This window comes from Impatiens glandulifera, chromosome 1 (assembly GCF_907164915.1).
Source record: "Impatiens glandulifera chromosome 1, dImpGla2.1, whole genome shotgun sequence".
NCBI lineage: Eukaryota > Viridiplantae > Streptophyta > Magnoliopsida > Ericales > Balsaminaceae > Impatiens > Impatiens glandulifera.
The window spans coordinates 160055972-160200150 of NC_061862.1; the positions used below are offsets into that span (position 1 = coordinate 160055972).

The 144179-nt window shown below is 31.4% G+C and overlaps 10 protein-coding genes, 2 long non-coding RNA genes and 1 pseudogene across 17 annotated transcripts; 3 read left to right on the forward strand and 10 right to left on the reverse strand.

The window, feature by feature from the left end:
- Positions 1 to 6946: 6946 nt before the first annotated feature.
- Positions 6947 to 8120, forward strand: LOC124918684 (prostatic spermine-binding protein-like). The gene is made up of 3 exons (XM_047458722.1): positions 6947 to 7073; positions 7421 to 7476; positions 7563 to 8120. The coding sequence occupies exons 1-3, from the start codon at positions 7023 to 7025 to the stop codon at positions 7864 to 7866; spliced, it is 411 nt and encodes a 136-aa protein (XP_047314678.1). The 5' UTR covers positions 6947 to 7022; the 3' UTR covers positions 7867 to 8120.
- Positions 8121 to 8267: 147 nt separating this feature from the next.
- On the reverse strand, positions 8268 to 9641 carry LOC124918683 (calcineurin subunit B type 1-like). Of its 2 annotated transcripts, XM_047458721.1 has the most exons (7): positions 9623 to 9641; positions 9380 to 9502; positions 9183 to 9307; positions 9014 to 9110; positions 8814 to 8923; positions 8664 to 8738; positions 8268 to 8499 (listed from the first exon to the last, which is right to left on the reverse strand). In XM_047458721.1, exons 2-7 carry the CDS (start codon positions 9447 to 9449, stop codon positions 8449 to 8451), a joined length of 528 nt encoding a protein of 175 aa, XP_047314677.1. In that variant the 5' UTR covers positions 9450 to 9502; positions 9623 to 9641; the 3' UTR covers positions 8268 to 8448. The 2 variants fall into 2 exon arrangements, with proteins under 2 accessions (XP_047314677.1, XP_047314676.1); XM_047458720.1 differs by lacking the exon at positions 9623 to 9641 and having other exon boundaries at positions 9380 to 9552.
- Positions 9642 to 16144: 6503 nt separating this feature from the next.
- On the forward strand, positions 16145 to 16865 carry LOC124918685 (VQ motif-containing protein 11). Its single transcript, XM_047458723.1, has one exon. It carries the CDS (start codon positions 16235 to 16237, stop codon positions 16700 to 16702), a length of 468 nt encoding a protein of 155 aa, XP_047314679.1. The 5' UTR covers positions 16145 to 16234; the 3' UTR covers positions 16703 to 16865.
- A 1048-nt stretch (positions 16866 to 17913) lies between these two features.
- On the reverse strand, positions 17914 to 27587 carry LOC124913527 (protein REDUCED CHLOROPLAST COVERAGE 3-like). Its single transcript, XM_047454030.1, has 23 exons — positions 27506 to 27587; positions 27372 to 27433; positions 27200 to 27292; positions 27044 to 27116; positions 24776 to 25123; positions 24651 to 24703; positions 24437 to 24568; positions 24190 to 24231; positions 23569 to 24102; positions 23249 to 23400; positions 22540 to 23017; positions 22308 to 22370; positions 22100 to 22201; positions 21613 to 21912; positions 21444 to 21536; positions 21259 to 21360; positions 21058 to 21162; positions 20830 to 20963; positions 20533 to 20716; positions 20306 to 20437; positions 20115 to 20227; positions 19739 to 19817; positions 17914 to 19642 (listed from the first exon to the last, which is right to left on the reverse strand). The coding sequence occupies exons 1-23, from the start codon at positions 27585 to 27587 to the stop codon at positions 18092 to 18094; spliced, it is 5007 nt and encodes a 1668-aa protein (XP_047309986.1). The 3' UTR covers positions 17914 to 18091.
- Positions 27588 to 45335: 17748 nt separating this feature from the next.
- LOC124920479 (haloalkane dehalogenase) lies at positions 45336 to 48840 on the reverse strand. Of its 2 annotated transcripts, XM_047460975.1 has the most exons (11): positions 48521 to 48839; positions 48069 to 48144; positions 47917 to 47999; positions 47743 to 47836; positions 47580 to 47656; positions 47311 to 47438; positions 47089 to 47160; positions 46537 to 46607; positions 45957 to 46032; positions 45694 to 45837; positions 45336 to 45600 (listed from the first exon to the last, which is right to left on the reverse strand). In XM_047460975.1, exons 1-11 carry the CDS (start codon positions 48806 to 48808, stop codon positions 45561 to 45563), a joined length of 1149 nt encoding a protein of 382 aa, XP_047316931.1. In that variant the 5' UTR covers positions 48809 to 48839; the 3' UTR covers positions 45336 to 45560. The 2 variants fall into 2 exon arrangements, with proteins under 2 accessions (XP_047316931.1, XP_047316932.1); XM_047460976.1 differs by lacking the exon at positions 47089 to 47160 and having other exon boundaries at positions 48521 to 48840.
- A 1046-nt stretch (positions 48841 to 49886) lies between these two features.
- LOC124913543 (E3 ubiquitin-protein ligase RSL1-like) lies at positions 49887 to 52005 on the reverse strand. Its single transcript, XM_047454031.1, has 2 exons — positions 51416 to 52005; positions 49887 to 50073 (listed from the first exon to the last, which is right to left on the reverse strand). The coding sequence occupies exons 1-2, from the start codon at positions 52003 to 52005 to the stop codon at positions 49887 to 49889; spliced, it is 777 nt and encodes a 258-aa protein (XP_047309987.1).
- Positions 52006 to 64737: 12732 nt separating this feature from the next.
- Positions 64738 to 65190, reverse strand: LOC124913559 (cell division protein ZipA-like). The gene has a single exon (XM_047454032.1). The coding sequence runs from the start codon at positions 65188 to 65190 to the stop codon at positions 64738 to 64740; it is 453 nt and encodes a 150-aa protein (XP_047309988.1).
- A 14349-nt stretch (positions 65191 to 79539) lies between these two features.
- LOC124918687 (uncharacterized oxidoreductase At4g09670-like) lies at positions 79540 to 80830 on the reverse strand. 2 transcript variants are annotated; one of them, XM_047458725.1, is made up of 3 exons: positions 80419 to 80830; positions 80179 to 80324; positions 79540 to 79667 (listed from the first exon to the last, which is right to left on the reverse strand). In XM_047458725.1, the coding sequence occupies exons 1-2, from the start codon at positions 80737 to 80739 to the stop codon at positions 80319 to 80321; spliced, it is 327 nt and encodes a 108-aa protein (XP_047314681.1). In that variant the 5' UTR covers positions 80740 to 80830; the 3' UTR covers positions 79540 to 79667; positions 80179 to 80318. The 2 variants fall into 2 exon arrangements, with proteins under 2 accessions (XP_047314681.1, XP_047314682.1); XM_047458726.1 differs by having other exon boundaries at positions 79646 to 79667; positions 80189 to 80324.
- Positions 80831 to 118208: 37378 nt separating this feature from the next.
- Positions 118209 to 120127, reverse strand: LOC124918688. The gene is made up of 5 exons (XR_007097505.1): positions 119961 to 120127; positions 119115 to 119187; positions 118823 to 119020; positions 118579 to 118734; positions 118209 to 118282 (listed from the first exon to the last, which is right to left on the reverse strand). It is a non-coding gene; the product is annotated as an uncharacterized LOC124918688 (long non-coding RNA).
- Positions 120128 to 123664: 3537 nt separating this feature from the next.
- LOC124920480 lies at positions 123665 to 126335 on the forward strand. Of its 2 annotated transcripts, XR_007097641.1 has the most exons (3): positions 123665 to 123810; positions 124007 to 126183; positions 126317 to 126335. It is a non-coding gene; the product is annotated as an uncharacterized LOC124920480 (long non-coding RNA). The 2 variants fall into 2 exon arrangements; XR_007097640.1 differs by lacking the exon at positions 126317 to 126335 and having other exon boundaries at positions 124007 to 126242.
- Positions 126336 to 126351: 16 nt separating this feature from the next.
- Positions 126352 to 128850, reverse strand: LOC124913575 (annotated as a pseudogene).
- Positions 128851 to 133318: 4468 nt separating this feature from the next.
- LOC124918689 (zinc finger BED domain-containing protein DAYSLEEPER-like) lies at positions 133319 to 135717 on the reverse strand. Of its 2 annotated transcripts, none has more exons than XM_047458728.1 (2): positions 135576 to 135717; positions 133319 to 135485 (listed from the first exon to the last, which is right to left on the reverse strand). In XM_047458728.1, exon 2 carries the CDS (start codon positions 135475 to 135477, stop codon positions 133465 to 133467), a length of 2013 nt encoding a protein of 670 aa, XP_047314684.1. In that variant the 5' UTR covers positions 135478 to 135485; positions 135576 to 135717; the 3' UTR covers positions 133319 to 133464. The 2 variants fall into 2 exon arrangements, with proteins under 2 accessions (XP_047314684.1, XP_047314683.1); XM_047458727.1 differs by having other exon boundaries at positions 133319 to 135488.
- A 6982-nt stretch (positions 135718 to 142699) lies between these two features.
- On the reverse strand, positions 142700 to 144052 carry LOC124913591. The gene is made up of 5 exons (XM_047454033.1): positions 143893 to 144052; positions 143718 to 143844; positions 143530 to 143629; positions 142955 to 143031; positions 142700 to 142853 (listed from the first exon to the last, which is right to left on the reverse strand). Exons 1-5 carry the CDS (start codon positions 144050 to 144052, stop codon positions 142700 to 142702), a joined length of 618 nt encoding a protein of 205 aa, XP_047309989.1.
- Between the last annotated feature and the right edge of the window lie 127 nt (positions 144053 to 144179).

Here is a 144179-nt window from a genome sequence, read left to right on the forward strand (position 1 = left end):
AGAAGATGACCTGACTATGTTTGTGTGGTATACAAGGCAATAATTGTATTGTGTTAAATTAAATCTATGCAGATTGAACAAAACCGGAAAGAAAAGTTATCTGGTAGTTTGAGCAAGCCCGGTATTTTGCAATGAGGCGATTCCGGTCTTATCTCCAATTTTGCACTCTACCAAATCGGTATTTTATAACTTCGACTTTTACTTAAGACACGTCCGATATTTTAGAAGATTAGTTTATATTAAACGAACCTCCCTCTGTTCGCCCATCCTCATCCTCCTCACCATCAACTTTGTCTATTTCTTCCACTATCAAACCCAAAAAGTTAAATATAAAAAATTTAATAGATATATCAAATAGTTAGTAAAGAATCACATTTTTACCTTTTGCCTCCTTTGTTTTTTTTCGGACATCCCATCAAATAAAATGTTTCAGGTAACCATAAACTCTCTTTCAATGTACTCAAGATAACATACTTTGTTGAGTCGAAAAAACTTGGAGAGAAGATCACTAAATTCGGTTTTGGAATATCTTTCTTCTCTAAAAACACTTTCACCATGGCTAACGTGAAACTAAAAAAATTATAGTCAACTTCAACTTTGTCTTCATTTTCTTTCTTTTTAACAAATTAATTATCTTCATCATATGCATAATAATAATGAGAAGATGACCTAGCTATATTTGTGCGGTATACAAGGGCGAGAATTATATTGTGTTAAATTAAATCTATGCAGATTGAAGAAAATTGGAAATAAAAGTTATCTGGCAGTTTAAGCAAGCCCGATATTTTGCAAAGAGGCGATTCCGGTCTTATCTCCAATTCGACACTCTACCAAATCGATATTTTATAACTTCGGTTATTACTTAAGACGCGTCCGATATTTTAGAAGATCGGTTTTATATTGAACGAACCTCCCTCTATTCGCTCATCCTCATCCTCCTCACCATCAACTTTGTCTATTTCTTCCTCTATCAAATCACAAAAAGTTAAAAATAAAAAAATTAATAGATATATCAAACAGTTAGAAAAAATTCACCTTTTTACCCTATGCCTCATTTGTTTCTTTTCGGGCAGCCCATCAAATAAAATGTTCCAGGTATTCATAAACTCTCTTTCAATATAGTCATGACAACATACTTTGTTGAGTTGAAGAAACTTGGAGAGAAGATCACTAAATTCGGTTTTGGAATATCTTTCTTCTCTAAGAAACACTTCCATCATGGTTAACTTGAAACTAAGAAGAGTATATTCAACTTCAACTTTGTCATCATTTTCTTTCTTTTTAACAAATTTATTATCTTCATCATATGCAGAATAATAATGAGAAGATGACCTGGCTATGTTTGTGCGGTATACAAGGGCGAGAATTGTATTGTGTTAAATTAAATCTATGCAGATTGAAGAAAAACCGGAAAGAAAAGTTATCTAGTAGTTTGAGCAAGCCCGATATTTTGCAAAGAGGCGATCCTGGTCTTATCTCCAATTCGGCACTCTACCAAATCGATATTTTATAACTTCGGCTATTACTTAAGACGCGTCCTGTATTTTAGATGATCAGTTTTATATTGAACGAACCTCACTCTGTTCGCCCATCCTCATCCTCCTCAACATTAACTTTGTCTATTTCTTCCTCTATCAAACCCCACAAAGTTAAGTATAAAAAAATTAATAGATTTATCAAATAGTTAGAAAAAAATTACCTTTTTACCTTATGCCACATTTGTTTCTTTTTGGGCAGCCCATCAAATAAAATGTTCCAGATATCCATATACTCTTTTTCAATATAGTCATTATAACATACTTTGTTGAGTCGAAGAAATTTGGAGAGAAAATCACTAAATTTGGCTTTGGAATATCTTTCTTCTGAAAAAACACTACCACCTTGGCTAACTTGAAACTAAGAAGAGTATAGTCAACTTCAACTTTGTCATCATATTCTTTCTTTTTAACAAATTCATCATCTTTATCATATGCATAATTATAAGAAGAAAATGACCTGACTATGTTTAAGCGGTATACACGGGCGATAATTGTATTGTGTAAAATTAAATTTTTATAAATTAAATAAAATCCGAAAGAAAAACTATCTGGTAGTTTGAGCAAGCCCAGTATTTTGCAAAGAGACGATTCCGGTCTTATCTCCAATTCGACACTCTACCAAATCGGTATTTTATAACTTTAGCTTTTTACTTAAGACGCATTTGGTATTTTAGAAGATCAGTTTTATATTGAACGAACCTCCCTCTGTTCGTCCATCCTCATCCTCCTCACCATCAACTTTGTCAATTTCTTTCTCTATCAAATCCCAAAAAGTTAAAAATAAAAAAAAATAATAGATAAATCAAATAGTTAGAAAAAAAATCACATTTTTACCATATGCCACCTTTGTTTCTTTTCAGGCAGCCCATCAAATAAAATGTTTCAGGTATCCATAAACTCTCTTTAAATATAGTCATGATAACATACTTTGTTGAGTCGAAGAAACTTGGAGAGAATATCACTAAATTCGCTTTGGAATATCTTTCTTCTCTAAGAAACACTTCCACCATGACTAACTTGAAACTAAGAAAAATATAGTCAAATTCAACTTTGTCATCATTTTCTTTCTTTTTAACAAATTCATCATCTTCATCATACGCATAATAATAACGAGAAGATGACCTGGTTATATTTGTGTGGTATACAAGGGCGAGAATTGTATTGTGTTAAATTAAATCTATGCAGATTGAAAAAAACCGGAAAGAAAAGCTATCTGGTAGTTTGAGCAAGCCGATATTTTGCAAAGAGGCGATTATGGTCTTATCTCCAATTCGACACTCTACCAAATCGGTATTTTATAACTTCAACTGTTACTTAAGACATGTCCGGTATTTTAGAAAATCTGTTTTACATTGAACGAACCTCTCTCTGTTCGCCCATCCTTATCCTCTTCACCATCAACTTTGTTTAGTTTTTACTCTATCAAACCCAAAAAAGTTAAATATAAAAAATTAATAGATAAATCAAATAGTTAGAAAAAATCACATTTTTACCATATGCCTCCTTTGTTTTTTTCGGAAGGCCCATCAAATAAAATGTTTCAGGTATTCATAAACTCTCTTTCAATATATTCATGATAACATACTTTGTTGAGTCGAAGAAACTTAGAAAGAAGATCACTAAATTCGATTTTGGAATATTTTTCATCTTAAAGAAACACTTAACCATGACTAATTTGAAACTAAGAAGAGTATAGTCAACTTCAACTTTGTCATCATTTTCTTTCTTTTTAACAAATTCATCATTTTTATCATATGCATAATAATAATGAGAAGTTGACCTAACTATGTTTGTGCAGTATACAAGGACGAGAATTGTATTGTGTTAAATTAAATCTATGTAGATTGAAGAAAACCAGAAAGAAAAGCTATCTGGTAGTTTGAGCAAGCCATATATTTTGCAAAGATGCGATTCCGGTCTTATCTCAAATTCGGTACTCTACCAAATCGATATTTTATAACTTCGGCTTTACTTAAGACGCGTCCGGTATTTTAGAAGATCGGTTTTATATTAAACGAACCTCCCTCTGTTCGCCCATCCTCATCCTCCTCACCATCAACTTTGTCTATTTTTTCCTCTATCAAACCCAAAAAAGTTAAATATAAAAAATTAATAGATAAATCAAATAGTTAGAAAAAAATAACCTTTTTACCCTATGCCTTATTTGTTTTTTTTCGGGCAGCTCATCAAATAAAATGTTCCAGGTATCCATAAACTCTCTTTCAATATAGTCATGATAACATACTTTGTTGAGTCGAAGAAACTTGGAGAGAAGAGCACTAAATTCGGCTTTGGAATATCTTTCTTTTCTAAGAAACACTTCCACCATGACTAACTTGAAACTAAGAAGAGTATAGTCAACTTCAACTTTGTCATCATTTTCTTTATTTTTAACAAATTCATCATCTTCATCATATGCATAATAATAATGAGAAGATGATCTGGCTATATTTGTTCGATATATAAGGGCGAGAATTGTATTGTGTTAAATTAAATCTATGCAGATTGAAGAAAACCAAATGAAAAACTATTTGGTAGTTTGAGCAAGCCCGATATTTTGCAAAGAGGCGATTGCGGTTTTATCTCCAATTCGGCACTCTACCAAATCGAAATTTTATAACTTCGGCTTTTACTTAAGACGCGTTCGGTATTTTAGAAGATCGGTTTTATATTGAACGAACCTCCCTCTGTTCGCCCATCTTCATCCTCCTCACCATCAACTTTGTCTATTTCTTCCTTCTATCAAACCCAAAAAAGTTAAATATAAAAAAATTAATAAATATATCAAATAGTTAAAAAAAAATCACATTTTTTACCCTATGCCTCCTTTGTTTCTTTACGGACAACCCATCAAATAAAATGTTCCAGATATCCATAAACTCTCTTTCAATATAGTTATGATAACATACTTTGTTGAGTCGAAGAAACTTGGAGAGAAAATCACTAAATTCGGCTTTGAAATATCTTTCTTCTCTAAGAAACACTTCCACCATGGCTAATTTGAAACTAAGAAGAGTATAGTCAACTTCAACTTTATCATCATTTTCTTTCTTTTTAACAAATTCATCATCTTTATCATATGCATAACAATATTGAGAAGATGACCTAACTATGTTTGTACAATATACAAGGGCGAGAATTGTATTGTGTTAAATTAAATCTATGCAGATTGAAGAAAACCGGAAAGAAAAGCTATCTGGTAGTTTGAGCAAACCCGATATTTTGTAAAGAGATGATTCCGGTCTTATCTCCAATTCGGCACTCTACCAAATCGATATTTTATAACTTCGTCTTTTACTTAAGACGCGTCCAATATTTTAGAAGATCGGTTTTATATTGAACGAACCTCCCTCTATTCGCCCATCCTCATCCTCCTCACCATCAACTTTGTCTATTTCTTCTTCTATAAAACCCCAAAAAATTAAATATAAAAAAATAATAAATATATCAAATAATTAGAAAAAAATCACCATTTTACCCTATGCCTCCTTTGTTTTTTTCGGGTAGCCCATCAATTAAAATGTTCCAGGTATCCATTAATTCTCTTTCAATATAGTCATGATAACATACTTTGTTAAGTCAAAGAAACTTGGAGAGAAGATCACTAAATTCGGCTTTGGAATATCTTTCTTCTCTAAAAACACTCCCACCATGGCTAACTTGAAACTAAGAAGAGTATAATCAACTTTAACTTTGTCATTATTTTTTCTTTCTTTTTAACAAATTCATCATCTTCATCATATGCATAATAATAATGAGAAGATGACCTGGCTATGTTTGTGCGGTATACAATGGCGAGAATTGTATTGTGTTAAATTAAATCTATGCAGATCGAAGAAACCAGAAAGAAAAACTATCTGTTAGTTTGAGCATGCCATTATTTTGCAAAGATCATAATATAAAAAGGCGCATCCGGTAATTTGTGCTCTTTCGGTTTTATATCAAGATTAGTATTTTATTAAGAGGCGCTCCCGGTAGTTGATCCAAACCGACTTTTGGATAAACATATCCGGTATTTTATCAATTCGGCTTAATAATAAACGTATCCGGTATTTTATCATTTCGGCTCTACACAAGGCGCCTCCGATTTTTACTAAATTCGGCATTTTGGATAAGCATTTTATTGTATCTGATCAACCTTAGTTCCTGAATAAGCATTCGGGAACTAAGGTTGATCAGATACAGGAAATTTCCGAGTAAGATTGATTATATATATATATATATAAGCGCATTCATCAATAATTATTTTAACTTTATATTTCTTCTTCTTTTTTATGTTTTTTTCTTCTTATATTAACATTAATTATTAATTATTTTTAAATTATTTGATCCCAATGATTGAATACAACAATGACCAGTTGAAGCGATGACGCACACTGCTTTAAACCCTTTTAACAATAAAAATCATTCAACATAAAAATAAATTAATTAATAATCAAGAATGAAATAATAATAACAACTCATTCATCAAACACTAAAAGAATAATAATCAAATATTAGATAAAACAATGTTTCTTACTATTACTAAAAGTCTTGAATAAAAATTAAATAAAAAATTATTAATTTCATTTTTGTTAATATTAAATTAAATAAGAAAAAAATTATTAAAAAAATATTACAATAAAGATAAAATTCATAAATAAATTGTTAAATATTTTTTCAAAAATGAGAATTTAAGAATTATGATAAATAAAAATTGATAAATATAAATGAAGATAAATAAAAAAGAGAAACTAATATAAAAAATTTAAGAATGAAATAAATTACTTAATTTAATTAATGAAAAAAAATATATTAATATTTAATTAATAAATATATAAATTTAATTATAAAAATTAACTATGATTATTAAAAAGACCAAATAAGCTAATTTTTAATAATACTTAAGTTTAAATGATATTTTACAAGTACTAAGTAAACTTTTTTTCCCTAAATTATACCTAATATATACTTTTTGAAAATTAAATTTAACATGGTTATTTAGTAAGTTATTCCAAAATATGTTTTTAGTATATATACATAATTATGAAAATTAAATATATTATTTAATATTGGCTTTTTAAAGAACCTTTAATTAAGTAATTTTATTATTATCATTCCTCTTTTATATGATATTAATTATTTTATTATTTATGTCTAATCATATATGGAATTATCTTTAGTTTGACTTACCATATTAAATATGTTTATTTTAAACCCCTTTAGTTACTATAACATTAAAATTGAACTTACTAAAATTTAAAGCATCAATTTACTAAAATTTAAATTTCTTATTAGCTCTATGAGACAATTTGTGTAAATTTAGTAGTTAAATTGAGTTAGAATTAAGTTCATTAAACAAATGAAATATGTTCATAAGTCCAATGGTATATTTGAATTGTTCTTAGCCGACAATGGAAAAACAATCGCAATAATTTACAAACTTATCCAAGAACCCTAATTCCTATTCTTCTTCTTCTTCCTAAGCATTCTCTAGTTTTAGAAATGGAATCACGTGCCGATGAATTAGCAGATGAGAAGCAGCGTTTGTTTCTGGTATGATCTTTACTCTTGTTCTTTCAATTCAAATAAAATGACTTCATATTGGCATCGATCTGTTTGATGCCGTCCATTATTAGCATATGTTATGACTTGAATGGTAGAAATCTGTGTATCTTAGTTCTTTGATTTGATTCAAGTAAAATTGACCTATTATGCATATATCCTTCAACTGTAACTTTGTCTATTATAAATTATTTGTTTGTAGGAAGTTCTTAATACTCTGATCCACCTGAATTCAACATTGTTTGTTTGGTTGTTTTACTGTAAAAGAACTGATCTTTGATAAACCCTGAAAGACTTTTGCATGTTTCTTGAAGTTGAGTTCTTTTTGTTAATTTCAGATGGGATCGACATATGAGGATGACATAGTCTTAGATGTTATGGAACCAGGGACAAGGTAATTTTACTATGATGATTCTGAATTTATGGTTCATTTTGGTTTATCAGAAAATTAGGGAATACTATTATTGTTTTTCATCACAGTTTCGCTATTGATGAGCTTCATAGAGTGACAAACACAGAGTCTGAAAACAACTATGGGCGTGAATATGACGAAGATGGTGATGAAGATGAAGACAGCGAAGATGAAGACAGCGAGGATGATGAAGACGATGATGATGAGGATGAAGACGACGATGATGATGAAGATGATGAGGATGAGGAAGATAATGATACGTCTGAAGATGAGGATGACTCTGACGACGAGTCTGAAATCCATGATCATGATGGCCCAAGTGATGATGATGATGACGATGATGAAAATCAACCACCCTATAAAAGGAATTGATGAAGAACATCAATTAATCCATCATGTTCAATTCTTTTGAGACCATTTTTTAAAATTCCATCATGTTCAATTCTTTTGAGACCATTTTTAAAAGATTTCTTGATAGAGGTGTTAGATCAATTAGTAGAATTTCATGAAGATTTTTATGATTTATTTTCATTTTTTTTAGTTCCAAATCTTTTGTTTCTGAGAAATACTTTATGAACACGTTAAGTACAAGTTTTTCATGGAAATCTATATCTTTTCTATTTGCTGTTATTTATATAAACAAACTGAACTGATTTCATTTTTTATGCTTCTTCTCAGCATTGTATAATCAATATCCAATTTATATGTTTTTTCACTTTCTTTTCGTAATCTGTCTTCAATATTACTTCAAAATACAATGGATTTTTAGCTGGTGAAAATAACTGTCCCAAGATGGCTAATGAGCCCTTTTTATGATATTGTGATTAAGAAGTGAAAGACTGAAAATGAGTTCCATTTTCTTTCAACAAAACATTTTGGGAAGTGATAAAATATACACAAGTCTGTCTGTCTGAATCAAAATGAGAAAAGGAAAGAGAACTGCAATGTGCTTCATCAGTCGACTGGAACTTCAACTTCCATTTTCAGGCCTGGTTTTCCAAGAATCTGAAAACAAAAACAGCCAAATTTCATGTTCGATTTCCACTAAAAACCCTTAAGTGGTGGGTAATCATGACTGAAAAGAGAGTCGTGCTAGCTTCTTCCAAAGAATAAAACGAAGATCTTGTAACACTGTGTAAAAAGATAATAGAATTTGTAATTATAGAGACCTTAATAAAGTCATTCAACATGAGTATAGACTCCTTTGTATAACCAGCTTCCTCTATAACTTGCTTCAACACTTCCTGCAAATCAATCATAATAATCTCATCATATTTTTATCAGAATTTATTTATTTATTTACAAAAAAATCAATTAACCTCTCTCTGTTTATCAGACATAAAAGGTCCACTAAGATCTTGAAGAACTTGTAAAATATCATTGAAGCTCAACTTTCCATTACAGTCTGAATCATACACCTTGAAGATAACTGACACCACAATAACAACAACATGAATAATTAACCAATCAAAAAAAAATTAAGTATTATATTTTGATTCAAATTCCAAACAAAACATACATTCAATTCTCTGATGAATAGTAGCTTTAGCACTAAAGGCAGACAAGAAACCAATGAAATCTTTGAAATTCAGACCATCCACCATTTTCAACAACCTCTGTGTATATATAATAATATCATCAAAAAGGCTGATATATGTAAATCAAATTCATAGGCTGTTGCATCATACCTGAGAAAGTGGGTTCATTGCGAATTCAGGAACTGATAAGAACTCATCAGCAGATATAAATCCCTTGGCGTTTCGATCAAGTTGACAAAATCTCTTGTACAAGGAAACAATTTCTTGTTGGGTAACTGTTCATCATCAACAAATTAAAACATAAATTAGAAATTAGATCAATTCAGAATCTGTAAAGATGGGCTCACATAGATTATTGCAGTGCTCTTGAACATCTTCGATATCATACTGAGTCAACATGGATGAAGCGTTGCCCATGAGAAGAAAGAGAGAAGGTCGATCAACCAATCAAGATCCAGAAAAGACTGTTTCTTTTGATAAGAAAATGGTTTAGAATCAGACAAAAAGATCGGATAAAGAAGATAGATATGATTTGAGAGATGGGAAATCAAAAAAAGTATATATATATAAAGATTGAATTATTGTCTTACTCAACCACACCTAGTCGTCATCGAATCATGCAGAAGACATTGCAAAAACTTGTTTATAATTGATCGAAATGACGAAGATGTCTATGTCTATGTATCCTTTTGGATTGGAATTCTAATTTGTTTATAATTGAGTTTAGGATTTATCTATTAGGTCGTCTGTAACTTAGATCAAAATATAAATTTGTTTGTTTGAATTTTAATTTAGACAATAGATATATAATATTTAACTTATATTTTAAAATTTTATCTCAATTAAATGTTGGTTCAAATTAAATATTTGATTTAAAGAATTTATGAATAATTTTTCAAGATAATTAAATTTTACTCATTCAATTTAATAAAAATTAAAATTTTAAATATATTTTATTTAATAGACTCCCTAAATAAAATAATTATTTTAGATAAATGATTGTATTTATAAATTTAAAATAATTAAATATAAATTAAATAAATATTTTTGTAAATAATTAAACTTAGAATTTAATTAAATTAAATAGTAATTTTAGATTACTTGTAACTGTTTAAATTCTAAAATAATTAAAAATTAAGCCCTAAAATATATAAAATATATAAAATAGACCGAATATAAATTGTCCTATATGTCTATTAATTAATTTAGTGTAATTTTGTAGATTAAAATAAAGTTAAAAAGACGAACGAATAATCAGTTTCAAACAAGTCATTAAAATTAAAATGTAGTGTGCACTAGGGGTGTAAATGAGCTGAGCCGCTCGATCAAAACTCGATTCGAGTTCGATCAAAATCGAATTCGAACCGAGCTCGAGCCAACTCGTTTAAGATTCGAGCCGAATTCGAATTTAGGTAAGACTCGTTTGATGACTCGTCGAGCTTTTACGAGCATAATCATATAATTTTTTTATTATATTTTAATTTTTAATCAAAATTTGAAACACCTATAAAAGTATTTATGGACTTATTACTTATGATACCGATATCAAAATTATTGGTACGTAAAATATAGGAGATTTTCAATATTTTGGTATATCAAGATATACTATAATAATATTTATAATTTAAAAAATACATTATATAATACTTATAAGGAAATAAATAGATTTAATATTAATTTAATTATAAAAACATAATTTTTGAAAATCAAATAAAAAAATATAATTATATTATAATATTATTTAAAATATACCATCTCAGTATATTATATTTTATAAGATATAAAATTATTTTTATTTCACGATAAAGTAATTCATTTTTCAAAATAAACCTAATAACGAAAAGACTCACTTATTTACAATCTAAGTCTAATATGTTTTCAATAATCTATTTTGTAAAAAGAATCAAAACTTCTCATTGATACTTCTTCAACAAACTTATATCTCATTTTGAAGCCTTAAATCTTGCTCCGTAAAATTCTAAATCTTGTTCACTTATTTTTTTTAAAATAAGAAATTAATATATAAATATATTTAAATTCGAATCTTTCGAGCCTTTCGAGCCGAACTCGAGCCTATGATCATATGATCGAGACGAATTCGAGCTTAATATTAAAAGTTCGATCGAGTTCGAGTTCGAGCCGAGCCAATAAAAAACGAGTCAAGCCGAACTCATGTCAGGGCTAGTTCGAGCTCGGCTCGGCTCGTTTACACCCCTATTGTGCACTAGTGCATTCGAAACCAACCAAGAAAGTTGTAGCAGGTCAGTCGACCATGGAATAAGCATCTGACCAACATCCAATATATGCCAGCTCACTGCGTTGCACTCTACAACGAAACTAAAGCAGTGCGCTTCCGCATCTCAACGGATCAACAAACGAAAAGGCTAACGTCCAACACGTGGGACACACATCGCTGACGGAACGCAGACCGCGCTTTCGAGCGTCCACGCCAAAGAACAAAACGACGTTGTTTTATCATGTGTCGTCTTCTTTCTCGCGACAGCCAGATAAGAACATTCTTGATGTTTGATTTTAAAAAAAAAATCAAACTTCGCGAATATTGGGCTAAACAACGAAAATCAAACAGGCAAATGATCACGATAACCTAGTGATCGTTTCGCCTATCAACCTAGATCGCATCATGACCTAAAGGGATATAAATCGTCTAAACAAGACAAAAGTCATAAATGATTTTTATCCTGAATTCGATCCACTTGATCAACCAATCAACCTTAGATTACTATAAATAACTTTCACTGACCAAGACGAAGAGTAAGAACTAAGTCTCAACACAAAAATCAACTTCCATTCAAACTTTCAAATTTCATTTTTTTTTTAAAATCTTGTACAAAGCTTCAAAGCACGGTTCTGATTCATCCAAAAGTTTTAGAAGTGTTTAACAATTTTATACAACTTACTGTAAATTTTCATTCACGACAAAAGTTGAAATTTTTACATTGTAGTTGGAGTGTTTTTCAACATGACTTAATTTTTTTTATTTCTTGGTTTGAAAATGATACTAAGATCATTTATAAACTATCTATGAAATTAAAATTAAATGAATCCAGCTAAGTCAGAAAAACACAATTTTATATTTTAAAATTCTGAAATCGAGTTTTCAGTTCTTGAATTTTAACTCAAGAACATTGACTTAAAAAAGTTCCTAATGCATTTTAAACTATGTTAGTAACATTTCTGGATTGAGTCTAAAAGAAAACAAGACTTGCTTATATAAAATAAAATCAAAAATCAAAACAAAGCTTGAAATTTCGAATTTCAAATTAGTAACATTTTTTTGGATGAATTCAATTCTAAAACACCTAATGAAGCTATTGGAATCATAAAATCCTCAACTAAAACCTCCAAACTCAAAATCCCAATTTTTTACCGATTCCAATTCGAGCTCCATTGGTCGAATGATACATTGAGACTATGGTAAATGTGCTCTACATGGGAAGACGAAGCTCCTCATGTCCTCAGAAGGGTGGACGAATCTCAAAACCTGCACAATGCCCCTGCCGAAGGTTGAAGACAAAGTAGAACTCGGCCAAAACTCACCCTCAGCGCACGAGTTAGCCCACACCTCGCATGTTCAACCCGCGCGCGTCTCGACTGCCCTTGACAAGCGGTTGAACCGCGTTGATCCCGACCCAATTCGTGTCTGATCCGGCCCAGCGCGCTCTCGAACCGGCCTCTGCGAACTGGCGGTCCACCAGCTGTCTGACCCATAGGGATGGCAATGGGGCGGTTCGGGGCGGGGAATGCATTTACCATTCCCGCACCATTTTTCTTTCGGGGATTTTTTTAATACTATCCCCGCCCCGTTCGGTTTTTTTCGGTTTCGGGGAATCCCCGCGGGGCACCGTTAATAAAATATATATTTTTTAAATAATAAAATATCCAATAAAATTATATAAATGGATTTTTTAATATAATATATATTGTAATATGTTAATATTTTAAATTATTATAAAGAAGTAAACTTACTATTTTTATAAAATATAGTGAATAAATAAATATATTGATGATTTAACTATATTTATAGTGTTCGGGGCATAATCGGGGGTGAGATCGGGGCGGATCGGGGAAGATCGGGTTGGGGGACACAAATACCATCCCCGCCCCATTCTCGTTCGGTTTCGGGGAAAAACCATCCCAAACGGGGCAATTCGGTTCGGTTTTCACGGGGCGGTTTCAAATTGCCATCCTTACTGACCCAATTCAGCCCAAGGGCTTGTTTGTTTCCAGCATTTGGCTTTTGAGTGTTTTTTAACATTTTGAATCCTTAAACTATTTTTAAAAATTTAAAAAAATAGAAAACGATTTAAAAATATTATTATAATATTTTCTTAAATTATTTGGGTCTGTTTGGAATTATTTTTTAAATTATAATACCTTTATTTGATATTTTCAGGTATTATTTTTCATAATTTTCGACACTAATCACATGTATCAATTTTGTTTAATATTTAAAATTTTAAAAATGTATCTAAATTATGAAAAATAATTGGATAAATAAAAATGTAAGTATCAAATTTGTAAATAAAAAGCCAAAAAGGAAATAAGACGACTCTTTCTTGAGTCATATCATAAACAAATCTTCCCATTCACAACGATCATGAGATTTTCCAAAATGGGGTCTGTGGGCCGGAAATCTTCTAAAAAATGACTAAAATAAACTTTCTCTATAAACTCCACCTGAGACTGAGGGCCAATGTATTTGGGAACCTATGGGGAAAGACACTTATGTGATTGATTACCAATAATCAGCAAAACCGGAAAAAGAAGAAAGAGTCGTCTCATTTCCTTACTTCTTTGTTCTTTATCATTCATGAACTTTAAGACTAGTTAGGAACGCCGCGTAACATTATCTTCAACTAACCTCCAACTATTAGATTCACAGTTGTTGGTGCTTGTCGGGGTTGCCCCGCCCGAGTTCAAGCACCCGGTCAAGTCAAACTAAGTGGCAAAGGTCGAGAAAGTACCATATACCATTTGAAGTGAAGTAAAAAGAAAGTCTTAAAGACAGTCACTTTTGGAAGGCCCATAATCATTGATTTATTTAAGAGGGGCGAGAGAATTCAGGTGGCTTAGTGTGCAAAAGAAAAAAATGAGTAAAGAAGAAAACTATGAAGACGCGATAAAATTGGTAGTTAGGGTTTCCGTAATATCTCCAAAAATATATTAAGATAAATATCCTCAAAACATGCTCTGATACCACTTGTTAAAAAACGATTTAATCTAAACACACGATAAAAGAAGATATAAAGATAAATTGATAAAGAATAATAAAGAACACAAGATTTAACGAGGTTCGGCCAACAATGCCTACATCCTCGGGGAGTCGTCCATTTTATTGATTTTCCATGGAATAATGGTCCAAGTAACCTTATGTTACAATGTCTCTATTTATAGGAGTACATTAAAAGTCACAAAGACTAAACTACTACTTCTAAGCCCAATAAAGGCTTAAAGCCCAATTATAATATATAAACTCTAATTAAATATGAGCCTAAAACCCAACAAACGAAACTTTGTTTTGACATGACCCTTGGTTCGAGGATCATCCTATTATTCATAATAGTGTATTCTCTCTTAATAAGACGAAAATGTAAACTGACTACTGTCCAACAAGTCAAAAACGGAAAATGAAATAACCTTCGAGGGGAATTTCAGAAGGTACGAGGATCTTCAATACTCTATCTTCCTATCACTTTAATAATTGTGAGAATTCTCGAGTTTGAAGTGTTGAAAATGAAGGCAAGTTTGACTTGGGATTATCATGCAATATTGTTCGCGATAGAAGAGGTGGTTTCATGGTTCCAATTTAGTGTGGTTCATGAAAGTTATTCCTAAACACCAATTCATTTTGTGGTTGACATTCTGTGAAAAAATTAACACGCACGATCGAATTAAGAAGTATATGAATATTCTGGATCCCAGCTGCCTCTTTGTATAGGAAATGAGGAGACCATTGACCATCTCATTGGGGACTACCCATTTGCTTCTTTGTTTTGTGATAAGTTCTCAACATCAATGAGTCTTCTTAACTTTCTAATAGAATGGACTGATATCAAGAAAATGACAATTATCAAGACAAAGGATAATGACTTTAGTTCAAATGTCTTCAAGTGCTTCTTTGCAAACATTGTTGATCATATTTGGATGGAGAGAAATGTAAGAGTATTTTCAAGAGTTCGAAATGATGTAAAGTTTGTTTGGAATAAAATTATCTTTGATGGAAACTCACTCATTCAGACGTGGAGGCAAATTTCCATTTGTGAAAAAAATTGGTTCATTTGTCAAAGATGGAGCATTGCATATGAAAAAGTCACACTTATTTATGATTTCAAGACGCTTTAAACTTCGTTGTTTATGTCATTCACTTTTGTTCTCATTATGGTTGTTTTTTCTATACTCATCTTGTTGGTTCATTCATTTTTGGCAAAAACTTATTCTGCTTGAATCTTAAACTCTTGTAATCATTTATCATTTTCGGGTCTTTTAATTTAATGGCATTATGTCGTTTTCTAAAAAAATATTTTGTTTTGAAACGTTGTTATCTTATTATCTACATGACAATTATAAATAAATAAAAATCATTTCACTAATTTAATTAGCTACTTGAATTTCAATTAATTTAATTTAAAGGTTGACTATCGATTATCTGAAATTCGATTATCTGAAATTCGATAGTTTAAAGGTTGACCATCGATTATCTGAAATTCGATAGTTAAAACATTAGATTCACTGAAATTCGATAATTAAATTAGTAACATGCATCTTTTATTTATTTATAAATGACACGTTGACGACATTTGAAGCCGTGAAAATAAAATCTAGTTTTTGTATAAATTTAAAAAAAAAAAATCCCAAATTTTAAATTATAATTGTCCCAATAATAAATCCAAATTTAACCATTCAACCATAAATTTATTATGGTTATGAATTTGAATATTTATTACAATTAAGAATTTGAAAAAAAAGAAATTGGTAGAAAAATTAATTGAACATGTAAATTCGAATTACTCTGTCTCTTAGCTACACATCAGTCACCACCTCTGACCTCCATATAATAATAAAGCACAATAACCCGGAAATGGAATCCAACCAAACATTACAAAGAAACACAGACAACACTCTCAATCTCTCTCTATATCTCTCTCAATCTCTCTCTATCTCTCTCACAAACAGAAACTTTCATGGCTTCTCATTCGAACCCAAAACAATACGACCCATCAAACACAACTTACGTCCAAGCCGATCCTTCCAATTTCCGAGCCGTCGTCCAACGTCTGACCGGAGCTCCACCCGACCCATTCGCTCGCAAGCTTCCAGTCACCATACCCACCCGCTCACATGGGAAAACCACCATGATTAATGCTACGGAAACTGGGCGGCGGCTACACGAGCGCCGGCAAAGAGGAAGGAATCTAGAGATCAAACTCGGGTCGGGTCTTCCTCCGGCAATGTTTATGGTTATGGCTTCGCCGGTTTCTCCGTTGGATGTTATGGGTATGCAGTCGCCGGCGGAAGAAGAGGAGAGATCAGCCATTGCAGAGAGAGGGTTTTATTTACACCCGAGTCCACTCAGTAATACTCGGAGCTCCGAACCCGAATTACTCACCTTGTTTCCCTTACGCTCGCCCCGAGACGACGACCCGAATTAGACTTGAATGCCTGGTTTGTTCTTGATTATGAGAAGACATTATTATTATTAACTCAAAACAACAATGCATAATTAAATGTATTAATTGTTCCTTGTTTGTTTCATTTTTCTATCTTTCTTCTTGTAGTCGCCCCCCATATATGCAATTTCTATCATTCTTAGCTTAATAATTTAAATGTATGTTTTCATTCCAATTTTCATATCATCTTTTATCTAGGGGGTGTATAAAAAATCAAAAATTTAATAACCGAATCATAGATAGCATGGTTGAATTCTTTTTTTAGCGGTAATAATTATATATTTATATTAGTTATTTTTGTAAAATTAGATATATTATAATATATCTAATCATATATATTAATTATTTTTAAATTTTAAATTATAATTTTTATAAAATTGTTAAAATAAGTAAATTATAATTTATATAAAATTAAAAAAAAAAAAAAACTGAAATAAATTTAATACTTAAATAAAAAATTAAATTACCGGTCTTGGTTAAACCTTGTTAACAGGTCAAAACCAGTAGAACAGAACCTATAAAATCGATACCAATACTGTCTTTTATTTAGTTTATAAAATAAAAGACAAAAACAAAATTATATATAACTGTAACAGGTTGAACACCCTAATCTTATTAAAATAGATCAAATATCCCAACTTGTTTGTTAATTGTCAAGTGAGTTAGGGTAAAATGATAAAGAATTTTGGTCATTAATAACAAACATAAGAATGAAAGAGAAATAAAAAGAAAAGAAAATAACATCTTATATCATTACACCTACAAGGCTAAAAGTTTTGGTCGCATGACATTAATTAATGTGCACACTAAAAAAAATAAGATGAATTAAAAAAAAGTAGGTAACGTAATTATTAAACTTTAATTAAAAATAATATATTTAAAAAAAAGAAGAAGTGGTGGGGTGACGGTGGTTGTCAGGGCGACGGCTGAGCGGCGGCCGGTCCGTGAGAAGCAATAAATTAGTACTGAGTATTGGCAGCAACATTAATATATTACCTTTCTTAAGCGGCAATGCAATGCAAAAGTAATGCAATTCTCTGCCATTTTTTTTGAATTCAAATATCTTATTATAAATGCTATCACCCTTTATTTCTTCTTTTTTTTTTTTTCAAAATCATTTTTCAATTTTGAATCTAACATGATATATATTATTATAATTATGGCAAAATATGAATTGATTGAAGCAAGAGTAATAATGGGAATGTCACATGTGTTCTCAAATTATTGATCAAGCAAGCAAGATATCATCCATCATAAAGTTCATAACCAAAAAAAAAAAAACCCATCGGAATTCAGAACAGAACATACTCACCTGGCCGGTTTTATTGCGATTCGTGGTGTTCTTCTTCTTCATCATCATCATCATCATCGTCATCCCCGGACAAACATAGTAAAGGGTTGTTCCTGTTTGGTTTTAAAATGTTGTTGCCGGTTTCTTCTCCTCCTCCCCTTCTTCACAACAACGAACTCTTCACCATTCTCTTCAGCATTCGCATTCGATGTTTTAGTCTTCTCTAACTCTTCTTCATTCCCATGCACGATTTTTATGATCGCCCTGTCATTCGCAACTTCATCTTTCCCCTTCCCAACAACAGGGCCTTCCTTTGCAGTATCATTCACATTGTGATGAACCGACTTCACTATAAAGCTTAGCAGTATCTGCCGTGACAGCTCAGCTTTCTCAGCATCAGATGTCTGTTTCCTCACTTTATTGATTTCCTCTGGTATAGGATTGTCCACAGGTGGAGTTGTCGCTTTTCTAGGCACGAATTCTGGTGCATTGGGATCAAGTTCTTTCATAGCTCCTTGTTTCATTATGAAAGGTTGACTCGTCCTATAGTAAAAAGGGGCGAAACTGTATGAGGTTAACGGACTGAAAGGGGCGAAACTGTTTGAGGTTAACGGACTGAAAGGGGCGAAACTGTTTGAGGTTAACGGACTGAAAGGGGCGAAACTGTATGAGGTTAACGGACTGAAAGGGGCGAAACTGTTTGAGGTTAACGGACTGAAAGGGGCGAAACTGTTTGAGGTTAACGGACTGAAAGGGGCGAAACTGTTTGAGGTTAACGGACTGAAAGGGGCGAAACTGTTTGAGGTTAACGGACTGAAAGGGGCGAAACTGTTTGAGGTTAACGGACTGAAAGGGGCGAAAATGTTTGAGGTTAACGGACTGAAAGGGGCGAAAATGTTTGAGGTTAACGGTCTGAAAGGCTGAGCTGAGGCTGAGAGCTTGCTCTTGTTGGTTTTTGATTGTTTATCTTCGTTGCTTGAAGTACAAGAAACGTGTTCAATTTCCACCACAGAGTTCACCTCTTCTACTGCCTTTATTTCGTTACTTGCAGTGTCGTTGGTTTCGTTCTTTTCTACTATTTGATCGATTAAAGGCTTTGTTATGGTTCCAGGGGGTGCCACTGCTACCTCTTTGTTCTTTTCTACTATTTGATCGATTAAAGGCTTTGGTATGGTTCCAGGGGGTGCCACTGCTACCTCTTTGTATGAAACGGATTTTGAAGCATTAATAGCACGAAAACTTGTTGCCTGGTTAGGAGATGGTTTAGAAGACGTCAATTGAGGAACCTTTGCCAGTTTCTTTTGTTCGTTTCTGTAGCTCCAGGCTCCCGAATTAGAGAATTCGTAATTGTTGGCGTTAATTTTAGCAAGATTAGGTTTTCTTCGGCCAGGCTTTGTTCTTGATTTGGCCTCTTGCCATCCTTCATCCGAGGTTATTTCTTCTGTAGCTTCTTCTACAACAACAAGGTCGCGTTTGGCTCGGCTATTAGTTTCAGATTCTTTGAGATGAACTGATGATGATTCTGGCTTATCCTCTGTTTCTTTGGTACTATTATCTTGGAACACACTACTGTTGTCAACAATAGAATTATCATGATCTGCAATTTGCAATTTCTCGCTAACCTGTGGAACCTAAAATACAGCATTACGAAGAAAGAAGAGTGTTTCAAGTTTTCAAATGTTTTCTTTAAACTTCGTTCATCGAAAAAGAAGAAATTATAATAGTACCTTCATGCGTCTTTTCCTGTGTGAATCACCTCCCTTTGGATGCTGGCATGGGCTAATATAGTCCAAGAGATCAGAGACACTGCAAATGGAGGGTTCAAGCGGGTTCAGAAAAATACAGAAAGTTTTTAATCAAGTAAAAAAGTAATAGCACCACATTTTATGATGCATACAAATCTATATTTGTAATGTTTGCCAAAAAGCACAAGAATGTAGAATATAATATAGATCACGATCCAAAGTATAATCTATATAAACCAAAAAAAATCACTGTAATCTAGATAATTATCCAAAATAAAATCTTCTACCAAACGGAAAATAAATCACTTTTAATTTTAAAATTTGGCAGATTGTGACAAAATACAAAAAATTCCAATACCTAAGGTGACCCTTGCTTGCAATAGATGAATCTGGTTTTGGAGTGCCATTCCGTGCTGCTTCCTGCTGTTCAAAGGCTTTAGATTCAAAATACTCGAGCCATGCGTTCGCATCCTAAATAAATAACATCAATTTAGTATCTTAATGATTAACAAATCGATGACAACAAATCCTAATAGATGATAGGCAAACCTTTGTACGCTGATCTTCTGGTCCTACTTTTACTAAAAGAATCCGTAGTGTAGTTTGTTCATGTTGAACACTGAGGGAAAATGCGTCCATTAACGAGAGTGCAATAGCAATGGCATGATAACTAGCAGCAGTCTGTCGCATGAAGGAATGAGATAACATTATCATCAGCTACAAACAATTGCAAAAACTGAACCAAGTATAATTTATTCCTGAAATGGGTTACAGACCTGTATGTGATCTTCTCCCAGTAACTTTTTATTGCATTTAAGGGCTTCCTGCAAGTATCTTAGTGCAACATGATAATTTCCTATACCCTCTTCCATCATAGCCACATTTATGTAAGTTGCAGCTGTGTTTGGATGGGATAACCCACATGTGAAATGGAGGAGGTACAAAGCACGATTGACATATCTGCCAAAGATGAAATACAAGGAAATTAAATCGTTACAATGTTGATTTTTCGAATTCTAGCCCACTTCGTTGACAGATTTGCATCGAAATTATTTAATGTATTATTGACTTACTTTAAGGACAGCTGAATTTGCTGGACACGATAATAAAAGACAGAAAGATCCCCATAGCTTTTAATGGTATCAGAATGATCGAGGCCAAGCTCCCTTTCGTTGATGTCCAGAGCCCTTTGTTGGTATATCATTGCCTAAACAGTAATAATTTTTTTTGTAAAACATAGATGTAAAAACAGATAAATCACTTGAAATTAACTGGCTCATGAAAAGAAGAGCAGTTGTTACCTGATTATAGTCACATGTGTGGTAAAGTACCACAGCCAAAAGACTGTATGCACTAGCAGTTATTCGATGGTAGGGACCACATACTGCTATCATCTTGGCCAATGCCTTTAATCAAATAAAAATCGACTAATTTAAAACTTTGTGCTTGTTTGTTAATGGTACTGAACAAAAAAAATTGTTAGTGAGGAATGAAGTACGAACCTTGGTTCCAAAGTTGGCAGCATCTACTAGCTTTCCTTTATCTAATGCGAACTTCGAGGACTCTAATAAAGTACGGCCATCTGCTGATGAACATCCTACATACTGCATATCCATACAAATTAATGTAAGGATTTTTTATGGGCAAATCATATAACGAGAAAGAGAAAGAGATAGAGAAGGCATACTTTATGTGTGGGAAGCATGGCAATGATATCAGATTTCTTGAAAGGATTTTGGATCTCCATATCATAATCTCTAGAAATAATCTCTAGTCCAACCTAGACAAGAAAATTATCATGTCAAAGTCCAGCCAAATTAGCATCTACAACAATAAATAAAAAATAAAAATGTTACCTTATTGCAAATCCCGCGCAGAACTGAAATATTCCTCAAATTCTGAAATTCATCAGTCAAAGTCCAGCCAAATTTCTTTTCTAGAAAGGATTTTAACCACTGAAGTTTTAGATTGTGGTCAGTATCATCTTCCGCACTTGCACCAAGCAAGAAATTCAAGGATGAAGCTATAGCTTCAGGTAGGTAGTCCACACTTTGAATAGAAGCAACAACAGCTTTAAGCACATGCTTGAAAGCTCGAGTAACCATCTCATGAATGCAAAGTGACCGAATGTGAGGTAGTTTTTCTGCAAGTTCAGCCTGTTTGGCCAATAATACCAGTGATATATTTATATTATTGGCAGTGAATATTAACAAATATAAAATTCAAACAAGAACATTTAATGAAAAACGGTGTTTCCAAAAAAACACAAACTAAAATGAAAGGGTTAAGAGAGGCATGATGGAGCCGCACAGTAACAAATGAGAATTCTGTTTTTTTTCTTACCACATGACCCAAAGAGCGCATATGTAGTCCTCTTAAATGCATGAAATCTGTCAAACTACGCCCATCTACAGGGGAGAGCTCCAGAGAACTGAAATCTGCTACCTACAGAAACATAAGATTTAGTTTTTAGGTCATTAAAACACTTACTTGAAGTATATCAAATTAGCAAAGAGCAATTATTATCCTACATAAGGAACAATAATAGTACCAGCTTAGGCAATGCAATATTGTCATAATACTCTTGCACCATAATCATCAGTTTATCCACCGACTGCAAGAAGAGGAAAAAGATTATTTTAAAGCATAAATGTTGCCTAAAAAGAAAAGAAAAAATGCACGAGGAAAGATTATTCCTAAACAAAGAATATGAACATTGGATTATGCCTTGGTTTTTCCTAGAAGAAATAAGTTATGAATTAGAAGCAAACTCTCTTACATACCTTTAGGTGAAAATCAGTCCCTGATTCCTTCAAACGCAAGGAAGCTTCTTCAGAAATTATATTCTTCAACCCATATTTGCTTTCAAATTCACCATTACTATAGCTGCTTCCATCATCAGTGTTACAGGATCTGGAATCATTTTCTTCATTATCATTTGTGTCAGTAACAATGTCTGATTCCTTTTCCCTTTTCTTGAGGCTTTTAAATTGCTTTCCAAGTCCTTTAACATTCAGTTTATCATCATCAGAGCTTTTACGACTCCCTGTTGGTGTTTCTTGTTTCTTCAGATGCTGCATCCAACAGGACCCAAGTTCCCATCTAATGGGAATTTCAGGAGCTGCTGATACATCAGTTAGCTTGATCAAGCTATCCGTGATTACTTGACGGACAAGAGATTTTGAAATCTCCTTGTTATCTAGATTAGACTGAGCTGGTAGAGCTTCATCATTACGTGGCCCATGAAGTAAAATCCTCAAGCTGCAACAATTATCTTCGATAAATACATTGCTACAATAACTTCCTATAAAATATAATTCATATAACTTCCTATGTTATCAAATCTTCCGATAAGGGTGTAGCTATAGCACCCACAAATAAAAGGAAAATTACGAAGGTGCTAACTTGTTTTTCTTTCTTTATGAAACTGTTTGCACCATCAACTTTGTTATTGCATTTCGTTAGAAGCAAGAAAGAATGGCAGACTCAAACCTATTTACGTTAAGTGCATTGGCTCCTCCATCTGGTTGATCATCAATTCTAAAATCTTGTGCCATGGATTTTTCCTCGATCAAATCACAAACCTTTACGGTTGCTGTGTATCCACAGTGTCTCACAAGTACAGTGCTGAATGAGGAAGTATCCTGCAAAAGTTAATGATGTTAGCTCAGGTGTCTTAATAGTTGACTACTCAAACAGTAACGCCAATTTTCTTAGGTTTTCTGAAGCATGTCAGTTTTACGTTTTGAATTATTAACTGGTAGTGGTTTACTAATTGAAGTGCACTACAAAGACAGGATAAAGTTAATTACTTGAACTACTACACTCTCATCTGCAGTTATCCCTTTAAGTAAATTCCTTTGAGCAACTTCCTTTGCCGAAATGTTGGATAATCCACCGTTCATGACTTTGACATCAGGTTTAAAGCAAGCACTTGTAGAATCTCGTGTGACTGTAATAATCAAGTCTCCAATACGATTTTCCAGCAAATCCGAACATGGAGCAGCATTTGACATAATGTTCGTGTTTTTACTGGAATCAATTATTTGATTAATGACTGACACAGCTTTAAAAATTGATACATCAACGAAAAGGCTGTGAAGTAAAAATGCCTTCCGATCTCTGATCAACCTCTCTTCCTCAGTTTTACAAGGCATCCTTTTCAATATAGAAAACTCCATTGCCCATGGCCTATTATCGTGTTCGCCATATCTTCCTTGCCCCCCACCATTGCCACCCCAATTCTCATCTTCTACAGGAAGTGGTATGAATTTAGATGAAGAATCTGCAACTGTTGGCTGCACAAGCCATGTGTTGGCCCGAAAACCACAAGGAAGGTTGCCAAACTGAAAGTGTCATCAACATATAAAGCATGTTAGTCACTTTTTCTCAACATGGTGACATTCAAAAGTGCAATATGAGCAAAATCTGACCTTATTACGCTCTAGAAAAGCCTTCATCAATGATTCATATGCCTGGATATATACATTAAAGTTACCAGCTGTTACTTCAAGTAAAAATTTCATTCAAGAATTGGATTTATGTAGTTTTTTTAATCACACTTCTACCTACTTCCATAGTGTACTTACTAAAGGAATACAATTCAATCCGTTGTTCTATTCATTTCAAAATGTAAACTATATATACAAGATTATAACATTGAGATCCACTAATACTTACCTTAGCGAAAGCTTGGCTGCGCTGCTGCAGAAGATCAACAAGAGAGTAGCATTGAAGATACTGATTTCCCAAAGTGTAAAATCCTTTAACTGAAGCAACCACTTGTATTATCTTCCCGTTGCAGATCTTTATCTGCAAAATTTAGTAAATGATGAGGATCGCTGTGTAAACTGTGTTAAGAAGAAAATGCCATTGTTTCTAAAAGAATATATACCTGCATTTCAAAATAATCACCATCTCGCTCGTTCCTTTCTAGCCTCTTCAAATCTAAAAATACACACGAGGAAGTTACAGAAGTGCTACGAAGGTAGACGATACAAAAGAAAAGGAGAAACTCACGCAAAATCGGAGAGGCAAGATGAGAGAAAGAGAAGAAGTCGTAGAAATCAGAGAGCTTAGGAGAATTATGAATGGCGTCCATCTTGTAACCCTCGGTGACGACGAGGGGCGTCGGAAACTCAGACAACGCTCCTTTGGATGGAGGAGTCGGCGGTTTAGCGCCGCCGGCGACGGCCTGGTGGTTCGCCGGATTCTTCTTCTTCTTCGACCGGCCATCGGAAAACTTGGGCTTATTGAACCGGTTGGTGCAAGCAACTATATCCAACAGCCTCCGTACATGGGCTACAACTTGGGCCTCTTCAGTATAGTCCTCTGAAAATTTAGTAGTGGCATTTATGTAATTTAATACTATTAATAGGGGTAAATGATAATAGACTGTCTAATTTGAAAAATTCAATATTTATTTTTGTTTATTTCCTGAACTTATATCAAATGTTTATTTTCCCCCCTTTAATTTTTTATATTCTCAAATTAATTCCTAAACTATTAAATATTGACTAGTTTGTTAATATTTTGATGAGTAGATATTTTAAGAAATAAAATTTTGTAGTGGCATTTATGTTATTTAACTCTATTAATAGAGGCCAAATGATAATAGTATGTCTAATTGGAAATTTTTTTATTATTTTATTTAATTCCTGAGCTTATACAATGCTCAATTTAATTCTTAAACTATTAAAAGTTGCTCAAATAAGTATTCACTAATTTCATTAATATTTTAATAAGTAGATATTTTAAAAGAAATATAATTGAGATTAAATACATATAGAAAATGTATAAGATGCATGATTTAATAAAGTTTACCAACATTTTCAATTTTTTTTAATTAAGTTTTCAACCCACTGACAACATAAACTGGCCTCACAAAAAATTAGAGCATCTCTAACCCACAAATTTATTTTCAAACTTAAAATGCAGTAACTCACAAACTTATTTTCAAAAATCAAAATGCAGTAACAGTTATATTAAATAATAATTAATCTCAAACTCAAAAACTCATTTTCAAACTTAAAAAAAAGATTATCAGGTTATTCCTTTTTATATCAACTTTTTAACTTTTTTTAATACTACTTTTATATTTATCAATTTTACAAATTGAACATTAATATATTTTTTCATTCAATTAAAAAAATTATGATAAGATTAATTATAAATTAATAATTTATACACATAAAAAAGCAAATTAAACATGCATAAAAAATTAATCAAAACAAATATTATTAAAAAAAAAATTAAATATTATTAAATAAACACAAACTATATTACATAAAACAAACAAAAATATTAATAAAAAAATATATACAATAAAAACAAAATAATTAAACAAAATAAATAAATTATATATACTACATATATAAAATACACCTATACTAATAGTTAGAGGACTAAATTTTAATTTTATTTTTTTAGTTTTTGAATAGTGTAAACACAAATTTGAGTTTTGTACAGAGTGAAAATGTTGAAAAATACCTCACATTCGGTCTGTTTCCTGTTCCTCTCGTATAGGAAAGGACAAAAAGGTAATTTATTTATTTTTTTAAAAATAATTTTGTGAGAGGGAACAAAGGGAGGAGTATGATGAATGTGGTGACAAAAATCTCGGCTGCATTTTGGGAATGAGTTTGGGTGTAAATTGAAGTGAAAAAACCTATTTTAAAGATGAGTTTGTTTGGGTGTGGATTGAGATAGTATTAGGCAAAGCCAGTCTCGATGTTTGGGATGTCCCAGCCTAAAAAAACGTAATTTTTGATTGTTAAAAAAATAATAAAAAAATAAGTTTTTGTGAGGTTTGAACTCATGACAAAATAATAATTTTATGTTTTTTTTCCAAATCACTAGACAAGACCTATCTATGTTTAAAAAATTATAAAAATTTATTATTTATTTTATTTAATGAGCTGTACTGGGGAGTGAGCTGCCCTAGCCCGGGGACTTGCTGGGCTTACCCCAGGGTCGGCCCTGGTATTAGGGCTCATTAAAAAAACATTTATAATCTACAAAATTAAATAAATGATTCTAATTATAATTTTAACAAAAATTAAAATATCTATTATATAAAAAATTCAAAATATATAAAAAATTTATTAATATAATTTAGAGAAAACATATTAATTAATTAATAATAAAAATGAAAATTTTGGGACTATAAGGGAGGGCTATGCACTTAATAGGTTGTCTTAACTTCTGACAGACTTGCACTTAAATGATATCGATTTAAATAGAGTGTTTTTAATTAGATCCAAAAAGAAATCTAGTTAGGTAAAGTACCTTCAAGAATTCTGAATAAACATGGTTTGAATGAAGCAATCTCCAAGTCATCAGTCAAGTTATGTCCTTTTACCTAAGAGAAATGGTTTATATTAAGTAAAAATAAAATAGTAATTAAAGGGTTAGAAAGTAATATGTATTTAGATTATCACTTACCTTATGAGATAAAGAATAATTAGTGAGATGACTTGTGTCTACATTGTCTGCTATGCGCCTCTTCAGATCAACTATCTTATCAGATTCAATGCCCTAATACATAGTTTCATTTCATATACCATTAATAAATCTATAACTCATGAATAAATCTGATGATGATGATGATAATTACCTTGAGAATAAGTTGAGTGTCATAAGGAGTGATAATGGTTATGTCAACAACACTGGGAACAACTGCAAAATAAAGGAAAACCCATCATCAGATTCATTCATAGATCCATACATGCATTCTAAGATTGTAATTACCTTTGGCTTCTTTCTTCTTCTTATGAGAATCTGAAGAGGACTTGGGTTTATTGGACTTGCCTTTGCCGGATTTTGGAGCCATATCTTTCTGGGTTAACTAAGAGACTGATTTATGAATCAAGAAATGAAAATGAGATACATGCAAAGACTAGTAACCAAAGAAAGAAGATTTCAGATTTCAGATTGATGAATCTAAGCCCCCCACACAAGAACAAAGTACATGCAAGAAGCTAGTAACCAAAGAAAGGCCTTGTAACTGTGAAAATGAAGAAGGAAGAAGAAGGGTTTGAAATGATAAGAGTTGTTTCTGGGTTTAGCCCATTGTGATGGGGGGGGGGGGGGGATTTATGAGCAAGCTTTACCTCTCCTCTCTTCACCTCATTTTGAATCCAACTCTCAAATCTCTCTCTTGTCAATTTGGTTTTGGGAGGTCGTCTGAAAATTAGACAAATGGATTGGGACCGAAAATCAAAAACGCAGAATAGGGCAGAGCAGTGTTAAAGAGTCGTCGTTTGCATTCGTGCCATGTGCCGTTTTCTTTGCCCAGTGTTTATCGAGCTTAAGCTTAGTTTGATTCACCTTATTAGTTTGTGACATTGTTTATTTGTAAACAAGTTTGATAATATTCAGTTTATATTAATTGATATTAATTCTTACTTTTTATTTATAATAATATTTAATATTGTATTTATGATATTAATCACTTTAACTTTTTTAATATATTTTTTTTATAATTCATTACTTAATTATATATTTATAAGTTTAATATTTTTTTTATTAATTTAATTTTAAATATTAATAAATTATTTAAATTAAAAGAAAGTATATGAATTTATTAGTTTTTATAAGTTTTCATTAATATATAGTTTTTTTAAATATTTATTGATATTGCATTTATGATGTGTTTATCTAAAAACAATTATAATTAATTATTTGTAAAAATAAAATAATATTATATTATTTTAAATAATTACAAAAATAAAGAGATATATAAATTTATATTTGTATTGAGATTTTTGTAATTTTTTGTTTTGTGCATAAAGGAGAGATAAGAACGTAAATATTTTAATTTAAATTTTATTAATATAATAATTTTAGATGATTAATTAATAATTAAATAAAATTATAGAAAAAATAAAAAATAAGAGAAAAAATTACTGAGATAAATTAGAAAAGTAAAAAATAAATGAGAGAGAAGAAGGAGGATGAATAAATAAAAAGTGATTAAAGAGAATAATATTGAGATTATAAATTTAAACTTAAAAATGATGAATGATAAAGAGAAAATTACATTTTAAAAACCAAAATATGTTTGATTAAAACTTTAATAATCTTATTAGGTAAAATTATTATGGTAACATATTATTACACAAATTAAGTCTAAATAGTCTTTTTGTCATTTCTTTCTTGGATTCTTTCTTATTTTAAATATGATCACAAACTTTATCAATATATATATTTATTGATGTTAACTCCTCTGGTTTTAAAGTACTCCATCAATTATATGAAAATTGGTTTCATAGTCTTTTTGTCATTTCCTTGAGAACTTGGATTTATTGGATTTGTCTTTGCCTGACTTTGGAGCCATTATTTTCCGATCTCTTTCTGGGTTAGCTAAGAGATTGATATTTGAATCAAACTAACTAGCTAATTAATTAGTTAGTTGGAAATGGAAATGAGATACATGCATAGGTCCATCATAAATCATCAAAAAGAAGATTGCAGATTGATGAATGTAAGCACACAAACAAGAACATAGTACATGAAAACGATGAAAAGGGTGCTCATGCAACAACTCATGTAAGGGTTTTAAAGATAAAGGTTATTTCTGGGTTTACACCAATATCATCTAAGGGATTTGTGAGCAATTTTGACCTCTTCCTTCTTCGTTTGCCTTTTGATTCCTTTTCTCGTGAACTCTCTCTTGTCAATTTGTTTGGGTTCCGAAAAACTAAACACAGAGCAGAGCTGGCTTGAGCTGGCCTGAGCTGGCCAGACCGTTTGCTTTCGTGCCAAGTGCCATTTTCTTAGCCCCAGTGTTTATTAAGCTAAGCTTTGTTTGATTCACCTTAATAGTGCATGCATATTATTTATTTTCATATAAATTTTGATAATATTCAGTTTGTTTTAATCCATAAAGTTGTGTAATTTGATTAAACTTAAACGTTCAATTTATTTATTTCTTAATTTTTTTTATATTTGTAATAATATTAATAATTAATATTATATATATATATATAATGTTATATATATATTTTATAATGTTAATATTTAATTTTTTTTATAAATTATTAATGATGTATAACTCACTGGTTAGTTATATATTTAGAAGCTTCATATTTTTGTTAACTTATTTTAAATATTAATAATTTTTTAAATAAAAAAGCATGTTAAAATAAATTATATGAATATATAACTTTTTTACTATTAATATTATAAAGTTAGTATTTTTTTAAATTTTCCTTCATATTTTATTTATGATGTGTTATCTAAACATGAGTGAAGCTTTTGAAACGACCACATGTATTATCAATTGTCTTCCTACTTCGACATTACATCAACGTTCATATTCGAGACTATATTTAACTCTTTTCCTGACTATGATTTTTTGAAGACATTTGGGTGTTCTTGTTATCCACTCACACGACCGTGCTGTCAACACAAACTCAATTTTCATACTACTGAATGTAGTTTCCTTGGTTACAGCTAATTTCACAAAGGCTATAAGTGTCTTCACATTCCGTCTGGATGAATATTTATCTCTCGATATGTCACTTTTGACGAACTCACTTTTCCTTTAAAAGAAAGGACATTATGCACTTATCTAAACTACCTGAAGATAATGAGACATCTCTTACAACAACTATACTTAATTAATCAATATCACCTCTATTATCTCATATCACTTCATCGTCTCCGTTATCACCCTCTTGACCTCCACAACATCACCAAACACTATATTATCTTCTTCTATTGTTATTACCGTTCTTTCATCACAACCAATTATCACAACAATTAATGCACCTAAATCTTCTACTCATCAAATGATCACACACAATAAAACACAATATATGTCATCATCAGCTCTCACTGCTACTTCTTCCGCTACTACACCTACATGTTTTATCAAAGTTAATAAGGATCCGCAATGACGTTTTGCCATTACAAATGAATATATCTCTCTTATTCAGATAAAATATGGTCTCTTATTCCTCATACATGATCCCATAATCTTGTTGGATGTAAATGGGTTTTTAACTTTTCAAACTCAAGCATAATGTCGATGGGTCTATTGATCGACATAAAGTAAGTCTGGTGACTAAAGGATTCTATCAATAACAATGTATTGATTATGAAGAGACATTTAATCATATGGCAAAACCCACTACTATTTGTGTTATTCTTTCTTTGGCAATATCTTATCAATGGTAAATTCATCAACTTGATATTAGTAATACATTTCTTCATGAGTCTCAACAAGAAGAAGTTTAATTACATGGCACAACCACTCGGTTTTGTCCATCCAGAGTTTCCTAATCATATATGCAAACTTCATAAAGAAATCTACGATTTTAAACAGTTTCCTCGTGCTTGGTATGCTACTCTTCGGACTGCTATACTATCTCTTGATTTCATAGAATCAAAATCTGACACGGTTCTCTTTACGTATCATGCACCTCAAATAACCGCATACTTTTTAGTATATGTTGACGATATTATTCTCACAAGCAACTATAAATCTTTTCTAACAAAAATTATACTTCAATTAAATAAATTATTCACTGTTAAAGATTTAGATCAATTTCATTACTTTTTTTGGATGAAAGTCACTCGTACCAAAGATGGTTTATTTCTTTGTCAATTAAAGTATATTAACGATATTTTATCATGAGAAATGAGGTGTTCTCTTATTTGTTCTAATTAACATTGTTTATGTTAATTATCTTATTTGCCCTTTTTAATCAACGGTTTTACGTTAATTAATTTTTGACGGATTTTGAAAAGACAAGATTTTCCCTAATTGACGTTTTCTACGTCAATCACTTCTTGACGGTTTTTAATTTATCAAGATATTTCTTAATTGATGATTATTTTATCAATCAAATCTTGATATTTTTAGTTTGTCAAGATATTTCTTAATTGAAGATTGTTTTGTCAATTAAAATTTGATAATTTTGTATTTGTCAAGATATTTTTTAATTGTCAATTGTTTTGTCAATCAAATATTGATGATTTTGGTTTATTTGTCAAGATATTTCTTAATTGACAATTGTTTTATCAATTAAATCTTGATGATTTTGCGTTTGTCAAGATATTTCATAATTGATTATTGTTGTGTCAATTAATTAATCTTAATGATTTTAGTTTGTCACGATAGTTCTTGATTGTCGATTTTTATGTCAATCAAATCTTGATGGTTTCGATTTTGTCAAGATATTTCTTAATTCACGATTGTTTTGTCAATCAAAACTTAATGATTTTAGTTTTGTTAAGATATTTTTAATTGACGATTGTTGTGTGAATCAAATCTTGATATTTTTAGTTTTTTTAAGATATTTCTTAATTGACGATTGTTATGTGAATCAAATCTCGATTGTTTTCAGTTTGTCAATATATTTTTTAATTAATGATTATTATGTTAGTCAAATATTGACCGTCTTCTTAACGAGTTAAAATTCTTTTCATAACGTTTTGTATCATCCACTTTGAAGTACTCCATCAATTATATGAAAATTGGTTGCATATTCATTTCTCCCTAATTCAGTTGTCTTTTCATTTCTCTCCCTAATTCATTTTAATCCTAAAACAAGCCTGAGGACTTGGATTTATTGGACTTTGGATTTATTGGAATTGAATTTATTGGACTTGTCTTTGCCTGACTTTGGATCCATTATTTTCTGATCTCTTTCTAGGTTAGCTAAGAGATTGATATTTGAATCAAACTAACTAACTAGCTAGTTAACTAGTTAGGTGGAAATGGAAATGAGATACATGCATAGGTCCATCATAAATCAACAAAAAGAAGATCGCAGATTGATCAATGTAAGCACAAAAACAAGAACATAGTACATGAAAACGATGAAAAGGGTGTTGATGCAAGAGCTCATGTAAGAGTTTTAAAGGATAAAGGTTATTTCTGGGTTTACCCCAATATCATCTAAGGGATTTGTGAGCAATTTTGACCTCTTCCTACTTCGTTTGCCTTTTGATTCCTTTTCTCGTGAACTCTCTCTTGTCAATTTGTTTTTGGGAGGTGGTATTAAAGTTAGACAAATTGATTGGGTCCGAAAAACTAAACACAGAGCAGAGCTGGCTTGAGCTGGCTAGAGGTGGCCAGACCGTTTGCTTTCGTGCCAAGTGCCATTTTCTTAGCCCCAGTGTTTATTGAGCTGAGCTTTGTTTGATTCACCTTAATAGCTCATGCATATTATTTATTTTCATGTAAATTTTGATAATATTCAGTTTGTTTTAATCCATAAAGTTGTGTAATTTGATTAACTTAAACGTTCAATTTATTTATTTCTTAACTTTTTTATATTTGTAATAATATTAATAATTAATATTATATATATATATATATTTTTTTTATAATGTTAATAATTTTAATTTTTTTATAAATTATTAATGATGTATAACTCACTAATTAGTTATATATTTAGAAGTTTCATATTTTTGTTAACTTATTTTAAATATTAATAATTTTTTAAATAAAAAAGCATGTTAAAATAAATTATATGAATATATAACTTTTTTATTATTAATATTATAAAGTTGGTATTTTATTTTATTTATTTTTTGTTAATTTTCTTTAATATTTTCTTTATGACGTGTTATATAAACATGATTGAAGCTTTTGAAACGACCACCTATATTATCATTTCTCTTCTTACTCCGACATTACATCAACGTTCACATTCGAGACTATATTTAACTATTCTCGTGACTATGATTTTTTGAAGACATTTGAGTGTTATTGTTATCCACTCACACGACCGTACAATCAACACAAACTCGATTTTCATACTACTGAATGCAGTTTTCTTGGTTACAACTCATCTCACAAAGGTTATAAGTGTCTTCACATTCCGTCTAGCAGAATATTTATCTCTCGACATGTCAATTTTGACGAACTCACTTTTCCTTTTAAAAGAAATGACATTATGCACTTATCTAAACCACCTGAAGATAATGCGACATTTCTTCCAACAACTATACTTAATTCATCAATACAACCTCTATTATCTCATATCACTCATCATCTCCATTATCACCCTCTTCGACCTCCACAACATCACCAAAAACTATATCATCTTCTTCTACTACTATTACCGTTTTTTCAGCACAACCAATTATCACAAGAGTTAATGCACCTAAATCTTCTACTCATCAGATAATCACACGCAATAAAGCACAATTTATGTCCTCATCAGCTCTCACTGTTACTTCTTCCGCTACTACATCTACATGTTTTACCAAAGCTAATAAGGATCTGCAATGACGTTTTGCTATTACTAATGAATATATGCACTTATTCAGAATAAAACATGGTCTCTTATTCCTCGTACACCATCCCATAATCTTGTTGAATGTAAATGAGTTTTCAAACTAAAACATATGACGGGTCTATTGATCAACATAAAGTACGTCTTGTGGCTAAAGGATTCCATCAACAATAAGATATTGATTATGAAGAGATATTCAGTCATGTGGCAAAACTCACTACTATTTGTGTTATTCTTTCTTTGGCAATATCTTATCAATGGTTCATTCATCAATTTGATATTAGTAATATATTTCTTCATGGGTCTCTACAAGAAGAAGTTTACATTACACAACCACCCGGTTTGTCCATTCATATTTTCCTAATTATATATGAAAACATCATAAAGCAATCTACGATCTTAAATAATTTTCTCGTGCTTGGTATGCTACTCTTTGGACTGCTATACTATCTCTTGATTTTATAGAATTAAAATCTGACACGGTTCTCTTCACGTATCATGCACCTTAAATAACCGCATACTTTTTAGTATATGTTGACGATATTATTCTCACAAACAACTATAAATTGTTTCTAATAAAAATTATACTTCAATTAAATAAACTATTCCCTATTAAATATTTAGGTCATTTTCATTACTTTTTTGGGATGAAAGTCACTCGTATCAAAGATGGTTTATTTCTTTGTCAATCAAAGTATATTGACGATATTCTCACTCTGGATGATATGCTTCAAGAAAAGCCATTACACACTCCCGTCTCTGCTGGCTCCTCTCTTTCTAAACATGATAGTGATTATTTATCTGATCCATTTCTCTATCGAAGTATTGTAGGGGCTATATAATATCTTACACTCACTCGTCTTGAGTTAGTCTTTGATGTCAATCGAGCTTGTCAATTCATGCAAACTCCACCTCTTCTCATTGGGGAGCGATAAAGCGTATTCTTCGATATCTTTGTCATACTCCTCACCATGGGATCTTTCTTCGTCCAATTTTACAATTCACTCTTACCGGCTACTCTCTAATGCTAACTGGTTGGATGTCTTGATGATCGTCGTTCAACAACTGAATTTTGTATTTTTCTAGGTGACAACCGCATTTCTTGGAATTCTAAGAAACAACAAGTAGTTGCTCGCTCTAATACTGAATCTGAATATCGTGTTCTTGCTTATACAACTACTAATCTTTGTTGGATTAAATCTCTACTTAGCGAACTTCGAGTTTCACTTTCATTTTCTCCAGTTCTATGGTGTGATAATATTGGTGTCGCATTCTTATGAACAAAACGAGTATTTAATGCTCGCACAAAATATATTAAAATCGATTTTCACTATGTTTGAGAAAAAGTTGCTCGTAAACAACTACTCATCTAGTACATTCATACTGAAGATCAAGTGGCTGATATATTTATCAAAGGTCTTGCTTCTCATCGATTTGCTCTTTTACGTAGTAAGTTCACAGTTTGTGCCTCACCTTTTTGCTTGAAGGGGGATGATGAAATATTAAACAAATGAGAGAAATTATTGATTTATCTCCTATTAATTAGGCTTATATATTAATTAATTCTTAAGTTTTTTTTATTAGTTATATCTTTTATTACTATTATAAATAGATAAATTATTGTAATATTACTCATTAAATAAATAATATTATATCAATTTTAAGAACCTTTCAAGAACTTAATTAAATAATTCTGAAGATTGAATTTATCGATTTCGTAACTGAAAAATAACAAACTAATAAAGTTAGTTTTTAATCCAATAACAATTTTAACATTAATTTTTTAAGTATTTTTAAAATATTAAAAGAAATCAATTAAAATTTAATTTTAAAATTAATTTACAAATAAAATATTTAAAAGGAATTTGTTAGTATTTTTTTATATAATAACTTTAATTTGAAAAGTAATTTAACATATTAAATATAAGTTAGTTTTTGATAATAATTTATAAATGTTTATTAAGATAAATAATGGTTTTCTTAAGTTTTATTTAAATATATATACATTTTTAAATCATTTTTTTTTATTGATTTTTAAAGATTAATTGTATGTACAACTATTTATTAGAATATTAAGAGGAGCCAATCTGGTCTTTTAAAATAATATTTTTTTTTTGTGTTTCAAAAATTATTTAAAAACGTAATATATTTTATTTTGATTTTTTTTTAAAATTATTTAAGGCATTAAATGTTAAAAAAGTTAAACTAAAATAGAACAAACAAACAGGCCTGTACAAGATTTGAACCGAATCTGTTTACTTGCTAAATTGGATATTTTTTTCCTTTTCAAATTTGACAACACTAGCTAATTTCTTAAAAATTTTAATATAATTCACTGTTTGTTTATATAATTATTAAAAAAAATGGTAAAACTTACTTTTATCCATTGCATTATTCAAAATTTTCTTGTTATCTTTTTAAACCACAACAATTGTTTTGAAGTCGCCCTAACCCTAAATTCTGGGTCCGTCCGCATACATCAAAACCATATATTGCAAGTTTTCAGTTTACATTTTGAAGCATCAACATTCAACTACTCATCATTTAGAATTTATCTACAATTTATTTAGATTTGAAAAATTAACGGAACTTGAACCGAAAGCTCAAAGTTTGGCCAGAAAAATGGATTTGTCTTAATTCAAATTAGATTTCTAGAAAGTCCATTTACTCCATTAGGGCTTAGGTTATTTGTTTTTAATTAACATTATCTTATTTACCCTTTTAATCAACAGTTTTACGTCAATCACTTCTTGACGGTTTTTAATTTATCAAGATATTTCCTAATTGATGATTGTTTTATCAATCAAATCTTGATATTTTTGGTTTGTCAATATATTTCTTAAATGAAGATTGTTTTGTCAATTAAAATTTGATGATTTTGTATTTGTCAAGATATTTTTTAATTGTCGATTGTTTTGTCAATCAAATATTGATGATTTTGGTTTGTCAATATATTTCTTTATTGACGATTGTTTGTTAATTAAATCTTGAATATTTTGCGTTTGTCAAGATATTTCACAATTGATGATTTTTGTGTCAATCAAATATTAATGATTTTAGTTTGTCACGAAATTTCTTAATTGACGATTTTATGTCAATCAAATTTTGTTGGTTTCGGTTTTGTCAAGATATTTCTTAATTGACGATTGTTTCGTCAATCAAAACTTTATGATTTAAGTTTTGTCAAGATATTTTTAATTGACGATTTGTTGTGTTAATCAAATCTTGATATTTTTTAGTTTTTGTAAATAAACAATTATTTAGAATTTTTAATTTCTCAAAGGAGTTTGATCAAAATATTTAACTTTGATGATGATTTTTTTGTAGGCCTTCCGAACCCTATCTCTTTGAATGTTTACTTCACTTCTATTTTTTAGAGAATGTTTTGCAACTTTTGGCTTTGAATAAAATTTGATTGAGTCAGGACATATTTGATAGAATCGGTACATTTGAGAACCCTGTGGTCGACTCAATTAGTTTTTATCGAAATGAACATCAAATGGTGATTTCAATATCTCAACCTTGATGAGTCGATTTAGAAATCGGAGTGTACACTAGTAAAAAAATGGTAAATAACTGGCAAACTTGGCGATTGGGGTTTAGAAAAATCGCAACTACTGTTAATAATGGCGATTGGAATTAAATTCAATCGCAACTACCCATATTAAGGCCCATATTAAGACGATTGGTCCTTTAACCCATGGCTATTAGATAGAATGATAAAAAATTTAAATTTCTTTTTCAAGTAAAAAGAACACAAATATAACAGATCTTGTTGTTTTTTCAAAACAAGAAAGTAAATATGTAAACATGAATATGTTATGGATCTTGATAAATGAATGATACTATTGATCTTATCTGAAAGGATAAGACCAGATCTGGCGTCGCTTTGTGGATGGGATGAAAGGAGGGTGACCGGTGTTCTTCCTCTCCATCATCAGATGGGATCAGATGGGCGGTTGGCAAGAGAGGGAGAGGGTAGAGTTATGTGGGCGGGTAGGGGTCTCCTCCCCTCTCATCCAAACGCAGAGGCCCCTAATTTATTTCCGATGTTACAAATAGGCCTCTAACTTCTTTGTTTGTTTAATTTTAACCCAAAACCAAACTGGGCTTGTTTTGGCGTTGGGCTTGAGGGCCTAATGGGTCTGGCCTGCTGGGTTTCAACTTCTAACCCGTTTAAATCTTAGGTCCAACCATTTGGCCTCTTAAGCATGTTTGGTTTGGGTCAAATGACTTAGGTCTTGATTGTTTTTTTATTATATATTTTTCAAAAGTAACCTAGAATTATTATTATTATTATTATTATTATATATATTTTTAGTTTAAATTGGGCTATGTAAAAAAGTGGTGTCTACACACGCGTCTCTTCGTCTTCCCCTTCACCACAAAACTAGCGCGCCTCTCTTGAAACTATTACGCCTCCCATCTCTTCTTCTTTCAAATTTATGATTTTGATTGAACTCTATACTCCTCCGCAAAACTAGCACGTCTCTTCCTCTTCCTCTTCTCCTTTCCTTCACCACATGCAATTTCCGTTCTCCGTTTGACTATCATTCTTCAATCTCAATTGAAAGTTTAAGTTGTGTTAAATTGCCTAAACGAAATGAAGAAGAGTAAGACAATGAAAAAAAGTTTTCTAACAATGTTAAAAGGTAACAAACGAAAATGTTTTGAATAGTGAAAATGTATAAACAAATGTCAATCCTTTTAATGTTTTGAATACTGCAAATGTATAAGCAAATGACATTATAAACAAATGTCATTTCTCTTGATGTTTTGAATATTGCAAATGTATAAACAAATGTTATTCATCTTCATGTTTTGAATACTGAAAATATTTAAACAAATGTCATTTATCTTAATCATGTTTTGAATACTGTAAATGTATAAACAAATGTCATTCATCTTAATCATGTTTTGAATACTGTAAATGTATAAACAAATGTCATTCCTCTTAATGTTTAGAATACTACAAATTACAAATGTATAAATAAATATCATTCCTCTTAATGTTTTGAATACTGCAAATGTATAAACAAATGTCATTCTCTAAATTAAATTGTCATGTTTATTAAATTGCATTTTCATGTGCCTTAAACTAAATTGTCATGTTCCTAAAACTAAATTGTCATGTTTATTAAACGATGTTGTCATTTTGTATAAAACTAAATTGTCATGTTTTTGTGTGTAATTTTTTTTTGTCTCCATGTGAAAGTTCTCATTTTTACTTGGATATATACAATCGAAATAAACAAGAAATTAAATCAATTGACAATAGGACAGTCCTAGAGGGTATTACCTTTGAGGACAAATAGGACCAAGTTCCGAAGATACTTAAGAAGCTTATGAATTTTTTTCACTTCTTAGAGTCTCTCCCATGGCTCATATGTTCTCCACATACAAGTTGAAGGTGTTTATAATGTCATGACAAGATAATACGAACTACAACGATTGTTGAGTGTATCTCATGCGACATATACAGACTTGCATGGGCAAAGCGAATAATTGGGAGTGTGACGTCACCTTTGTAAATGCAAAGAAAAAGCTTCATATGTTTATTGCTTCATATGAGTTATTCCTTCTTTGTTAATCCATTCTACCATAACACTTGAATTAAATTGGAATGTCATGTTTATTAAACTGAAATGTCGTGTTTATAAACTGAAATTTCATTTTTATTTAACTGAAATGTTATGTTTATTAAACTAAAATGTCATGTTTATTTAACTAAAATATCATTTTTATTAAACTAGAATGTCATGTTTATTAAACCGAAATGTCATGTTTATTAAACTGGAATGTCATTTTATTAAATTGAAATGTCATGTTTATTAAACTGAAATGTCGTGTTTATTAAACTGGAATGACATGTTTATTTAACTGAAATATTATGTTTATTAAACTAGATAGTCATGTTTATTAAACTGAAATGTCATGTTTACTAAACTGGAATGTTATGTTTATTAAACTGAAATGTCATATTTAATAAACTGAAATGTCATGTTTCTTAACCTGAAATGTCATATTTCTTAATCTGAAATGTCATGTTTATTAACCTAAAATGTAATATTTATTAAACTAAAATGTCATATCATATTTTTCAAGCTGAAATGTCATTCTCTTAACTTGAAATGTCATGTTTATTAAACTGGAATCGCATGTTTATTAATCTGAAATGTCATGTTTATTAAAATTAAATATAATGTTTTTTTAAACTGAAATGTCATTTTATTAACATGAAATATCATGTTTCTTAAACTGGAATGTTATGTTTATTAACATGAAATGTCATGTTTATTAACCTGAAAAAACAAAAGTGATGTGAATGAAAGTTGAGTCGAGACTAGATCATTCCATTGTTGAATTGATATTGAATTCTGCACTATTGCGGTTATTGTCATCGAATTTGCCAAAAACAAAATAACGACAATTCAGTTATAAGCACACATCATGATAATGTAGTATAAACAATACGACAATGTAGTTGTTTACAATGTAGTATAAACAACATGACAATGTAATATAAACAAAATGTCAATACAATATTCACAATTTTACGATGTATTTTATACAACGTGATAATATAAAATAAACAACATAACAATACAAAATAAACATCATGAAAATCCAATTTGAAAAATATGACAATGAATTATAAACAATATGACAATCTATAAACTAACCTTATTTCGAGCCCTTACCGCCGATTTGTTCATAACTTTTTTAATGACAAATTGTTTTCGTTTTGTTGGTAGTTGACCTCGAGCCCTTACTCTCACGGGAGAGTGAATCATTTTTTTTATTGGTGTAAAAGATGTTGGTACATGAGTTGTCAGTGTAGAAGTTGATGTTGTCGAATTTGTCATAATTTTTTCCCTCATGTCTTTTAACACTTCAGCAAAAATAGAAGTATTATCTTCAACATTTGTTTTAAGAACATGACAAAGCTGTATTGAAAACATGGAAACGATGTTTTGAGAACATGACAACGCTATATTGAGAACATAACTATGATGTTTTGAGAATATGACATGTTTTGAAATTTTATTAACTTAATTTAAAATATTAATAAATAATTTAAATTAAAAAACAATTATTAAATTTTTTTATATGAATATATTAATTTTTATAAGTTTTTATTAATATATATATATTTTTAAATTTAATTAAAATACTACATAAAAAATAAGAAAGAAAATAACTAAAAAATTTAATTAGTATATTATATTTTTATGTTATAATTTTTTTATTGCCTAATTTTTTGTTAATTAATTGTAAAGGTTTATAAAATTTAATATTTTTAATATCCTTATTCTTTGTAATAACTTATTAGTTGTGAAATCTGTAAAGATATAATTTTTTTGCTAATATTTTTAAGATCTCTTTGCTTATGATGAAATTCCTTGTTTCGGGTCAAAACAATATCACTCGATAATTGACTGCAATCTTTTTTATTCGTGAGATCTCACCAGAGCACCCATATTTAAGTTAAGTAAATTAGTGGAAATTGAAAATAAAACGTTCAACAGTCTCGTTATGAACAAACTATTATCGATATGGAGAATGCCTACGATGGTTATCGATTTGACTTTCCATCTTTTATTGACTTTTGAGGTCGAGTCTACCGGAGTGATATATTTAACTTCCATGAACGTGATTTTGTAATAATTATATTTTTATTTTGTGTTATCTAAAGAAATTATAATTAATCATTTATAATAATAAAATAATATTATCTTAAATAATAAATACAAATAAGGTGAAGAGTTTAATTTGTTTGTATAAATGTGTTTGTATAAAATTAGAAGAATAATAAATATATATGTTTTATTATTATAATAATTTATATAAATAATTAATTTAATAAATTTATATAATTAATTGGTGATGAAATAAAATTATATAAAGAAAGTTATTGAGGGAAATGAGAAAAGAAAAAAAATGAAAGAGAAAGAGAGTAAATAAAATAAATAAATAAAGTGATTTAGAGAAAAAAAAGAAATATTGAAATTATAAGTATAAATGTTAAGGTTGAGATTTAAACCCAAAATGTGTGATACATTTTTCACGATATCTTATTAGTTAAAAATAGAGTAATATATTATTGTACAAATGCAAATAATTTCAGTATTTCAGAATTAAACTAAGCTTAATAGTCAGTTGATACAATGACAGATAATTAAAATATTGTTTTAGATAAGTTTATCTTCCCATTCATTTTTTTTCTTTCATTTGTTTGTTACATCCTATGCTATTTTCAATTCTTTATACATGTTTAGCTTTTATGCTATTTTCAATTCTTTATACATGTTTAGCTTTTAAATAATGGGATGTCATGCAATATACTATCAAATAAAAACACAATGTACTAATGGAAGGAAGATGACATTAAATCTATTCGAATAACATATTTTAGTAATATTGTAAATGTAGAAACGGCCAATTTATCCTGTTAAGTAAATAAATTTCATTTAGTCAGTGGCGGACATGGGGTCGGGCCTCCCAACCTGAAAAGATTTTTTTATTTTTAATATAACAATTAGGTCCCACATTTTTCTCTCTTCTGTATGGCTCATCTCTAATCTCTCATCCTCTCTATTCTCTCATCTATTTTCCTCTCTGCCCTAATTCTTATCTATGTGATCTCTAATCTCTCTAATTTTTATTCCTTAATTCCTTCAGACTCTAGCGGACAACAATCTCCCTTTCTTCTCCAGACACTAGCGGCGGCAGTAGACAAGAAATTCAACAATTTAGTAATTGTGCTTGTTAATACTTTTATGTAATTACCGAGTAAAATTTTAATTAAAAAATGCATTTATTTGATCGTAAAAAATGCTACGTTACTATGTATTTGCCCCCGAGAAAACATTTTTGGGTCCGCCATTGCATTTAGTATTTAGACGTAGATAGAAAGTTGGAAAAGAACTTGTTAAAATTTCAAATAGGTACAATTACAAATCTTTTAGTATTTAGACGTGCATAATGCATTAGATAGAAAGTTGGAAGAAAACTTGTTAAAATTTCAAATAAGTACAATTACAAATCTTCTTATGTCATATACTATGTTTTTTTCTTTCCAAAATGGTTAAATTCTGCTGATGATGGGATTAACTATACTATGTGGGTATGTGAATCACAAGAGAAACTCTCTAAAAAACAAATCTCTAAAAATCGTAGGTCAAAAGGTCTCTTGGCCTTTCCAATGATTAGAGTACTATGTTGATTTTTCATCTTGATTCTCTAATGATTTTTTTTAGTTTAGGAGGGTGCCTTGTTTTATTTTCACAACTCAGATTTGAGTTGCTGTTGAATTTTGTTTGATATAGATCAAATTTTTTATCCCGAATTTTTGTGATTCGAATAATTCTCCCAATATTCGGTGAATCGTTTGTTGCTCATATATTCCGATTGTGTTGGTGATGTTTTTCAAGTCAGTCACATATTTAGCAATAAATGAGATAAATGTACCAGATCTGAGTTGTTTTTCATTTTTTCAATAAAGAGTCACCGAATAAGATCTTTCAGTCAGAGACCCTCTTACATGTATCCTCCCATTAATTATACGGATTTCTCACTTTTTGACCATATACGTAGATGATTAATTATCACTTGACATGATTTTTCCAGCGTTGTTTATCAACCCTCGGTCAACGACAAAGTTCAATTTCGCTAAGAATATTTTTTAAGATTCTTCCGACACTGTTTGATTGGTTGTTCGACTTTCTATATATCCCTCATTGCTACGGATTTTTGGAGTCACCCTTAAGAAATTACAAGATTGTTCGATCTTCATCATTATAATTTTAATTATTGCAAATATGTCATATAATTTAACACATATTTTTATTTAGTTGTTTGAATTTTTTTATCATTATTATGCAATTTCATTTTCGATATATAACTCTTTGTTTGAATTAATGAAAATTAATTTCTTTTCAAAAAAAATATTTATACGAAATCTCTTATAAAAAGAAAGTTAGAGTGACTCACTACTATAAACTTACTTCTCGCCTCACTTAATGGAGAACCGCATCGTATCGCCAGCTTTCGCTCGCTAAAGAGGACAAATTGACCAATTTAGTGAAAACCCTTGTGCAAGTTATAATTCAACCAGAGTTTGACGGTGGTTTCATTTTGACTGGTTCACTAGATTTTAAGACTAATGTCATCTACCATGCAACCATTCAAGGGGTGTTAACTCGGTTCCCTGGAATGAAGTGTGAAAAGCCAAAATCCCTTATAGGATTTTTTTTTTGCGTGGAAGCAATACACGAGGAAATTTTAACTACCGTCAAACTTAAAAAGAAGGGGATGTAATTGACTACTAAGTGTTGTCTTTGTAAGAAAAACGAGGAAACTATTGATCACATTCTTCTCCGTTACAATTTTTCCAGAGACATGTTGGTCTTTTTACACAACATTCATTGGGATGTGCCACCTAACGTGGCTGACTTATGAGAAAATGGATAAGGTGGTGAGCAAATGTTCCTCGTTATGTGGTGGACAATTTAAAGAGAAAAATAAAAAAAAGCATTTCAAGAGAAAAATTTTAGAGTTGAAAGAATTAAAGACTTTTATGCTACATGCGTTTGTTTCTTTTTGAAAAAAGAATTTTGTACATGTTGATAATTTTTTGATCTTATTGACATTTAACCTTATTTTTCTCCTTTTATTTTGTTTTTGATTTTATATGTCATTAAACATATCTTGTGTTATTTTAATAAAAAGTTCACATTTTTTAAAATAAATCATATTTTGCTCTTTGAAGGAAAGTTAGCATAGCCATACAATGTCATCCCACACAATCCTGACTTCATGTTCTTAATGAAAAGTGATCTTGAAACATTTAATCTCTTATGTAGGACTTTATTTTACTTAGTGGTTAAGTATAAAAATAGCAAAATCTTTAAAATATTTCTTACAATACAATCATGTAAAATGAATTCTTCCGGTACAAACATCGAAAAAAAAAAAAGACATAAAACTCAACTCAAAAATATTGACATATCAAGCTTCTTCCACAAAGAAGGTGTCTTTATTAAGAAACAAAAGTAACAATCATTGCAATATTTTGTACAACATTTTTTCAAGTTTGAACTTTGACCCACTCCAATATAATTCACTCTAAAAATCCTTTTTGGGTGTAAATTGCTCATTATTTAAAGGAAGTTAGCCAAGTGCTTGACATTCCCCCACATAACAAGTGTTTGCATAACTAGGGATTATGTTCATGGATACTACTCTTAGCAAATTGATAAATATTATGATGATTCTAACTGGCTACCTACCTAATCTATAAACTACTATTGGTCATATAAGCTCAATGAAGATAAACAATAGGTTCATGATTCTTTAAGCTCAAATCAACCTAGACAAGTAAATTTGTCTCCACATATTGACAACACTTCAGGGACAAATTGTACACAACATGTTCTTCAGGGGAATAACTATATAAATTATGGGATTCTGATTTCTGATCCCCTAATGAAAAAAGAAAGAAGAAATACCATAACCAAAAGGCTTTGATTGTTTGTCCAGGGCTGCTGCTTCTAGAAGAACATTCTCAAAGCATCCACAACTTTCTCTGGCCTGTTACAAGTAAAAATGATTAGGAATTTGCACCAGATCAATATGGTATCTGTCATTTGAATATATATATTGCAGAGAGATTGTTCCTTTTACCAGTCTTCCTGTGGCATATGGCCAGCACCTTCAATCAGCTTAAGCTTAATGTTCTTAGGATTTCCTTTCTGAAATTCTTCAGCCACTGAGTTTGGCAAATACTTGTCTGCTATCCCCCAGATAACTAATATTGGCTTGTCCCATCTTTACCAATCAGCCAGATTACTAAGTTAACAGCAATTTAAACGAATTTGGCAGTAACTGGAAAGGTAACATTGAACCTTTAGATTAATAAATTATCCTGCTTTATAATATTATTATACCTTTCAGACATGAACCCCTTTGCTATTTGGCTCGAGATACCTTTGAAATTGGCTTTTTTTGCAGATTCAAGCAGTGCTAAAGACATTAAGGAATAAATGATGAGCTTTTTATCATCTTGATATATAGCTTGCAAATCTAGGGAGATATTGACTTGGAAAGTTTGATATTCTCTAAACCTCTAGTATCCATGTGAAATATCATATCCCCAAGAATTATGAAATATATGCAGAAAGACCTTGAAAATTCATTTCATTAATTGAAGCAAATATACTCCATCTTTTTTACTTTATTATTTCACACTAATTACATTTATTTAGAGGAAAAATAATCAATGTTTTCTGAATGATGACTGGAGCTTCAGCCAAGGAGAATTATCAGATCCAGATCACTTTCACTAACCCATGAAATGTAATTTTTTCTATGATGCTATAATTATTATTATACATTAGGAAAAAAATATTTTTGCTTTCATTGAGAGAATACAAATTCATGAACAATAGAGCTTGAAAGCCCCCAATTTAAGGTTGGTGCAGGAAACAAGATATTCACCAAGCATTAGAAGTAGATGGTATGACATACCAAATCCAGGTGCACTGCGTTGCAAGTATGGTAATCTGTAAACATCAGCCTTTTCCAGCTTCAGAACATAGCTGTCAAGAATAAAGATATAATCGTGCCATTAGGTTGCTGCTTTCTGTAAATGTGCCAATTATTTCCTATGCTATTGACAAACAAACAATTTAATCACAGCTAAGTAATGATATAGAACCTGAGTAAAATCCTACAGAATTCCCTTTATCCAGTAACAACAGAATATATATATATTAGTTGGGGAATTTGTCAGCTGTATGAAGCCAGAAGACAGGATATACTTTTAAAATGTTGGCATACTATTTGTTTATGATTCTGCCTGTTTAGAAGGATAAAGTATAAAACCGTCCTGTAACTTTCCAGGTGAGCAAATATTTATCATCTATATATTTGGATTAACACCAGATGCTGATAAATCTTTAACCGTCCATTTATTTGTTGGAATATTATAACCAAGAATTGGAAGAATATGTTCAGATTCGTTTCACATGCACATAATGCATAGATCTTCAGAGAAGAGGTGCAGTTTAGGATACATACGGGCTACCTGCCTCGATAAAGCGTTCAGCCATTATAGCGTTCTGACAAGTAAATTCACCAAAAAGTGGAATTCTGTGGAAAACAGCAAAGAAAACAGTCAAGGGCAAGAACGGAACAAGCCCCTTCAATTCAGATTGTGAGTTGTGGATTGAAAGGACATCTCGGGTAAGATAAAGAAGACAAAATACTTGTCTTATTTTGAGGAGTAGTCAGAAAATAAACCTTAGCTGTTTAAATAGTCCAGGAACTGGAGAAGAATCTGTTAATGGACTGTTTAAAATTGCTAGTTTTTGTATCCTACTAGGATTCTTCAGTGCCCAGGTTAAACCATAAGAACCTACAAGGAATCCCTACAGAGAAACATGACAAGTCTAGTTTATGTATACATGTACATTTACTTTCAGGTTTAGTTGATCTTATCAAAACTTAAAACCAGATCATAAATACCCAAAATGAGAATAAACAAACTCGATGTTATAGAATTTACCAACCTGAACTACAAGGGAAAATGGTGATGTGATCTCCAAAGTGTCTAGCAAGCCATCAAATGCAGTATGGAACTCCTCTTCTGTGACACGAGAAATTCTATATTTGATATATTCAACCCATCGCCCAGAATATATAAGCTGAAACATTTAGGTTCTAAAGACAAACCAGTATAGTTAAAGCCATATCCTGGCTGTGGCATATCACTGAAGCCAAAACCTATCCAATCAGGTGCATAGCAATGATATCCAGAATCTGCCATCTAAGAAATAAAACATTGTAAATCATCCATTCATTCGTTCACCTCTCTACTCTCCTAGTATTTATATGATAGAATGGAACCTGAGACATGACAACTCGGTAGCTGAAAGATTGAGTCGGAGCACCATGAAGTAAAACAACAGTACCACGCCTGTTTCCAGATCCTACAATACCATGATCTTGCTGTTAAGAATAATGTAAACAAATAATTCATTTCTCAGGCAGTTAGACACCTGTTTCTCTCACAAACCACCTAAGTTTCCCAGATCTAATAGTAGAGCCAAAGTCCCTTCCCTTGTCTTCTATTCTCTACAACAAACAACAACTATGAATTCTCTGATTGCAAATCAAATCTATCACAATCGAAAAAAACAAACAACAACTATGAATTCTCTGATTGCAAATCAAATCTATCACAACCGAAAAAAACAAATAGTTAATTCATGAACCAAACACAGGAAGTTACGAACATAGTAGCTACTAGCTATGAGATTATGTTTATAAGCTGACGATCTTCTATACCACAATTCATGGTGAGAAGTGGACACCACAGTTTTATACTTGTACCGATTTTCTAGTCTGATTTTACTTAGCTAAGAAAACAAGAGCTCCGCCAGAATTACACTACTAGTTACTAGTGAATGAAACGAATAAAAGTTGATAAGAATTGAACGAGAAATCATACATAAAGCATTTGTCCGACGTTTCCATCTTCGGCGGGAGATTCCGGGAGTTGGATGGCATTCCTACTGGAGGGATTATCGGTGACGAAGCCGAAGGGATTGAATGATGGCTTGTCTTCGTCGTCGTCTTCCGAAGCTCTTACAATTACAGAGTCCGATCTTCTTCTTCTTCTCCAACATCTGCAATTAATAGCGGCGAGATCGTTGATGGAAGTTTTATTATCCTTACCGAAGGAATTGGCTAGGAAGTTGAGAGGAGGAGGAGATAGTAGGCTCCATGTCCAAGCCATTATAGTTGTTAGGAGAATGAGAGAGGAAGTGTTAACTGACTCCTTTCATTTTTAAGTTCTGATTGAGTGGGTCCTCCTTTATTCTTGAACACTAAATGCTTCTCATATTTTTCAAATAAAAAATATATGATTATATATACATTTTTTTTCCATTTTAAAATAAAGAAAATTACATTAAAAGAATTTTATTTATTTTTATTTTTTTATACCCGTTAATTTCTTATAAATTTTAAATATAATTCATTCTCCTTTGTGAACTGAGTTATCTGCCATAACAATACCACCGCCCCATTATGAACTTGGCTCGACGAGAACACAAAATCATCTCCAGTAACGTGATGTCTGCACCCTGAATCGACGATCCACCATTAATCGATCTCTTGTTTACCATGAGACGTCTCTGTTTGCTTTTCCTTCAAAATCATCACATTGACATGAAAAACTTTGTCCCAATCCTCCTCAACACGCTGGTCAAACTTTTCTCCGAGATTTGAACTAGCAAAGTTTATCCAAATTTACTCGACAATATCTCTTGAAGTGTCCAGTCTTGCCGCACCTAAACACTTAAGAGGATTCTTAGGAATATTTGAAAAATCTTGACCCGTTTCTTTCTTCTTCAACTTTCCATTTTTCCAGCTCGATTTTTCACAAACAACGCACTATTCGACTCCTCCTTTATACTCGTTCCAGTCATTTGTGTGGCCAATGACTCTTAAGATGACAAGAGATTTTCAAACTCCTCGAGTGAAGGTTGTTGAGCCCAACCTTGAATCGAGGTGATGAATGATGTATATTAGGGTCGAAGTCCTCAAACAATATGCATCTTTGTTCGAGTCTCTGAGATTTTTTCATCTAGGTTCAATAAAAAAATTTCTGAGCATATGTACTTTACCATAAGAAAGAACACCGAGATAGATCCAATTTGTTTTGCGGCTGCCAACTCGTTTTCAAGCATCGGGAGACGAGCCTCGTTCTTCTTGTTGAAAAGACGATCAAGTGTTTCCAAAATCTCACGAGCAAATCCACAGTCGATGATGTGCTCAAACAGATTGTGTGAGATTGACCTCTTCAACACAAATTATGCCTTCACGTTGAGTCTCTTCCGCTTCTTCGATGCTTCCGCATTTTCAGCAACATCCTCAGGAGCTACATCATCGTTGTCTAAGACGATGTCCCACAAGTCTTCCCGACCATGTACGATTCCATACATGTCTTCCATATCCGGTAGATTTACTAGATAAGAGACTTGGACAATCCAAGAGGCTCTTGAATAACAAAAAATAAATATTAATTATTATTATTATTATTATTATTATTTTTAACCCAAGTAACGTATTAGTGGGGGTTAATTTTATTGCCCAAAGAGTATCATGCACAAAGTAATGGTTGTGTCTTCAAAGTAAGACCTTAAATTGAATTATCAAATGCACAATAAACAAAGCAAATGAATCATAATCGCAAATAAAGGGAAATATGATGTAAGAAAGCCACGCATAACATGAGCACGCTGTTCTGTTCTGAGCTGAGTATTAGGACACAAAACAAACTTTTAAATTTCATGTCTTTTTCTTTTTCTTGCCAAAACAAATAAAATACAGCCCAAACCTTGTGTGTCACATCTGCGCTCAAACATTGTACACCACATTTCTTCAATTCATACCACAATTGAAGACCAAATTGGAAGCATTTTCTGTGTACCACATTTGAAAATAATATGGCCCATTTGAAATGAGACCCAAAGTGAGAAAATGATAGAAATTTGGGTAAAGACCCACTTACTGATCTGATCTGACTATATATAGCATTTTACCCATGCCTGTACAAACTATTAACAACTCCGTTTGTTTGATTGTTTATTTATATATTATAGTAATAATTAAATAAATTGTTTTGTATTTTTTTATGATTAAAATTTAATTTAAATAATAAAAGGAATCAGATTTATAGTAAAAAAAAAAAAGTAACATGAATAAACTGAGTTAATTATTAGTGTATATTGAACATCAAACATAAGTTAAACAACTCACTATCGAAGCAATTTATAAATATTATGAATAAAATAATGTTAGACATAACAATATATAAATAAATAAATAAATAAATAATGACTAATATTATTTATTATTGTGTGTTAAATCAATTAACAATTAGGAATACTACATCAATTCTAAGACTAAAAAAGAAAAAACTAAATAATCCTAATATGACCCACGATACTATTAACAATAAACCCAAAAGTAGAGAATCTAGACCTGGAGGTATTGTAAGGAAGATAAATGATAGACTCATAGCTAATAGAAGAATACAAAAATTTAAAATTCCACCAACAGCTAGCCAAAACTTTTGGTAAGAGCCTAGATGCCTTATAAGTCGATTCGGCGATTGCGAGTAGGAGCATTCACAAAACGCCTTTATCAACTTCTTACCGCAATTATAACAGAATTTGGTCCGACATCTGCATCAATATTCATAAAATTATATTTATTTAAAGTAGATGTACATAAATAATATTATGTATATAAAGAGAGACGATATTAAAACCTGCAAAAGACATATTTTCTGCAATCAGTGATATTTATGGAGACGTAGAACTTGCATTTTGGGCACCTTGTCCACTTATTCTTCTCGACAAGAACACCAAAAGCGATGTCACTGGAATCCTTAATTTGTTCTGTCTCTTCGCAATCAAAGCCAGCATGCCATGAAGTTTTACATTTGAAACAAAACGCTTGTTTACAATTATGACAAACAGACCGCTTCACGTCTCCACCACATTCGTTGACAATCAACGTCGAACACTTTCGATTAGGGCAATAGCAATGATCGAGCCCCAAAATGGCTTTCTCAAAAAGGATATCACACCATTTTTCAAACAACTTAACAGGGAGGATCGAATGACAAGAGAGTATATCAAGATTGAAATCGCAACAAAGGCCGGGACACTTGATCTTCTCGGTATTGTCAACTTCAATTTTCACTTTGACGAAGTTGATAATGCAATCATTGCAGAAAGGATGACTACAAACATCTCTGTTTTTGAATTTCTGTTCTGGAAAAAGGATGTTCTCCACACATATTTCGCAAGTGAAATTCTCTAATTCGTGACACTTCTTTGGTGGGGATAGTTCCATAACTTTAGGGTTGGAGGAATTTGATAGTTGTAGTTTTTTAGCAATAATTTGCATAGAGTTGCCCATGGTATAGAGAGTTTAAAATCTCTTCTCCAAATTTATGACACAAGTACACCAACAACAAGCAAACAACAACCTATAAATAAATAAATAAATAATGTATGAAACATAGACATGTCAAGCATTGCAATGCTTCCTTCATATAAATTGAGAAAAATGAAGATTTTTTTTTTTATAAGAAATACTTACCAGATTCACAAATAAGCTTCAAAAAATCTAAGAAAAAAATATTGTTTCGAGGCTATATATTTATACAACTTTTTATTTTATAATTTCTTGAGCTATGCATAGATTAAGTCAATAATATACCATTTCTTGGTTATAAAAAAAATATATTAACCTGGAAAATTTTATCAAATAAGATGGGGTCAGGATGAAATTGAATCATTCAAATAACTTGTAAAGAAGATAGATAAGATTGACATTTAACTTGCATCTAAGAAAATAGATAAAATTGACTTTAAGTTACACCAAGAAAATAGATAAAGATTAACTATTTCAAATAATTTATAACCAATAAAATAGATATATTTTACTTTCATTAAAAAAAATTTATTAACAAGATAACACATTTACACAAAGTTAAGTTCGAATGGAGTGAGCCTCATTTATTCTTGAAAAGTGAAAACAAATAAATTTAATTTATTTTTCTGTTTTAAAATAAAGCCCACCGATGACGACGAGTTTTCTCCGACAGATGAAGTCCCGATCGATCTCGACATCACCACATCACCGTTGTAAGTCTTCTGTACTATTGATTGCTCTTATGTATTCTATCTCAATCCAACTGTCCATTGTCTGATTCATACAAAACGGGGAAGAGAATTGGTCTGTACTTACTGGTTGTCCTGGTTTGCTTTCTCAATGGGGAGGAGGTGTGGGTGACAATTATGAAAACTGATGAAACTGCTACCGAATAAATGTTGTTTTATTATTAAATCAATCCGCAGGTCTAAAGGAAGAAAGAGAAATCTAAAACCCGAATATAATAGTCACTCTAACTCCCTTTTTAGGTGCAGGTATTAGTAATGACACTAAAAGGAAAAAGAAGAAATAACCTATACCAAATGCTAAAAGGCAAAGGAGAGGTAACTGAGATTGATGAAATAAAAATTAGCCCTGGTTGCATTATTTTGGTTCTCAAATTATTTAAACTCATTTTTAAATTTCAGAAGTCTCTAGGCTTTACCCTCACCTCAACCAAACCGAATTCACCTCACCTAAATCGACTTCTCCATACATGCATAAAGGTTTGGAACTCTTTTCTTATCTTCATCTTAAGGGCAGGACCCATTCCTATTCTCGAACCCTCTGTTGAGCTCTACCCTGCCCGCATTTCCTTTTTCAGGGGGCCAAAGAAATGTCTCCACCTGCTGCATTCTTCGGAATTCTACTGAACGGGTCGATCCTCCCCTCCCCTTTGTTTTAGCAACTTATCCTGAGGTCTCCTCGCCAAGAGCTCCCCGACGACGACAGAGGAAGCAACCCGCCTGCTGTGGCGGGGCGGCTTTTTTCTTTCACAATCAGACCTGGACGATTATCCCTACCCTCGGTAGCTTACGAGTTTACGTCCATCCCTGGTCGGGTACTCTTTCCTTTCGATTTCTCCCTTGTAGCCGTTACCCGAATTCGCGCAAGTGTGTCCACACCCCCATGACTTGACGAAGAATCCATTCTAGCGAACTAACACAACCCCGTAACACACCTAGGAGCACCCCTTCCTGCATATCCATACAAGATCCGAGTAGGCGGGTCGAGGTCCTACGAGGTACCCACTACTCTCCGTACCCTCCCAAAAGGAAAGATAAAATGTGTCTGTCAGGTTCGGTTCTTCTTAGTTGGGTTGGGCGGGTCGGTTCGATTTTCCCCTTAAATCAACCGAACCGGTTTTCCCATCATTTCAACTGATTATTCTTCATTCTCTTCTTTAGCCGAACCGTGTACAATTGCTTCAGGCTGAAACAAACTACTTCCACACTTGAACCAGGTTCAAGAGTTTGTGACATTCTGTGTAGTGTTTAGAACGGTTCTAATCTTTAACCGGATTAGTGCCAATTTTATGTGTGTTGTTGTGTAAACGATATACTTTTAGCTAGATCCCAGTCCCCTATCGGCGATCTCGATCCTAACAAGAGGTATCATAGCAAAAATCTTAACACTCAAGCAACCGAAAAAGATGGGAAGCATGACCCACAGCGATAAGCCACCCATGCTAAACAGCGAGACGTTTAGTGGCTGGAAGGTTCAGATGTATTTACATCTGATCACGTTGGATGATGAAATGAGCACCATCCTGAAAGAAGGTCCGATAAAAATCGAGAAGGAGAAAGAAGTATGGACGGTTGAAGATAGGAGAAGAAACAACATAGACAACCATTGCATGAGACATATTTTTAAATCTCTAGACATAAACACTTTCGAGAAAGTCATAGAATGCAAAACAGGAAAAGAAGTGTGGAAAAAGTTGATCCAACTGTTTGAAGGTAGTGACCAAATAAAGGAGAACCAGAAAGAGCAGAAGACTCTAATGGTTGCTGAAAGCAAGGGAAAATTGGTCGATAGCGATTCAGACGAATCATCATCCAGCGACAATGATGATAAAGTTGATACCTTCTTCACGGCTAAGAAAGAATCTGAAGTATTTGATCTCTCCTTTGATGATTTTATCCGAGATGATTTAATTGTTGCACTAAATGACATGGTCATTAAGTACAGAAAACTGTCAGAATCCCTTAATCAAACTATTTCAAAAACCATGTCTGATAGTTCAAGTTGTTCATCTCAAATCAAAGAGAAAGAGGTTGATGTTTCAATAAGTGAGATCTCATCTGTGAATGAGAAGCTCAAGGAAGAAATTACAAGCTGCAATGATTTAACTTTAAAGGATGAGATGATCTATGTAAAGCCAACTTCAAGTTAGCTGAAACCTGAGAGAAGGACAGCCAGTTTGTATGAAAAAGAAAAACTTAACCGAAAGTCAAGAGATGTTTACCGAAAATCATCCTTTAAACTTAAATCATCAGCAGATAGATATACTATACATACACACAACGGAAAATCCATCAAACTAATCAAAGTATGGATTCTCAAGGGATTAATAAGCCACGGCCCCAAAGAAAAATGGGGACCATATTTTCTATTGTCTATGAATGTAGGTAAATCAAGACAGAAGCTTGGAAGAGTCAACATTGCATCCAGAAAGCCAGCTGCTGACGAACACATCACATGAAAGGAACAAGCATGAAGTGGCTAATTAACATCCTCACAAAGCCACTTCTCGAGCCTAAGTTTTCTTCCCTTAGAAATATTTTAGGATTGTTAGATTACAATAATTCCTAAACTTATTTAAATTTTAAAACCGGCCAACAATTACAAGTTTTGAATATTTATTCTAAATAATCAAAAAGGGAGAAATTATTAGAAAAATTAAGTAAGTTAATTTTAAACCGGTCAACGATTACAAGTTTTGAATATTTATTCTAAATAATCAAAAATGAAGAAATTGTTAAAAATAAAAATTAAGTAAGTTAATTTTAAACCGGCCAACGATTACAAGCTTTGAAAATAATTGTTAGAACTTATGAAAAGTTTAATTAATAGTTAAAACTAAGTTCAAATAAATATATATGTTAAACTGCTAAGTCATATCAAGTATATTAATTGATTTAAATATAATAAGAAAGTGTTGTAGTGTAGTGGTAAACACTCCTACTTGTCACACAGGTGACTAGTGATTCCGATTATTAAATGAGCTGTTATTAAATGAGTTGTTCCGGTTGATTAAATGAGCTCCGGTCATTAAATGAGTTGCTCTAGTCATAAATGAGTTCCGGTTATTAAATGAGTTACTACGGTCATAAATAAGTTCCGGTCATTTAATTGCTCTCAGCTCCGGCTAATAAATACCTTCAGCATTCTTAGGTTTGAGATGAAATCTAGACAGGTTCAATCTTTGTGCAGAAATCCGGAAAGGTTTAAGTTCAGGACCGGTTGAGTTGCAACCCGAAAGTGTCCGGCTAGTTCAACCCATCAAAAATCCTAAGAGCTAACGTACATCTTCAATGGGAAGATTATTCAAAAGATATGAATATCTTAAAGATAACGTGTTAAGACAAACAAAATATTCTTTGGGAATATGTAAAAGAAGAAACTAGGCATGGGGCAGGATAATGATTACCTAACCTTACCCAAGATCACAAGCAATCTTCTGAAACAGGCGACTGTCTAGTGCATGTCTTCCATGTGTCCAAAATGGCAAGGCGTGCACGCCACCTTATCTGAACCGACACGACTTCGGATGACCAATCCCCTGGAGAGAGAAAAATATGACCGTTGTCATATTTCTCATATAAATAGAAGCTCAAGGCAACGAAGAACATACGGATTTCTACAGATTCACAACCAGACAAATTTTATGCGCGACCCTAAATATTGATTGAAAATATTTGAAATCTGACTTTGAGAAACTGTGTATTTTACCTTGTGTAAAAGTATTACATTATTGTGTGAGTGGTATAACCGACGAGCAGTAAATAAAACTCGATCAGAGTGTGTTTGTTAAATATTCCAATTAGTGAATATCCTTCTCACTATTTGAGAAAAAGGGTGACGTAGGAGAGTTTATTCCGAACATCCATAAAAAATTGTGTCTTATGTTCTTCATTTATTTTCTGTCTCTAACTGAACCGGCTTTACCCTCACCTCAACCAAACCGAATTCACCTCACCTAAACTGACTTCTCCATACTACCTTCCCTAACCGAACCGATTTTTCCCTTAAATCAACCAAAACGGTTTTCCCATCATTTCAACTAATTCTTCTTCATTCTCATCTTTAGCCGAACCGTGTATAGTTGCTTCAGGCTGAAACAAACTACTTCCGCACTTGAACTAGGTTCAAAAGTTTGTGACAGTCTGTGTAGTGTTAAGAACGGTTCTAATCTTTAACCGGATTAGTGCCAATTTTGTGTGTGTTGTTGTGTACGTGATCTACCTTTAGCCGGACCCCGGTCCCCTATCGACGATCTCGATCCTAACAGATAAGTCTGAGGCATCAATACAGTTTGAGGTGAAAATCACTAGTAAAAGAAAAGACACATTCCAACAGAATTTCCATTTGGTATAAAGTAAAATCTTGTTACATTTGAGCAAAAGCAAAATCAGATTCTTATGGAGCTACTTCGGTAACTTGGTTAGAAGTTGGTTGATGAGCATCAAGTTCTTGATCAAGTTCTTCTGGAACTTCTTTAGGAACTTGTTGAGAAGCTAGTTGATGAGCATCATGAAGAGCTTGTTAAGAAGCTGGTTGTGCAGCATCATTATGTTCTTGATCAGGCTCTTCTAGAGCTTCTTCAAGAGCTGGTTGAGGAGCATCATTATGTTCTTGATTAGGCTCTTCTAGAGCTTCTTCAAGAGCTTGTTGAGGAGTTGGTTGAGGAGCATCATTATGTTCTTAATCAGGCTCTTCTAGAGCTTCTCAGGAGCTTGTTGAGGAGTTGGTTGAGGAACATCATTATGTTCTTGATCAGGCTCTTCTAGAGCTTGTTAAGGTAATAGTTTAGGAGCATCATTAAATTCTTGATCAGATTCTTCTAGAGCTTCTTCAGGAGCTTGTTGAGGAGCTGCTTCAAGATCTTGACCTTCAGCTTGAACATGGATATTGCCATCCAACAAGAAGATCTCCATACTTTTTACTGCAATATAAGAACTATGCTGTGTTTAATAGGCAAAACCCTGCCATAAGTAGGTAATAATATTGATAATTCCCTTCGTCGATGTTATCTATTCTCCACTTTTGAATCCAATTTAACCGTTGAATTTGAATTGCAAAAACTTCTTCAATTGGCCCTCCTAGTCCGCTGAAAGAGCTGGTTCGAGTAACCAGATTTGGTGACGTCTCATTGTTATAAAAAAAAGTTGGATCCTACGGTGAAAAATCCGTAGGATAACCCCATTGAAAGGTATTGTGGAAGGAGGAACCATATTGAAACATTAACTGATTTTTTTCTAACAGTCTTCGTGACAGCAAAAGTTAACATGGATACACAAGAACAACATTATCCACTAGCCATCATTATCTTAACATAAAATTGTAAATGAAAAATTATGCCCGATTGATGGTGCACCTCCTGATCTTGGACTGCAATTGCCAGTGTCCTGAACAAAATATTCACTCAAAGTAGGCTAAAAGAAGCAGAATAAAAACAAGAGAGAAGATTATAGTAAGCAAACAATTGAATAACACAAAATATGGCTTACATCCATTAACATACCACTTAAAAAAACAGTCTCTATCCTATCAAAGTTATCAATCAATAATACCTACTGGCGGATAAAATTTGTAAGTGAAAACTAACCAAAATTGGGTGCAGAGTAGAAAATTGTATTAGCAATGGCACTAAAAGGAAAAAGAAAAATAACCTAGACCAAATGCTAAAAGACAAAGGAGGGGTAACTGAGAGTGATCAAATGAAAATTAGTCCACGTTGTATCAATTCCAATCTCAAATTATTTAAACTCACTATTAAATCCCAAAATTCAAGTAACATACTGGTGGGGGTTAAATTTTATTGCCCCAACGAGTATCATGCAGAATCACTAATGTTCTAGGCATGAGGCATGTGATTTGACTCAGAGTAATTGTTGTGTGTATTCAATTTAAGACCTCAAACTGAATTATCAAATGCACAATAAACAAAACATTTTGAATCATAATCGCAAATATAATTTAAAAAGAAACCTTCAATAAAAATTAAAACCATTAGAAAGAACCAAAACTCAAATAAACCTATTTGAAATATTGGCTAATTTTGTTTAAAAACAAAATACGCTGACATGTTCAATTATGATCAAACTGATGTCGATAAGTCTGAGGCATCAATACAGTTTGAGGTGAAAATCACTAATAAAAGAAAAAACATATTCCAACAGAATTTCCATTTAGTGTAAAGTAAAATCTTGTTACATTTAAGTAAAAGCAAAATCAGATTCTTATGGAGCTGCTTCAGTAGCTTGGTTAGAAGTTGGTTGATGAGCATCAAGTTCGTGATCAAGTTCTTCTAGAACTTCTTCAGGAACTTGTTAAGAAGATGGTTGAGGAGCATCCTTATATTCTTGATCAGGCTCTTCTAGAGCTTCTTTAGGAGCTTGTTGAGGAGCTGGTTAAGGAGCATCATTATGTTCTTGATTAGGCTCTTCTAGAGCTTCTTGAGTAGCTGGTTGAAGAGCATCATTATGTTCTTGATCAGGCTCTTCTAGAGCTTCTTGAGGAGTTGGTTGAGGAGCATCATTATGTTCTTGATTAGGCTCTTCTAGAGCTTCTTCAGGATCTTGTTGAGGAGCATCATTATGTTCTTGATCAGGCTTTTCTAGAGCTTCTTCAAGAGCTTGTTGAGGTGCTGGTTGATGAGTATCATTATGTTCTTGATTAGGCTCTTCTAGAGCTTCTTCAGAAGCTTGTTGAGGAGCTGGTTGAGGAGCATCATTAAATTTTTGATCAGGCTCTTCTAGAGCTTCTTCAGGAATTTGTTGAGGAGTTGTTTCAAGATCTTGACCTTCAGCTGGAATATGGATATTGCCATCCAGCAAGAAGATCTCCATACTTTTTACTGTAATATAAGAAATATATTGTGTTTAATAGGCAAAACCCTGCCATAAGTAGGTAATATTATTGATATTTCCCTTAATCGATGTTATTTGTTATCCACTTTCGAATCCAATTTAACCGTTGAATTTGAATTGCAAAATCTCCTCCAATTTCCCCTCCTAATCTGCTGAAAGAGCTGGTTCGAATAACCAGATTTGGTTATGTCTCATTGTTATAAAAAAAAAGTTGGATCCTATGGTGAAAATCCGTAGGATAACCCCATTAAAAGGTATTGTGGAAGGAGGAACCATAATGAAACATTAACTGATTTTTTTCTAATAGTCTTCGTGACAGCAAAAGCTAACATGGATACACAAGAACAACATAATTCACTAGCCATCATTATCTTAACATAAAGTTGTAAATGTAAACTTATGCCCGATTGATGGTGCATCTCATGTATCTTGGACTGTAATTGTTAGTGTCCTGAACAATATATTCACTCGAAGCAGGCTAAAAGAAGGAGAATAAAAAAAGAGGCAACATCATAGTAAGCAAGCAATTGAATAACACAAAATATTGTTGGGTTTTGGGCTCATATTTAATTAGAGTTTATATATTGTAATTGGGCTTTAAGCCTTTATTGGGCTTAGGAGTAGTAGTTTAGTCTTTTGGCTTTTGATGTACTCCTATAAATAGAGACATTGTAACCTAGGGTTACTTGGACCATTATTCCATGGAATATCAATAGAATGGACGACTCCCCGAGGATGTAGGCATTGTTGGCCGAACCTCGTTATATCTTGTGTTCTTTATTATTCTTTACCAATTTATCTTTATATCTTCTTTTATCGCGTGTTTAGATTAGATCGTTTCTCAACAAGTGGTATCAGAGCATGTTTTGAGAATGTTTAACCTAATCTATTTGTGAAGATATTACGGAAACCCTATCCACCATTGAAGATGTTGTTGGATATTTGTGCTTTTGTTGAAGATGGCTATTGGAGAAACGACATTGGTTGCAGAAGAATTAGCCGCTGTGAAGATTTGAGTCGGAATCTTCAATTGCTAACAAGATGTCAACGGTCGTTAAAGTAATTCTTATTTTTAGGTGATGTTGTCTTGAGAAGAAGAGAGAAGAAGACAATGGTCTTTTGTTCTTCTTGAAGGCGCCAATGGGTGCAGGTGACGAAAAGTCGTCGTGTAAGCAACAACACCAGAATGAAGAAGATGAGGTATATTCTTTTGACTTATTTTAATTTGGGACATATGGTCTATTAAAATATAAAAAAGGAAAAAATATATATCTCAATATATATTCCATATATATCTCCATATATATTCCATATATATCTCTATATATATTCCATATAAATAGATATTATATTATGGTATAATATAATATATATAGAGAAGCCAAGAATCTTTGAAGCGGTCAACAACTAAGACTTTTTCAACTAAGACTTTTTATTTAAGTCTAGTTTTTATAAAATAGGTTTAAGACCTATTTGTTCCAATTTTCACAATTAAAGCCTTGTTTGATTTTAATCAAATTCTCAAAGTTTTGTATGCTTTGATCTTGGATTTATATTGAGGCTTGTTTGACTTGAATTTCTCAAATATGGAGATTTGTGTTTATCTTCTAAGAGATTTAATATTCGTCAATGGAGAGATTGAAAATTGGAGTTGAAAAAGAAGGTGGAGTGCTTATTCGATGTTGCAGATTGTGAAAGACAATTGATGCAACATGTAAAGGGTTTTCTGATTAAAGCGGGTGGCTTTAATGTTTGTTTGCAAGAGTGTGGTTTTGATATGTGTGTATAAAGGCCGAATTTGGATTTGCATCAAACCTTGTGAGTAAGTTTTGATTGGAAATATCCGGTAAATTTTGGTGTGAAGTTGTCAAGTGGGTGTTGATGCCTCAAGGGTTCTACCAAGAATGATAATTTCTAAGGTATGAGTTGAGGGTGCACTAATCATATATATGGTTTGTTAGATTCTTTCTATGCAGGATTTTGCTAGAAAAATGTGGAGAACAAACGATACATCTTCATGCTTATTGAAAATTAGTTGGAGGTTTTATTATAACCGATTGTTGTCTTGGCATACATGGGTGACATTATTTCACCATGGCGAGGGCTTTGACTTGAAGAAATTCTCGGCTGAAATAAGTTTTGAGAGATTTTTCTTTGGAAACCGGTTATTGAAGAAGTCAAATTAAAAGAGGGGTAGAGAGAAAATCTAGTAGTAGATTTTCGTCTACAGCCGCACAGGTTTCATCAAACTGACGATGGGAGATTCAAACAGAGTCTGATTGCGCTGAGATTTTGTCGAGAGGGTTGGTAACTCATTCCTCTACATTTTCAACGGTTGGATCAAGGTTTGGACGTCTCGAAGTTTGTTTTTCTGTGGCTTAAAGTGTCTGCCTAATTTTAATTTTATTTGACTTATTTGGGACCAAAAAGTTTGTATCTTTTTGGTTATGACCTTATCTTATTGGAAGAGCTAATCAAGATGAAGACTGTGGTGAGATTATGTGCTTTTACACTTGACAAAAACATGACCGAGTATGGAAAGTTGTTATTTATATGGTGTTTACCGATGATAACATTGTCGACATGTTGACATGACAATCCTTTAGGCCAAATTGCAAGATTGCATTGAGTTGGCGGGTGATTAAGGATTGAAACAATTCCAGTTAACACATATTATCAATGAAAGACCAGGAAGAGGAAGACAAATGAAAGACACTTATAAGTTGAGGTGGAGACATCTTGAAAGCAACTCTCAAACGACCGAGAAGAAATCATTGCATTATCTTCTAATGTGAGAAGATAAATAAAAACCTTGAGTGAGATTCCTAGTCATGAAAAAGGGGCTAGATGGGAGACTCAATTAATTCGAAGGTGATGATTTTGTTACTTCTTTTGTTCTATCTTAATTGTCTATACATTGTGGATCATATATTAGATGAATGGGATGATTGAGACTTTGAATAGGGATTCCTAGTCATGAAAAAGGGGCTAGATGAGAGGTTCGATCAATTCAAATGGAAGGATATTTGATTTCTTTCGGAGAAACTATAGATGATCATTTGAAGCATTGGTGAAGACAATTGAAGAGAGATAGTGAATCTTGAAATAATATTCTTGGATTGCTAGGCATTTTTGGATTCAAGAAACTAGCAGATTGCAAGCTAATTTGGTCAAGGAGAAGTATGAGGTTCAAGTTGATTGAGTATGCAACGTTTAAGGCAAGATGGGTGACAAATACTTTGTCAGATCTTAAGCTAAAGAAAAGAGATGTCGTGATAGCCTAATTTATTTGTTATGAAGTAGACGATAAAGGTTCGTCTTGGGTCTTCTCGTTTTTTGATCGATATCTTATTTTGAGGAAGTAGACGATGGAAGTTCGTTTTGGGTGTCCTCAGTTTTCGATAGATATCTGATTTTGAAAAAGTAGACGATGAAAGTTCGTCTTGGGTCTATTCGGTATTTTGCTTTCAGTCGGTTGTTGGACTTGAAAAATAAGACACTCAGTTTGTGGCAAACAAAGGTAAAGATTATTTTGACATAATAAAGAATTGTTAATTCTAGTTTCCGCATATGTCAACGGGTATGAACAAAGATTGGGAAGAGTTGTTGAATGTCTCTAGTCGCTGAAGTAGCGTAGTTGCCAAATTTACTAGGTGTTATAAACTCTATGATTTTATCTTCTGAGGGCTTTTGAACGGAAGTGGAGGTATAATGATTTATCTCATGAATGGCTCGAATAGTGAAGATTGATGTGTGGCTCATAACTTTTTGATGGTGCGATATACGTAATAGTGGAGATTGTTATTCTTCTAAGGGCTCTTGAGTGGAGTGGAGGTGAAGATTGATGGATACGGCTCGTGTATTTCCTAAGGGACGTGAAATTCGTCAAGGTGGAGATTTATAATTTATTCATCACATCTCAAAAAGCGCGGTATTCGCCCAAGGTGGAGATTGTTGGGTTTTGGGCTCATATTTAATTAGAGTTTATATATTGTAATTGGGCTTTAAGCCTTTATTGGGCTTAGGAGTAGTAGTTTAGTCTTTTGGCTTTTGATGTACTCCTATAAATAGAGACATTGTAACCTAGGGTTACTTGGACCATTATTCCATGGAATATCAATAGAATGGACGACTCCCCGAGGATGTAGGCATTGTTGGCCGAACCTCGTTATATCTTGTGTTCTTTATTATTCTTTACCAATTTATCTTTATATCTTCTTTTATCGCGTGTTTAGATTAGATCGTTTCTCAACAAATATGTCTTACATCCAATAACATACCACTTAAAAAAAACAGTCTATATCTTATCAAAGTTATCAATCAATAATACCTACTGGTGGATAAAATTCGTAAGCGAAAACTAACTAAAATTGGGTGCATAGTAGAAAATTGTATTAGCAATGGCACTAAAAGGAAAAAGAAAAATAACCTAGACCAAATGCTAAAAGACAAAGGAGGGGTAACTGAGAGTGATCAAATGAAAATTAGTCCACGTTGTATCAATTCCAATCTCAAATTATTTAAACTCATTGTTAAATCCCAAAAGTCAAGTAACATACAGGTGGGGGTTTAATTTTTTTGCCCCAACGAGTATCATGCAAAATCACTGATGCTCTAGGCATGAGGCGTGCGATTTGACTCAGAGCAATGGTTGTGTGTTTTCAATGTAAGACCTCAAACCGAATTATCAAATGCACAATAAATAAAACATCTGAATCATAATCGCAAATATAATTTAAAAGAAACCTTCAATAAAAATGAAAACCATTAAAAAGAACCAAAACTCAAATAAACCTATTTGAAATATTGGCTAATTTTGTTTAAAAACAAAATACACTGACATGTTCAATTATGATCAAACTGATGTCGATAAGTCTGAGACATCATTACAGTTTAGGTGAAAATCACTAGTAAAAGAAAAAACTTATTCCAACATAATTTCCATTTGGTGTAATGTGAAATCTTGTTACATTTGAGCAAAAGTAAAATCAGATTTTTATGGAGCTGCTTCGGTAGCTTGGTTAGAATTTGGTTGATGAGCATCAAGTTCTTGATCAAGTTCTTCTGGAACTTCTTTATAAACTTGTTGAGAATCTAGTTGATGAGCATCATAAAGAGCTTATTGAGAAGCTGGTTGAGGAGCATCATTATGTTCTTGATCAGGCTCTTCTAGAGCTTCTTCAGGAGGTGGTTGAGGAGGTGATTGAGGAGCATCATTATGTTCTTGATCAGTCTCTTCTAGAGCTTCTTTAGGAGCTTGTTGAGGAGCATTATTATGTTTTTGATCAGGCTCTTCTAGAGCTTCTTCAGGAGCTTGTTGAGGAGCTGGTTGAGAAGCATCATTATGTTCTTGATCAGGCTCATTTAGAGTTTGTTGAGGAGCTGGTTGAGGAGCATCATTATGTTCTTGATTAGGCTCATCTAGAGCTTGTTGAGGAGCTAGTTGGGGAGCATCATTAAATTCTTGATTAAGTTCTTCTAGAGTTTCTTCAAGAGCTTGTTGAGGAGTTGTTTCAAGATCTTGACCTTCAGCTGGAACATTGATATTGTCATCCAGCAAGAAAATCTCCATACTTTTTACTGTAATATAAGAACTATATTGTATTTAATAGGCAAAAACCCTGCCATAAGTAGGTAATAGTATTGATAATTCCCTTCGTCGATGTTATATGTTCTCCACTTTTGAATTCAATTTAACCGTTGAATTTGAATTGCAAAAACTCCTCCAATTGATCCTCCTAGTCCGCTGAAAGAGCTGGTTCGAGTAACCAAATTTGGTGACGTCTCATTGTTATAAAAAAAGTTGGATCCTACGGTGAAAAATCTGTAGGATAACCCCATTAAAAGGTATTGTGGAAGGAGGAATCATACTGAAATATTAACTAATTTTTTCTAACAGTCTCCGTGACAGCAAAAGCTAACATGGATACACAAGAACAACATAATCCACTGGCCATCATTATCTTAACATAAAATTGTAAATGTAAACTTATGTCCGATTGATGGTGCACCTCCTGTATCTTGGATTGCAATTGCCAGTGTCCTGAACAATATATTCACTCCAAGGAGGCAAAAAGAAGCAGAATAAAAAAAGAGGCAAGATCATAATAAGCAAGCAATTGAATAACACAAAATATGGCTTACATCCAGTAACATACCACTTAAAAAACAGTCTTTATCCTATCAAAGTTATCAATCAATAATACCTACTGGCGGATAAAATTCGTAAGTGAAAACTAACCAAAATTGGGTGCAGAGTAGAAAATTGTATTAGTAATGGCACTAAAGGAAAAAAAAAAGAACCTAGACCAAATGCTAAAAGACAAAGGAGGGGTAACTCAGAGTGATCAAATGAAAATTAGTCCACGTTGTATCAATTCCAATCTCAAATTATTTAAACTCATTGTTAAATCCCAAAAGTCAAGTAACATACTGGTGGGGGTTTAATTTTATTGCCCCAACGAGTATCATGCAGAATCACTGATGCTCTAGACATGAGGCGTGTGATTTGACTCAGAGTAATGGTTGTGTGTCTTCAATGTAAGACCTCAAACTGAATTATCAAATGCACAATAAACAAAACATCTGAATCATAATCGCAAATATAATTTAAAAAGAAACCTTCAATAAAAATGAAAACCATTAGAAAGAACCAAAACTCAAATAAACCTATTTGAAATATTGGCTAATTTTGTTTAAAACAAAATACGCTGACATGTTCAATTTTGATCAAACTGATGTCGATAAGTCTGAGGGGCATCAATACAGTTTGAGGTGAAAATCACTAGTAAAAGAAAAAACATATTCCAACAGAATTTCCATTTGGTGTAAAGTGAAATCTTGTTACATTTGAGCAAAAGCAAAATCATATTCATATGGAGCTGCTTCGGTAGCTTGGTTAGAAGTTGGTTGATGAGCATCAAGTTCTTGATCAATTTCTTCTGGAACTTCCTTAGGAACTTGTTGAGAATCTAGTTGATGAGCATCATGAAGAGCTTGTTGAGAAGTTGGTTGAGGAGCATCATTATGTTCTTAATTAGGCTCTTCTAGAGCTTCTTCAGGAGGTTGTTGAGGAGCTGGTTGAGGAACATCATTATGTTCATTATGTTCTTGATCAAGCTCTTCTAGAGCTTCTTCAGGAGCTTGTTAAGGAGCTGGTTAAAGAGCATCATTATGTTCTTGATTAGGCTCTTTTAGAGCTTCTTCAGGAGCTGGTTGAGGAGCATCATTATGTTCTTGATCAGGCTCTTCTAGAGCTTGTTGAGGAGCTGGTAGAGGAGCATCATTAAATTCTTGATCAGGCTCTTCTAGAGCTTCTTCAGGAGCTTGTTGAGGAGCTGCTTCAAGATCTTGACCTTCAGCTGAAAAATGGATATTGCCATTCAGCATGAAGATCTCCATACTTTTTACTGTAATATAAGAACTATATTGTGTTTAATAAGCAAAACTCTGCCATAAGTAGGTAATAGTATTGATAATTCCCTTCGTCGATGTTATATGTTCTCCACTTTTGAATCCAATTTAACCGTTGAATTTGAATTGCAAAAACTCCTCCAATTGCCCCTCCTAGTCCGCTGAAAGAGCTGGTTCGAGTAACCAGATTTGGTGACGTCTCATTATTATAAATAAAAATTGGATCCGGTGAAAAATTCGTAGGATAACCCCATTGAAAGGTATTGTGGAAGGAGGAACCATATTGAAACATTAACTGATTTTTTTCTAACAGTCTCCGTGACAACAAAAGCAAACATGAATACACAAGAACAACATAATCCACTGGCTATCATTATCTTAGCATTCGTAAGGATTGGTATGTTTCCAATTACATAGCAAATTATGATGTAAGCAAATAAATCAATCATAGTCCCGCCTACTTCGAATAAGACAAATATTTCAGACGTCAAATAGAAGTGCAACTTATTACCCATTAGTGACTGCAAAATTTGAAAGGCATCGGGAGAAATTGCCATCGAAAGTATAATTGATGAGCTCCATACGGGGATCAGTCTAAGAAGAGACTTAAATTTCTGTACAATTTCAACTGTTGACAATCCTTTTTCATTTGGATTTTGTGGGTTTCTGATTGCACATGCTTTGTTTGCATCCTATTCAACCCAAAATAGTAAACGGTTTCATCCGTTAATTGTATATCTTGATTACGATAGGCAGCCACTAGAACACATAACAATCTACAGAAAATGCGCCTTTGAGGATTCACATTATTGTAGAAGTTGAGACTAAATTTGAAGCTTATAGAAATTCCTATCATAAGTAAGGTGGAAAATTCAAACCCATATTCTCATCCGGCTGAATTTTGGATATAAATAAAACCAAGTAACCAAAGAAAGATAACGAATGCCGATACTAGATAATAGAAAGCATATGCTATCATATTTAGCTCACAATTTCCTATAGCTTGGTAAATTGAAAAGGATAGTGTAGAGGTTCTGATAATTGAGATGTCCATTGTCATAACTACAGATGCACAAGTTAAAATTGTTGACCAGTTTTGGACCATCACTGTCAACCAAACTAAAAGCATTCCCTGAAAAAACACATTAAATTTAGTATGAAAAATATTCAAATTCATAAAATATAACAAAAATAAGCTAGAACTCACCATTGAACAAAATATATATCCAATAAGAATGATTGTAGAGGGTCTCATTAACCATACCAAACCAAATGGCACAACAAAATAAAGTAGGACTAATTCTATAGTCATATAGAATAGTACATTTGTTGCTTTGGTAAACGTAATGTGGTTCGTTTAAATATATCACCAAAAACGGATATATGTTGGCGCGGGTCTCATATGCAGATCCTTCAATAACTGATCATATGACAAAAGCAGATTATTATGACATTTTTTTAACTATTATTTTGATCTTTGATTAAGTGTTTATTCTTCCAGAAATAAATTAGATAGTCGGACATACTTAGTGAAAGTTTTCACTGTGTTTACCCTATTTTTTATTCCTCAATTAATAAATAATATATTTTAAACAAGTAGAGACCCTCAAGTTTTTCTAAACTAAGTCACCTTCAATAAAAAATTGGGCTGATTATTTCGCTGAGTCGTGGGTTTTTTTTTTTTTTCAGCCATGTGTCGTGACTAAGTACCTTGCAGCAACAACATATTTGTATTTTTTTTTATCTTTACGAAATGGGATTAAGTGAGATTTCATATATGATTCACAAGGAATGGCTTGGACATGGAGCAATTTTAATTGTTGTACAATTTCAACTGAACATGATTTTTCTTCATTTAAGTTTTTTTTAATTTCCGATTTCCCATGTTTGTTTAACAAAAACAGATTAATAAATATTAAAGTAAAAATGTATTAAATAGTTTAATTAATAAATTTTACTAGTTAAAATTAATCAATAATGTAAAAACTAGTTAAATAATTATTATTTTATTTTAATATTTATTAGATGGTTAAACTGAAATCAGAAATAGAGATTGTAAATTAGTAAGCATTTTGTTCCATTTGAGAGAGCAAAATCTTTTTTAAAATAATTTTATAGAAGTTCATTGATAAATTTATAACAAAGTTTTCATGCGGTTTATTTCATGGAATGGAACCTGAGACATCACAATCCAGTAGCTGAAAGATTGGGGTCGAAGCTCGATCCATGAAGGAAAACAACAGTACCACGCCTGTGTTCCAGATCGATCCTACAATACCAGGATCTTGCTATTAAGAAGAATGTAAACAAATAATTCATTTCAATAAGAAAGTGGAAGAAGAGAGTAAAAAATACTTTAGTTAAGTCCAGTCGCTTATTTTTTTTTTTTTTTGATTGGAACCTGATTTCTTTTACAGGGAAGGAAGTAAGGAAAGAAGAAAGTGAAAACAAATTGAAGATAGAAATGGTATATATAAACCCTTAATTGGTAGACAGAGCACACGAAACGCATGTCATATTTTTAAAAATATATATATTATTATAATTTTGTTTTCTATTTTAAAATAAAGTAAATTACATTAAAAATAAGAAGAATAAAAAAGTGTGGTGAAAAAGGACTATTGACTGATTTTATTAATAGAGCATGCTCCTTGCATGCCAAAGAGAGAGCATCTTCATTATTATCGTGTGAAGAGAAAGCATAATTTAAATTATTATTAATATTTTATTTTATAATACTCAATTAACTATTTTCTTGGTTTTCATTTGATTGATTCAATCGATGAAAAGGGTGTCTGTTATGCTGCTGCTAGATTAATAAGAAAGGGAATAATTTCAACTTCATTACATTACAGATTGGCTTATATATTATGTTGATCTTTGGGTAAAATTGCTCAGCATTTCAGCTTAGAAATGAAGTTTTGTAGAAAATCATCATTGATTTGTTTACAAGTTACTGATTTCATCCGTCTGTTCTGGTTTGCTTTCTCAATGCAGATCGGAGATGAAGACGGTTCATATTATTAGCCATGAATTGGACCACAAGCAACCTTTTGTGATTGAGAGCAATGATTTGGTTGTTCTGAATTTAGAAGGCAATTATCTAGATATATAATGGAGATGAACATGTTCTAGATTTAGAAAGCAATTAATGATCTGAAATGTTATAAGAAGGGATTCAATGTGATGAATCTGGATCAACAACTTGTGTAAATCTTGAACACAACATTTGTAATGGGACTGTTTACCCTCCATTGGTAGCAATGGAGTTCATTTCTTACTACTACACCTATAACTATTATGGAATTTGTAATGGAACAAAATGGCTGACAAAGTACTCTAAAAACTAGTAATATAGAACCATTAACTTATTAACATGGTTCTGTCATCCCCTCTTTAGTCTAGCGACAATAAGAGGTGAATACTAACCTTAAGTTAATGGGTTCAAGCCTGTCAGCCGGTAAATTCTGCGCCTGATTAAATGATTAAGTTTGTTTGCGGGCTACAATGTCTCATTTTTATCTATTATTTTTTTTAACAAGTTTCGATCAAAGATCCTAAATCTTTAAACCTTAACTATAAAATCATAAAAATTAAAAAATAAATAAACAAGTATGAATAACAATTAGTAGGTAAAAAATTGTATTCATATTAGTTATCCTTTTTAAGGTAGTTAGGATAAATCTTAACATCCTATCTTCATTGTGAAACTTAATGAATATTCAGCAAACAAAATAATAAGTTGTATGAACTTATTTTAGAATGAGAAATCTATTTTTAACTAAGTGACAATCAATTTCGAAGTGTGTAATTTTTCGTGAAACACTAACCTGAAGATGTTATAAGAGAGTTCGCTAAAAAAATGAGATTAACAATCTAGAAGATTTGTTCTCAATTTTGTAAGGATGACATATGATTAACTAGCGCAGGAGAGAGTTAGCCTTGACTTTGGCATTTCCTCGCTTTGAATAAGGACGACAAAGTTTGAAATTGTTTTCTTTCAACCTTTTAAATAATAAAATCGGTAATGGTCACCAACACAAGTTTATATATATCTTGGAACCCAAATTTCATGGACTTATTCAAGAGCTTGATTATGTTCTTCAAGAGCTGCTTGAGGAATATAAAGAGCCCATCTCATAAACATATTGGCTTGATTAGGAATATCAAAAATAGATTTTCATATCTTTGACTCTAATTGATAAACTAGAAAAAATATCCTACTCATAAGCATTTGCAATATTTATATTTTCATATTTTCCTTTGTGAATATTATCTGTTTTCCAATTAAATTTAATCTCTTGAAGTTTAATTGAAAAAAATACTTTTAGTGTCCCTCCTATCCGGTTGCAAAAACCTGTTAAAGTTATAAATTCTTGCAAATAATTAGATTCAATGGTGATGATTATGATGCACTCATATAAATATATTGAGAAAGGAGGTTCAAACTACGAAAATAAAAATATATATCATGAATGAACAAGAAATTGATAATCCAATGACTCATATTTTTAACAAATACAAATCTTTTAGAAGATAAATGAAATATTGAATTTGTTACGAAATTGCTATTGATGAATTTCATATAAGAATCCGACAAAAAGAGATTTTAGTTATTGTACAACTTGACGACAGAACATAATCTTTTTCAATTACATTTCTTTTCTTAGTTTGGCTGCACATTTTTTTTGTTTAACTATTTAGATTGAGAAGCTCAAAAGGTATTTGAACAAATCTTTTGTGATAAAGGATTTGGGTTCAGTGAAAAATATCCTGTTGGAATTAAACTAATTCAATTAATTAAATGGAAATGATATTTGGGCTAATGAAATTTACACCAAATTCAAATGTGAATTAAGTGTGAAATTAATCCAAATGAAATTCACATGAAATTTAAATGTGAATTAAAGTGAAATTAATCTAAATGAAATTCAAATGTGAATTAAAGTAAAGTTAATCCAAATGAAATTCACATGAAATTCAAATGTGAATTAAAGTGAAATTAATTCAAATGAAATTCACATCAAATTCAAATGTGAATTAAGGTGAAATTTCATTCAAATGAAATTCACATCAAATTCATTGTGAATTAAATTTGTTAATTGTTACAATTAAGTATTAACATTAATGTTTTGAATGAGGCAATTAACAAATGGTGTTAATTGTTATTGTAACTACAAAATACTTATTGTTGGATGTAACTTGCAAAGATAATGAAAAGGCAAATAAGGATAACCGTTGGATAAATGGATGATGGATTAGTGACCGTTGGATTAAAGAGTTTATTATGAGTTTAATTTTCAACTATAAATATCCTCTCACATTGATTCCTCTTCATACATTATCTTATCATTTCTCACTCTAGAATTTTAAAGTCTTTCATTGTTTTTGTGAGTATTCTTGTGAGTGTTCTTCGAGTTTCTTGACTCGATCATTTCTATGCGAAACCCGGTGATTTTGATTCAGGTACTTTTGTCTAGTTCGTTGTTGTAGTGGTTTTCTGTGCTAAATCATTGTAGGTTCCGTTGTACCCTGGGAAGCAGCCATTGACGAAACTCTCCAGCACAAACGAGAGACGGTGAAACTATTTTAAGGGAACTGTGATTCCATAGGCCTCGGAGCAAACGAAGATTTTTCTTCATCTCTTAAATAATATGTTGTATCTGTTTTATTATTATTGTATTGTTTTCATATATTATTTACGTGTAATTGTTACGAGATAAGATTACCAACAGACCCTAGGCATGAAAATCATAAGAGACAAAAAGAACATAACATTTTTGTTATCGCATGAGAAGTACATTGAAAAAGTACTTGAGAGGTTTGCAATAAAAAATACAAACCGATTTCAGTTCCACTTGTAGGTCATTTCAAGTTGAGTTCTAAACAATATCCTACAAATGAGAAAGATAAAGATGAGATGAAGAATGTAACTTATGCTTCTATAGTTGGTAGTCTTATGTATGCCATGGTATTTACCTGACCGGACATAACACACGCAATTGGTGTTGTTAGTCGTTATCTCTCCAACTCGGGAGAATATCATTGGTTGGCTGTTAAGTAAATTCTCATATATATCTTTGAGGCTCTTAGAAAGTACGTTTATGCTTTGGAAGTGATACTCTTATTTTGAAAGACTTTACAGATTCTGGTATGACGAGTGATGTTGATTCAAGAAAATTCGTATAAGGTTTTTTTGTTACCTTTGCAGGCGGTGTTGTTTCGTGGCAGTCAAAGTTACAAAAGTGTGTTGATTTGTCTAATATAGAAGCTGAGTATATTGCAGCTATCGAAGAATGCAAAGAGGTGTTGTGGATGAAGAAGTTCCTACAAGAGTTGGGCCAGAAACAATAGAAGTTCACTTTATTTTGCGAAATTCAAAGTGCCATTTATCTCTTAAAAAAATCAGTTTTTCATTCGAGATTTAAACACATCGACGTGAGATATTATTGGATACGTGATGTGCTTGAGGCAAAAGAGAAGAACTTGGAGAAGATTCATCTAAATGAGAATGGTGCAGATATGTTTACTAAGTCCTTGTCTAAGAACAAGTTTAAAGATTGTCGGGAGAGAGCGGGTTTATTGGAGCCTGTGAAATTGCGTTGAGGGGGGAGATTTGTTGGGTCAACTCAAATTGTTTTGGACTTGACCAAAAATAAAGCCCATTAGGGCATTTAATTAGTTAACAAAAAAAAAAGTGACTTTTCTCTCTAATCTCTACTCCCTCTTCCATATACACTCTGTTCTCTATATAGAAGGATACCGAACAGCCTTCGACCAGTCGAACATGTTAGTTTGTGTAGACTAGGGGTGTAAACGAGTCAAGTTGCTCGTGAGTAGCTCGATCAAAGCTCTGAGTTCAAGTCGAGTTCGAGTAGGTCGATTATAAAATCGAGCTCGAGTTTTACCTTTGTTGTTCGAATAGCTCACGAGTATCTCATTATATATTATATATTATATATTATGTATTATATATTATATATTATGTATTATATATTATATATATTTCCATATATATATATAATATATTATATCTATATATAAATATATTTATAATAAAAATTCTGTATGCCTTCTAAGATTTCATTCTCAAATCTTATGTCTCTCCTTCTTCCATTTTTAAATAATCAAACTCATCTCTTTTGTTTCTCTTTCCATTTTTCTCTTCTCTTTCCATTCTCAAACCGTTAAATCTCTCTATCACTTCTTTTCTCTTTTCATTTTCAAACGGTCAAATCTTTCTATCTCTTCTCTTTTCACCATCCTTCGTATTCTTTCTTTATTAAAAAACTTTGAAACATCTATTTTTTTGATTCTAATATTAACGGAATAATTTTTTCATTATCTTCAGCCCTTCAATATTTCATATTTTGAATCTTGTAGAATTTGAAAATCACTATATAACTAATGCATCATATTGTCAAACTTTTAATATTTATGATTAACATTTCATTTGTAATTTATAAATGAGATGTTTGTGATTGAATGATTATCTTTAAATTATATGATGGGATTTATATTTCTTATTTTTAAATAATATTGTGATTATATAAGTGTAGTTTGTGAAATATATATTATATTATGCTTGAAATATTATTTAGTTATAAAATATAGTTTTAATTAAAAAAATTAATTTTTGAGTTCGAGTCGAGTAGCTCGAATTGTAATCGAGTCGAGTTCGAGTATACATTTTGGTACTCGATCGAGATCGAGTTCGAGTTCGAGTATTTACAATGTAATTTGAGTCGAGTTTGAGTTGTATGGTACTCGGCTTGACTCGACTCGTTTACACCCCTAGTGTAGACGAGAACACCAACCCTTCTTCTGTTCTTCTCCGATCAACAGCTTTAAGCCACAAACAGTCTTCTTTTGCCTTTGGTTTTGGCTAGCCATCTTTGATGATGATGATATATGCTGTAATGACAAGTTAGAATGAGGTTATTTGATGCGTTTTATTATATTACCTCTAAGTTTGTATTTGATAACATTTGTATACCCATTTATATATTAGATGATTTAAGTGGCCTAAGGGTCATGTGGTTTTACCAAATGGAGTTTTTCATGTAAAATCTCAGTGTCTTATTTCTTTAATTGTTTGATTGTTGGAAAAGATATTTTGCTTAATTGAATTGGTTACCCATTTAATTATACAGAAGTAGATTTTTTTTTTTAGAACTTTGTGTATTTGGATTGCTAAATAATGTTTTTATTTGGTTTCTCTAACAAAAAACATCAATTCTATAAAAGGGTTCAAATTTGAGTGGATAAAATTGGGGTGAATTGTCTTATTTTTTTTAATATTTTAACTTAAACACAAACGAAGACATAAATATTCCAAATTATTTAAAAGTGAAGAAAGATAAATATAAATTGATATATGAAAGAAGACAAAATAATAATAAAAAAATCAAATAAGGTTTATTAATTAATTAATAAAAAAAGAGAATAATATATATATATATATATATATATTTAATTAATAAATATATATATTTTTTAAAATTAACTTTGAATTTTAAAAGACGTTAATTGAGCATATTTTTAATAATAATTAATAAAAATAATGACAAAAGAATATATATGAATATTTAATTTTAAAAAATTTAATTCTATTTTTTTAAAAAGACTAAATAACATATTTTTAATAAAATAGGTTAAACGAGCCTATTTTTAATAGTAGTTACGAGTTTAAATAAACTTGTATTAATTCATACCTATTTTTATTAATTCATACCTAATTTTAACAGTATATACCTATAATAATAAGTTTTTTTTTAATGTTACTTCTATTCATCTAAATATAACAATAATTAAATAATTAAAACAATTAAAAAATAATATTAACAAGATACACATTTATTCAAATTTAAAAAATTTTAATTGTCATTTTATAAAATAAAAATGATATCATTATAAATTAAATTTATTTTTATATTTTAAAATAAAGAAAATTACATTAACGGAAAATTATGAATGAAAAAAATAATATAGTTGTTTTGACGGAAGGTGCGATAAAATCCCTAGATTTAATTTTATATTTTAAAATAAAGAAAATTACTAAAAATTAATAATGAAAAGAATAACGTAGTCGACATATAAATTAGATTAGGATGAGCAAAACAAGTAAATATTAAAGTGAACATATATTCCATTCAAATTAAATTGATTGAACTCGTAATTCAACTTATATTATTCCCCTAGTTTATATATATTTTTTTATTGGGTAACTTAAACTATTTTTTATATATATATTTTTTTTTTCAGTTTAACACATTTTGGACTCCTTTACTACGTTTTACATGTTTAACACATTTTTATATCAATTAATAAGTTTTTAATCCGTTTAATAAATATTTAATCAATTTAATACGTTTTTGATCCGTTTAACACATATTTGTCTCGATTAATAAATTTTTAACTCGTTTTACAAATATTTGACATGTTATATCTCGTTGAACACGTCTTTGATTAATTTAATGCATTTTTGTTTCGTTTAACACATTTTTGACTTATTTAATACGTTTATATCCCGTTTAATAAATATTTGACTCATTTTTGTCATTTTTAACATGTTTATAGTCATTTAACACATTTTAAACTCATTTAACATATTTTAGCCCGTTTAATACACCTTTCACATTTTAATATGTTTTAATTCGTTTAATACAGTTCAACATTTTTTACTTAATCACATTTGATTATAACATTATTTCTATTTTAAAATTAATTAAATATATAAATTAGAAAATTAATATTGTATTTGTGAGTGAGTGAGTGAGAGTTATGCGAAGTAGAGGATAGGGGGAAAGATTAAGCATGGAGTTAGGATAAAATTATTTTATTTGGTTAATTTGGGTATCTTTAGCCTAACCTAACTTAACCCAAATTTAACTCAAATCAAATTATTTTTACTTAAATTCATATTTTGGGTTAGAGGTGAATTTTAGGTCAACTCAAATTATAATTATGATTCCTACTAGTTTGAGTCATACAAAACCGGTGGAAGAGAAATGATTGAGTTCATTCCTCTCTGCAATTTTCTTGGTTTCATTTGATTGTTCAATCGATGAAAATGGCGTCTGCTAGATTAATAAGAAAGGGAATAGTTTCAAATTCATTACAGATAGGCTTATCTAATTTCTTCAGCTTAGAATTGAAATGTTGTAGAAAATCACCATTGATTGGTTTACAAGTTACTGATTGAAGAAGGTTCTGATGAAAGTGAGCAAATTGGTGAGGGTGATATCACAAACAGCTTTTTGGGATTGAAAGCAATGTTCAAAATTTAGAAGGCAATGATCTAGAGAATGGAGATGAATATGTTCTAGATTTAAGAAAAAAATAAGTGGTTAGAATAGATTCAATGCAGTGCTAAAGTCATTAAGGCATAGGAGCTTTTTACCATCTTCATATATACCACTAAAAAAACAGTATTAATAAGGGCGATACTAGTAAAAAAATAGTATTAATAAGGGCGAAAGCCGTTACTGAAAAGCCCTACAATCGTAAACGAGCACTAGTAAAAAAAAATTTAACGATAGACAAACTAATCATTATTAACCTTCAAACCGATCATTATAGGCCTATAATGATTGGTCATATACCAATCGTCTTCAATCGGTAGAAATCTGCTCGTTGTTGCCAAAATTGGCCACGATGATTGGTAGATGACCAATCGCTATAGACTTATAACGATTGGTCGATTGATACTCATTAAGGTTTTGACGATTGGTAATTTAACTAATCGCTATATACCTTTTCCTTTTAAAAAAAAAAAAATTATTATTAATCAACAAATACTATAACAACAAATACTTATAACAAAATTATTATTAATCAATAAATACTTAGATCTCTTCCCACATTTGCATAGCGATTTTATCCTTACATCTCTGTCATGTGCAATTGAGGAGAGGAGATTCCACCACACATTGTTAGGGCCAAGTCAATGCCAACATTTGTTGTTCCAGCTTCATCTTGATCATCCACCAGCTCAGGAGGAACCCATCCACTAATTCCACTTGCTGCACTTACTCCCCTTGTCAGGACATGTTTCTTGCTTCTCTCGGGGATACCAATGGTAGTAGGGGCAACATTAGTAGGACGAGACACAGTTAGGAAGTCCCATATCCTAGCTGTGGCTCCACATAAGCTACAATCAAGTAAAGGTGATCTAGATTCACATTTAGCCTCTGGACCAATTACTTCTTTCTTCCCCAGATCTTTTCTGCCGGTAGAAGATAATGCCTTTTTGCTAGGGGCAGCACCATGCAGATGACCTTTCCCTTTAACAGGACGTTGACTAAGCAGAAAGCTCTTCAGAGTCCTGAACATTATGATGCCACCTTGGCTCCCATCCACATAAGCTTAGAGTCCTGAACATTATGATTGCACCTTGGCTCCCATCCACATAAGCTTATCAGCTTCTGAGCCTAAAAGAGACTCAATAAATTAGACAGGAAAAATCAAAGATATTTAAGAAACGTAATAAATTTACCAAACATCATACACAGTAATATGTGCTGAAGGCTTCATCTCGAGTTTTCTCAGTTACTGAGCAATTCTCTGTCCCGGCTGCAAGTGCCACTGAACAAGCTAGTAAGCGCTCAATTTTGGGGCCTCGAGTTGACTGCATCTGCTCAATTGCAGTACCAGAAACAACTAGCAGGGAAGAGAACTGTAGAAGTCCATCACAACGGTCCTTGTAACCCCCGATAAGAGCTGATGGTGGAGCAGGAGGAAACTGAGCCACACTCTCTACACAGCTGTTTCCTCTCCAAGGGCAGGTTGTTTTGTGCCTTGCATCCAACTGTTTGGCAAACTCTGCTGCAGAACCATCAGCTTCATCAAGAATATCCAAAGAACAAATTCATCAGTTATCAGGAACTACAAAATCCCCCTCTCCCATGGGACCACAAGAATGAAAATAAAAAGGTGCCCACAACTCAAGAAATTGAAAATCAGAAATGAAGATATCAATTTTCCTCATTCACATCATGCTGCTCCAACCCTCAAACTGCAGAGACCCATTAGGATAAATGAACTTATTGAGGTACGAAGCACCAACTAGAAACTGTCACGAGCCAGAGGACATTTATTGTAATAGGTTAGGCCCATTAAGAGTAGTATATAAGGGGTAGATTATAATGAATGATGAATTGTAGCTGGAAGACGACTCTATATTCCCACCTATTTCTATCTAAGTCTCATCTCCTCTAACACTCTATTATCATCTCCTTCTTGGTCTATTGCTGCTACTGGTTTTAACCACTAAATTAGTACTCCAAAAAAGTAACCCCATAGAAACACATGTATCATAAACATCCAATACTGAAAAAAAAAAATCAATTCATTACCTAAATAGACTGTAAACATCACAATAATTATTCAGAATTTAAGGTTTTCTTACTGATCCCTGATCAAGTAAAAGACTGCAATTCATTGATTTTACAAGATAATTGTACATAATATCACCTATGAGATCAATGCAAAAACAATAGATAAAGTTTCACCTTCGTCAGGAGTCCTGGAAGCTGATACAAGAAACACTAGATTTGTATTGCACGACTCACACTCAATCTTATCAACATCAATATTCATCCAGCCTCTTCTAGCACATGTCAATGAACTGGCAGCCTATTAAATGGAAATGAGAAAATGTTTATGAACAAAAAAGAATAATTTGAGAGAATAATAAACAACATTAAATAATCTTCCTCAGAACATACGTGCAACACATGAGAACTATCAAAGAATGAACAATCAAGGAATACCAAAGAAATGGAATGTCCTAACTATTTACTAGTCAAACCAAATATCTTCTGCAAATTCTTTCTTTAACCTATTTTTTTGATATTTTTATCATTTTGAAGAGTTCTCAAGGATGTATTATATATCATCCTCATCTTTTAAAACAGCAAGCTGCAAAGTATTAGTACATCAATCATACATTTAGATGGATCAGCAAGTAAGAAGGTTCCTGATGTTGGCACAATATCATTATTTAACTAAAAACTTGCCATTGAATTCCATTGTATTGGCTGAGATCTACTTTGTCACTAAAAGTTTGAGGTGAAAAAACCCATTAAAAAGTGACTAATTGGAATGTCGCAGAAAAAGTCATAAGAAAAAACACTATCTCACCAACCATGGTCTACAAGAGTTTAAATGTAGATAGTCGTCTGAGCAAATCACTCCTTTCCAATTTAACCGCGAATTTGAAGACGCTGTGCACCTGTTACAGTTAGAACCACAAACTGCATTCAAAATTCGGCTAGGGTTTCAGAATCAAAGCTACAAATTGAAAAACAGTAATCCCAATCATGTCTATAATCATCATATCACTGAATTGAAATCATCACTCAGTAATTCGTTATCAATTGATTACCTTCTTAAGCTGACCAAAAAGCAGGGGATCATCGTGGAATTCTCTCATCTTAGCAGTGCGAGGATTATGCATCCACATTGTAGAATCCATGAACTGAAAGTCGTTTTCTTCGCAGGCTTCTAGAATATAGGCGATGTCGACATCTGGATCATCCAGGACGGCTTCGTAAGTTTCCCCATTATCGGAGGCGAATAAGGTTGTTTTCTCCTGAGATCGGCTGCAGACGGTGTGGATTTCTGCGGATCTCAACCAAGTTATCTCCCCTCTTTCGACGACCCTCATCAGCATCGACAGCAACCTTGTAGCGACTCCGATGAACATCGGTCTTGGCGCGCTTGGTAAATTTAGAAATCAGATACACAATCGAGAGCGGCAGCAATCAATTGAACAGAAAAATAATGATAAGAAAAGTTGGCGCCTTTTTTTCATGGTTTAATGTATAATACCAATTGGTTTAAAGACCAACCGCTATTTCAAGGTAATAGAGATTGGTTTGAAAACCAATACTTATTACCTTGGTAATAACAAAGTAATAGTGATTAATCTTTAAACCAATTGGCGATAATACTAGCTATTACCCATTTTTTCACTAGTAAAGCTTTATTGATAATAAAATAGTAACGACTTTTTAAAACCGTTTCTGAAAATCATATTAGTAACGACTAAACAACCATTACTAAAATTAACATCAGTAAGGGTTTTATCAAAGATAAAATCGTAATTGATAAAGTATTAATAACGGTTTTCTTATGCTTAATATCGTTACTTATAAAGTATTAGTAACGATTTCCTTATGCATAATACCGTTACTCATAAAGTATTAGTAACGATTTTCTTATGCTTAATACCGTTACTGATAAAATATTAGTAAATGTTTTCTTATAATTAATACCGTTACGGATAAAGTATTAGTAACGATTTCTTCTAGCTTAATATTGTTACTAAAAAACATAATCGTTTTTTTTTACACCTTACACAAGAACATACAATCGTTGATCTACCCGAAGACCTTTTAGCAAATTCTATGAATTTGTCACCCTTTAATATATTTTGGATCAATACAAAGTATAGTCATTAATGTTTTGTCAAAGATTTCCGTTAGGACTGACAAAATATTACTATGTCAAATAAAGTATATTATTTTTAAATTATTCATAAACCTAAGTAGTTCAATAATTTAACATATAATTCATTAAACTACCATAACCTAATCAACATACAATTCAATAATTTAACATAATCTAAATCAAATAAACCAATAATCTAACATAACATCAAATAATCTAACATTGAAATAAACCAACAATTCAACAATCTAACATAATTAACAATCAATAAATCAACAATTCAATAATTTAACCTAACATTCAATAATCCAATAATCCAAATAATCTAACAATCAAACGAATTTAAAAAACTAATCTGGAAATTATTGAATGTTAGGTTGGATTATTAGATTATTGGTTTATTGAATGTTAGGTTAGATTATTTAATTGTTGGTTTATTAAATGTTAGGTTAGATTATTTGATTATTGGTTTATTGAATGTTAAGTTAGATTATTGAATGTTATGTTAGATTATTGAATTGTTGATTTATTGAATGTTGGTTTATTGAATGTTAGGTTAGATTATTAGATTGTTGCTTTATTGAATGTTATGTTAAATTATTTGGAGTATTGAATGTTAGGCTTAGGTAGGGGTGAACATTGGGTGGTTTAATCCGAAATCCAATCTAATCCGAATCCTAAATACTAATTCGGATTGGATATTTCGGATTGGACTAAGATCGGATCGAGATCTGATTGAATTAAATCGGATTGGATTAGGATTATCCAAATTATCCAAACTATCTAAATAAAAATATATTATTTAATTAATTTTCTTTAAATTAAATTTCATCTCAATATAATATATATTTTTACTTATCATTATTTGACAACGATATTTATTTTTATTTTTATTTTTTATTATTATTTTTATTATTTTTTTCAGATTCAAATTTAATAATAATAAAAATTCGAATTTTTAAAAAAAAAATTAAATTTTTTTTTTTTAAATTGTTGACTAATTTCAAGCTGATATATTTAAATATTTTTTAGTTTGGATTATTCAAACCATTTTCAATCCAATACGTATCCGATCCGTATTAATTAGTAAAATAATTTGGATTACGGATTGGATAAACTTAGTTTGAATTTAATACGGATCGAACAAAACAGATTGGTTTTACCCATTTGCTCACCTCTAGGCTTAAGATTAGATGAATGATCAATTTTAAAATCGTTTCTGAAAATCATATTAGTAATGGTTAAACAACCGTTACTAATATTAACATCAGTAAGGGCTTTACCAAAGATAAAATGTTACTGATAAAGTATTAATAACGGTTTTCTTATGCTTAATATTGTTACTGATGAAGTATTAGTAACGATTTCCTTATGCTTAATACCGTTACTGATAAAGTATTAGGAACGGTTTTCTTATTCTTATGATTAATACTGTTACTGATAAAATATTAGTAAATGTTTTCTTATGCTTAATACCATTACTATTAAAGTATTAGTAACGATTTCTTCTAGCTTAATATTGTTACTAAAAAACATAATCGTGTTTTTTACACACCTTACACAAGGACATACAATCGTTGATCCACCCGTAGACCTTTCATCAAATTCTATGAATTTGTCACCCCTTCAATATATTTTGGATCAATACAAAATATAGTCAATAATGTTTTGTCAAGAATTTCCATTAGAACTGACAAAATATTACTATGTCAAATAAAGTATATTATTTCTAAATTATTCATAAACCTAAATAGTTCAATAATTTAACATATAATTCAATAAACTATCATAACCTAATTAACATACAATTCAATAATCTAACATAATCTAAATCAAATAAACCAATAATCTAACCTAACATCAAATAATCTAACATTGAAATAAACCAACAATTTAATAATATAACATAATTAACAATCAATAAATTAACAATCCAATAATTTAACCTAACATTCAATAATCCAAATAATTTAACAATCAAACGAATTTGAAAAATTAACCTGGAAATTATTGAATGTTAGGTTGGATTATTAGATTATTGGTTTATTGAATGTTAGGTTAGATTATTTAATTGTTAGTTTATTGGATGTTAGGTTAGATTATTGAATTGTTGATTTATTGAATGTTAGGTTAGATTATTAGATTGTTGATTTATTGAATGTGAGGTTAGATTATTTGGAGTATTGAATGTTAGGCTTAGGATTAGATGAATGATTAACTTGATCTCCCATCGTGATATCATTAAAAAACCTTTTCTTTTGTTGTCCTCTTATTCACACCAAGAGCGGATGGGAGACTAAGAAATGGAGGCATGAGGCAGTTTGTAATGGAGTTCATATTAGTCCGAATTATATTTTGGACAAGTTTAATTTGATTGACAAATATCTGATGTATCTAATCCATAAATAATTTATTTAAAAAAAAAATAATTATATGTGAATTTAATACTTTATTTTGAATTGTTATATATTATTTTTTTTAATGCGAATTTGTTACGATCAGAGATAAGTATTGTTTATATATATATATATATATATATATATATATATATTTGAATATGAGTTTTAACATATTAATATAGAATAGGTGTTATTCTTGAAATATAATCGTTTTATTTTTTAAAATCTTAATAAATGTTTATAAATAAACCTAATTAATTCTAAGCTAAAAAATCAAAATAAATTTCTAGTTTACACGACTTATAAATCATGTTATAATGTTAATGGTTTATAAAATATTATTGAGTTGCGCACTTACCACCATTTGAATCTTCATATGAGTATAAAGAATTGATCAATACAACAATTAACCGCGGGTCAAAAATCTACCTAATATATATATATATACACACACAAAATTATAAACAAATAATATTGAAACTGTAATTCATATTTTTGAGATGTCTTACTTTTTAAGAAGTTAAAATAAAATTATCATTTATTTTAAAAATAACATCTTGTATTATGAAGTTTTTACAAAAGAAAAGAAAAACTAATCTTATATTTTTGTTTAAAATGATAAATAACATCAATTTAGAAACTTAAGAGTTATGATAAAATAAATAGTCTAATCATAAAATATATCTTCATAAGTGATTTTTTTATAATCCTTTTAAAAGAAAACATGGTTGTAAGAGGTATTAGATATCACAATTATCTGAATACACTAATTGAAGTTTTTTTTATAGTGATTTTCTTTATTTGTTTTCCTCTTTTCTTCTCCATAAGACAGTATCGATATTTCTCTTTATGTTAATTGATCTATCCTCTTATCCACATATAGAGGCGAATTCTCATCACGTCGAATAATTGGATGCTATGTCAAAATTGGGGTATCAAGATCGAAAAAATCACCAAATTAATCTTGTATAAGGCACGTTGGATGTTTGTTTGAAAACTTGTGTTTGTAATTTTTTTTACTCATGTTGTGTGTAGATTGATTTCCTTGTTTATTTTAAGTATTAAATTTAGTGTTTTTCTAAAATAAATAAATTATTTTCAAGTAATGATTTATTTATTTATTTTTTAATAAAATTAATTTTTTTAATATATATATATATATATGATACATTTTATGAAAATAGTTATTACAATATTTATTACAAATATTTTTTATCATATACTTTTTTAAATATTTAATTTTTAATTTAAAATAAATTATTAATCTATTTAAACATAAAAAATAAATACTTTAAAATATAAGTTTTGAAAGTTATAATAAAAAAATATTTTTTAAAGTCTGATAATTTAAAATAATATATTTTAAAATAACAATCTTATTTTGAAATATTTTATAAAACAAAATTATATATATATATATATATATATTTATAGTGCATTGTTATTTATAAATTATTTTATTTTAATTATAATAAGAGTTTAAAATTTATTTATTTTTAATATTAAAATTATTATAAAATATTTAATCTGTAAGTGTAAATAGTTTAATAAAATATTAAGTTAAAATATTAAATATATATTATAAAAAATAATTATTGTAATTTAGAGTAAAAGCAATTAAAGAAATAATTTTATATTTTTACCTTGTATATCAATTCTCTATCTTAAAATTTTAAAATTCTTTTAAATCCTAAATTAATTTTAGATTTTTTTTAAATAAATAGAGTAATCAGCTAATTTTTCTAAAATAAGGAAAAATATATATTTTTTTTTTTCTTTTTAAACACATTTTAGAGAGAGACATAGTTATACTCCGGAAATACTTTCATATTTATTCCTCTATTTATGTCATGATAACTATCTCTACTTTATTTTAATTTTTTTAATCTTACTAATCTATATATATATAATGATGCTTAATTTTTAAAGTGTCCGGATTGCCGGGTCGAGAGCTGTGGTTAATTTGGATACTTGAGTCGGATTGTGGGTTGACCCGTTTTTAAATTTAAAACGGTTAAAAATAAAATTAAAAATGCTAGAGATATGTTTCGAACTTGCAACCTAACAAAACAAGTACAACTCTTTAACCAACTAGGCTACAAAGACTTTATATTTTAAATTCAACACCAAATTTGATAAACGCGGGACGTTTTAATATTAATATAAGTTCAACTTTTTAACTAACTAATCTATATATATGTAATGATGCTTAATTTTTAAAGTGTCCGGATTGCCGGGTCGAGAGTTGTGGTTAATTTGGATACTTGGGTCGGATTGTGGGTTGACCCGTTTTTAAATTTAAAACGGTTCAAAATAAAATTAAAAATGCTAGAGATATGTTTCGAACTTGCAACCTAACAAAACAAGTACAACTCTTTAACCAACTAGGCTACAAAAACTTTATATTTTAAATTCAACACCAAATTTGATAAACGCGGGACGTTTTAATATTAATATAAGCTCAACTTTTTAACTAACTAATCTATATATATATAATGATGCTTAATTTTTAAAGTGTCCAGATTGCCGGGTCGAGAGCTGTGGTTAATTTGGATACTTGGGTCGGATTGTGGGTTGACCCGTTTTTAAATTTAAAACGGTTAAAAATACGAACTTGCAACCTAACAAAACAAGTACAACTCTTTAACCAACTAGGCTACAAAGACTTTATATTTTAAATTCAACACCAAATTTGATAAACGCGGGACGTTTTAATATTAATATAAGTTCAACTTTTTAACTAACTAATCTATATATATATAATGATGCTTAATTTTTAAAGTGTCCGGATTGCCGGGTCGAGAACTGTGGTTAATTTGGATACTTGGGTCGGATTGTGGGTTGACCCGTTTTTAAATTTAAAACGGTTAAAAATAAAATTAAAAATGCTAGAGATATGTTTCGAACTTGCAACCTAACAAAACAAGTACAACTCTTTAACCAACTAGGCTACAAAGACTTTATATTTTAAATTCAACACCAAATTTTATAAACGCGGGACGTTTTAATATTAATATAAGTTCAACTTTTTAACTAACTAATCTATATATATATAATGATGCTTAATTTTTAAAGTGTCCGGATTGCCGGGTCGAGAGCTGTGGTTAATTTGGATACTTGGGTCGGATTGTGGGTTGACCCGTTTTTAAATTTAAAACGGTTAAAAATAAAATTAAAAATGCTAGAGATATGTTTCGAACTTGCAACCTAACAAAACAAGTACAACTCTTTAACTAACTAGGCTACAAAGACTTTATATTTTAAATTCAACACCAAATTTGATAAACGCGGGACGTTTTAATATTAATATAAGTTCAACTTTTTAACTAACTAATCTATATATATATAATGATGCTTAATTTTTAAAGTGTCCGGATTGCCGGGTCGAGAGCTGTGGTTAATTTGGATACTTGGGTCGGATTGTGGGTTGACCCGTTTTTAAATTTAAAACGGTTAAAAATAAAATTAAAAATGCTAGAGATATGTTTCGAACTTGCAACCTAACAAAATAAGTACAACTCTTTAACCAACTAGGCTACAAAGACTTTATATTTTAAATTCAACACCAAATTTGATAAACGCGGGACGTTTTAATATTAATATAAGTTCAACTTTTTAACTAACTAATCTATATATATATATAATGATGCTTAATTTTTAAAGTGTCCGGATTGCCGGGTCGAGAGCTGTGGTTAATTTGGATACTTGGGTCGGATTGTGGGTTGACCCGTTTTTAAATTTAAAACGGTTAAAAATACGAACTTGCAACCTAACAAAACAAGTACAACTCTTTAACCAACTAGGCTACAAAGACTTTATATTTTAAATTCAACACCAAATTTGATAAACGCGGGACGTTTTAATATTAATATAAGTTCAACTTTTTAACTAACTAATCTATATATATATAATGATGCTTAATTTTTAAAGTGTCCGGATTGCCGGGTCGAGAGCTGTGGTTAATTTGGATACTTGGGTCGGATTGTGGGTTGACCCGTTTTTAAATTTAAAACGGTTAAAAATAAAATTAAAAATGTTAGAGATATGTTTCGAACTTGCAACCTAACAAAACAAGTACAACTCTTTAACCAACTAGGCTACAAAGACTTTATATTTTAAATTCAACACCAAATTTGATAAACGCGGGACGTTTTAATATTAATATAAGTTCAACTTTTTAACTAACTAATCTATATATATATAATGATGCTTAATTTTTAAAATGTCCGGATTGCCGGGTCGAGAGCTGTGGTTAATTTGGATACTTGGGTCGGATTGTGGGTTGACCCGTTTTTAAATTTAAAACGGTTAAAAATAAAATTAAAAATACTAAAGATATGTTTCGAACTTGCAACCTAACAAAGCAAGTACAACTCTTTAACCAACTAGGCTACAAAGACTTTATATTTTAAATTCAACACCAAATTTGATAAACGCGGGACGTTTTAATATTAATATAAGTTCAACTTTTTAACTAACTAATATATAATGTAATATATAATGATGTTGAGTAAATGGATATTTGGGTCGGATTGTGGGTTGACTCACCCATAAACTTAAAACGGTTAAAAATAAAATAAAAAATGTTATTCGTAATTTTTTTCACGATTTTTATATTATTACTCGTGCAAATGCACGGGCTAAATGCTAGTTTGTCTTATGATTACTAATTTGTCTTATGATGACTGTTCCTATTTTAAACTTTTAGTTAATTTTAATAAAAAAATTGTTTTCTTTTTAGATTATTTAAATTTGAATTTTTGAAGTTATTAAAATTTAAGAATAAGAATTTGAATTATTAAATTTTGTTTTTTTAATATATTAAGAGTTGCTTTTATTTCCTTTCATCCATACGACAAAATTAATCCAGGTAGCATTAACTTTATTTTTCTTTATGACTATTCTTGAGCAAAATCAGTGTAATTTATTTTGTTTTCATTCTAGCCTTTTTTTTTTCTTTTTCATTTTCCTTAATTTCATTTCTTTCCACTTAATTCTTAATGGTTGATCAAATCATGACTGAAACTTATCTTCTCGGATATTTGAGTAGTTTTGTCAATGAAAAAGACGATAAAACATTTTTTTTATCTTATCTCCTTGGATAAGGCGAGATAAGTGGATCCGACAAAAGAATGACGTCGCATCTTTCGTCAATCTTATCACTCTATCTTCATCTTTTGTAGATCTGGATGAAAGGACGGTTGCCTCCACCTCGATATCATCTTTGTGTCGGGTGGGAGAGCTCGACAAGAGAGAGTGAGGCTAGAGTTTGTGTGGGAAGGAGGTGGCTTTGGTCTAATGCTGCAAATGAGTCAAACCGTTCGTGAGCCACTTTCGAGCCACTCGGTCAAAACTCAACTTGAGTTTGACTTTAACCGAGTTCGAGTCGAACTCGAGTCGGATTGTTTAATATTTAAATTGTGCTCGGGCTCATATAATATTTACTCAATGGCTTGTCAAATTATTTTGAGTATGATAATATATAATATTTATTTATTTTAATATTAAAAATTAAAAAAAATATTTAAGTTAAAAAAATATTTTATAATCTATTACATAGCTCAAGTGGATATTCATAAGTTATGTAAATTTTTTAAGTTAAAAAAATAAATTAAGACAAGAAAGTAGAAAGAAGAAAGACTCGATTAATTCAAGGATAGTAACAGTTATTTATTTATTTCATCATAAACATGCATATAAGATGAATCCAAGCATAAACAATGTAATGTTTTGATATCAATTTGTTCATAAAGCATTCTTCTACAGTATTGTGTCGTAAACTTAAAATATTAATAAAATTGTTAGTTTTTATTGTGTCAAAAGTAAAATTCAAATACACCCTTATTTAAAATTATTTTGTTTGTTTCTCTAAAGAAATAATATATTTTAGTGTTTTACATTTTCTGAAATTAATTAAAGTATTTAAAAGCAATAAATGAAAAAAAAAATTTTAAAATAAAAGTAAACCAAACTAGTCTTAAGGACAACTAGTAGTTGAGGTGAAGGTCAATTTTGGAGATGAGTCGACTTAAGAGAGGAATCGTGGGCACGGAATAAGTGTGATCGGCTGCAGATTAATTCTTGGTTTTGGAAACAAAAACGGTCTTAGCGCAATTGGCCTAGGGGTTGTGTATTTAGATTGTGAAGGAAGGTCCTGAGTAGGGATGGCAACGGGTACCCTACCCGTCGGGTAGTGAAGTACCCATCCCCGAACCCGATTTTCAAATTACTACCCGATTCCGAACCCGACGGGTATCTTTATTTATATTCCCATCCCCGATTCATCGGGTATCCGATCCCCGACGGGTACCCTATTACCCGATATTAAATATTAAAAAATTATATTTTAATTAATTAAAATTATATAAATTAAATATAATATATTCCTACAAAATATAATTAACCTAAAACTATTAATAAATATTATATCCTTAAACAGAAAATCATCCACACTATAAAATATAAATTCATTCATACTACATAATATAAATTCATCCATATTACAAAAATATAAATAAACTTAAAAGTGATAGAACATAATTCTTAATTAAACACAAAAATTTTAAAACTCATCAAATTAGTTCTCAAAAAAAACATCCTTCTTGAATACACTTCTTCAACAAATTTAATAACAACCTACAAAATCAATAAAAAATAATCATCATTAAAAAATACAAAATAAACTAATAATATACCTCAAATCTTTGACAAACAATTAATTAATTCTTTCACCTGTTCTTATATATTAATATTTTTCTAAAAATATTTATAAAAATAAAATAACACATATGTTGAACTATTATTCTCTAAATATAGTTAAACATAATATTTTAAAAAATTCTTTTATTTTTAAACTAATATATTGAACTAAATATAAAGAACTTTTAATATTCCTTAAAAAAACTCTTTTGACTCTTTATTTTTGCCTTTATAAAAAATAAATTTATTTATTGTATTATTTTATTAAATTCTAAATTATTTCATAAAAAATATTTAATAATATTAATATTCTATTATAATTTAGAACCCTAGTTTGTTAGTTGTGAAAATTCATCTAACACTTGGATAAATTTATATAATGTTTGATGCGGTTTATTTAATTTGAGTCAAATAATTGATAGACATATTATATATAATGAAACTATGCCTAAATCTCTTGTCGTATATATCAGTTATGTCTAGTATCGAAGAGATTCCACATATTAAATAAAAAGTCTATAAATAATGAAAGTATTACTTACCTACTTGTGTTGTATACTTATAGTCATGTAGATCTTATAGAAAAAATCAACTTTGTTGCTGTTAAAACGGAAGAAGAAGCTACAAAATAAATATTAAAGATTAAGTAATAAATAAATATAAGAGTGTAAAAGTTGAAGAACATATTGAAAACATTACTTACTTGCATATCTATGTAACTTATATTGAAGAAGAATAAGTTGAAGAAAGATAGAAGTTGAAGAAGATAGAAGTTGAAGACTTGAACTCTTGAAATAAGGTTGAATGAAGATATATGAGAGGGAAACATTTATTACAAATTAATGAAATTATGTTAAGCGTCCTTGATGTAGGTAGGAAATGATGTTAAGAGTAAAGATAAAATAATTAATATATTTATTTAATGATAGTTAATTAGTTAGTAGTTGGAATTTGATAAGTCACTTAAATTTTATTAATATATATTAATATTTAATATATTCGGGTATCAGATATCGGGTTTGGGTTTCCAACACTCCCCATCCCCGACCCCGAACCCGATCGGGTACCATTTTTCACTCCCCATCCCCGATCCCGACCCCGAACCCGATTTAAAATACCCGAACCCGATCATCGGGTACCCACGGGTATCGGGTATACGGGTACCCATTGCCATCCCTAGTCCTGAGGTTGAATCCCATGAGTCACTTGAAATCGTACAAGACTTAGAATATATGATGGGTTACTCGCCTACAATCAAAACCTAGCGAAAACTCAAGGTATTTGGCTGGTTTTCTTAGTCGAAAACCAGACCACAACCAATCGCCGTCATTTTGTAAGCCATCTAGAAGTCAAGTTTTAGAAACCCCTTTTGTCCTCTTCCAATTACGAAAACTGAATTTGTTCAACCCTTAATCAACACAGATAACAACATGCACTTTACCAACAAATGCAATATATCATCTTTGAACTCCAAATTCGATTTTTTCTAAGTTAATATGCAATTTTCTAAAACATAGGTTCAAGTTATTTTTTAAACTTATGACACTCCTACAACCTGCCTATAACATGTCTAATTTATTATAAGCAGTTAGGAAACCCTAATGAACCAAAAAACAAAACATTCACCAACATACTCGAAAATAAAACATACATAAATGGTTTTGAAATTCCAAAATTTAACTTTTCATTTTTAGTCTCATTCAAACATTCTAATATGTTTATCAACATCATATAACTCCCCTTTTTTATGTTTTCACTCATCCAGATTAGATTGGTTTGTTGTACTTTGAAAAAATTATACTCTCAATTGCACCTGAGAAAAAAGAACTCGCTAAAACCGTCAATCTAGGAGGAATCTCATTATCATAGAATCTATTAGATTTTATTGTATAAAAACAATATGATATACCATGAAGATGTACTGAGGTACAAAACACCATATAGAAAAATGAAAATATTTTTTTCTTAATTTCTTGAGAAGTATATTACGGTGAATATTATACCAACATTTATCATATTTATAGGTTTGTTAAAACCTTGAATTTGTAGCCTTGATAAAACACTAAACTTTCTCAAAGTGCCGAGCAAAAGGAAAAAAACATTAAACCATACGTTGTCAGTTGAAGCACATTGTCACGGCCCACTTAAGTTGGATGGAAAAATCAGCCCACAAAAAAGAAATATCTAGAAAGTTCTCTAGAACATTCTAGAAGTGTCCAGGTCTTTCCTTTTATGGAATTCTCTAGAATTCTCTAGGAAGTCCTTAATTTAAATATCTTAAAGATGTCTCTAGAATTCTCTAGGACCTGCTAAATGTAATTAAATATTAGAAGTCTCTAGAAAGACCTAGGATAAAGGAGTATCTAGAATGATCATTAAGCAAGCACCAAGTAATTGAATACAAACTTATTCTCCAAGCTCTCACTCTCACTCTAAAATTTCCTTCTTGCACTTTCAAACAGGTTGACTAGTTAGCATTGTGGCAATACTAATCTATGACCGCACGGGTCGAGGAAAATCAAGCATTCGAAAGTTAGCCCATGACAAGTGGTATCAGAGCAAGCATTTTGTACTTTCGCACTCACGTTGCAAGAAATGGATTCAGGATCGAACGTCACAAAAGTTCCGACCGGCAAACAAAAGGACAAGGCGCCCAAGAGGGGAAGGTCCGTTGAGAGGAATGCTGCCATGGAAGTGCGGGTGACCCGGCTTGAGGAAAGCATGAGCGAGCATCAAGAAGCTCTCGAGGAGTTCAGCATAGTGGCCGACAAGGTGACGGCGTTGGACGAGGCAAGTGAAAAATTGGAGAATGAAGTCATGGGCATCATCAACAACTCAAATTGTGGCATTCGGGACGAAGTGCTTAGAGTGGTTCGAGGTGATGTCAATGCTATTCAGAATGAGGTCCTCGCAACAGTTCGAGGTGAACTACAAACAGTCCGGGGTGAACTCCAAACGATGATCAACGCCTTCCGGAGGGAGATGATGGGAAGGCTAGAGGCGGTCGAAGCCCGGACTAGCTTAAATGGAGGGGAACTTCGAGGTGCGGCACCTCATCGTATGGATGTTCCCAAGCCGACTTTATTTAAGGGTTCAAGGAGTGCAAGGGAAGTTGAAGACTTCCTTTGGAACGTGGAAAGGTACTTTCGGGCATCCAACATACTTGATGATCGAACTAAGTTGGATACCGCACCTTTCTTTCTAGTAGACATGGCGCTTCTATGGTGGAGGAGGCGTGAGACGGACATTGAACGTGGCACATTACGAATGGAGACTTGGGAAGATTTCAAGGCCGAGTTCAAACGCCAATTTTTCCCAGAAAATGCGAATTTTGAAGCTCGGAAACGACTAAGCCAACTCGTGAACAACAAGTCCATCAAGAAGTACGTGAAGGAGTTCCAAGAATTGATGCTCGAGTTGCCAAGTCTCACCGAACAGGAGGCCCTGTTCACATTCGTCAACTGCCTGAAGACGTGGGCACAACTAGAACTCCAAAGGGCCAAAGTGCAGAATGTTTCCGAAGCCATTGCGGTCGCGGAAAGACTGATCGAGCTGAAAGTGTCCACGGATAGGCCGAAGTCTAGCAAGGAGAATAAGGAGAAAGGTGGGGGAGACCGCCCATCCAAGAAGTGGCATCCAAACAACAACTCGGGGAAGTAAACCGAAGAATCGAGTAAGCGAGCTTGTCATATTTGCGGTGCTACTAACCATTTGAAATTCATGTGCCCGTTCAAAGGAAAGAAGGTTGCGGCTGTGCAAGGGACCGAACCAGCCGAGGAAGAAGGGGCTCAAATGGGATCCCTAAAACTGTTTAATGCGGTCAAGGCTAGTGTGGTGGAACCGGTCAAGGGAACAAAGAGGGGCTCGATGTTCGTGGAGGCCTTGATCGGAGGAAAGCGTGTCAAAGCACTAGTCAACACGGGTGCCACCCACAACTTCATGCGTGAAGGTGTGGCCAAAACGTTGGGTCTCAGCATCAACCCAACAAAGGGGACCATCAAGTCCGTCAACACAACAGCCAAGCCGGTGGCCGGGGAGGCGAAGAGCGTACCAACTCAGATCGGAGACTGGAAGGGAGTGGTCTCCTTCACCGTAGTCCCTATGGATGATTACGACATAGTGTTGGGACTGCGATGGTTCGACCAGGTACGTTCTTGTATCATTTCTTACTCTGATTCTCTAATTATCTTGGACCACGAGAAGACTAGTGCCATACCAGCAAAGAGAGAATCAGAGGGAAAGGGCATGCTCTCAGCGATGCAATTCAGTCGAGGTATGAAATGTTGTGAAGAGACGTTTGCGGCACCAAGTAATTGAATACAAACTTATTCTCCAAGCTCTCACTCTCACTCTAAAGTTTCCTTCTTGCACTTTCAAACAGGTTGACTAGTTAACATTGTGGCAATACTAATTTAGGACCACACGGGCCGAGGAAAATCAAGCATTCGAAAGTTAGCCCGTGACAACATGCTCTTGATGCTCCTCGAGCAGCTATTCGAAAGTTAGCCCGTGACAACATGCTCTTGATGCTCCTCGAGCAGCTATTGAACAATCAACAGAAGAACCTAATCAAGCTCGTAAATATGTCCCGAGATTTGTATATGTTTTAAATTTATTTTAAAATTCTAAAATAATAATAATTATTATTATAATGTCAACTAATGCACATTTTCTTATTATATCATGTGTTTCAATATCAGCATTTTGAAACCGAGATATACATTTATCAGATATATAAAATATTTACAATATTAACTATTTTTATTTGATAAATTTATTAGTTAAATTATTTAATAAATGTTCTACTTAAATAATTATTATTTTATTTTGACATTTATTAGATGGTTAAACTGAAATATATATATATATATATATAAAATAGCATTTTAGTGGATGATATATGTGTTTACAGAGAGATAAATGACAGTCTAAGAAGAACAAGGAATACAAATGTTGTTTTTTAACAAAATATCCCTAGAATGAGTATGTAGTTATTATTACTAAGAATATATATGTTTGAATTTATTTAATTAAAATTTATGTTTTGATGAACTTTAAATGAGCTTAAATTTATAAGTATGCACTTCTATAACTATAACTATAACTTTTTCTTTTTTTTTGTATATATGTTAATTACAAGATTAAATCTTGTGTTTTTATCTTTAATTTTTCTATTGTAATTAGAAATCATAAAACCAGGTTAGGGTATATTGGTAAGATTAAATCTTGTGATTTTCTATCATTTATATTAGTGTTACTATTGCGATTTCAACCTGAAAAATTGTTATAAAATTTAATTACCAACCTGAACTGATGGAATGGAACTTGAGACATGACAACCCGATTGAAAGATTGGGGTTGGAGCTAGCTCGATCCATGAAGGAAAACAACAATACCACGCCTGTACGTGTGTTCCAGATCGATCCTACAATACCGGTCAGGATCTTGCTATATATTAGGAAGAATGTAAACAAATAATTCATTTTGATGAGAAAGGGGAAGAAGACGGTAGCACTTTCCCTCGGGTCCAGGGGAAATAGGGAAGGAAGAAAGTGAAAACAAATGGAAGAGGAGGGGTAACGAAGATATAATATTAAAATAAAATAAAATTTGATTTTATATATTAAACCCTAAACTCTAAACCCTAAACCTAAAATAAAATAGATCTTTTGGTATTCCCATTCTCTATTCTTCTCCCCCCACAATCCAAGCGAACCAACAAAACGAATGAGTCAATCGATCAACTCCTCAAGGCAACGCCGAAACGCCTTCATCATTTCAGGTGATTTTTTTCTGTTTTTCCGTCGTTTTTCTTACATGCATGCTGAAATGGAAGAATGGTTCAGGGTTTTAACATTTAGAGTTTATGTTTAAGGTTTTAGGGGTATTTGAATCATGTACTGTGTTTTTTGTTAGCGCTTCCGTCTATGAAAAATGCATTTTTCGTATGCGACAATTAAAGTGTACTGTGGTTAATGATTCTTAATTTTTAAAGTGTCTTGATACGAAACAAGTACTTGACTACGATAAATAAATTGTTACAGAATTTAATTACCAAACTGAGACATGACAACCCTTGTAGCTGAAAGATTGAGTTGTAGCTCAATACATGAAGGAAAACAACATTACTCGTTTCCATGTTTCCAGATCCTACAATACCAGGATCTTGCTGCTGCTTCTATTAAGAAGAATGTACAAAAATAATTTAGGAGAGAAAGGAGAAGAAGGATTAAAAAATACTTTTAGTCGCTATATATACATGTATATCAACCCTGAAGGCTATATATATATATATATATATATATATATATATATATATATATTGATATATAGCTTGCAAATACAGAAGAATTGAAATTTCATTTCATTAATTGAACCATATATACTATTTATCTTTTTTACTTTACTGATTACATTTATTTAGAGAAAAATAAACAATGTTTTCTAAATGATGATTGAAAGACCCCAGCTTAAGGTTGGTGCAGAAACAAGATATACTTTACAAATATGGTATGCATGCTTTACCATTTATGAAATAATGTTTCTTATAATTTTATAGAGAGAATACTTAGACATTAGTAAAATTATCAACTAAAGAAAAAGCAATGAAACTTTGAGCTCAAATCTCAGGAGCATGCTCAGAAGTTTGATTAGGTTCTTTTAACGTTAGTTTAGGAGTTCTTAGAGAAGCATATGGAGCTTGTGTTTCAGCTGAAATAATAAGGACAGTATATCATATGTCTTTCCAAGCAAAAGATTTTCATATCTTCTATTCCAATAGATAAATCAAATAATTTTAAATAAACAAATGACTGTAATAAGAATTTAGTAATAGTCATATTTTTCTTCGTTAATATTATTGTTTTTCACTTACGTAATTCAATTTATTTGTTTAATTTTAATAAAAAAAATGTTACAATGACCCTTTTTAAACTGCTTCAAGAACTTATTAATTAAAGGCACCAAATTTAGTGAAGTCTTGTTATTGTATAAGTAACTAGGTTAGTTAACATTGAATATAATTACTTCTATAATAATAAGACTTTGTCAAATTTAGTGATTTTAATTAATTTTCGGAATGAGTTATAATGGGGCAAGACATTTTTTCTATTAAACTTAAACAAAATAATTATATTAGTAAGTGAAAGAATAAGAACATTAACGAAGAAAAATAAAGAATATTACTATATTCCTATGACATAAATTTGTTTATTTCATATTTTCTAGTTTAACTATTGCAGTAAAATATATTAAAATCTTTTACAGGATAGACATATGGTGATATCCTTATTTCAGCTGAAGCATAATATACATATGTTTATCAAAAAGCTCCTGAGCTCTTGAACATACCCATGAGATAAGTTTATCAATTGTTAATTTATTCGAATTTTATTATCTAATCAAAGATATGATTTCTTTTAGATGAACATTGTGATTTAGTTCATGTTCCCATCTGAATCATAAACTCTATAATAAACTTCAGAAGAAGTTGATCAAGCTTTTAAACATTCCTTGAGATTTGAGTTTCAAGTCTCAATCTCTTTAGAGTTAATTTTTTTTAATTGATGATTTTTTAATCTTTTAAACAGCAATGTCTAAGTACTTGCTACAAAATCACCATTATCTTATACATGTCAAACATTGATATTCAAATTTATTATCCATAGTCAACAAAACAGAGTACAAATCTTTTAGATTGTTTTTCAATGACTGTTTTTTGGCGATACTATTACAAAATATATTTGCGTTAGTATTTCACGAGAGAACTAATCAATTGAAAATTGATAATCACTCGGCTAAAAACAAGTTTTTAAAAAGGGATTCGTCATTCTAAAGTTTGTTCATATATACAACTTATCAATTTGCGGGCATTTTTTGAATTCTCTCGACTAAATGAGATTTCATTTTTTATTTTTCAAGATTGACTTGCTCGATATTTATCTAATTTCACCTTAGAAAGAACTTTAAGATTTAATGTAAATAACTATCTTACTATAAACTAATATGTATCAATTATTTTCTAGTAACTATTATTACCACTTGTTTATTTGTTTTATAATTTTTATAATTAGGATGGAGAGATTTATGTGAAATAAGAAAGAAAGAAAATGACAATAAATGGCCTTGGACCGAACCAGCCAAAGTGGCTCAATCGCAGACAAGCCCGGTGCAATTAGAGTGAGTAGTCGCACGATTGCAGGTTGTGGGTCTCGGTCAGAAATCAGGCCAGGCACTAGAGGTTGTAGTTGTGACCTCTAGTGCTCGACCTTCGGTTGTGGCATTGAACTCTCGGGGCTGCGACCTTAGCCAATAAAACAACTAGACGCCTAGTTTTATCGGTCAACCTTAGCTTAACATTTTTGTCGGTATTTACGATATTATATTTTTGATATACCAAAAATATCTATAATTTTCCACTACGAGATGAATTTGAACATATTTTTCCAATTCTTAGTTATAATACCCAAAATAAGTAAATAAATAATATATTGAGATTGAAAAATAAAAAAGAAAGAATTCAGGCTTACTTACCTAATTAAGAAAAAGAAGGAAAGAAGAATCTTACATGAAGCATTTGAAAGCATTTGGTTGGCCGACATATCATGAATCCTCGGCTGGAGATTCAGGTAGTTTAATTTCTTGTATGAAAATGCATAAGATTCGCCATTAGTAAGGAATTAAAAGCTTAAACAGAAGAACATGAATATATGATGATGATGATCTTACAGGATTTGGCTTATTAAGCTCTTCTTCTTCGTTCATACCCATCTGCTACGTTACGTACACATATCGAGTGAGTCACAAACCTTGGTGCATCACAAGTGTGGAGATCCGAAACAATCAACTTTTTCTACTCTTGAAATATAATGCTTTAAATGAAATGCAACATTTGTTTAGACCGTACGTATGTATGGAGGTCCTTGAATGGAAATTGGTCAAAGCCATTCCTTGTCCGGAGAAGGAGAGAGAGAGAGTCATTATTCAAATTCTTGGTCAGTCTGTATTTGATGAAATGGAACATGAGACATGACAACCTGGTAGCTGCTGGTATTGGGTCGGAGCTCCATGAAGGAAAACAACAGCGCCTGTTTCCAGATCCTACAATATCAGAATCTTTCTTTCTATTAAGAAGAATGTAAACAAATAATTGAGAGAGAAAGAAGAAGAAGGATTATTATTATTATTATTATTTTTTTGACTGGACCCAGATTTCTAATGGTCATATGGGAAATAGGGAAGACGGAAGGAAAAGCAAATCGAAGGAGAGGGGGTGAAGAAGATAGAAATGGTAAATATATATATTAACCCGAATTGGCAGACAGAGAGAGCACAGCACGCGAAATGCATGTCATATTTTTTAAATAATATTATAATTCTGTTTTCTATTTTAAAATAAGAATGAGCAGAGAAAATGCCGGTCAAAGTATTATTGCAGAGAAAATAATAGTACTGCTGCATCTTCATGACTATCGCGTGCATGATGGAGAATGTGAAGGAGAAAATCTTCATGACTATCGCGTGCATGATGGAGAATGTGAAGGAGAAAGCATAATTTAATAATAATAATAATGTTTAAATCTTAAATTATTAACATTATATAGTTAATTTGAATAAACAGATAAATACTTAAATCAAATTTTTATTTAATTTGATGTTCAAATGTGTTTATTTTAATTATTATTTTTATTTAATAAAGTATTTATATATATTAAAATTAATGAATACTTAATTAAGTCATTTATTTTATATTTTTAATAAATAATTATATATATATAATTCTATTTGTATTAATTATTTTATAAGTTATATAATTGTATATTATATATAAAAAAAATTATTTATATATAACAAACTATATAAAATTTAATTTTCTACACATTTAATAAAAATAAATTAATATTTTTAATAGGGAAGGTAGAAAGAATACGAGAGCACCGATTTCTTTATTGGGAAGAATGTCAATTTTATTTATCAAGTTGGATGAAATGTCAAATTTATTATTCAAGTTGTAAAATTCTATTTTTATATACCAACTTAACAAAATTTGTCAAATTTGTTAAGTTAACGGAACAAAATTAGACGGAACAAATATTGTGGTCATCTTATTAATTATGTGAGTAATAGAAGTTCCTCCTTTGATTTCTTGTATTTCTGATAATAGTTTGGATTGATGAGAGGTCCTTTTATTGTCCCCTTTTTTGCTATATGATTCTTGTTTTGTTTCCTATATAGAACTGGAAATCAGTTCACCTCCTTGAATTCTCAATGCAGCTTTAGATCTTTTTTCTGAAGTGGAAGTTCCTCCTTGGATTTCTTGAATTTTTATACTTATTTTGATTGATGAGATAATCATTTTGTTGTCCTCTTTCTTGTTATATAATTTTTTTTTCTGCTGACCCAAATTAAGTAAAAAATTTCGAATTCATTATGCAGTTCTCACTAAAATGTTGATGGTTAGTTCTTGATTCATTTAGTCCAGTAACTTAGTTATCTTCCCAACTATGTTGCTTTCTTCGCTATTCAACATGGGATTTCTTGTGAGAATTAGAAGACTTTCTTTTGTTTTAGTATGATCAAAACATCATTAATTTTTTTTTTCTGATTTCTTTCTACCATCAGACTCATTGGCATAGGAGGACTTTACAGCTTTCCTATTTCTGAAATTCTACATTGTCTGCATTATAACTGACTGGTTTATATGATTCTTTATTCATCTTATTGTGGTTCTTACAAAATTTGTTCACAAATTTTTGTTAACATCATTTTATAATATAACACAAAATGTGTTCATAAATTACAAGTAATAATAAAAAAAAAAACCACATAAATAGAGAAATAAAAAAATAAGTAAATATTAATTTAACAATTAAATTAAATTTATATAAATATAAAGGGCAAAAATATATTTTACATTTTATACAACATTTTTATATTACCAACCAAACACTTATAAAATTTATACATTTTATACCCTCTTCTACTTTCAACCAAATATATATAACTTATACCTCTTAATACCCCTTTACAATTTATAACTCCTACTACTAATACATATATATAACTAATAACATATAACAAATGCTACGATATTATAAAGAATAAACCTAATTAAAAATTATAATGAAATGTTAGAACTCAAAACTACAAACATCGTTATACATATCTATTTGTGGCCCTACTTAATTAGTAGAGATAGGAAATGTAATTAATTAGAAATTGCTCCAGATCAATATGGTATCTGCCATTTGAATATATAATGCAGATCGAGAGACTGTTCTTATTACCACTGGCATATGGTCAACACCTTCAATTAGCGTAAGCTTAATGTTCTTAAGGTTTTTTTTAATTGAAATTCTTCTGCCACGTTTCCAAGACAATTAATATTAATGGCTTGTCCTAACAGCAATTTAAACAAAGTTGGTAGTAATGGGAAAGGTAACATTGAACCTTTTTTATTAATAAATATTTCTTATAAGATTAGTAAACCTTTCAGACATGAACCACTCTATTATTTGGTTCGAGATACCTTTGAAATTGATATTAAGGCATAAATGATAAGTTTTTTATCATCATGATATATATTGATATATACATATAGGAAGAAATGAAAATTCATTTTATAAATTGAACCATATATGCTGTTCATCTTTTTTACTATACTGATTACATTAATTTAAAGAAAAATAATCAATGTTCTAAATGATGACCATACTTTGGCTAAGGAGAGTTTTCAAATTCATTTCACTGTCACTAATCCATGAAATATAATGTTTTCTATGAATAAAAATTAATGAGTAATAAAGTTTGAAAGACGCAGTTTAATGTTAATGAAGAAACAAGATAATTAACAAGCATTAAAAGTAGATGGCATGACCTACCAAATTCAGGGTCACTGCTTTGCAAATATGGTAATGTTTTACCATGTTTGAAATAATGTTTCTTAAAATTTATAGAGAGAATACTTAGACAAAATTATCAACTAAAGAAAAAATTGTGAAATTTGGAGCTCAAATCTCAGGGTCATCTTTAAGAGCTTCGAGCTTAAATCTCAGGGGCATGTTTAGAAGCTTGATTAAGTTCTACTAAAGCTGACTCAGGAGTTTATTATTTTTCTAAAACTGTTTGAGAAACATATAAATAAGGACTATATCACTATATTCCTTCTAGCAAGAAGATTTTCATATATTATACTTCAATATTAAATAAACAAATTATTGTTATAAGAATGTAATAATAGTCATATTTTCATTTGTTAATATTCTTGTTCTTTTACTTATTAGTTCAATTTTTTGTTTAAGTTTAATAGAAAAAATGTCTCCAATGTCTCGTTCTAACCCACTTGAAGAACTTATTAAAGTCATCAAATTTGATGAAATCTTATTATTGTAGAAGCAGCTAGTTTAGTTATCATTGTATTTAATTACTTCTATAATAATAAGACTTTGTCAAATTTTATATGATTTTAATTAAATTTTGACATTTTTCACTTGTTCCAGCCTTGTTTCTCGGCACTGCACCACTGCCCACTAGAGTTCTTCCTTTGATTTCTTTTCTCCAAGAGTTTAGAGAATCTGGATTTGATTAAGCCTTGGTTGAAGCCGAACATATTGCAAGTGAAATGAGAATTGAACCTATTTTCCGAGAAAAACGCATCATTCAGAGAAAGAGACAATTTGATGATATCAACAGTGAAGAGGTAACTCAATCTCCTAAAGAATCTTTTCGAGTTAATTACTTCTTATTTATAATTGAGATTTTTATTTAATTTGGAGAAGTTGATACAACAAAATATAATTTGGTCATTCAAATATATAATCATAATCGAAAATATATTAACGCATATTTGCATAAGCCGATCCTTCTACAACTGAAATAACATTATAAAATATAGTATTATGGTATTTTTAACTATATTTTATTAATTTATACTTATTTTAAAGTTAATAAAATAAATAGTTAACAAATGTTATAATAATATACTTTGTCATTTCATTTCAGCTATAGAAGGATCTGCATATGCAATGGACGCAAATATATTTTCATTTATGGTTATATATTTTATCGAAAATTATATTACATTTAGTTATATTATATAATGTAGTGCCGTTTTATCTTGTTTGATGTATTAGACCATCAACTATTATTCTTATTAAATATTATTTTCCTTAATACATTTCTATCTTTTGTCTAATTTATTCTATAAACTTAGTCAAAAACTTTAACCATTTTCTAATAAAATATCAGCAGATAAATTGGATGTGAATGGAGAATAGAGAATTAAGAAAGAAAAATCCAAATATTACTACATGTGTATGACAAGAATTTGCTTATTCTAATTTTATTTGGTTTATCTATTAGAGTTAAATATGTAATTTATTTATTTTTGTAAATGAACATGGTGATTTAGTCCCTATTCCCAACTGAAACATAAGCTCTAGAATCAGTTTCAGAAGTTTGAAAGAAATGAATACAATTAATGAAAGAAATGACTTTGGGCTTGAAAGCATGAAATTAATACAATTAATGAAAGAAATATAACATGTATGAAATAATTATTTTTACAAAAAGTAAGTAGATTTTATAGAGAGTACTTAAACATTGATATTTAGTATTAAGAAAATTATTAATTAAAAATAATTAACTATATTCATTAAACAAAACAATTTTCATAAAGTATAGCTTGTCAATTATTTGTACTATTTGTATTTTCCTTTGTCAATATTCTTTTTTTACACAAGTATACTTTGACATATTCAATTTTAATTGAAAATTTTCTCATTATATATTCTAACCTGTTATAAAAATTGGTTAAAATTATCAAATTTGGTGAAATATCATTATTGTATAAGTAAGTAGATTCAATTGTGATTTTTTTTTTTAAATTAACAAATATTTTTAAATGATTTCTTGAAAAAAAAATTTATCATTCATAAGAAATTGATAATAAGTCGTTTTCCAATTCCATAACAAATAAGTTAATTAATAACATGTTATAATTGCATTATACTATCTATTGTTATGAAAAATAAAATTATTTTAGAAAAGAATAAATGAATATTGAAATTGTTATTCATTATTTTCGTCTGAAATATTTAAAACGCATTCGGCGCAATTATTATCGAAATTAATATCAATAACAATTTCTCCGGATGTTTTTCAAATTGTTCAATCGAAAGTAAATTAATGGATAACAAATTGAACGATTAATCATTTTCTAAATTATTTGTATTCTTCAAAGTAGGCGAAATAATAGCATGTTTATTTATTAACTCATCTAATACGGAATTGAACATTTAACCTTCTTACTAATAATGCTACGATCATTGAATTATTATTTTCTTTGTATATATGTATAAGTTTTTGTATAATCAAAACCATTAAAAAAAATATTTGTTAATTTATCTATTTAAATATTTTCTCAATACATTTTTATGAGTATGTTTTATATATTTTTCAATATAGTTATTTCTACAATGAAACTTCACCAAATTTGATAATTTAATCAAACACAGGAAGTTACAAATAGCCTCCGAGCTAGAGGTCTGATGAACAGTAAGTACATAGAAGCTACTAGCTAAGCTAACAATCTTCTAGACCACAATTTTATACTTGTATCGATTTTCTAGTCCTGCTTTTACTTAGCTAAGAAAACAAGATCTCCGCCAGAATTACGCTACCAGTTACTAGTGAACCAAATGAATAAAAGTTGATAAGAATTAAACGAGAAATCTTACATAAAGCATTTGTCCGAGACGTTTCCATCCTCAGCGGGAGATTCCAGGAGTTGGATGGCATTCCTACTAGAGGGATTATCTTAATATATACTCTGATTCGGACGGTCAAGGCAGAAAGAAAGAAAAAAAACAAACAATACCATGCGCTCCACGCGCAACATGCGAGGAGGACTGTAATAAAAAAATTTATAAGAAAATAGATAATAACTTGCTTCAAGAAAATAGATTAAAAGATCTTAGAATTATATTCACATTTCTTTTTTTTCTTTTCTTTTTTAAATAGGATGAAACTTGCATAAAAAAAAAATATTTTACTATTTTAAACAATTTTTTAATGTTAGTTTTATTAATTTAAATATAACAGTAAAATAATTAAAAAAACATTATTAACAAATTAATTATGAGATGGACAGAGAGAATTAGTGTCAATTAAGGCTAATCAGCTAGATCTTAATTAAACTTAATTTGGTATTTTTTTAAGATTCGATTCAAATATTTGAACTAAAATTAATTTTTCAAACTAAAGCTTAAGTTCAAACTCAAATAAAAAATTATTTTTAAAATAAAAATATCAAAAATTTATACATATTTAACATTTAAAACATTATATTTTAAAATAAAAATATGAAACAATTACAATTATTCAAAATTTCAAAACATGATAATGCAAGACATCAACTTCAACTTTAATCAAAATTATTAATCAAAATTATAAAATATAAAGTTCCAAAATTAAAGTACCAAACTATAAAAATTGTTTGAACATTCAATATATTAATATTTTTTAATTCATATTTCTTCAATCAAAATACAAGTACAATTGTTTTTAAATTTAAAAATTGTTAAAATATAAAAAAAAATAAAATGTATTTAATGTTATATAAAATTACATAATTTATTTGTCTAACTTATAGAATGTAACATAATAAACTAATATAAATAATATAATAATATTATATTACATATATATTATAACAAAAATAATTAATATAAAAGATACCTATCAAAATAAATAACTAAAATTTAACCGTAAAATGTTTAGGTTGTCGGAGTCCACCTCGTTGTAAAAACGTGATATTTGAGGTATTTCCTCGGATTCTGGACAGCTTCCGGTAGGGGGTAAGGGAGCCAATATTTCATAACTTAAAATTATAAATAAATAAATATCATATTTATACACTACATAAAAATAATTAGTCTAAAAAATATATATTTCAATTTTTGCTTCAATTTAATTACAAATAAAATTGAACAAACATATAATAACTTTGTAGACACCCTGTTTCCAATAAATAACATGGTTTAATATAACGCTCATGCTTGTTTATTGGGACGGAAGACAAAACATAAAAAAATGTTTTTTGAAGACCGACTCAGAAAAGTCTAAAAAAATGACCAAAAAGTCGAATTTCAAAAATACTCGAGTCATGAGTTTCCTCGTACCTTCAACGTGACCAGCACGAAATATCGTGAACTTCGAGTATAATATTGTCGTTGAAAAATATGTACCGAATGATCATTTTTAAGCCCATTTATGGGTTAAAATACCGTTTTTTATAATGAATCAATTTCCGAATTTCATGACACGTTCAAATCCTTTGTTTTATAAAATTATGAATTTTAAGTATAATATTACTGTTTGCAATTGTGTGCAGAATACATTCAAAATAGTGAGAAACCGAAAAAACAAGTTGAATCGGTAAGTCAACTCGCAAATCGATTAGTCAACCTGGGTCAAAGAAGAGTCAAACGTGGGTCAACCAACCGAAGGGTTGACCGCCTATTTGAAATTTGAATTTTGAGAAAAGTGGTGGATTATTTGAAAATGGTTTATTCAAAAAAAATAGATGAACTTAAACCATTTGGAGTATCATTGAGTTTTGGATAGGTTTGAAATTCATAAATTCACCCCGGCTTCATCACATGATGAAATCCGATTATTTTGGGTGTTTTGAAAAGGGAAATAAGTCTTCTACAAAAGCTATTTCATCTCAATTTTGTGTTGAATCCCCTAATTATACGAAGTATCAACATGAAGAGGATGTGTTTAAGTGAAGATCAATTTGGACACCCTTCACTCAAAAATCCATAACTTGAGTTGTGTTTAGTGAATTTGAGGGATTCAACTTGAGTTATAGGTCTATTCTATGCATCTTTCTAATGGATTTGGTCTCGACCCATGGTTATATGTTTAGGGCACCTTCCAAGTCGATGAAAGTGAACATATGGTCTAGGTTTGAGTTCTAGGAGATAGGTGAAGGTATGCTTCATTTTATAAATTGATATCTTTCAATTAACTCAACCATTTTGGGTTAATGACTAGTCATTGCAAAACATCATGTTTGAGTAATCTTTCCAATGGTACCAAGTGGGCCTCGTGTAGCTCACCCTAGGTCGCACGTAACCAGATTGGTACATGTGGAGACTAGTCCCGGTACGGTCGTTTCCTGGTCGATACAGACTAGTTATATTTGTCAAAACTCAAAACGTGAGAATTATAGGCAAGATTCTAGCCTTTCCAATGTCTACTCACTCATTCCGTGAGGTGAAGAAATTGCGAGGATACCCATAACTAAATAAAGAACGGGCTAGGAGCACCATTTGAGCTGATTCAAAAAGGGAGTTCAAGGTTGGTTGTCGGGTTGTGAATCCACCATAAAAATTTCGAGTTCATTAGGTTAAAAACTCGGATGGGTCGACTTGTTGAAATAAATGGGGTTGTTAAGGAAAACAAAAAGAGAAGACATAAGGGGATTTTTTTTCATATTTTTTATCCTTCGACAAAAGTATAAAAGAGGCTCCGTTGAGTTCAGTTGAGGGAGAGATCGATCAATTGAAGGCAGTTCCTTTTCAGTTGGAGATTATAGTCAACGAAAAGCATGACATCTATCTCGGCGTGAAGATGGACGACGGATCAGAAGAGAGTGTGAGAATGACAAATTGGAGAGACTAGAGAGAGAAGGCCGTAGATCGAAGTTCAAGAAGGAAATTGAAGATACATTAGAATTTGGATTAGGAAGTCGAATGTCTATTTTTTTCGTCCCTTGAATCATTTGTAAATCAGCTAACTGAAATACAGAATCGTCAGTCTTTTCTACTGCTTGTCGATTGTATTTCTAGTCGAGAAGACGCTTCTGTTGATCTGTTAAGAAATTGCGTTTTTAGATGGTATCTACCGGAAGAGAGATCGTTTTTGTAGATCTACTTTGTTTACGATTTGATTGAGGTTGTGCTCAATTGTTTCCTACGGGTAGAATGATACGATGAAACTTAAAATTAGTTTTTCTGTTTTTAAAATTTATTAATTACATCCTTGAACTTTGTTTAATTTCTATTTGAACACTTGTATTTCTTTTATGTCTAATATGGCCTACGCCAAATAGCTGAAGGAATTTTAGGGTATATCCTTGAGATTTCCTTTCAGTGGTATAAAATTTCTTATCTACAATCTTCTCATCTCTCTTCTTACTGTGAATTACACCATTTGGTATCAGAGCTAACGATCTATAATGGTTGAGACTCGTCATCAGTCGGATAACGAAACGTTGCGCGCTACCCTTGAAACTTTGAATCAAACCCTTAGCAAAATGCCGAACAGCTTCAATCAGCGAGTGGATTCACTAGTAGGTAAGTTTGGACACCTTGAAGAATGGCTTGAATCACTCTCTTCCAAACCCATTCGAGATTCTACCTTCGACTCAGAAGGATTGTCGAGAGGACCCCCCCCCAAGGGAAAAACAATATATCCCTCCAACTCATCTAACGAATGTGGACTTCCCAGAATTCGATAGATCGGACGTAGAAGGCTGACTAATTTCCGCTGAGCAGTTCTTCTGAGTCAATCGCACCTCAGATGCTACTAGTGATGCAAGAACCTAGTATGGTTCTTACTTACAAACGAGGTCATTAACAGTTGCCATTATATGGGACATCTTTAGGAGTGATCTGTTGCAACAAATTTGGACCATCAGTTCATTAGACGCCGATGAATCAACTTATGAACCTAAAACAAACAGCTTATGTGCAAGAATATAATGTCAGGTATATGTCTATCTCTCAGAAGTTAATACAGATGACTAAAGAGTACGTTATTAAATGTTACCTTAGTGGCCTGAGAGAAGAAATTGTTAATTCTATAAGACTAATGGTTACCCAATCCCTGAATGAAGCAATGTCAATAGCTAAAGTGCAGGAGTCTACGTGCCAATCGCTAATGAACAGTGGTCACCTATACAGCCATAAACCTCCCTTGTTGCCTAAATCACCCTACTCTAAATCAGTCTGGCCGAACCCTTTTAAATCAACCTATTTTAGCCAAAAAGTAATCACACATTATACTCCTATTACCAAAACATTCCCACCAGATCAAATGAAACCATTGGACCACTTGAGTATGGATAAGAAGAGAAAAAGAGATTTATGCTATATACTTACGACGAAAAATGGGATAGGACACATCAATGCAAGACCAAATTGTTCATGGTCTTGACTAGCAATCTAGAGGCTTGGAATTTAGCCATACCTGAAAATCATGAAATTGGTTCCACTGCCTACTCATCTCAATCAGCCTCAATTGATGAACCATCCATTTCTTTACATGCTTTGACAGGTTCAAGCATTATCAAACCTTGCAGATTTCAGGCCTAATGGGTCTTCTTCCTATGATCATTCTCATAGACACTAGAAGTACACACAAATTTATTAATAGCCGGATTCTAAAAAACATCAACCACCCCACACAACCTACCCAAGCCCTTTCCGTAAAGGTTGTTGATGTGAAGGTTGTTGATGGTTCCAACATACTTAGTACATGCTACTGTCATAATCTGCAGTGGACCATGAATGGAGAAGAATATATAAAGTGCATTATTTCAGAAAGAGTCTTTTAGCTATGATATGATTGATGTCTATCAATATTCTTTTCCAAAATCGTGTCCCAAGGAAATGACACATAGGTGAGAAACATATCATAGTTTTGTTTCTTTCAATTTGCACGTACTCCATCAGGAAATAATCCCACTCATGTTGGCCCATGTCGATATGATAGTTCCCTAGGTGAGTGAGTCACACATGGTCCTCTAGGTGAAATTATTCTTGAAACCCCAGTATCAAAATGTGGTAAAACACAAAAATTACCCAGGGCCTCTAGGTCCAACAGATATGGACAACAAACTCCAGCAACTAATCTAGGTAAGTTTTGCACCATTATTCTTTTCTGACTTCAATATATGACACCTAGTGGCAGAAAAATAAATAAAAATACATGAACCACTTATTTCATGTCAGTCATAAATTGACCACGGAATATTTCTTTCACATATACCAAAGAGCTAGTAGTGACTGGAGAAGGTAGCTAGCGTTAAGGTTTCTGCAGAAGAAGATTCACTTCATCTAGCTAGTTGAGGCTTTAAGGTATCATTCTTTGTCTTAATTAAAATCACATTATATTGAAGAATTTACTTCATCTCCGCAGTGTAGTGATCATAACTGAACTTCCTCCTGAGCATGCTAGCTACAAGAGCTCCAGGATATTGCTTGCTTTTCACCCGGTGACTTGCTGTTGCGGAAGAGAGAAAAGGAACAGGTATATTTTTTTCTGAAATTTTTGTTGCCGAATAGGAGGAACAAAGTTTTTTATTCTTTTTGTACAAACTTAGTTTTTTAAGTAATTTTTTTGCTTTTTCATTTGGCCGCCGTTTATTAGACCTGCTCTGAGTTTGATAGTTCTCTCTTTACATATTTTCTTCATCTTCTTCTTCATCTTCTTCATCTTCTGCTTTATCATTTGGCCGCCGTTTATCAGACCTGCTCTGAGTCTGATAGTGCTCTCTCTACATATTTTCTTCTTCATCTTATTCTTCATCTTCTTCTTCCAAGCTAAAGTTCATTAGAAGATGGTGGAGAGTTGGAGAGGTAAGTCAGTCTTCTTTATTTTTCTCTTTTATCCGGTTTAAACGTGTGTTATTTTACAGGTTCTGATGCATTCGTATGTCCGATCGCCACCTCCACCCATCATGCTTAGAATACCGATCAGGTATCCAATGGAAGTCTTTAAACCTCACCCTTTTCTCCCTCCTCCCCCAGGAAGAAGGAGGATGGAAGAAAGAAGCCTGATCCCTCAGCTGTGAAGAAAGGGAAAAAGAAGCATGGCGGCAGATCAGCTGGTGAACAGGAAGAAGAAAAGACGGCTGGTAAGTTGTTAAAACGGAGAAGAACCGATTGTTAGTGAGTTTTTTTTTGTTTAAATATTTTGCAGTTAAGCAAATGGTTTTTGATTTGCTTGATTGTTTAACAACACTGTTGTTGTTAGTGGCTTTTTTTTGTTCTAATATTTTGCAGTTAAGCAAATGATTTTTAATTTTTGATTTGCTTAATTGTCAAGTATATGATTGATTAACAACACTATTGGAGGTTATTAACCGATTGTTAGTGGATTTTTTTTGTTTAAATATTTTGCAGTTAAGCAAATGGTTTTTAACTTTTGATATAGTGTCAATTTTTGATTGTCAAGTATATGGTTTTTTTGATTAACAACACTGTCAATTTTTTTTGGGTCATATGAGTTGTGGTATAGAATTGTTATTGTGAAAATTCTATTTAATTTGTGGGATTTTGAGTGATCATGTAAGTATCATGGATTTTTTCACTTTTTTTTCCTCTTGACTTATTGAAATTTATTGTAAATTTCATTTTTTTTTTCAGTTGCTTTCTTGGTCTTCCAGACTCTTTGTTTACAATGTAAAAGATAATATGTTTTGTTTCCTTTTTTATGATCTCATTTGTTATGTACTACATTGGTTTGTCTTTTCTCTTTTTCCTTTTTTATGAAATGATTATCTTACTCATTTCCAAAGGCGATCATATAATTGCTTTCGCTATATGAAAAGAATATTTAGATGATTTTAAATCACAAAAGGAATAAAATTAACTTTTACACATTTTTGTAATGATTTGTGATTCATGGGTTATCTAGAAAATGGACATCTTTGTTGTGGATGGATACTTGCTAATTAAAAACATTGTTTGATTAAGTTTTTTTTTTGTGAAACAATGGATTAAATAAATAATATAATTTTGTGATTAATATGTAATAAATTAAATATAAAATAAGAATAATTTAATGTTTTAAACCTCAAGATAGTTCAAGGGATAAGTTAATCTACAAATTAAGAATTTGTAATAATTTATTTTAAAATAATATTAATTATATTTTATTATTATTTATATATATATAATTAAATATAAAATTAATCTAAAAAATAAAGTACAATAAATGTGTGATTTTTAGTAATTTTTTATAATTATAATAAACTAAATATATTAAATAAAAGTATTTACAAAATCAATAATATGATTTTTTGAATAAAAAATACTTTTAGTATCTTCATTTCCTGACTGAACCCCAGATTTCTAATGGTAAAGAAGATATAAAGGAGGTTATATATACATGAATTGGCAGCACGCGAAATGCATGTCATATTTTTAAAACAATATTATAATTCCGTTTTCTATTTTAAAGAGCGGTCAAAGTATGACCGGTGAAAGTACTATTGACTGATTTTATAGTCTTAACAATTAAAAGAGCATGCCCCTTGCATGCCAAAGAGAGACACTTGCATCTTCATTATTAGAATGTGAAGGAGAAAGCATAATTTAAATTATTATTATTAATATATTTTTTTTGTAATACTAAATTAACTGTTTTTTATTTCAATATTTTTAAGTGTCCATCATCTGAGTCATACAAAATGGGAAAGAGAATTGGTTGAACTCTCTATGTAATTTTCTTGGTTTTCATTTGATTGATTCAATTGATGAAAAGGGTGTCTGCTAGATTAATAAGAAAGAGAATAATTTCAAGTTCATTACAGATAGGTTTGTCTAATTTTTTCAGCTTTGGGTAAAATTGCTCAACATTTCAGCTTAGAAATGAGGTGCTGTAGAAAATCATCATTAAATTGGTTTACAAGTTACTGATTCATTCGTCTGTATTGGTTTGCTTTCTCAATGCAGATGGTATCATTAGCCATGAATTGGACCACAAGCAACCTTTTGGGATTAAAAGCAATGATCTAGAGAATGGAGATGAACATGCTCTAGCTTTAGAAAGCAATGATATGGAGTGTAGAAAAAATAGATGGTTAGAAGGGATTCATCACAATGTGATGAATCTGGATCAACAGCTAGTGTGAATCTTGAACACAACATGTGTAATGGGACTGTTTACCATTGGTAGCAATGGAGTTCGATTCTTAAGGGTGGCGTATTCGCATTTCAGCGATGTGATTGCATTAGACACAACATGCCTTACAAACCGGCTTGGATACGATTTTGGATACGGTTTTTGGTAAAAAAAAATTAAAAAAATAATTAAATTGTTGAGAGACTTGTATTTGGAGCTATTTCCTTTGCACATTTCTTCACTGTCAGATTCATCTTATTCCCGTTAACCTTGAGTAGTTTTCAGTAAATTGGTGTCTCAAACATTTGTCCATACGGTAGTTTGTTGTGATAATTTTGGACTTTGTACATGATAAGACATGCCCAGCTCATTATTTCCTTTGTTAATCGCATTAATTAATATATAGATGTTAGACTATATATATACTTCTCTATCAATCTATCATAAAGTTTGAGTCCACTCTTCAGGAACTTAATATAAGAGGGATTGATAATGTATTAAATTTTAAAATTTAATGTATGGTATCTGATATTTAATTTGTGCATATGTAGTAATGACAATGTGCATATCAATTATTAGAACTTTTACATTATCCTTTTCAATTGACCAAGCTATAGGAAATAATGAGCTAGATATGATGATAGTATATGCTTTCTATTACCTAGTATAGTATCGGCATTGGTTATCTGGTTTTATGTGTATCTAAAATTCAGCCGGATGAGAATATGGGTTTGGATTTTCCACATTACTTATGATAGGAATTTTTATTTGCTTCATATTTACTCTCAACTTTTACAATCATGTGAATCCTCAAAGGCGCATTTTCTGTAGACTGTTATGTGTTATATTGTCAGCATACCGTAATCGAGATATACAACTAACGGATGAAACCGTTTACTATTTTAGGCTTAATAAGATTGAAACTCTTCCAACTCATTTTCTATGGTATGATATTGATTTTGTAAGTTATATAATTATGTGTAACTTAAAATATTAATCATTCAACTATTGACGTTTACAGATGGATGCTTAAATCGAGCGTGTGCAATCAGAAACCCACAAAATCCAAATGAAAAAGGATTGTCAACAGTTGATATTGTACAGAAATTCAAGTCTCTTCTTAGACTGATCCCCGTATGGAGCTCATCAAATATACTTTCGATGACAATTTCTCCTGATTCCTTTCAGATTTTGCAGTCGAGACTAATGAGTAATAAGTTGCACTTCCATTTGGCGTCTGAAATATTTGTCTTATTTAGAATAGGCGGGACTATGATTGGTTTATTTGCTTACATCTTAATCTGCTCGCTAATTGAAAACATATCAATCCTTACTAAGATTATGATAGCCAGTGAATTATGTTGTTCTATTGTATCCATGTTTGCGTTTGTTGTCACGAAGACTGTTAGAAAAAAATCAGTTAATATTTCAATATGGTTCCTCCTTCCACAATACCTTTAAATGGGGTTATCCTATATATTTTTCACCGTAAGATCCAATTTTTTTTATAACAATGAGACGTCACCAAATCTGGTTACTCTAACCAGCCCTTTCAGCGGACTAGGATGGGCAATTGGAGGAGATTTTGCAATTCTAATTCAACGATTATATTGGATTCAAAAGTGGAAAATAGATAACATCGACGAAGGGAATTATCAATACTATTACTTACTTATGACAGAGTTTTACTTATTAAACACAGTATGGTTCTTATATTGTAGTAAAAAGTATGAAGATTTTCTTGCTGGATGACAATATGGTATTATAGTCCATGTTCCAGTTGAATGTCAAGATCTTGAAGCAACAAGAAGATGGTATTATAGTCCATGTTCCAGTTGAAGGTCAAGATCTTGAAGCAACAAGAAGATAGGCAAAATATTTTTGTCATCCAAAAAGAAGATCTCAACTTTTTACTGCAATATAAGAACCATATTGTATTTAATAGGCAAAACTCTTCCATAAGTAGGTAATAGTATTGATAATTCTCTTCGTCGATGTTATTTGTTCTCCACTTTCGAATCCAATATAACTGTTGAATTAGAATTGCAAAAACTCCTCTATTTGCCCCTCCTAGTCCGCTGAAAGCACTGGTTAGAGTAACCAGATTTGGTGACGTCTTAATGTTATAAAAAAAGTTGTATCTTACGGTGAAAAATCCGTAAGATAACCTCATTGAAAGGTATTGTGGAAAGAGGAAACATTAACTGATTTTTTTCTAACAGTCTCCGTGACAACAAACGCTAACATGGATACAATAGAAAATAATTCACTGACCATCATAATTTTAGCATTCTTAGTAAGATTGGTATTTTTCCAATTAGAGAACGGATTAAGATATAAGCAAATAAACCAATCATAGTCCTGCCTACTCCGAATAAGACAAATATTTCAGACGCCAAATGAAAGTGCAACTTATTACCCATTAGTCTTGACTGCAAAATCTGAAAAACATCAGTAGAAATTGTCATCGAAAGTATAATTGATGAGCTCCATACGGAGATTAGTTTAAGAAGAGACTTGAATTCCTGTATAATTTCAACCGTTGACAATCCTTTTTCATTTGAATTTTGTGAGTTTTTCGATTTAAACACTGTAAACGTCAATAATTGAATGATTAATATTTTAAGTTACACATGTAATTATATAACTTACAAAATCAATATCATACAGTAGAAAATGAGTTAGAGGAGTTTCTATCTTATTAAGCCTAAAATAGTAAACGGTTTTTTTCGTTAGTTGTATATCTCTATTACGGTATGCTGACAATAGAACACATAACGGTCTACAGAAAATACGCCTTTAAGAATTCACATGATTGTAGAAGTTGAGAGTAAATATGAAGCAAATAGAAATTTCTACCACAAGTAAGATGGAAAATCCAAACCCATATTCCCATCCGGCTGAATTTTGGATAAGCATAAAACCAGATAACCAAATAAATATAACCGATGCCGATACTAAGTAATAGAAAGCATATTCTATCATACTTACCTCATTATTTCCTATAGATAATGTAGATGTTCTGATAATAGATATGCCCATTGTCATAACTACAGATGCACTTATTAAAATTGTTGACCAGCCAACTTTGAACCATCACAGTCGACAATCAAACTAAAAATATTTCCTGAAAAAACACATTAAATTTAGTATGAAAAATATTCAAATTCATAAAATATAACAAAAATAACCTAAAACTCACCATTGAACAAAATATATATTCAATAAGAATAATTGTAGAGGGTCTTATTAACCATACCAAACCAAAAGGCACAACAAAATAAAGTAGAACTAATCCTATAGTCATATAGAATAGTACATATGTTGCTTGGGTAAACGCCACGTGGTTCTCGTTTAAATATATCACCAAAAACGGATACATGTTGGCGCCGGTCGCATACGAAAATCCTTCAATAACTGATCATATGATAAAAGCAGATTATTATAACATTTTTTTAACTACTTATTCTTATTAATTTTGAACCAAGTATGTTAACAAAAATGAAAGAAATGATGTTAACTAAATAGATATATATGCAATTACAAAAGTAGAACAAACTAATAAAAAAAAAAGTCAGAACTGAAAAGGCTGTAAAAGGAGACATGTAGACAAAGATAATAATTTGTGGATTACACAATATATTTTCCCATTGTCAAGGCTTTTTTATTTACAGAATCATCTATTCAATATCTTTTGAAATAATTTGAAATGAATGATTTGTGATGAATATTATTGTATCAATAATTTTATATGGCACATTTGTTTTTACGAAAATAATATCACGCCTCAACATATTTTTCAGAACTTTCATCCCAAAATAAACCTATCACAAGTTAGGTTTACAAGCTGAAAATAGAGCATTGATCTATTATTTTGACCTTCGATTAGGTGTTTATTTTTCTAGAAATAAATTAGATAGTCAGACATACTTGCCTAGATAGTCAAAAGTATGGAAAGTTTTCACTATGTAAAAAATTTTGGCTCAAATAAGCTTCAAGATATTTTTGAAAAAGCTAAGCAAGATTAGTGTTTCTATCATGAAACAATTAAATATTTGAGTTATATAGCTTTCAATATAATTAAATATTTATATGAAAGTTTGAATGAAGAAAAAATGTGTTTAATATTGATGAAGAAAAAACAGTATTTACTTACCTGCATTTAACATAATTCTAGCCATCACTCCAAGAGAAAGCCTAAGAACAGGAGCGGGGCCATCATCTAGCCATCACTCCTGTAAGTCATTACAGGCAAAGCATTTGGATATTTATTGTGTATTCATAAAAGATGGGAGTAATAGAACCTAGGTCAAGTTAGAAAATTATGATGTAAAATTTTGCTTTTAAAAATGAGAAATGGGCATATTTAGTATCCCATTAAAATTCTGTATATCCATAGAGAACACTGTTTGAAAGAAATATGAGATTTTTGTAAAACCTATCACAGAAGGAATGGAAAGAGTATTCTCGATCTCTTTAACTTCCATGGCTTTTACATTCCCGAATTTGTGATAAAATGGGAATTATATGTAGCCTAGAGTAGGCGGTACCTTAGTAACTGCAGAGTAGATGAGGGTCCAGGCAGTAGAGAATGAGAAGGATTGCAAAACCTGCAAACATGTAATTGATAGAAAAATGAGACTGAATTAGAAGAGAACTAGGGTATGAGTAGAGTAAGAGATTTAGAATTACCTGTAGAGTTTCAAAAGATCAGTGGTCTCTTTAGGGTTTAGGGTTTAGCAGGTATTTAAGGGCTCGTGCCTTCAGAATTATTTCACCCCTCTGCAATAAAATAAAATGCCTCTGCAGTAAAATAAAATGCCTCTGCAGTAAAAATCCCACTACCTCTGCCATTTCTTCCAGCTGTTTCTTTTTTCTGCCCAATCTGTTATCTGTTGCCTGTTACCCAGCTTAACCTCTATCTGCACAACTTATTAAAAAACGAAGAAAAAATTTTCAATTATCAGCAACCAAGAAAAAATTGCTTTGAGAAAAGAAATAAATGATGAAACATGAATAATTAGGAAAACCCTATTTACAGAATAACATTCTTGAAACAAGATAAGCCATTTGGGTACATGGTTGATATCATCAGAAAGACATTTCTCACTTTTTGTAGATGTAATTTCTTTACTACACAAACAGGAGGACTCTAGTTCAAGCTTTAATCCAGAACTTTTGGTCTTCTCCATTGAGAGGTTTTCTTGTAGATTGACTATTTCATTTTCAGCAACCTGTTTAATTTAAAATTAACTCATAAGAAACTGAATACTTTTAAAACAAACAGAAACTTGACCAAGTTAAGACATACAAAGTTATTACCTGAAGTTTATCCCTGTATTCCTTTAAGACATTGAATAAAGCTTTCCATAATCTTATTTGTTCTTTCTTTTTCTGCCATCAGAATGTTGTTTCCACAGATGGGTTCAAGACTTCTTTGCTCAATCTCAACCATTACAGGCACATTGGGTGAAGATTCATTTGAATTGCTTATTTCCTTCACTGGTTGCTGGATATCCTCTATTTCCAAAAACAAGGAAATATATTGAGTCAATTCTCCAACCCATACAATATAGAGGCGAGTAGAAGTTAATGCAAAATGAAGAAATCCCACCAATGTTATTAGTACAACTTGGAAAATCTTCCTCCATATGTTGGCATTCATCCATAGCAGCCTTACCTTCAAACTTCATATCAATTCAAAGCTAACTAGTTAGATAAGGCTGGTATCCATGCATCCATCACAAGGTAAATAGTAATAAGATTGAAGCCGTGAATTGAACATGTGTACATCAACTTTGAGCTTTCAAGGATTTAGAGGGAGGAAAGTATGACTTATAGCAGATAAAAAGAATCACAAAAAGCTGAATCAGCTCTGAAAAACAACTACTTTCTACAATATTATGTGTATGGATGGCCGGTCCAACATCATGTGCAGTAACCAATTTTCAAATTCAACTTTCAATAGTAATCAAGTACAAATGTTTCCAACTCAAATACTTTGATAAAAACTATACAATTGGGACAAATCATGTTTTCTTAGTAAAATGGTCATATTTTACCTCACAAAGAAAACAAACAGAACACAAAAGTTGTTGTATTGAATCCCAGATAAAGAGAAAAAAACAAACTTCTGTCCATGTAATAGGCAATATGAGACACAAATGGAAGCATAAGACAGCTTGACATTGAATGGTTGTTTGGTTTTATCCTTTAGGAAGGATAAATAGTAATATAGAGGAACTGATAGTAGGTCAAATAGCTAGGTCACCACAGATCATAATTAATTAAAGCAAGAAAAAATGATTCAAGACAACTTCGTCTTCTTCCTGCAACACAGAAGTAACAGGTTGTTTGTCCCTTCATTCAAATCCATAAGTTGTACAGATGCAATAGTTGAAAAGAAGCTACAAGCAAGCCTACAATATAATAATAGATTACATAAAACCAGAGATCTAACCGTGTGTTGGAAGAAAAACAGATATGTAGTCTTCAGGAACCACCGATTTGGCCGATCTATAATCTGGGTTTTAGATCTGATCAAGGTGATTCAATTCGTAGAGAGAAAAAGGAAATAAATGTCGGTCGCTCAAAGCTACAAGAAACTAAGGTTTAGGGTCTCTTGTTCCGAATAATCGAAATTTTGATTATAGCCTGAACATTCAAAAACACAATTAAATATATAAAATCGTCAAATTTATTTATTCATTATATATTAAAAAGATTTTAAGTTTATTCCTATATTATAATATATATTATATTAAAAAATTCATTTATATAAAAAAATATTTATTTTTGAAAATATGATATAAATAGTGTATATTAGAGATTTTTCTCCACCAAATAAGACAGGAATGATAGTAAAAATTTTCTCAAAATAAAAACGGAATGAGATAATACCGTCCCGAACCTCCCGTTACCTCCGTAAATTAGATAAAATTAATTTAACATTCATATGAAGTCATGAAGTCGGATCCAGCTCAACTATTTCCATATAATTGTTATAAAATTAAGTTTTTGACAGTAAACAATTCTTTCATACTGCGTACAGAAACAGGCTGTCTGAATCTAATAAAAGAAACGGGTTCGCGGTTTTGCAAAACCACAGTTTGGTAATGTACAGAAATAATGCGGTGTCACCTGTTCGAGAGTCTATACACTCTGTATTAGAGTTATTGAGTTAGATTGATTTGATATCACCGCTTTTCGGACTTCTCGAAGCATCACCAAATTTCTCAAAGCTTCAGCTGCAAAGATAGAGGACAAAGTCAAAGGTAGAGTACAAAGTCAAAGGCACACAGAAGCACTCATGCCCTAAAAGTAAAAGCTTATTTCATTTTTGTTAATCAAAATATAATTTTAACTTCAAAATTTTCATCAAACAAAAATTTATATATTCTTAATTCATATTTTGTTCAAGAAAATTTAAAATCAATTTACTTTTAGGCCTTGTTCGGTTCTGGGTTTTTTTAAAAACCAAGAGAGAGAAAATTTAGATGATAGGTGATGATTTTGAGAAAGTAATGATTATTTTTGGTAAAAAGACTTAAAGGGTATTGATATTTATAAATAAAATATAAAATAATAATTTAAAATAGAGGGTATTTTTGTATTTTAGTTAATGATATGAGTGATGTGATGGATGAGAAGTGATTGATTGGAAAATGGATTTTGTGGGGGTTTTTTAAATAACCTAAAGAGAACAAGGCCTTAAATACCAGATCTATTTAAAACTTTCTTGTTAATTTTCATATATGATATGACTGTTAATAAAAAGATTAATTTTTGTAGAGAGATCTTAACTATATATTACTTTATACCATTTATAAAATGAGATAGATACAAAATGTTAAAAATATATTATAAAGAAAATTTGAAAAAATCTATAATTTTGGGTCTGTCCTATTTAGTTTTTTTTTATTAATTTGGTTTTTTTTTTCTTTCTTTCTCTTTATCCATTCAATATTTTCAATCATTTCATTCCTTTATTTAAAATATCATTTTACTCTTACAAATTTTTCTAAATTTTAAATTATTAAACTCTATTATCTCAGTGGCACAATAGTAGGGACTTAAATGTCCCAAAACCCTTTCTACCCAAATAAATTTATCTATATTTTATACAAGTTTTTTATCACTTTAATTAAAAAAACCTAATTTAGAATAAGCCTTTTGAATATATATATATATATATATAATAAAATTTATATATAATAAAATTCATTTTTAATGACTCATGATATTAAATTTTAAAACTAATATGAGTCCTTATACATGTGTTAAATAAAAATCTAAGTCCAAGTTAAAATAATTAAATAAATAAATAAATAGAACTTGAATATGGTGAAATGTTTTGCAGTTTTTTTTTCTCATATTTTTAAATTTCACAACTTTTTATTTAGTTTGTCATCATTCTTATTAAGAATGGTTTTGAAGCTAATTGTTTATTGAACGACAATGATCATCTACACTCCCAAAACCAAGCCCTATGCCCTAAACCCTAAACGACGTCGTTTTAGTTGTTGTTCCCCTTTCTTTTCTTCGTCGCGTGACATATAGTTAGTCGGTGAGTTGTTTTTATATTGTTTTAGTCCTAATCCATTATCTGTTAGTTTTCCTTAGTTATAATCTATAATCCTAAATATTATATTAGTGTTTATCTAGAAAAAACATGATTTTGATTTCCTATGTCAATAAGTTGAGATAATAATTACTGAGAAAAACAATGGAGATTATGAGAAATAAAACTCTCATTTATGACACAACCTTATTTATATTGTTTTTATTTATTATTTACTCTATTATAAATAATAAATAAATATATAATTTTCATACATAATAAACTACACCATACCAATAACCAAACTTGACTTAGTATAATAACTAAAATACTTTAATAAATCAATTTATTAATTGAGTTTTAAATAAAATAATAACTAAAACATATATTATATATCAAATAAGATGGATCGTGATAAAATTGAATCATTCAAATAACTTGTAACAAGAAAATAAATAAAATTGACATTAACTTGTACCAAGAAAATAATAAAAATTAACTATTTCAAATAATTTACACCAATAAAATAAATAAATTTTACTTTCATTAAAGAAAAATTATTTAATTCATAAATTATATTTAATTATAACAGAATTTGGTCCGACATCTGCATCAATATTCATAAAATTATATTTAATTAAAGTGGATGTACATAAATAATATTATGTACATAAAGAGAGACGGTATTAAAACCTGCAAAAGACATATTTTCTGCGATCAGTGATATTTATCGAGACGTAGAACTTGCATTTTGGGCACCTTGTCCACTTATTCTTCTCGACAAGAACACTAAAAGCGATGTCATTAGAATCCTTAATTTGTTCCGTCTCTTCGCAATCAAAGCCAGCATGCCATGAAGTTTTGCATTTGAAACAAAACGCTTGTTTACAGTATGACAAACAGACCGCTTCACGTCTCCACCGCATTCGTTGACAATCAACGTCGAACACTTTTGATTAGGGCAATAGCAATGATCGAGCCCAAAATGGCTTTCTCAAAAAGGATATCACACCATTTTTCAAACAACTTAACAGGGAGGATCGAACGACAAAAGAGTATGTCAAGATTGAAATCGCAACAAAGGCCGGGGACACTTGATCTTCCTCGACATTGTCAACTTCAATTTTCATTTTGACGTAGTTGATAATGCAATTATTGCAGAAAGAATGGCTACAAACGTCTCTATTTTTGAATTTACATTCTGGAAAAAAGATGTTCTCCACACATATTTCGCTAGTGAAATTCTCTAATTCTTGACATTTCTTTGGTGGGATAGTTCCATAACTTTAGGGTTTTGATAGTTGTAGTTTTTAGCAATAATTGCATAGAGTTGCCCATGGTATAGAGAGTTTAAAATCTCTTCTCCAATTTATGACACAAGTACACCAACTACAAACAAACAACAACCTAAAAAAAATTAAATAAATAATGTATGAAACATTAACTATTTCAAATAATTTATAACTAATAAAATAGATAAATTTTACTTTCATTAGAAAAAAATTATTAACAAGATTAAGTTCGGATCGAGTGAGCCTGATAATTTTTTTTTCTATTTTAAATAAAAAATAAATAAAATTAAAGAGAAAATAAGAATTGAGGACGGTAAAGCTAACGTAGCCGACTTTGACAGAAAGTTCGGTGAAAGCCCTAGCTTTTCACAGTCATCATGCCCACCGATGACGACGAGTTTTCTCCGACCGATGAACCCTTATCTCCGACGCCGAGTCCCGATCTCGACATCACCGTTGTAAGGTCTTTCTGTACTATTGACTGGTTTTGTACAAAACGGGAAGAGGGTTCATTTCAGTTTTCTTGATTTGTTCAATCGATGAAAAGGGTTTCTGCTAGATTAATAGGAAAGGAAACAATTTGATTAGCTTAGAATTGAAAGTGCTGTAGAAAATCATCATTGATTGTTGTCCTGGTTTGTTTTCTCAATGCAGATCGAAGAAGGTTCTGATGAAAGTGAGCAGATTGGTGAGGGTGATATCATAGCAATGAATTGGACCACAAACAACTTTTTGGGATTGAAGAAAGCAATGATCTTGATGTTCTGGATTTAGAAGGTAATGATCTAGAGAATGGAAATGAACATGTTCTTGATTTAGAAAGCAATGATCATCTGGAATGTAGAAAAATAGATGGTTAGAAGGGATTCAATGTGATGAATCTGGATCAACAGCTAGTTTGAATCTTGAACACAGCATTTGTAATGGGACTGTTTACCCTCCATTGGTAGGAATGGAGTTCGATTCTTACGATGATGCTTATAACTATTATAACAGCTACGGAAAAGATCTCGGATTTGCCATACGGGTAAAGTCGTCATGGACAAGCGAAACAGCAAAGAGAAACGTGGCGCGGTCTGTGCTGTAACTGTGAGGGATTTAAGATGATGAAGGAAGCAAATAGCAGAAGAAAAGAGACAAGAACAGGTTGTTTGGCAATGTTAAGATTGATGGCTGGTCGAATCAAACAAATGAGAGTTGATGAAGTTAAACTCGAGCACAACCACTTATTCGATCCTGAAAGAGCTCAACAATCCAAGTCGCAAAAGAAAATGGACCTAACCGGAGTCAAGAGGCTATTGGAGTCTCCTCCTGATATAGAAGTTCGTACATTAAGCTGTATAGAACCCTAACCCACCAGGTTTCAATTGATTCATCGAGCGAAAGAGAAATTGGCGACAATTCTTCCAAATGCTTGAAACTCCAAACCGGGGATTTGCAAGTTATGAACGACTTCTTTCGTCGTAAACAGCTGACAAATCCAAACTTTTTCTATTCGATGGATTTTAGCGACGAGGGGCATTTAAGGAATGTGTTTTGGATTGATTCAAGATCAAGGGCAGCTTATTCGCATTTCGGTGATGTGATTGCATTTGACACAACATGTCTTTCAAACCGGTATAAGGTTCCTGTCTTCACGTTTCTCGGAATCAATCATCATGGGCAATCTATAATTCTAGGTTGCGGTTTACTTTCGGATGAAACATCGGAATCTTACGTTTGGTTACTAAGGGCGTGGCTTACATGTATGTTGGGGCGTCCACCTCAAACGATTGTCACCGGTCAATGCAATTCCTTACAAAACGCGATATCCGAGGTATTTCCTAGGGCTCAGCATCGCGTTTGCTCCTCGCATGTCGTGAAAATAATACTCGCAAGTTTAAGCGAGCTCAATATAGAGAAATACGAGTTATTTCAACAAACATTGTCAGAAAACGTGTATAACACAAATAAAATTGACGATTTCGAGATGGCTTGGAAGAGATGATCCGGCGGTTCGGGCTTATGGATGTCGAATGGCTACAATCTTTATACGAAGATCGAGACGTTGGGCTCGGTTTATTCAAAAGACGCGTTTCTTGCAGGAACTTTTGTTCCTCAGCCCTGCAAGGTTTTGAAATCGCCTTTCGAAGGGTACTTACAAGAACAAACTCAATTAAAAGAATTCTTCTATTCATACGAACTGATTTTACAACAACAGATCCGGAAGGAATCCATCGACGACTCTACATCGAGAGAGTTCAATCCGACGCTGAAAACGAGATGTACCTATGAGCTCCAGTTATCGAAAGTCTACACGAAAGAAATATTCTCCAAGTTCCAAGTAGAGGTCGACATGATGTCATCGTGTTTAAGCGTAACTCAGTCTCACACTGTCGGGCATGTTCATCACTTACGCCATAAAAGAACGCGAAGATGACGAAGATAACGATGTATCAACAAACCATAGGTTATTTCGGAATTTTGGAGGTTACGTTCGATAAATCCGCAATAGAAGTCCGTTGTGTTTGCAATTGCTTCAGTCTCGAAGGGTACCTATGTCGACACGCATTATGTGTTCTTAGCTATCATGGGATGGATGAAATCCCACCTCATTACATATTGCCTAGATGGAGGAAGGATTTCAAGCGGATATATGTTTCCCGATGTTGGGGCCTGACTGTATCGACCACTCTAATGCGGTTCAGTGGTTCGACCATCTGCATCGACGAGCCATGCAGGTTGTGGGAGAAGGTACGACGTCTCAAGATCATTATATGGTTGCTTGGCACGCGTTTAAGGAGTCTCTGAATAAAGTTCGTCTTGCTGCTGAGAAACGTGTATAGAAAAAGGTAATTCATTTTGTATGTCCATTTCATTTTGGTACATAAATCCCAATAGAAAGATTCTTTAATGTTTGATCTATCCTTGTATAAACAAATTTAAGAAAAAAACATGACTATCTTTTGTTCATGAATCTTTTAGACAAGAGAAAATGGGGAAAACTAACATTGTTGGTTTCAAAGATCAGCCTCAAAATCGGGATCGGTCGGGTTAGGGACATTAACAGGCTCGATAGCATTCTCACTTCTAAGCCTATGGACTCTTTTCATGGCATTTGCAGCAAATCTAGAAGCATACATTGCCGCCCCAAATGAGGAAGATGGCCCCAACACTCCGCTTTCTTCTCCTTCATCGTCCTCGTCAAATTCACCCTCCTCCTCCGCCAGCTCCTCGCTCCGTCGGAGATCAGCAATCTCCGCCGCGAATATCTCCTCCATGCAGCCTGTACAAAACACGCAGCCCACGTCCTCCATTGTTGAGAATAGAATCGAAACGTCTGCTGCACTTGCCTACTATGCAGTCGTCTAAATTGCGTCGTGATAAACTTCAACTCGTCGCCTGTCAGCGCAAACGCCTCCACCTCCGACAAGGCTTTTCACCGTCCGAGTAGAAGGCGGCAAGTTCCCCCCGGATTGGGATCCAAAGCCCACGTCAAAACTCATCCCCACAGAAATCTCCGTGTTTCAAAATCCCCCGGTTGAAAAAACCGCTCCGTCCTCCATCAGTGGTGACGCTCTCGAGCCGGCCCCTGATTATGAAAAGCATTTCCACAACCGGGTCTCCTTCACGAACTACATACGTGCTTTGTGTGTATAATGTCGGCTTGAGACGCTCGCAAACGGCGTCGAGCAGCCGATCATCCATGTTGCCGAATAGTGGAACACGTTTCACCAACTCAAACATAGATGACGTTTTATGTCCCTCCTAAGATCTTTAGGAAGACCCTGGACTATGTTCTCTTCATCGACACCTTTTGTCCCATCCATTTGTATTGATCGTAACGCCGAACTCTTTCCCTGAGTTCGCGGGAAGCAGCCGGTGATGCATCCACTGCTCCGAATCACGCCTTTTGATTCTCATCTCCTCCAACCGAATTGTGAGAGATTGAAGATACGTCTATCAACATTGATGACAAATCAATCATCATACATATATATAACTTTCAAATAATATGCTGAAAAGAATTGAAAATTTTGATTTGGTGGGCGAACCTGCATATTTCCAATCAGAAGAGCAGACAGGATAAGGCCAAAAAACAGCAATTCCTATTGAAAACAGAACCCTCTGCTGGATAAGTGCTAGTTTTGAAGCCCTTGACCTAGCGTACTGTCATCAAATAGAACACAAATTTGATCTTCAAGAACATCTATCAAATGCATTCAAATCCATTGATAAGTGCCATGTATATAGAATATTACCTTAAATTTCTGTAACCCCACCATAGACAATAGCTGTATTTTGACATGAATTCTTTGGTGGCAACAATGTCCGATGAAACAGCTTGACCATATATGCCATAGTCAAATTGAGATCACTTCATTGTAATAACATTTCGCACTACGAATTCCTGGCGCTATTTCTTTCCAAACAAAGTGATTTTGCGAGCCATCGTTCTCTGCATTCGCAGCAGTAGAGAAAACTTTTTATACCATAATATATGTCCTTCACCAGGCGTCCCTCCCAACAATTATCAGCTCGTCCTATAGCATTCAGGTACCAAAAAGCGCCAATTATCTGTAAACCATTTACATGAAATGAGCATAACAATCATAAACAGAATAGCAGAAGCACTGATTCAACTACTTACACTGACTAGCTAGCATGAACAAAAACAAGTAATACGCAGCCCAAGCCAAGCGGTTTTCAGCAAAGGTGCCATTTGTTTCCTAAGCTCCGAGGATAAGGAAGGAGACGTAGGAACCTGGGTATGTATTGGAATGTAACCATCAAAAGTAAAGCATGTTTTTGTAGCCACCAATACTGAACCATCTTGATCACCCAGAACTTCCACATCACAAGCTGCCCATATTAAATCAATAGGAAGAGTCAATAATAACAATGTCAAAAAGATGAATGATTGTCCTAACTAACCTGAGGAAGGAAGGATGGCTAGAAGATCAACGATGAAGTAACGATGCAAGTATCTTTCTGCAATCTTTGCAGGATCTATAACAAGTTCACCACGTCCAAAAACTCGAGATGAAGGAGCAATATAAGCTGTTCGGAACTGCAGAACCATCCGTATAAGTTAGAAGGAATCAACTAGTGTTCGCAAATTCGTAACTGTGTGTGCTAATTCCGAGTCTATACCGAGGGCAACTTTCTTGATAATCATAAACCATAACATACAAAAACAAAGGATCTACTGCTACTCCACAAATACATGATATCACTAAAACCCTATTGCAAAATACCAGGATCCTATCATTAGGATCAAATATCTTTTTCTCAGTTACTTTAAGATCTTCTGCAAATTACTGCACGGCTCACTCCAGTTTTTAAAGACCGGCCAATTGTCTTCAACCCTTCAGATCCTCTTGCAATGCCTAACGTTTAGCGCACTGTTCGGTTGACCTACTCTCGTTGCCCCCTCTATGCCAAACGCGTTCTTCATTGCCCCTCTTATGTTGAATCATCCAACCTAAACAAATACAAAAATCAATGACAATCTCCATTGAACCATTATGCTTATTCAATACCTCTAACAAAATAATCTATGTTACCTGCTTACAATCTGTCATTCATAACCACAATCAAACATTTTGGAGTACTGATTACATCAAAAATCAGTTATAGTCAGTCAGTCAGAACAACAACTGCATTGAGAAACAACATTCTGCAGTCAATTGCTTTAAAAAAATATACATGGATTTGTATCAGAAGGATATGATCAAAGTTATGAAATTTATTCTAGGTTTCTCATTAATATGGATTTCTTTCTATTATACATAACGCGAATCTACCCTCTAACAATTATCATTCCTGTAATCTCTAAATCTCTAAACCTTCAGACAGGACGAGGCTTCCAGATCCCGATAAAAAGGAAGGGAAGCAATTTGAATTGGAAGGAAATCCTCAAATGATTTTGAATAAACCAGTGCATCATATATAAATACAATCTAAGGTGTTGGAACGCTATATTTGCGTTCTCAAGGAATACACAAAAGATTAAGCACAACCACAATAGGAAATGAAATACTACTGCTGAATCGAAACACAAATTGACACAAATAAAGCAATAAAGAAGATATACCGAAGTCGAAATCGTTCAATCTTGTGTTCTCGAGCAGTTATGATCATCCAAAGCAGATGCCAAATAGAAAGGATTCGAATAACCATGAAAAAGAAGGAAAGTTGAAAGGAAAAGAGAAGATTCAAAACCATTCGTTTTTAGGAAGAGAGAGAGAAAATAAACTGATTCCGCCATTTTCTTACATAGCTTCCTTTATTCTTTAACACCAAAGTTAGTATATATTTTAAAAAAAGTGAATTACTTATGCACAAAATTGGTGAAAATATATGTATATACTTAAATAATATTAACATTAAAATAACTTTACTTAAGCATGAAATATTTGTTTTTGTAGTAGACCAAAAACTAATTCATTAAAAGATAACATGTCTTTCAAATAAGAAGGGAAGAAACAAATTGTAATTTACATTTGTAATTCTAGAAAATCTTATTCCAAAAAATTTAAGGTTCATCGATTTTTACCTTGTCATCATGAATCTTTTTAAAATAAATATAATTTTAAAAAAATAGATAAATCATGACGGTTTGAAATTAATTATAAAAATAATTAATTTGGATTCAAGATTAAATAATTTTTAGATTTGAAATAATCAAATTAGAATTTGATTTTTGGAAATATGTATTTAAATTAATTTAAAATAATTAATTTAAAATATATATTATTTGAAACATATTGTCATCCGATTTTTAAAATTAATAAAAGATGTTAGTATACAAATATTATCTCAAATTATTTTATTTATTTTTCTTGACCATTATGTTTAACTAATTAAAGTAAATTATCACAATAATTAATCCAATTAATTGTTTGATTAAGTTTTAGACTTGGAGAAAATTATTTTGATTTATTCTTTCAAAATTAATTAAAATAATTATTTTTTAAATTTATAAATTTGATAACTAGAATTTTAGTGTTTACACTTTACAGATTATATTTAGCTTTTTTCCAAATTTTAATTTCTCTAAGGTGTGTTTGGTAATTATGGAATTGAAATTGGAATTGGAGGGTCCAATTCTAATTCTTATGTTACATAATAGACACTTTACTATTAAGAATTTGAATTTGAATTAAAATTCCAATGAATTCTAATTTGATAGTTCTCAATTCCAATCTTTTTTAGATCAGAATTATAATTCCAAATTAACACATTTTTCACATTTTTGACATATTTAACACGTTTTCATACATTAAACACGTTTAACACGTTTTTTTACGAGTTTATAATGTTTCATATTTTAGCACTTTTAATACGTTTTTGACACATTTAACACGTTTTTTACGTCCTTGACACGTTTAACACGATTTTCATGTTTTAACACGTTTAACAAGTTTTTGACACGTTTAACACGTTTTTGACACATTTTTCACATTTTGGCACATTTTGCACGTTTTGACATATTTAACAAATTTTCACATATTTGACACGTTTAACACGTTTTTAATATTTTTAACACGTTTTCACGTTTTTTGACACATTTAACACGTTTTTAACACATTAAACATGTTATCATGTTTTTGGCACTGTTTAACACATTTTTAACACGTTTAACACGTTTTTTTAACGTTTTGACACATTTAACATGTTTTCACGTTTAACATGTTTAACAAGTTTTTCACATATTTGACACGTTTAACATGTTTTTCATGTTTTTACACGTTTAAAACGTTTTTTAACATATTAAACACGTTTAACACGTTGTTGACACGTTTCATATGTTTTTTTACGTTTTTGACACATTTTTAATACGTTTAACACGCTTTTGACACGTTTAACACGTTTTTCACGTTTTGTCACGGTTTAACAAGTTTTCACTTATTTGACACGTTTAACACATTTTTGATCGTTTAACACGTTTTTAATACACTAAACACGTTTATTCATGTTTTTGGCACGTTAAACACGTTTAACACGTTTTCAAGTTTTTACGTTTTGGCATGTTTAACACTGTTTGGTATGTTTAACACATTTTTTGCACGTTTAACATGTTTGATAAATTTTGGCACATTTACCACATTTTGACATATTTAATACGTTTTGGCCCGTATAACCCACTGTGACATGTTTTAAAACGTGTTAAATATGCCAAAATTTTGTTAAACAAGGCAAAACAAACGTAAAAAAAATGTGTTAAATGTATCAAACATGTGTTAAACTTATCAAAATATGTTTAAACGTACCAAAACGTATTAAATATGTTAAAAACATGTTTAACATGCAAAAATATGTAAAACGTGCAAAAACGTGTTTAAATGTGTGAAAAAACATGTTAAACGTGTGGAAAACATGTTAACGTGTTAAACATTTCAAAAATATGTTAAACGTGCCAAAAACGTGGAAAAACATGTTAAACTTATCAAAACGTGTGAAAAACATGTTAAACGTATTAAAAATGTCAAAAATGTGTTAAATGTGCCAAAAACGTGAAAACGTGTGAAAAACGTGTTTAACATGAAAAACGTGTGAAAACGTGTTAAATATGCCCAAACGTGAAAAACGTGTCAAAAATGTGTAAAACATGTGTAAAACATGTCAAAAACGTGAAAACATGTTAAACGTGTGAAAACGTGTTAAACATATTAAACATGTCAAAAATGTGAAAAAACGTGTTAAACTTTTCAAAACGTATAAAAAACATATTAAAAATGTTAAAACTTGTTAAACATACCAAAAATGTGAAAAACATGTTAAACGTGTGAAAATATGCTTTAAGTGTGAAAACATGTTAAACATGTCAAAACATGTTAAACGTGTAAAAAACGTGTTAAACGTGTCAAAAATGTGTTAACGTGTTAAATATGTCAAAAACGTGTTAAACATATCAAAAACGTATTAAATATGCCAAAAACGTGAAAACATGTTTAAGAAGTTAACATGTTTAACCGATATTTTATTTACAAACATAGGAATTAGAATTGAATTACGATTCTATCATTTTTTCAAACATAGGAATTGGAATTGAATTAAAATTTTATAATTTTTTCAAACATATGAATTGAATTGTAATTGAATGTCAATTTTCATGAAATTGAAATTAGAATTCCAATGCTAAATCTTCTCACCCTAAAAGTGATTATCTTTTTTCTTTTGTTCTGGCCGAGTGAAATTGAATTATAATTTGTCGATTTGAGTGGAATTGACATTGATATTGAAATTTTAATTTCAATTTACAAGAATTTTAAATATATATTATTAAGATAATTAGTTTGACAAAATCTAATTGATATTTCAATTATTTTGTATAATAGAGTTATATTCTCATTTTTTAAAACAATTGACTAGACATGTAACTTCTTAAATTTAGAAAAAATAATATTTGGTTCGCCATAATTAATTTTATAAATTTTAAAAAAAAATTGTTTATACATATTTATTTTCTAAATTAAAAAAATAAATATTGATTCAGTTAACTTACTAAATTAAAAAATATTAGTTCTAAATATATATTAGAATTAAACTAAAAGAATACAATATATTTGTATGAAAATATATAAAAAATAAATATTAGAATTACAATTTCGGAATAAAAAAAGTGATTAAAAATTATAAAATCACATTAGTTTCAATTCTACAAATTATAATTTCAATTTCAAATCTTAATCTAAAATGATATACAATTTAAAAATTAAAATTATAACTCCAAATCTATGTTAACCAAATATAAAAAGTTTATTTATTATGCTAACAATATTAAAATTAGAATAATTCTATCTGCCAGTGATTATAGCAATCACCTTGAGGCTACAGAAACATATAATAAGATGAAAAAGAGTTGAGGAAAAAATATAATACAGATTATTTCATGAATCCAATTATTGCAAAATATTATTTTTATAATCTTTCAAACCAGGATCTCATATGAAAAGTAAGAAGAATGAAATAGAGAATTGCAAAAGTTGAGAATTTGTTCATAAACATGTTTAGTTGAATAATGAATTCAGAATAAAAAAGTTTAAAGGAATTTCTAGACAGTTATGAAATTTCAAAATTTCTATACCAAAAAAAAAAAATCCAAAACTTTGATATTACTTTCTAATCTATGAACTCCTGCTCAGCCAGTCCTTCGAGCAAATAAGGGCCTGGATTAACTGGGGTGTTAGCGAACTGCGATAAACATCCATCTTCTTCGTCATTGTATCAAAAACTGAATCAGTACCAACTGTAGAAAACGGAATCGACAAAACATCAAAAGCCATCTGAGAAAGAGTCGGGTAATTGGCGCGATTCAACTCCCACCAAACTAAAACATCAAACTCCTGCACCCGGGGCAAAACGGGTTCTTCAAGATACTGATGTAACTCAGTTTTGATCTGCTGATTACTCGTAATCTCTGATATATATAAATCAAAATCCGAAAACTCTTCACCATCATCAGAGAAAAGATTTCCATCCTTTGTTAACTCTGTCATTACAGAACCATCGTTCACTTCCATCAAAAAGTTTGCAGGCGGAAGAGACTTCACAACATATTCAAGAAACAGTTCATGAATACCATCATCAACAGTCTTAATCCACATTTCAGCATCTTCGCCATAAATCTTGTAAAAACTGAATTCCACTAACTTCATTTTAAACCTCGGATCCATAACCACAGCAAGAGCCATAACCAAACAGGTGTCTCTCCAATAATGATCAAACTTCTCCTGCAAAGGTTTTGTTAAATTACTGACAAAAACATCTTTGCTCAGGCTTGCATTTATGAGATCGTACTTAAGCTTCCACATTTCATGGAAGAACACACTGGCAGTTAAGTTTGTTCCACCTACTAATATGCAGCTTGCATCGAACATAAGCTTTAAGTATGTACAAAGAGTTTCAACCTGATTCCACTCGTCGTTAGAAGGAAGCTCGTAATTTGAATCAAATGTATCCAAGCAGAAAAAAACTCCCTTCAATTCACAAGCAGTTTTAAGCATATGGTAAGTAGTGTTCCATTTTGTGATATCGTCCATGTTTAAGCTCTTCGTACTACCCACATGCAGATGTTCTTTCATCTCGTTGAATTCAATTTCAGTAGCTCTCGAGGTTTTAACGTACTTCACTATCCGACGAACTTTCCCAACAACTTCGTTCGTCAAAAGCAACGCATCTTGAGCAAGCCGAGTCAAATTGCTGGCGTAACAATTCCCAATCAATAGCTGTCCGTTTAGAATATGTTGGATCTTGACAGAAGGGAGGGATTTCAGATTTTCTCTAAAAGAAGTGCTTGCGAATGATTCAGCTAGAGTAACAGTGAACAGCTTGTCCTCTAGATTCCAATCGACAAGACAATCAAGAACAGCTTGGTTAAGTGAGCATTCTGAATCTGGATTTGGAACCATAATGACATTAAGAACCTGCCGTTGCAATTTGAAATTAGCATCAACAAAGTATCCTGTAATTAAAACATAGCCTATGGAATTATCCGATAACAACAGATCCAAGGTTAAGTTTACTCGTCCAGGAGATTGAGCAAGAACGTCGATACGATTTTGTTTTTCCCTCAGAAAGAAACTCAAGATTTCCTCTTGTATGAAGTCAACAGTGACTGGATCGAAAAGAGGTTGTATTGTTCGAATGAAATTGATAAACTCATGATGCTCCACAATATGAAGAGGATACTCCTGCAAAATTATCATTTTGGCCAATTCAAGATTACATAGATCTTGGTTGAAATGGATTCTGGATAATCTAGGGATTGCTTTATACCGCTTTCTTGAGGGTTCAATTGCAGGGCAGATATTAGTTTCTGAACCAGGCAAATATAGAGCTAACTGAGATTCCTCTTCAGTTTGCTGTTGATGTTCTTGTTGCTGTTGATCCTGCTGATGATGATGACTTTCTGGGCAGATACCCAATACAATGTGTCGTTTAAGGTGGCTAGTTCCAGCTACTTTTGTGCCTGAAATATAAGAAAACGACTTTTTGCATTGCTTACAACAGGCCCTGATGCAGCTTGCACTGATTGTTTCAATTGTGAAGTGCTCCCATACAGATGACTTTTTCCTCCTACGTTTGTGCTGATTTACACCAACTATGTTCTCGGCTTCTTGATCCATATCCATATCCATAAAGAACCCTTCTGTAAGTAAATAAAGACATACAATTTATCTATACAATCATAACGCGATAAAGGGACAAAAATAGACAAACGATTGAGGGAACTTACAGTTACAGTTGATAGAGAAGGCGTGAAGGTGTCGACTTTGGGGAGACGGCCGGAGCTTCGGGGAAGTACGTCGGTTTTTCGACGGTGGAATGCGGGAGAATGACCTTTTTTTGATATGTTAATCGCCGCCGAGAGAGAGAAGGTTTCCGGCGAAGAAAGAAGAAACTGGCGATGGTCTGTTAGGGTTTTAAATTCAAAACAATAAACGGGTCAGATTGTATACAGACGGGCGACCCATGTATGGGGAATATAAAATATAAAATATAAAATAAATAAAAGAATTTTATTTATTTATTTAATTATTTACCAAAAAAATGTAAAAGTAAAATAATATACTAAAAAATACTTATTTAAAAATATATTGAAGATTTTAAGCTAATAAAATATATATAATAAATATTATTATAAATATAAAATAAATAAATAAAATAAGTGAATAATAGTTAAAAATAAACTTAATAGAGTATAATATATTACTAAGTTTATCTCAAATAAAAAATACATTAGAACGGTAATTCTAAATTTAATTATTAGCATTTGTTTTTTAAGAATTTTAGAAGGTTAGATTTGAGAAAGAAAAAATTTATGATAAATATTTTTATTCTTTTAATAACGGTGGTGGTGTAATAACTATGTTAAATTAATTTTTATTTTTTTTTAAGTATCAAAAGTATAATATCTTAACGAAATTAAGATATATCAAAACTAGGACAAATAAATATATATGAATTTTTCTATACCAAAATTTTCGGTAAACAATAAGGTGTGTAATTTCCGGAAATTCATTATCCCGGAAAAACTTAAAGTTTAAGAATTTTCAACATCGATATACGTGTTTAGAATCTTTTCTAATAAAACATTATTATAAAAGATTTATAGAAATATGTCTCAACATTTTAAAATCAATTACAACATTAATTAATCTTTTAGAATAAATTTAAATAATCTTTTAAATTTAAGATAATCAAATTATAATTTCACTAAGAGAAATCTATTTTTTAAATTAATTAAAATAATTAATTTAAATAATTATTTATTTGATAAAATATTGCTAAATAATTTTTAATTTTAAATCAATAAAATATTTGTATACATATAAGCACTAAAAATTTACACACCCAATTTATAAAATTAAATAATTATTTTAATATATTTTTAAATAAATAAAATTAAAATAATTAACTTCAATGTCAAAACCTAATTAAAATAATTAATTAAATTAATTATTATAATAATTATAATCTAATTAATTAAGAAAAATTGTAAAAAGTATTATTTAGAATAGATGTTTTACTCATTTTATCTTAAAATAATTTTAGAAAAAATCAAAAATTAAAATAAATAATTTAGAATGAAATGAGGTATCTATTTCATCCCAAAAATTATTTATTTAACCCTAAAATATACCAAAATAAATAATTAAATTGGCAAAATATTTGTCATATTTATTTTAATATTTTGTGTGTTTAAAAAGATTAAAATAAAAGCTAAAAGGGTAAAAGAATAATCAATTTTCAAACAAACCCTTAAGGTTTTAAAATAAAAATAAAATCGTGTGTTGCCAAAACTTTATAAGGAAGCTACAGCTGAAACCACATCCGCTAGATGGGCGCTGGAATCTCATCCAACGCCCTAGACGCGCCTAGGTAGTCGATTGTAACCAAAGGAATGCGCGCCCATGACTCACCAAATCGACTAACACATGTTAGCTGAAACGTTAACAAAGCGCCCGATCTCCAACGGAACACGATAGAGCACTAACGGAATGCTCTACTTTCATCGTGAATGCCTCAAAACGACGTCGGTTTGTCCGCCACCATCTTCTTCATCGCGATCGCCACAAAGATAAGTATGAAGTCCCATCTTTGATTTCTCAAAGATGGAATACAATCGATAGTCAACCAAATCGGCTGATTCAAAAGCTAAAATGATCATCCTACTTCGGTGATCATTTTTCCTACATCAATAGGGATGAATCATCCATATTCCGACAAGTTGGACGAAGAATAGTCAAAACAATACCCTCTTTTAGTAATAACAACAAGAGGTGGATATCCTTAACCTATTTGAGGTCCTAGGTTCGAGCCCGTTAGGCGACCAATTTTGTGCATGGTTAAATGGTTAAGTGTATTTGCGGGTTATGTGCTTAACCCGCGGGAATTAGTCGCACTCCATAGGAGAAGCGGAACCAAACGTTCTAAAAAAAGAATAGTCAAAACACCATTAATGATTTTTGGCTGATTCGATCCACCTGAAGCCTCCATCGACTTAGAAAGGCTATAAATAGCCTCCCTCAACACTTCCGAAGCTAAGAGATAAGATTTCATGCCTCAAATCGGAAGAAATTGAAAATCCGCCATTGAAGCTCAAAACTTCGGATTTTTCGAAATTTGTGTAAGGCTCTAAAGCTTGGATCTAGACATCCCAAAAGCTTCCTTAAGGTCTAATGAGTGTTCTTTAATCATTGATATGTTTTCAATCATCCTTTAATTCATACTTAAAGTTTGAAATTGAAATTTTTATATTTCAGTTTTTATAAGTTTGTATATTGTCTAGTTGTTAGATTTTAAGATTGGAAATTGAGACTAAGATCATTTTCAAAATTTCTGTTTAAGTTAGAATCAATCAATCAACATTAAATAGAAAACCCCAAATTTGAATTTTAAAAATTCAAAAATCGTGTTTGTTATTCTTGGACTAATCCTCAAGAATAGTTGCTCAGAAAGTATCCTAACATGTTTTTAATGTTGGGAAAACTATTTCGATCATGTTTGATATATTCCGATCATATTTGATCAAAATCAAAATTTTCAAAACAATTGAAAATTTTGAGTTCATGAATTAGTCCAAATGAACAATCAGTGTTCTTGTTTTGGTACCAATCAAGTATTAGAAATTTATTAGTTAGCTCCTTACACTTCAAAATAAATTTAAAACCAAAAATTTAATTTTTTACCAAAAACTATTTTGATCAAATTGATCATCACCCGGGTCGATTAATACCTTGGGGTGATGTTCTAAGTATTCCTAGGAGCTTTGTGAAGCTACCCAGACCAATTGATCGAAGAATCCAAGCCTCCATCAAAATTGTAAAACTTACAATTTTGATGTTCTTGAGGACCAGTAAGTCACATTGAGGATCGAGAGGTCCCACCGAGGACCAAGAGGTCCGACAGAGAAACTTAACCTAGCACCGACAGGTCCAACTTAGACTTTTTAATTAGGACCGAGTGGTTCGACCGATGTTCTTCAGCTAGGACCGAGAGGTTCGATCAATAATTTTTACAATCGTCCAAAAAGTTAGACCTAGGACCGATGAGTCTCACACCCGACCGAGAACTCCCGAATCTAAGACCGATGACTTCCACCCGGGACTGAGAATTGTGGCACATAATCGGGAATTCTAGTCTAGGACTAACAGTCCTTAGCACCTAGACCGATGCTTTTCAATTATGACAGATAGGTCCGACCGAGGATTATAAATCTCAATTGAGTGGCTTCTGACCTAAGATCCAGGGCTCTTAGCCCTCGACTAATAAAACAAACCCATGACCTAGGACATCGGTTTTAAGGCATGTTTAGTTCCCTTTTTCAAAATTCCAAAATTATTTTTGTAATTTTGGACCTCAAACCATTTCTAAAAATCCCGAAAAATTAAAAAATGATTTCAAAATAATTTTGGGATATCTCCACAAAATAATATTTTGACAAAGGTTTGTTTATGATTTATTTTTAAACTTTAATGTCTTTTAAATTGATGCTCTTCATGTACTTTCTTCACTAAATTATCATTAGCAAAAGGTATCAGTATTTAAATAATTGTTGTTACAATTCTTTAAATAACGCACCAACCTTATGGATGCTTAGGACTAGAAGAATAACTGGCTAAAAAAAAATATTATACAACCGATTTTCAAAAACTATATTTATAAGTAGAGACCGTTTTAAAACAGGTACAGAGGATGAAGCGCGTAAATTCTTTCTCGAGTATCACCAAACTACGAACTAAAAAGAACCTCCTAGCTAATACGTTTGTACACGTATGCCATTTTTATTGATTTTCTAAAAAAAATCAATTGGCGACTCTATTTCAAATAAGTAATTAATTTAAATAATAGATTTCTAAAATATCAAATTGTAATTTGATTACCGCAAATTCCCAGATTATTTAAATTTGAATCAAAATTAATTGTTTTATAATTAATTTCAAAAGTTGTTAGGAATTATTTAAAATCTTTTAAAATAATGTTTTATTAAAAAAATTCTAACACACAAACCGATGTTGAAATTCACGAACCTCGATCTTCTCACGGAAACCGAAAGAAATGTTTTCTGGGAGTTAAAGTATATTTGAACAGAGATGATATTAAATTTGGTGTTTGTTGATACTCGGGAAGGGCTTTCGCAATATATCTTTCGTACCCTTTAAAAATAGTTTTTACTTTATAAAATCTTGCCTTTTGAAAAAATAGTTTTATTACGTTTTATTTAATCAATTATTTTTTAAGTCCTAAACATGCACAAGTTTTTCTTGTATTTAAAATTGTAGAATAATATTTAATTGTTGTACCTACGAGTCGACGATTGTTAAGGAAAGTACCTAAAAAATATCAGTTTAAGGTATTAAGATTTAAAAATAAATTCTAGACAGACCCTTATCAAAATATTTTTTTGTGAAAATATTCTAAAAAATATTTTGATTTTGTTTTTTATTTTTTTGGTTTTTTTAGAAAATGGGTTAACGCTTTCAATTTAAAAAACAAAATTAAAAATTAAAAAATCCCAAACAAATAGATCCTAGGATCGGTCCTCTCGGTCGAGGGTGTCGGTCCCTTGGTCCTGGGACAAGACCTCTCGATCGGGTGTGAGGAACTCTCGGTCAAGGTGCGGGAAGCCATCAGTCTAGGGCTAGGAATATTCGGTCGGGTGTGGAGAGTTCTCGGTCGAAGCGCGGGGAGCTCTCGGTCATGGGCTAGGAGTCCTTGGTCGGGTGCAGAGAGTCCTCGGTTGAGGTGCGGGGAGCTCTCGATCCTGGGGTAGGAATCCTCGGTCGGTTGTGGAGAGTTCTTAGTTAAGGTGCGGGGAGCTCTTGGTCTTTGGCTAGGAATCCTCTATTGAGGTGCGAGGAGCTCTCGGTCCTAGGCTAGGAATCCTCAATCGGGAGTAGAAATCCTCGGTCGAAGTGCGGGAAGCTCTCGGTCTTGGGCTAGGTATCCTTGGTCGAGTGTAGGGGAGGGTTCAATTTTCTCGGTCGGAAATCGAACCCAGGTTGATCCCTCGGTCGGACGTCAAGAACATCAAATTGTAGGTTTGATGATTCCAACTGGGTCTCTAATCCTTTGATCCAAAGGCATGGGGAGCTTTGTCTAATCTCAATGATCACTTATAACATCATCCTATGTATCATTCTATTAGGATGATGTTCCACTCAAATTAAACAGTTTTAAAGCAAAAAACATTTTTTTGATTTTGAGAGTTTAATAGAGTATAAGGAGTTTGTCAATAGCTTCCTTATACCTCATATGATCGAATGGAATCAAAACATGAACACTGACTGTTCATTTTAACTAATTCAAGAACTGAAAATTTTATTTTTATATAAAAAAATAGTTTTTGATCAAACATGATCGGGATTGCTTGGAATTGGTCTGAATATGTTTTTATTATCCTTGGAAACATATTGGAAAAGTGTTTAGATAACTGTATAACTCAAGAATATAAACACGATTTTAAAAATTTTAAATTAAATCTGGGTATTTTTGATTTAGATCGATTGATTCAGTTTAGTTTTGACATAAAACTTGTAAATAAATGATCTCATAATCGTTTTTCAATTAGGAAATTTATCAATTAAGTAGTATAGATCAAATTAAAATGTAAAAAATCTCAATTTGAATTCATAAATTAAATTACTACATGATTGAACTATTGTGAGTTGGAGAATAGCGAAACAAAATAAAGTCTAAGAGGTAAATTGGTAGAAAGTAGTATGATTCATTAACTCATCATGAGACAGTAGTTCAACTTTTAACTTCCTTTCAAAAACAGACTATATCAAAGGACAATGTAACATCATAGAAGTTAACTAGCTCATATTCTTAGAGGAGGCTGAATTTTTGTACACATTTTTTTTTTGACACTTGCTCTATTAAATGTATGAATTTCAAACTGTTTCAACACCTGTTTTGCAATTAAAGATTTTGTAATTGAGAAAAATAATTTAACATTGTTGAATTGTTGTTTAACATTGTTTATTAGATTTGAAAAGAAATAAATGCAAGACAATACTCTAGAGTAAGAAAAAACAATGATAATTGGATTGCAACTATTGACAATTAGAGAAGAGTTCTCAATACTTCATTTTGTCAAGAATGAGTCATTGATGTCAATTTTATCATCTAAGCTCCAAGACTATAACAGAGATAGTATTTTTAGCTGTTTGAAATATTGTGACATATTTGATTGAGACTTTTTTAATTTAGATTGTTTTGCTCTCTACCAATTTTTTTTTCTTTGTGAGCTTATTTATATTATGACCTAAGTCATTTACAAAACAAAAATCTAGAGTAAAAAAAAAATCCCTTCCCTAATATTTGTTTACCTCTTATATACTCTTTAAAATTTTTAAATATAATTTTAAAAATAATATAAAGATATATAATATTTTAATTAAAATAAATATAAATAAAAACAAAAACACTCATTCCCCAAACATAGTTGCAAGATAAAAAAAATCTTGTTCATTGCATGAAATAATAATAATACTATCTGTTATTGATGAATGAATCTAAGCAAAGTCTTTGTGCTTAAGTATGAAAATGATTTCTTTCAATTCCATGACTAGTTTAGAAAACAGACAAATTATAATATTTAATGGTAAAACTAGAACCGTTTACTAAGAAAGAAACAGATAAATTACATTGTTTAATTAGAGGAAGACACTAGATTTGTTTTTTTTTAACTATGTACAAACAAAATTTGGAGATAATAAAACTATCATCCTACACTCTTACATGATATATTATTTCATCAAATTTCATAAAAGAAGGAAATACAAAGAGGGGATTTGTTACATCTCCTCTACTTAACTTCTCTTGTTGAAACCATCATCCTTTGGTTGAATTTCAAGCTAGCTTAGGCTTGATTCCATAACACTTGAAGATAAAACCAGAAGAGCTATACAACTTTCGCCTGAATAAATGAGCCACCCTGAATTTCGGAATCGAGATATTGTCTTCTTCATATTTCACTTCCCTTGTGTGTGGCCTTGACAAACACCTGTTATGTTTGAAACTTTGAATGTTAATTGGTGATTGATTGATTATTGTTGCTGATGCCAAAAGGGATAAACACTCTTTTTTTAAAGACATCTTACTTACCTTAAGAAATTGGCTGAAGAATGTTGTTGTCTTCCTATTGTGCATTGCTGCATTTCAAGATGTTTAACAAACCGAAGCTGCTTCCATGATCATGATCCAGAAAGAATAAGCTGTTAGTTTGATTATAGGAAACTTCAAGCAACACAACATGAAGTCACATGAATAAAATCTCAACAAAGAAACCATACCCTCTTATTTTTTTCTTTTTTTTTGGGTTGGGAATTAAAGTAAAAATGTGGCACAAGAGATTAAACATATAGCCCCGCAAAAAATTGTGGTCACAAGGGGTTAAACAAATACCCCACAAATACACTCAACACTATTTAACCAGGCGCGCACCCTGACGGGCTCGGACCTATGACCGCTTAAGTAGACCATACCCTCTTAATCCTATCTCTATGAGATGGAATTAAGAACACATAATCATCACAAATACATGACTACCTTTTTAAAACCCATCATCCATACTAAAGACAGAAACAATTAGGTCTAATTGAATGTCCTAATTAAGCAACAATGCAAGAAAAAACTACCCAAGAAGCAAATTTACACAAGGAAATACAACCAAAACCCACCTGGTCATTATCCTTCATTCCTAAAGATTGTATATCAGCATTGTCATTCATTAGATTTTTGTTTTTATAGGACAAACAAAAGTATCCCCAAACTTGTGACCTGTTTTCCAAACCAATTCATCAAACAATTATCAAAGCTAGAACTAATCTTGACCAGGTGTAATCATAATTCATACAAACATACATACCATGGAATCTCCTCTTGACCATCAAATGATGATGAATTGAACAGATCCTCTATTGCCCATTTGATATCCCCAACTCTAGCATTTCTAGCAACATTTACATCTGCGTTGTTGTCGTCGAACCAACAAACTGTTAAAAGGAAGGGGAAATATTATATGAAGTGATGTTATTATTTACCAAATGAAGAGCCATCAAGTTTTAGAACAGAAAGTCTGGTGAGCTGAGGAGGAAGCTTGCTGTACGATAAGCTACGAATACTTTTAAGAGACATCAATGGGGAAGATACATCTAAAGCCCGAATGCCATCATCAACGCCTGGTGTTATAACCTTAGCCATTTACGTTTTTGCAGATATTGATGAGAGGAAGAAGACGACTATGTGCGATTTACGAGTAAAGCTGATATCAAAGAAAGAAAGAGAGAGAGAAAAAGAGATTTAAAAACAGCCACATTTACCCATTCTA

Bases quoted from the DNA above. Each gene is read 5' to 3' on its own strand.
- LOC124918685 (XM_047458723.1), top strand. From the start codon at position 16,235: ATGGCTTCTCATTCGAACCCAAAACAATACGACCCATCAAACACAACT.
- LOC124918683 (XM_047458721.1), bottom strand. From the start codon at position 9,449: ATGGGCAACGCTTCATCCATGTTGACTCAGTATGATATCGAAGATGTT. The intron at 9,308-9,379 runs GTGAGCCCATCT...GATGATGAACAG, and splicing joins AGAGCACTGCAATAATCTAT to TTACCCAACAAGAAATTGTT. The intron at 8,739-8,813 runs GTTAATTGATTT...ATTGATTTGCAG, and splicing joins TGTCTGATAAACAGAGAGAG to GAAGTGTTGAAGCAAGTTAT.
- LOC124918687 (XM_047458725.1), bottom strand. From the start codon at position 80,739: ATGTTCATCGGAGTCGCTACAAGGTTGCTGTCGATGCTGATGAGGGTC.
- LOC124913559 (XM_047454032.1), bottom strand. From the start codon at position 65,190: ATGGAGATTTTCTTGCTGGATGACAATATCAATGTTCCAGCTGAAGGT.
- LOC124913591 (XM_047454033.1), bottom strand. From the start codon at position 144,052: ATGGCTAAGGTTATAACACCAGGCGTTGATGATGGCATTCGGGCTTTA. The intron at 143,032-143,529 runs GTGGGTTTTGGT...TCATGGAAGCAG, and splicing joins GAATGAAGGATAATGACCAG to CTTCGGTTTGTTAAACATCT. The intron at 142,854-142,954 runs GTAAGTAAGATG...CAAACATAACAG, and splicing joins TCTTCAGCCAATTTCTTAAG to GTGTTTGTCAAGGCCACACA.
- LOC124918689 (XM_047458728.1), bottom strand. From the start codon at position 135,477: ATGGATATGGATATGGATCAAGAAGCCGAGAACATAGTTGGTGTAAAT.
- LOC124913527 (XM_047454030.1), bottom strand. From the start codon at position 27,587: ATGGCTCCAAAATCCGGCAAAGGCAAGTCCAATAAACCCAAGTCCTCT. The intron at 27,117-27,199 runs GTAAGTGATAAT...CATTTCTCTTAG, and splicing joins ATTATTCTTTATCTCATAAG to GTAAAAGGACATAACTTGAC. The intron at 22,202-22,307 runs GTACTATTATTG...ATGTTTCTGTAG, and splicing joins ATATTGCATTGCCTAAGCTG to GTAGCAGATTTCAGTTCTCT.
- LOC124913543 (XM_047454031.1), bottom strand. From the start codon at position 52,005: ATGGGCAACTCTATGCAAATTATTGCTAAAAAACTACAACTATCAAAT. The intron at 50,074-51,415 runs GTGCCCAAAATG...TTGTTATTCAAG, and splicing joins GAGAAGAATAAGTGGACAAG to AGCCTCTTGGATTGTCCAAG.
- LOC124920479 (XM_047460975.1), bottom strand. From the start codon at position 48,808: ATGGCTTGGACATGGAGCCTACTATCTCCTCCTCCTCTCAACTTCCTA. The intron at 48,145-48,520 runs GTATGATTTCTC...TGTTTGTTGTAG, and splicing joins ACGTCGGACAAATGCTTTAT to AGAATAGAAGACAAGGGAAG. The intron at 47,837-47,916 runs GTTCCATTCTAT...TTTATTTCTTAG, and splicing joins ACCGAGTTGTCATGTCTCAG to ATGGCAGATTCTGGATATCA.
- LOC124918684 (XM_047458722.1), top strand. From the start codon at position 7,023: ATGGAATCACGTGCCGATGAATTAGCAGATGAGAAGCAGCGTTTGTTT. The intron at 7,074-7,420 runs GTATGATCTTTA...TGTTAATTTCAG, and splicing joins AGAAGCAGCGTTTGTTTCTG to ATGGGATCGACATATGAGGA. The intron at 7,477-7,562 runs GTAATTTTACTA...TTTTCATCACAG, and splicing joins GTTATGGAACCAGGGACAAG to TTTCGCTATTGATGAGCTTC.